General features: G+C 58.2%; 3 protein-coding genes and 1 long non-coding RNA gene across 7 annotated transcripts in view; 3 read left to right on the plus strand and 1 right to left on the minus strand.

Moving 5' to 3' along the window:
* Positions 1 to 6,043: 6,043 nt before the first annotated feature.
* LOC111155728 (trafficking protein particle complex 10) lies at positions 6,044 to 83,346 on the plus strand. 2 transcript variants are annotated; one of them, XM_022516088.1, is made up of 23 exons: positions 6,044 to 6,134; positions 25,819 to 25,900; positions 30,748 to 30,883; positions 40,343 to 40,539; positions 44,598 to 44,793; positions 46,627 to 46,738; positions 49,112 to 49,359; positions 55,820 to 55,966; positions 56,693 to 56,807; positions 57,688 to 57,764; positions 58,527 to 58,618; positions 60,749 to 60,889; positions 61,205 to 61,317; positions 63,965 to 64,479; positions 65,262 to 65,403; positions 66,428 to 66,586; positions 67,374 to 67,603; positions 73,616 to 73,716; positions 75,234 to 75,360; positions 75,973 to 76,143; positions 78,230 to 78,407; positions 80,618 to 80,812; positions 81,108 to 83,346. In XM_022516088.1, exons 1-23 carry the CDS (start codon positions 6,068 to 6,070, stop codon positions 81,341 to 81,343), a joined length of 3,777 nt encoding a protein of 1,258 aa, XP_022371796.1. In that variant the 5' UTR covers positions 6,044 to 6,067; the 3' UTR covers positions 81,344 to 83,346. The 2 variants fall into 2 exon arrangements, with proteins under 2 accessions (XP_022371796.1, XP_022371797.1); XM_022516089.1 differs by lacking the exons at positions 6,044 to 6,134; positions 25,819 to 25,900 and adding an exon at positions 30,082 to 30,150.
* A 2,133-nt stretch (positions 83,347 to 85,479) lies between these two features.
* Positions 85,480 to 100,341, plus strand: LOC111155687 (PWP2, small subunit processome component). Its single transcript, XM_022515983.1, has 21 exons — positions 85,480 to 85,614; positions 86,575 to 86,687; positions 87,944 to 88,038; positions 88,304 to 88,403; positions 89,250 to 89,393; positions 90,244 to 90,379; positions 90,631 to 90,851; positions 91,143 to 91,286; positions 91,430 to 91,500; positions 91,959 to 92,095; positions 92,537 to 92,685; positions 92,867 to 93,014; positions 93,243 to 93,393; positions 94,198 to 94,378; positions 95,361 to 95,508; positions 95,992 to 96,100; positions 97,085 to 97,150; positions 98,015 to 98,233; positions 98,370 to 98,520; positions 98,661 to 98,735; positions 99,804 to 100,341. The coding sequence occupies exons 1-21, from the start codon at positions 85,597 to 85,599 to the stop codon at positions 99,976 to 99,978; spliced, it is 2,751 nt and encodes a 916-aa protein (XP_022371691.1). The 5' UTR covers positions 85,480 to 85,596; the 3' UTR covers positions 99,979 to 100,341.
* A 1,670-nt stretch (positions 100,342 to 102,011) lies between these two features.
* Positions 102,012 to 111,212, plus strand: LOC111155688 (chromosome unknown C21orf33 homolog). 3 transcript variants are annotated; one of them, XM_022515984.1, is made up of 7 exons: positions 102,012 to 102,212; positions 102,673 to 102,725; positions 103,884 to 103,997; positions 104,583 to 104,702; positions 107,768 to 107,860; positions 109,630 to 109,786; positions 110,680 to 111,212. In XM_022515984.1, the coding sequence occupies exons 1-7, from the start codon at positions 102,084 to 102,086 to the stop codon at positions 110,806 to 110,808; spliced, it is 795 nt and encodes a 264-aa protein (XP_022371692.1). In that variant the 5' UTR covers positions 102,012 to 102,083; the 3' UTR covers positions 110,809 to 111,212. The 3 variants fall into 3 exon arrangements, with proteins under 3 accessions (XP_022371692.1, XP_022371694.1, XP_022371693.1); XM_022515986.1 differs by lacking the exon at positions 107,768 to 107,860; XM_022515985.1 differs by lacking the exons at positions 107,768 to 107,860; positions 109,630 to 109,786; positions 110,680 to 111,212 and adding an exon at positions 105,107 to 106,293.
* An 18,141-nt stretch (positions 111,213 to 129,353) lies between these two features.
* Positions 129,354 to 136,800, minus strand: part of LOC111155619 — a 10,290-nt gene continuing 2,843 nt past the window's right edge. Inside the window, exon 3 of the long non-coding RNA XR_002641152.1 lies at positions 129,354 to 136,800. This exon is cut by the window's right edge and continues 2,041 nt beyond it. This is a non-coding gene — a long non-coding RNA (uncharacterized LOC111155619).

Here is a 136,800-nt window from a genome sequence, read left to right on the forward strand (position 1 = left end):
ATCTAATTCCTAGACGGCTCGGTGTGTGCAGAGAAACCTGTGACCCAGAGGCGGGGACCAGGCTGCCTGCCCAGCGCAGCCCGGCCCAAGAGAAGCTCCTCACCCCGGCCAGTGTGCGAAGCCCCACCGCAGAGGAGCGGGCGTGCGGCGAACTGTTCACAGCACCCCACAGCTCCCCTGTGGGTTCTTTGTGGAGACTCGCATATGAGTATTTTAAAGTCAGTTGAGTTTTGTTTTTTAAAGATGTTTATTTATTTTACTTTGAGAGAGAGAGAAAGAGAGCTGAGAGGAGAGGGAGAGGGAGAAGCAGGCTCCCTGCTCAGCAGAGAGCCTGATGCAGGGCTCGATCCCGGGACCTTGAGATCATGACCTGAGCCAAAGTCAGAGGCTTTAACCCATTGAGCCACCCATTGGCCCCATCAGTTAGGTTTTTAATTAAACTTTTATTTTGAGTGCAATTGTAAGTTGCCCTTTACCTCTTTTCTCCCCAGAGGTGACAGGTGGCAGAGCTCCAGTGCCTGCCTCGATGGGGACGGTGACATTCACGTAGCCCAGATGCAGCGCGCTCCGTCCCCACTGGGATTCTTCAGCCCCTTTCCCTGCTTACCCCGCACCCTCTCCTGAACCCGTTGTTTTCCAGCTTTGTGGTTTTGTCACTTCAAGAGTGTTCTGTAACAGAGTCACAGAGCATGTGACGTTTTGCGGCAGGATTTCTTCATCCAGCTCCGTTCTCTCGAGCCCACCCACATGCACCTGCCAGCAGCGTGGTCCTTCTGATTGCTGTGTGGTGTCCTATGGGGTGGCTGTGTGTTTGGTCACCCATCGGGGACATCTGGTCATTTCCCGTCTGTGGCTACTACATATCAGCCTGCTATGAACATTGCCAGCTGGCCGCTACTTTGGCCCGTCTCTGTGGAGGGGACTGAGCGGTGGGACAGAGCAAATGCTGTGGACCTTCCCCGTAGCCACTACACATCCAATATCCCCATACATTATGGAACAGGCTCTTTGGAGCTTAGAGACGATGCAATGGGCTACCAGGAAAGACCATTTGGGCACAAGTTCCAGCAACCTTTAAAAAAAGCAAATGCTGTCTCAGGAGACAAAGTTCTAGAGAAAGAACAGACACTGATTGATAGAAATAGCATCATGTTTGCCATTATTAAAAGGAATTGCTAAACCAGTATTTGTGCTGAATTCCAGCATTTTCTAAATTCCCATGTGACAAAAAAGTTCTGATAGGTCTGCTCGAGGGAAAAGAGCCCAGGAGGAGTCTCCTGATGGCTCCCGAGCCGGAGGCTGGCTGCAGTGCAGCAGGAAAGCTTCGCCCTTCCCTCCCTCCCCTCCAGAAAAGAAACTTCCATATCTTGCCTATTGTAAATATTGCTAAAATAAACATTGGGGTGCACATATCTTTTCAAACTCGTGTTTTCATTTTCTTTGGGCAAATACCTAGTGGAATTACCAGATCCTATGGTCATTCTATGTTTACTTTTCGAGGAACCTCCCTACTGTTCTCCATAGGGAGGAGGTGTGGGGGGGATGGGCAAAATGGGGGGAGGGGAGTGGGAGGTGCTCCGGTTATGGAGTAATTCTGCAGAATAAAGGCACAGTGTGGCCGAGTGGTGACTGGTGGTAGCTGCACTGCGGGGAGCCCAGCCCCAAGGACAGAATTGTTACATTATGATATTGTACATTGGAAACTAATGTAACATTGTGTGTCAAATGTACCACAAAAAAGTACTTCCTAAAAAAAAAAAAAAAGTACTTCCTAGAACTGTAAAACAAGAAAACAAGAAAAAAGAAAAAAAGCCTTCTTCCAAACCAGAGTCAGGCATGTGGCCAGGACATGGTGTCTGTGGTCATCAGGGAGACTCCCTAGTTTCTGTGTTCCCCGAGGCTCTGAACTATGTCTCCGGGAGGACAGGCTGGCGTGTGGAGGTCTTCCCTGGGAGTCTACGCTTGGTATTGGCAGGTTTTAAAACATTTTTATTTTGGAGGTGTCTGGGTGGCTCAGGCGGTTAAGTGTCCGACTCCTGACTTGGGCTCAGGTCATGATCTCAGGTCATTGGATCGAGCCCCGAGTTGGGATCTGAGCTCAGTAAGGAGTCGGCTTGAGATTTCTCTCTCTCCCTCTTGCTGCCCTGCCCTCTGACACTCACGTGCGCTCTTTCAAAAAAAAAAAGACCAAACATTTAAAAAGTGTTTATTTTGGCTACTTGAGTAGACATGAAGTGATAGGTCATAGTCACCTTATTTTGTCTTTCCCTGGTGTCTACTGATGCTGAGTCTCCTCTCATAGGATGACCACGTGGGTTGGTCCTGTCTGCTCTTTACTCTTCTGATGTTCCTTTCCTGCCTTCTTTTGGATTAATCAAGTATTTTCTATTAGTCTACTTTATTTTCTCTATCAGCTTCTTAGCAAATCCTTTCCAAGAATTTTTTTTTTTTTCCTGGTGGTTTTGCTCTGGGACTGAACACAAGCATTCTTCGGTCGAATGTCATTGAGTCGGTGTTGTGTTACTTTGGTCTTCTCTCTTCATTCCGGAGCCTTCTCCTCTCCCACTTCTCTCTCACACCTGAACCCCCCCCCCCCGCCCCGCTTCGCAGGTGTAACAGCCTGGCACAGGTGCACGATCCCTCATCCGCCCCATCCCCGTGGCTTTCACAACCACATCCGTTCCAAACCCATCCCGCAACATCACTATGTAGGTTTTAAACAGTTGTCTTTGAAGGGAATTATGGAAAGAAGAAAAAATCATAACAATTTGTGTTTACATATTTGTTGATCGTTCCCAGAGCCCCTCTTCCTATTGTCCACCTGGCATCGATTCCTCTCACTCCTACGAACGTCCTTCCCCACGCCTCGCGGTAGCCTGCCTGCTGGCCACAGTCTTGCCCTCTATCTGCAAACATCTTTATCTGCTCTCATTTTTAGAGAATTTTTTTGTGGGATATAGAGTTTTGGGTTAGGTTTTACAAATCTAGCCCTTTAAAGGTTTATACCGTTGGTTCTCTCGCTGATACTGACGAGAACTCAGTGGAAATTTTTGCCATTGCTCCCCAGGGGTAACTTGTCTTTCTAAGCTGCCTGCTCTCAGGATACTCTGTTTAGGATGTTGGCAGTCGGCAACATCCCTGTATACAAGCTTCTTTGCATGTGTTCTACCGAGGTTCTGCTGAGTTTTTTTTTTTTTAAGATTTTATTTATATATTTGAGTCAGAGAGAGTGCACATGAGTGGGTGAGGGGCAGAGGGAGAGGGAAAAGCAGACTCCCCCCTGAGCAGGGAGCCCTCAATGCCAGGATCCTGGGATCACGACCTGAGCTGAAGACAAATGCTTCACCAACTGATCCACCCAGGTGCCCTCTGCTGAGTTTCTTGACCAATAAGTTGTGGTTTTTCACCAAATTTGTGGATTTTTGGCCATCATTCTTTCAAACATGTTTTCCGCCACATTCCGATGGCCTCCACCATCCAGGACTCCCATTACACGTGTGTTAGACCACTTTCTATCATCCCATAGGTCTCTAAGGCTCTGTTCATCTTTCTTCAGTCTTCTTCCTCTTTTTCTGATAGAATCATTTGTATTGATTTCTCTTCAAGGTCACTGATGCTCTCTGCCATTTCCAAACTGCTGTTAAGCCGATGGGGTGAAATTCTTATTTCAGTAACTGTGCTTTTCAGTTCTAGATGTTCCATTCCATTATTTTTATACTTCTCTTACTCTGCTGTGTGCCCCCGTCTTTATTCATTAGGCGCGTACTTCTCCTTAATTCTTTAAGTTTACTGTGGGACCTTTATAGTCTTACTCTGTGAAGACAATATCTAGGCCATCCAGAGTCTGGTTTCTACTGACGGCTTTGTTTCTCGATTATGGTTTACACTTTCCGGTTTCAAGGTGTAGTAATTTTTTAGCATACGTGGGACATTGGTGAATCACGAGTCGTAGAGACCATGGATCATCTTCTACAGAAGAGTCTGGACTTCTGTTCTTGCTGGCAGTTCAATTACTATCTTTATCACCTTGACTTTGTGTAGGCTTAGTTTTAGGCTTTTCGTTAGGTTGGATCTGAGGAATGTCCAAAGTGTCACCAGCTTGTCAAGATTCAAATCTGAGTGCTGTCTGTCTTGCACATCTTGTCAAGGCTTTGCCTTGCACTGTTTTAAGATTGGTGTAGCATCGACCCTATTTTAGGGCAGGGGTTGGCAACCTATGTATGGGTCCTGGCCACATCAGGGCCATGCCCTGTTTTCATGTGGCCCTTGAGCTAAGGGTGGTTTTTATATTTTTAAATAATTGTTTTTCTAAAAGTCCCAAAGAAAAATCTAAGACTGAAACTGTATATGACCTGCAAAGCCGAAAATATTCCTCCCGGCCTTCACAGATAAAGTGGGCAGACCCCCGGGCACACGGTCCTCCATCTGGGGTCTCGGTGGAATGTCCTGGGAATTAGTGAGGCATCAGTGAGATCTTTCCACTAGCCCTGCTCAACCTCTAGTCTTTGTGCCACGCTTGACTCTGTCACAGTCACTTTCTGGTAAGCCCCATGGAGTCTCATTCTACACCTGCTGAGCCCAGCCGAGGCCAAGGACTTACAGGGAACCCCCAGGCCGACTCTGGCTCTGCACCCCTCCTTGGTTCCTTCTCCGGCTGTGCCTCACAGCCTCCAGCCGTTGGAAACGCCGCTCTTCACGTCCTCACCCCGCTGCAGTGCACGTGCTGCGTGATGCACACACACTCGGCAGCTCTGTTCAAACTACTTCACACGTACGGTCACTTTACTTCATCTGCAGATGTTACCCCAAAACGACTTTCCTTACACAGGGAACTTACATGCATTAAAGTGGGGCTCGATTTTGTGGCATTCCCACAACACGCCCATTCCCTGCGGGGAAGGCCCCGTGTGGGTGGGCCTGGGGGAGGGCTCAGGACGCAAGTCGAAGGCACAGTCCCACAGTTCAAGCATTCAGCAGTTGTCCCTGACACACGGAACTAGTGCTAACACGAGCGCCGCACCCTGATGTGGAAATTCAGGAGGCAGTGGTTCCAACCTCCTGGGAGGGTCGGGGAGGGCCGGGGAGCCCGGAGGAGTACCTGAGGCGCTGTGGGATCTTTGTTTGCAGCCGGAAGGTCAGTAATCTTGCTGTACTCTGTGGCAGCAACATTCCAACTAAACCCAGTGTAACAAGAAGACCGCAGGCCGGCCGTCTGGCAGGAGTAGCTGCTCTTCCCTCCCGCGGCGGCGGGAATCATGCTGGAACCCCAACGGCTTCCCCTGCGGCGCTCGGAGTCTGGAGAACCTGCCGAAAGCTACGTTCTGGGCGAAGGGACCCACAAGGTGAGCCACTGCCAGGCCACTGTCCACGTGCCCCTCCTTAGAGACCCCAGGGCGGTCCCAGGGTCCCCCTGCTGTGAGTGCTTCTCAGGGCCACGCCAGTGTCCAGGGGTCCTCCGGGGTGCTGTCGGTGACCCCCGCGGCCATCCCCGTGTCCACGTGCGGTCGGTGACCCCACCCGCACCCCGGGGTCGAGCCCCTGTCTGTGTGCTGCTAGTGACCCGGGCGGCTGCCGCCCGGCATCCCGGACCCCGAGTCTCGGGGGATCTGCATGGTGGGCAGCGGCCGCGCACCGGGTGGCCAGGTGCTGGGGCGGGTGGAGACGTCCCCTCGGGCTTCCGAGCCGCAGCCCTCTCCACGGTCCGCGCGGGACCTCCGCTCCCAGGTCCACGCGCGAGCCCCGCCTGCCTTCCCCGGTCCCGCCCCGCCCCGGCCCCGCCCCGGCCCCGCCCCGGCCCCGCCCCCGTGTTTCTGTCGGAGGACAGCGCAGGCGCGCCGCCCGGAGGCCTCCCCTTTAAGCCGCGCGCCCCGGAAGCGGTAGCGCGGCGGTGCCGGGGCCGGAAGTGGTGCGGCCGGCGGGCGGCGGTGGCGGGTGGCCGGCTCCGGAGCTGCCTCGCGCGGCCGGGCGGGCCTCCCTGTCGCGGCGCCGCTCAGGCTCGGGCTGGCCCGGCGCGGCCTCGGGGCTGCCCATGGGGCGCGGGGGGCCGGGCCGGTGACGGCGGACGCCCATGGACGCCCCTGAGGAGCCGCAGCCGCCGGTGATCTACACCATGGAGAACAAGCCCATCGTCACCTGTGAGTGCGGCGGGCGCGGGAGGGGGCGGCGGCCGTTGCGGGACCCGGCCCCTCCCCCCGCCCCTTTCGCCCGCCCCCCGCCCTTCCCCGAGCGCTCCCGGCCCGGCCGCTTCCCGGAACGGAGGTGTGGCCCGGGCGGCGGCTGCGGCGGGGCCCTGCGCGCGCCGCCCCGATCTCCGACCCCCCCGGGACGCGCTCGCGGGCGGGGCGGCTGCCCTCGGGGCGGCGGGCGGGGAGCGGGCGCCGGGACCGAGTCCGCGTCCCCCGGAAAGTGCTCGGGGGAGCGCGAGGGCTGCGGGCGCCGGCGGGTAGGGGTCGGAGCCGCGCGCCGGCCCCCGCGGACGAGGCTGCGCCCCCGGCGCCCCCAACGCCCCGCTCTGCACGGCCGGGCCGATGCCCCCGCGTCGGGGCCGGCGGGCGGTCCTGGGCGCGCCGGGACTTCTGAGCGGTCAGACGCTAGCATCGCGCCCGGGCGGACGAGGTCAGAGGCGCGCCGGCGGCCGGCGAGGTCTGGCGTCCCGCAGACCGGAGTTTCGGACTGTTGGGATCGTAGCCCCTTGCCGGTGCCCCGTGCGCTGCTGCCCCGTGCGCTCGCGGGCTGTGCGAGGAGGCGCCGCGTCCACGAGGACAAGCGGGAGCCCACCGCGCGGGGGCCCTGGGCTCTCTGCTGTGTGTGTCTTCCTTCCGGTGTCCGGGTTCCGACCGGCGGACGCGCTTCTCCTGCTCCCCCGTCGGAGCCCTGAGAAGCTGTTTGAGGTTTAGGTTCGTGGGTTCCCCTCCAGGTGAGAAACCTCCTTAGGGACGGGGCTGTGTCTCCGCTAAGTCCGGACCCTGCCGTCGTTCGGGGACAGCCGTCCCCACCCGTGTTTGTGCACTGACTGTCTGCCTAGGACGCCGCACCTCGCTCTGCCCTCGGCCCCAGAGGACGGTCCGTGTAGGGCTGGTCCCGAGGCCCCGCAGGCGCCAGGTGCTTTCCAGGGCCTCCGGGAACAGGGGCCGCGCCTGGTGGTCTTCCTGTTAGGTGCCAGGGCCTGCAGGTGCCTCCCCGGCGCCCCGTGGCTGGTCTAACTCCGTCTCACACCCTGAGCTCGGACAGTTTCTGCGGACTTTCTGCAAGTGCGCTTCGGAGGACAAGTTCTCAAGTCTCAGGACCGCGCGTGTGAATTGTCGTCCTTGTGGACGCTGATGGACACGAGGGTTTACTGTCTGCATTCATGCCCGCGTGCGTGGCGGCCAGCCAGGGACGCGGCGTCCTTTCCCCCGATTTACCGGAGTTCCGGTCCGTGGGGGCCCCGTGTGTACAGCGCTGGAGCCCGGGTCGTGTGTTCTCACCGCATCTCTCGTGAAGGCTCACGACCTCCGCCTCGCTGGGTCCGGGGGAAGAACGGGGCTTCGGGAACTTTCAGACGGAGTTAGCTGGGGAGTAAGAAAGAGCGTCCACGTGGGCCGGGTTTGTGAGCTTCCCAGCTCACACTTGAGTTATGTTTGGGGGTTTCGGGGCCTGGGGCTGCAGCTTTGGGGCACTTGTCCTGGTTTTGCCTCAGGCCTTCTGTGTCTGCTCCATCGGTCGGCCCCTGGTCTTGTGAAGGGAGGAGCGGGTCTAAGCCGTGGCGACGAGCGCAGTGGGAAGGAGGCTCCTTCTTCCTCCTAGTTTTGATTTGATACTCGGCACCTGGTCTCCGAGTTGCAACGTCTTTGTGTTCGTGGTCTGGCCGCCTCCTCGCCTGGGACACCCGGCCGGCCTCGGCGGCCCCGTCACGGCGGCCCCGTCACGGCGGAGCCTTCCCTTCCAGATGAGAGCGAAGTTTGTGCCGGGCTGGAGTTTTCTCCGAGAACGTGGGACACGTGGAGTGGACCTTTCTGAGGAGAAGGACAGCGTGTCTGCCTCACGGAAGTGTAGGAGCCGTTTACGTGTGTGTCGCTGTGAACAGAGGGGAACGTCTCCGGAGACTGGGGTCACCAGAGCCCATGACTACGTGAGAGCCTGCTGAGTGATCTTAATAGTATTCTGAAGCTCCCTGAGCGTCTTACTGGCCTTCACCCCGCCATTAAGAGATTCCGAACCTGCCGCCCCTTCACGGACCACCTAGCGGGGGACGCGCTTCGACCAAGACTCGTGAGGCCAGTGAGTACCAGCGAGCCTGCGCGACGGCTCGGGGACGGACCGTGCGCTGACGGCGCGTGGCGGATCCCCTCCTCGGCGTTCTGAGTACCGGCCTGTGATGTCTTCATCGTGCAGAACGCGCCGTGAGACCGAGAAGAAACCCAGCCGGTTTACGTGATCCGAATTTAGGTGTCGGCGTAGACTATGTTGTTATCAGCAGCGCTGGGTGCGTTCTCTGCTTTAGAATGGGGACAGGTTTCCATTCCAAGGGAATGCTGGGGAAGACACGTTCCTTTTCCAGCTCTCTCCTCCGGCAGACGGAGTTACTGTAGTTCTGCTGATCTGTGGCATCTCTTTGTTGACCGTGCGCATCGTGCCGAGAAGAGCACGTGCCGTCAACGCAGGATTTATGGTGTTCGAGGCGCCGCAGTGCCCCGTGCAGACGGTCCGATCTCACCATCCCTTCCCGGACTGCGCTGTTTCTTCTTCCGGATCTCTGGTTTGGGGTTTCACATCTGCCACTATGAATTTTGTAGGAGGGGGAAAAGGCAACAAAAATGAGCAGATACGGGATGCTTTGTACCTGGTTGGAGTTTGATTTTTCCGCCTTAGGGTAAAGTTTTTATTAAATGTGCAGGTGGTTGATATCCCGCCTACCCTGAAGGTGTGGTGCTTGTGATTCGAGCACTGCCTCTTGAGTCCCAGGGAAGTCGCTTCAAATGTCTTTTGTTCTGATCGATGTGCAGCAGTGCAGAGCTGGCCCATACTGACCTCTCACACCAGCAGCGACCAACAGCTGAGACGCGGGAGGAACATTTGTCCTCAGAAACCTCACTCGTTCCGTGACTGACGGTGCCACCGAATGTCCTTGCCCAGCTTGGTGTGTCGTTTGTGCCTGTGCCTGCTTGAAACAAGAGGTCTTTTGTGGGGGACCTCGGGCGCTTCATGGTCTCGTCCACGTGAGATAGAGATGGCCATAGTACCGGTCTCGGGGTCCACACACAGTTGGAAGAATGAACTTGGGGAAAGCACCCAGAAGAGGAATCACTGTGCAAACCGTTAGCCTGACCGCTGAGGAGTGGTTCCTAGACTGTTCACAGGGCCTTAGGTGTCTCAGTGACTTTTTCATGACATGCTTAGGTTAAGAATACGTAATAGCTCCATCTATTAAATAGTTCGCTTCCAATCATTTTATTAAAGGAGCATCATGGGGGCGCCTGGGTGGCTCAGTGGGTTAAGCCTCTGCCTTCGGCTCAGGTCGTGGTCCTGGGGTCCTGGGATCGAGCCCCACATCGGGCTCTCTGCTCTGCAGGGAGCCTGCTTCCTCCTCTCTCTCTCTGCCTGCCTCTCTGCCTACTTGTGATCTCTCTCTGTCAAATAAATAAATAAAATCTTTAAAAAAAAAAAAAAAGGGAGCATCATGTTGTAACAGTAGCTATTTGAGAAAAATCATATGCATAAGTTAGAAGAAACATTTTTCTTTTTTCTTCTTTTTAAGATTTTATTTATTTTTTTTGACAGAGAGAGAGCACAAGTAGGTAGAACAGCAGGCAGGGGTAGAGGGAGAAGCGGGCTCTCCGCTGAGAGGGGAGCCTGATACAGGGCTTGATCCGAGGACTCTGGGATCATGACCTGAGCCGAAGGCAGCCACTTAACCGACTGAGCCACCCAGGTGCCCTAGAAGAAACGTTTTTCATTCTCAGATAACTGCAGTGACATACTGATGGGATGGTTGCACCTGTTGGACACTGCACAACTTCGCTAGCTTGGGAGTCTGATTGGACTTTTTTTTTGTGTGGTACTTCCTTTTATCATAGCAACCCTCTGTTCTGTGACACAGTTGTGTCCTTGGAAGGGAGATAGCAGGATCGAATACTGAAACTGCACACCTCAAGTGGGCCCTGGTGCATCTCCAGCATCGCCGTTCTCCTCATCGGTTCGGAGTGCCCGTGGAGTCTGTGGGTTTGCTCTGGTGCCCGCGTCCCGAGTAGATGAACCCAGCTCCAGGGTGGACGTGCACTGATGATGGAGGAGTAAAACGTTCCTTTTCCATTTGAACTTCGGCTTACAGGCCCGATTTACAAGATGCGCCTCAGAAGCGTTCCTAGTAAATTTGGTGTGTGCAAATGAAACTCAGGGGTCTGATTTCCGTTTTTTAAGTCCGGATGAATGCCAGAGATTATCAAGCATGGCAGGCCTCCCAGAGCCAGTCTTTGCCTGGGAGGGAATGGATGACAAGGTGGGGGGCCCACACGGAGAGACGGGAAGGGCTGAGGGGTCGGGCTTCGTGGGAGTGCGAATGACTGACTGAAGAACTTGTCGTCTAAAAAAGCTTTTGCCAGTCGTGAGGCCTCTCTTCATGGCAACCGTGTGGTGTCGTGTGCGTGTCTCAGGGTCTGGGCCAATCCCCCACTGCTGCCCGGGCCTGGGTGCCGCGGACCCTGGTCTGGCCCTTGTCAGGCAGCCCCCTAGCTCTGCAGGCCTCGGAGCCGGCCCCAGGGCTCTCCTGCCCCCGTCCCCGTCCGGTCTGCTGGGAACTGGTCTCCGCCTGACTTTATGTGCCTTCCCCAGTGGTTCGGACTCACAGGGTATTTGGGCTCTAAGTAAAAACGGATGCCCTTGGGGTCATTCTTGACTTCTCCTTTTCTTCACAACTGGCGGTCAGCCTTTGCTATCATTTATCTTTGATGCTTATCCAGAAGTCAGCCACTTCTCCCCACCTTTACTGTTGCTCCCCCAAACGCAAGCCGCCTTCGCCTCGCCCTGGGTGTGCTCCTGCGGCCTCCCGTGGCCTCCCTGGTTTCATGCCAGCCCCTTGAGGCGAGTTCTCCGTGGGGCAGGGGGCGATCCCTCCGGGGGTCCTCAGAGGCACGCTTTCCTCCTGGGACCCTTCCAGGGCTAGCCGCCTTCCGAGCATAACCCTCGCAGACCTTCCCGTGGGCCCGGCCCGGGCCTCACCCCACCAGCCCCGTGGCTTCCTGGCCACCCACACTGCCCTTCTGACCCCTCACTGCCTCTCCCCGCTCCGGGAGCTGCTCCCGGACCACCTCCCACACCCTGCTCACTATCGGGCTTACCGTTGACTTGATTCAGTCTTCTTGGCTCTGCACCCCCGACAGAAACATTTTGTTTTTCCTTCGCTCATTGTCTTTCCTCCACCCCGACCCAGGCTGCCTGAGAGCCACAGGGTGAGGGTCCGGAGTCTGCTGGTCACTGCTGGCCTCCTGGCTCCTGCAGCTGAGCTGGGCACACAGTGGGCGCTCAGTAAATATCCACTGAATAAATAGGATAGATAAATGAGTGAACGTCTCTCTAGGAAACATGGTGCTGTCTCTGAGGCGTCCATGAGTTAGAGGCTTTTGACAGCATAGAGGTATGTTCTTGAAATGCGGGTCATGTTGAGCTAAGACGGCTTTCTGGGAAATGCTTGGAGAGCCTGAGCCCTGATCACCCAGACTTCTTGTAGGGAGCCTGCTAGGTGCCCAGTGTTTGCACTGCTGCGCACCTCCGCAGGCTTCGGACCCCGGGCGTCCAGGTTAATCCAGCAGAAGAAAGGAGGCTCAGTGCTGTGCTAGGGACCGTCTTCCCTGCACTGGTCCTTCAGAACCGGGTTCAGATATGCTTTCTTTACTATAAGTCAAAGAACTACAGTTCTTTACTACAAACCAAAGCCTTCTTGGGTTGCGGATTCGGCCTCTGAGGGGAGCAGGTAGGATCGGAGGACTGCCCAGCTGGCAATTGCGTGAAGCCTTGAAAGAGGAGCTCTGTAAGGTTCCAGACCAGCCTCAACCCTAAAAATGCGTAAGTAAAGGAGGAGTAGATTTCTAAAATAAAGAATGGAGTCCGGCAGTGGACTTGCAGGGTCAGAAGGTCAGAGCAGTTGGAATATTGCCGGCTGCTTCCCAGTCGCCCCGGGAAGAGGTGCGTTCCAAGGCCCACTCGCACGCAGACTTGTTCTTTGGTGGCTTCGTGGAGCTTTCATCTGCCTGCTGGAAGGTTCCTCCACCATCCGGCCCCAGAGCTGTGCCCCCGGCACCGGCACCGTGGTCCGTCTCCAGCACCCATCAGGTTCCCTTGTGCTCCTTAGCAGGTGATCCCCACTTCTCCCCCAGGCGTGGGCAACCTCTCTCTGCTTTCTGTCTCCCCGCAGTGGTGTTCTCTCGACGTTTCTAGACATGAGACCACGTGGCGTGCAGTCTCGTGGCTGGCTTTCCTCACCCAGCGGCCTCTTCTATGGAGGTCGTGCCGTCCCGTCGTGTCCTCCTCTCATCTCCGGGTGGTCCGCCGTACGGGTGGACCCTGTCTTGTTTATCTCTTTGCCAGGCGAGGGGCGTGTGGGTTGTCGGCGCTCTGTGGCTGCTGTGAGTAGAGCTGCCGGGAGCACTTGCACGCCCGAGTGTGGGCTCCTGTTCCGTTCTTCATGCAGAGACTGCAGGAGCGGAATTGCTGTGTTGGGTGATAAGCTGATGTCTGACTTGTTAAGAAATTGCTAATAGTCCCCGAGTCTGTACTGTCTCAGATCCCACCAGCGGTGGTTGCGGGTTCCGGTGGCTCCGTATTCCTGCGGACACACGCTTGTCTGTCTCTTATTAGCTATCCGAGTGGACCTGAGTGCTGTCTGGTTGGGGTTTCAATTTGCATTTCCCTCACTAGTGAAGTTGAGCCTTTTTGCCTATTCTCATAAGCCATTTGTACATCTTCTTGAGTGAAATGTTTACTCAGATATCTTGCCCATTTTTAAATTACGTTATCACTGAATTATAAGAGTTGATAAAATTTGCTGATACATGTCCTTTTTCAGATCTGTAATTTATTTGTGAATACTCTTTCCTAACTTTTGACTGTATTTTTTCTTAGTGCTGTCTTTTGAAGTACATTTTTTTAAAAAAAGATTTTATTTATTTGACAGACAGAGATCACAAGTAGGCAGAGCAGCAGGCAGAGAAAGAGGAGGAAGCAGGCTCCCTGCTGAGCAGAGAGCCCTATGCGGGGCTCGATCCCAGGACCCTGAGATCATGACCTGAGCTGAAGGCAGCGGCTTAACCCACTGAGCCACCCAGGTGCCCCTGAAGTACATTTTTAATTTTGAAGAAGTCTAGTTACACTTTTTTCCTCATGGATTGTGCTTTCGGTGTTCTCGCTGGAGTCTTTGTCCAGCCCAAGGTGGTTGCAGTTGTCTGTGGGGCGTTTACCTGATGATAGTGAAGTTCTTACGTGTTTATTGCTGGCGGGACCCCTTCTTAACTATGTGTTCAGCCGTGTTTCTCGGACATTCAAGAGGTGTGACCGAAAGCATGTCTAAAACATGAACTGGAGTAGCAGTAGGAAAAAATGTGCTTTCTATTTTTGTACTTTACACCATATGCATTAGTTTCTCAGAACTTTTGTCACCAATTATCAGAAACTTGCTGGCTTCAAGCAAGGGAAATACATTCTCTCAGGGGTCTGGGGACCAGAAGTTGGAAGTGAAGGTGTTGGTAGGTTGTGCTCTCCCTCCTGTGGCTCCGGGGGAGGGTCCATCCTGCCTTTTCCAGCTCCGGCTGTCGTTGGATCCAGTTTCTGCCTTGTCCTCACGTGGCTACCGTCTCTGCATTTGCTCTCCTGTCCCTCATCACAACACTGGTCACTGGATTTAGGGCCCACCCAGATGATCTGGGTGATCTCATGTGAGATCCTGAACTTCATTACAGTTATAAAGATCCTTTTTCCAAAGGAGATCCCATCCACAGGCTCTCAGGCTCAGGCGTGGACAAGTCGTTCCGGGACCGCGTTCCTTTCCTACATCGTGGTGTCTGCCTTGGTGTCCTGCTGCGTAGCAGCCAGCATCCATTGGGCTGCTCTGGTTTTATATCACTGCTTCTGTCTTTAGAGGTTTGTCCTTGTCAACTCTTGGCCACAGGAATGATTCCTGGGCGTCTGGGACCTGGGGCTCTAGATGTTGACCCAAGGTGGGATGATCTCTTAGAAATAGCGAACATTTTTTGTAGTCTCTCCTTCCTTGATTATTTTCCCCTCGGGAAACAAATGCCTTTATTTGGCTTTTTGGGCTTATGTTCCGTAATGTTTTGTTCCTTCATATTATTTTAGGCCCTTGTTTGCAAAACTAAAAAAAAAAAAAAAAAAAAAAAAAGTGAGTAGAGAAATTGCGAAGAAACAGATTTAGACCTCATCTCACTGGGAACTGTTGTATGTTTGGAAAGTTTTCTTGTTTTTAGCAGATCTGTTAGCACTTGGGAGCAGTTGGATATATTTTAGAGCTAAGATTTTAGGTAGAGCCTTGGCACTAACGATACCCCGTTGGGGTAGTAATTTTTACTACCTCATCGTGCACCATTCATGGGCACTTTTAGACCAGCTGGATCAGTTAGTAAGTTTGCAGGCACGGAGGCGGACACAGAGTGGGCCGTCGGGTCATTTTGAAGCAGAAGCCCCAAAGGCTGGCTCCGCTGTGCCCGAGCCCCCGGTTTGTGACGGCGCAGGGAGGACCCGCAGCCAGGTGCCCGACTTCTCTGCCACGGCTTCACCGAGCAGCTGGGGAGGCAGACACCATCTGCCCACGTGGAAGGAAGGGGCACTTGTCCCTAAAATTACCCCTCAGAGAAAGCCTTTGCCGCAGAGTTAAGTAAAATAGAAGTCTCGCTTCCTTTGGTTCAGCAGTCGAAGCACTGAGTCAGTCAGCCGTGCTGGAGGTCTCCAGTGTGATCTTACCCGTTCTAAGATTGCATTTGTATCCCGAGACCATAATCTGACAGCCAGCAGTGCTGGCACCGCCGCCGCAGGGTGTCCCGAGCTCTGGGGCCCGGCGCTGGCTGCTGTAGACTACGAAGGGGTCGGGCCAGGCTCCCCAGTCAGCAGGTGCACACTGTGCTTCCAGGCCCCGCACTGTTGTCGGGGTTTGGGTCACCTCTGCCGGCAAAGACCCCAGCCCTCGTGGAGCTTCCAGTCCACTGGGAGGAGGGACACGATGGGCAAAAATAGCAAATTATGCAATCAGTGATTAGTGCTGTGGAAGAAAGAAAAGGATAAGGGAGGTGGGAGAGTTGGAGCGTTTCACACTTTTTATGATGGAAAGTTGGCAGATGTGTGCAAAGTAGAGTAGTATAATGAAACCCCACAAACCTGTCCCCCGACTCCAGCAGTTGGGAGGATTGGCCAGTCCTGCCCGTCTGCACCTGTTCCCACCAACCCTGTGTTCTTCCAAAGCAGACCCCGAGCGTGACGTCACGTACCTGCACGTGCGTGTGTTATGGGGTGAAGCGTTGTCTCCCCTCTCGTGTGCTGGAGCCCTGAAGGCCAGGGTGACAGTTTGGAGCTGGGGTGTTCGGGGGGGGAGCGGGTTGGAAGAGGACGAAGGCTGGGCCCCGAGGATGGAGCCAGGGGCCTCCAGCGCGAGGAGGAAGAGTGCGCTCCCTCCCTCCTCCAGACCGGGAGGAACTGAACGGCGGGATCTTGACCTTGGACTTCCGGCTTCCGGAATTGGGGGGACAGGTCGGTGTTGGTGAAGCCACCCCGTCACCGTCTTTCATCCCAGCAGCCCAGGCTGAGACAGTGTGTGTCCCTCAAGATGGCGTATCGCTAAGAGATCACGACTTTTAAAAGCATAACTGTAAAGCCTTTTTCACATCTAAAAAAATTTTCCCTAATATCAAATACTCAGCGTTTACATTTTCAGTGTCTTCAACGTCTTTTTCTTTTAAGCTCTTTGAATTAATTGGTGTCCAAATAGGGTTTGGAGCTCGTGCTCTCCGTCTGGCTTCAAATCCTGGGTTTCCCTCCGTCTCCCCTTTGTTCCGGGCGGTTTACAGAAGAGCTTGGGCTCGGTCCTGTGGCCTGTCATGCTCCCTCCCCCCGCTTGGCCAGCTGTGTCCTGGGGTGCCCTCTGTCCTCGGGGTTCTGTGTCTCCTGGAAGATGGTCCTTGGAGCCAGAGGCTGGGTCAGGTTCAGGTTGAATGTTTTTGGCAAGATGGTCTTCTCCACCAGTGGCATGCCAGCCCCACTGGGGTCTCTCTGATGGGAGCGGCCTTTCTGTGGCTCATGCCCTGTGGGGCACAGACTGGCGGGATTCCAGTGTTACCATTTCGTCTTCACTTGTTAGTGGAAATGTGTCTGTAGAAAGTGTGTGTGTGGGGGGGCACCTGGGTGGCTCAGTCTGTTTAACGCCTGTCCAGGGTCCTGGGATCGAGCCCCACATTGGGCTCCCTGCTCTGCGGGGAGCCTGCTCTTCCCCCTCCCTCTGCCGCTCCCCCTGCTTGTGCTCTCTCTCTCTCCCTCTCAAATAAATAGAACCTTTTAAGCAATGGTGTGTACGTGTGTTGCTTGCTCGTCCAGTGGCCTGGGTTGTGTGGGTTCACGCACTCACAGGGAGTGTCCTCCAGTGGTGATCATTTCCCTTTTGTTTTTTTTTTTAAGTATCATTATGAATTTAAGGATTTAAACCCACTTGCTTTTTTTTTTTTAAAGATTTTATTTATTTATTTGACAGAGATCACAAGTAGGCAGAGAGACAGGCAGAGAGAGAAGAGAGGGAGGGGGAAGCAGGCTCCCTGCTGAGCAGAGAGCCCAATGCGGGCCTCGATCCCAGGACCCTGAGACCATGACCTGGGCCGAAGGCAGAGGCTTAACCCACTGAGCCACCAGGGCGCCCCAAGAATTCTTTTTCTTTAAGATTTTATTTTACTTACTTGACAGAGATCACAAGTAGGCAGAGAGGCAGGCAGAGAGAGAGGAGGAAGCAGGCTCCCTGCTGTGCAGAGCCCGATGTGGGGCTTGATCCCAGGACCCTGGGATCATGACCTGAGCCAAAGGCAGAGGCTTTAACCCTCTGAGCCACCCAGGCGCCCACCATCTGCTTTGTTTCAGTCGGTGGCCGGTGCCGTCCTTGCCGACCTGCCTGTGGTTCCGTCTTTGCAGTTTAGTCGGCCTCTGAGTTGTAAGAGTCTTTGTGAGTTTCTGCTGTTAACGTGTTCCAGACTCATTTCCAGCCTTGGCCCTGGAGTCCGCCCTTTCTGCAAGGAGCCCTGCTTCTTTTTAGTGAGAAAAGGTTTTCTAAGCCTCTAGTGGATATGCTTGGGCTGCTGACGGCCACTGAGTCTTCGTTTCAGGGCCAGAGCTGGGAGTGCAGAGGTGAGGCACGCCCTGACGTTCCCTGGGTCCTTGTGAGTCGATTTCAGGACTTGGCGGTTTTTTTTTTTAAGATTTTTTTTTTTTTAATCTATTTATTTGACAGAGGTCACAAGTAGGCAGAGAGGCAGGCAGAGAGAGAGGAGGAAGCAGGCTCCCTGCGGAGCAGAGAGCCCGATGCGGGGCTCGATCTCAGGACCCTGAGATCATGACCTGAGCTGAAGGCAAAGGCTTAACCCACTGAGCCACCCAGGCGCCCCAGGACTCGGTGGTTTTAATGAACTGCTAGATCTTCTGTGTTTTCTTTCTTCCCATTCTGTGGAGACTTGGGGGTGACAGGTAGAGCGCTCTCACACCGGAGCTGCCTCAAGGTCCCCCAGCGGGCTCCTCCCCAGTTTCTGATTACGCAGGCCAGGCCGGCCTGGGAACAGTCCCTTCTCACAAACCCCTGGCGGCCCCTGCCTGTCCGGGAGCCCCTGATCCCACCTTGTACGGCCTCTGCCCCTTCGCCACCAGCAGTGACTCGTGAGCACAGATTTCAGATGCTTCTAGTGTTCTCTGTGGCGCTTGGACATCTCGCACCAGGAGGCATGGGCCGCTGGCCAGCCTTGTTCTTTCTCTGGGGCTCTGCTGCCAGCCGTGCACGCATTAAACTCCCTTTGGTTTTTTGTTTTTTTTCCCTGGTATTTTTAGAGAAAGCTTTTTTAAGATTTAACTTTGTTTTGTAATCACATAAAATATTTACCTGCTCTCACAACCGGATCTTCCAAGCAAGGTATGGAGTGTAGATTTCGGTCCTTTCCACCCTGACTCTGTCCTCACCTAAATATTCTCCTGCCGTTGAAAAAAAAAATTCATACGCATTCTTACTTCCCTTCTTAGGAAGCAGGTCCCAGACCAAGACACGGTTCCCCTGCCTCCCTTTTTCTCTCAGCACTTTCTGGAGATCCTGCCCGTTGGACTGTCCAGCCGCACAGAGCTCCGTCCGTCGTGTGGGTCATGGGTGTTCTGCAGTTCACACTCCTCCGGTCCTGTCGGGAAACTGGGTGGTTTTGTCTCTGAGCTTTCAGATAACCCTGCATCAGACAGCCTCATGGTGTGTCTGTTGGGATGGATTCCTTCAGGGATCGCCGGGGCCGTGATAAACTCGTAATTTTGCTGAATATCGCTAAATTCCTCTTGGTCATGGTGAGCCTTTTGGAAGCGGCAGCCAGACCTCACTGAGAAGGTGGTCTTTGGGAACTCTGGGGGAAGGGGGTTTCAGGAGCGGGTTTCTCCAGAGCCCCGGGTCAGGGCTGGGCCTGAAGCAGGCAGCTCTCTCAAGCTGGAAACGCTGTGATCCCAGCTGCGGCGGTCACCCTGTGGTTCTTTACGTGAAACTCTGGGAACCGTTCAGGCTCCTTCTTCCCCGCACTTGCATTCAGGTGCCTTCATCCAGACCTTCGGTTTTCTCTGCCCCTTACGTTTGGGTTGTGTTTGGTCTCTGAGCTCCAGAGAACGGCCCGTTGGCCTCCTGGTTAGAAGCGTCTGCTTAAACCTCGCGGTGCTCGCGGTGTGTGCTCAATTATCTTTCCTGTTGGGAAAGACAAAGACTTCGGGGCTGCATATCTTGTCTCTGTGTGGGACCTCGTCTCTCTGTTCTCTGTGTATAAGCTTTGGTTCCCTTTCTGCAAACTCCTGCGGCGTGCAGTTCAGTTATCGCAGACATATTCTCTACCTTTTCCCCTTTGATCACACCCCGGGGGTAGTAACTGATACGGAGACTGGCTCCTGGGAGAGGAGAAGCAGCGTGGGCGGGCGACCGTGTGCACGTGGCCTCACAGCGAGGGTCGGGGTGGAGCTGGAAGCCGGGTGGAGTGGGCGTGACTTGACCGCCAGCAAGGAAATGGCAGGACGTTCTGATGCGTGATCTAAAATGGGCATTTGGGCAGGACGGCTGACAGGCAGGTAAAGGCCATCCCCACCGTCCCCATCGTGTTGGCTGTAGGAATTACCTTTCTTCCAGCGTGGCCTCTGCAGCAGGAGGCTGGGGAGGGCTCACTTGTGTCCCGTCAGGCCTGTGCCTCGCCCCGAAGGGAGGGCAGTGTGTGTGCGCAGAAGCGGGTCCGCTGCCCAGTCATTTCAGGGCACAGACTAAGCCTTGGCTTCGCCTTCTAGAATCTGGGTGACATCTGGATCTCGTGTGTTTTTTCTCCTGAATCCCACTCCCCACCTCCGAGCCCCAAATGTGAAGCCTTTGCTGTGCAGACGGTCTGGGAGGGCCACAATGATGCGTTTGGCGGTTGTCGGTTTGCGATGTGTCGGTTTTCCCCATGAGAGAGCTGCCGATGTGAGGCATTAATTCCTCTCCTGCTCCAGTGTTGTACGAGACGTACAGCGCATATGCCTTACACGCGGCTGACGGGCTGACGCGCCCTCGCAGCTCGTGACCTTGGACGTCTGTATCCGTCATTTGCAAGTCTGTTCGGCCAGAAGCGGTTGAGGAACAGTTCCTGCGTGTGTGGTCTCTGGGCAGGGACAGGCATCGTTAGGGCGAGTGTCCGTGCTCTCTTTAATTAACCCCTGTTTTCAAACAGGAGTGCGCTGCTCCCTGGTGAACTCTAGCTTTCTTTGGTTAACGGCATGCTTAAAGAACGGCTCTTTCTGAACATTTTTCTATACAACAGAGGCCAGGTAAAGTATATGTTTCCTTTGACTTATTTGTTCAAAGGTAGAGACTCATAGGATCCCTTGCTGGGAAGGGCCTTGAAATTGGTCACCCGGTCCTAGCCCAGCCACTCCGTGGCGGTGTAGCTTCTAGAGTCCCCACGAGGAGGTGCTCAGAGGGGGGACACTCAGTGCCCCAGTGCGGGTCTCGCACCTAGCACCTGCTTCCTGTTGAGCTACAATCCGCCCCCCTCTTTGCCACCCCTTAATGTGGGGGGGGGTGTGGAGTCCTGCAGGGTAGACCTGATGCTCTTGAATTAAGACGTTGTCCACAAGGTATTTGAAGACCTCCATTTCGCTAACAGGCTAAAATAGCCTGGATGCCTTCAACTGCTTGGGATAAAGTACGAGGTGTGTTTTATTGGAAAAGTTACTCTGTCCCTTTACTAAGATTATACTAAAGAATTTGAAGAGAAATTATGCTGTCTGAGGGTATCAACAAGTATTTAAAGACTTGATGTAAGATCTTTGACCCAAGGTAAATGTCCAAAGAAAAATACTGATCTGGAAGATGTATGTACTGTGAGGAAGGCTGCCCGTCAGCTGCAGATCGGCCGAAACTTTTGGTTTTCTCTGCCGCTTTCTAGTGGTCACAGTGTCCTGACCCTTTCATATTTTCATGAGATTTCATAGCTTTGCGTGTTTAAGGGCTGGTCACTGGCCAGCTGATGACAGAAATGTTCGCTGCTGATGGAAGGTCTCCTGGAACCTGTTCCTTCAGCCAACCAGCTTTGACAGAGCCTCTGAGATGAATTACCAAATAATACAGAAGTGTATTTGTCTTAGGGTTCTGGGGGTCAGAAGTCTGAAATGGGTCCAAAATCAAGGGGTTGGCAGGGCTGATTCCTTCTAGAAGAGAAGCCATCCCCTTGTCCTTTTCTAGCTTCTAGAGGCTTCCCACATTCCTTGGCTCACGGACCTCCTTCCATCTTCAAAGCCAGCAGTGACCTGTTCAGTCCTTCTCATGGTACCAACTCTTCGGTTCTGGCCTTCTGCCTCCCTTCTCCCCACGGAATATCTTCCCCTCCGGGCACCTTGGCCCACCTGGATAATCTGGGGTAATCTCTTTATTTAAGATCATCTGATTAGCAACCGCGTCTGTCCTTGACCTTACACCTCGAGGGTCTTGTAGTGTACCAATGTAGTGTTACGTTACATTACAGGACTAGGACAGAGATTTCCAAACGCCCTTAACACATGTCTGGGGAAAAATAAAAATCGTGGGGAGTAATGATTGTACAAGCGCGAGTGTCCCATGTCCTTCCCAGTGGAGAGTAACTTTTCGGTTCAGCCTTGTGTTTTCCCCGAGGCGTAATTTGTAGCTGTCGAGCACTCAAACCGCATTTGGTAATTTAGCTACTTTATCTGTAGACGGTTCAGTGCCAGATTCAATCTTAATGTCATAACTGAGTCCTAAAATATTCTAAAACTCGTTGCATAAACATTATAGGAACATCAGCAACCAATTTACAGCTTTTTGAATGTAGGTACAAAACAGTTTTCTTTTGTGTTAGAGAGAATCGTACCTTTAGTTTGGACGTCCTGTGTTCCTGAAATGCAGAAAGTGAGCGCCCCTGTCATCTCGTCCCTCGGCTAGAGCCCCGCGGGACAGTTTGGTGTGGGTGTGGCTTTCCAGCAAGGAGGTGGCGGTGGAGGGGGGTTGCCTCTGGTCCTGGACTGGTCAGCTGGTCCGTTGCCATCCAGTGTTAAGAATTAAAAATGGGACTTTTTGTTTTGACACTAAGTAACTGTGACTTTGTCGTCATAGCAGACCCAGAGATAAAGTGATGGAAGGCGAACGAAGGTTTGCACTGTTCTCCGGGTCGAGGGAGACTGATGCAGATGGTGGGACGGCTTGTGGCCGGGGTGGAGTGGGGTGGGCTGGGCCTGCTGTTAAGCTTTGGTTAGACTCTCGTCTCAGGGACAGCTTCTTGGGTCAGGAAAGACTGTCCAGCCTGCAGGTTTCTATTTTTGCTATGATCGCCTTCTTTGAAGTTGAGAGTTATTTCATAAGAGCTGTTTTCTTACAGTCCTACTGTTGGGAATCACAAACCCAAGAGAAGCGTCTGTATGTGTAGTTATCGATATTTTCTCAACTGGACAAACGTTAGTGCCTTTTCAGTTGTTGATCCAAGTTACTGATTACTTTCTCTGTAACTGAGTTCCCAATTCTTTTTGTTTAAAAATTTTTTTTTCATTTATTTATGTGACAGACAGATCACAGGTAGGCAGAGAGGCAGGCAGAGAGCGGGGGGGCGGGGAGCAGGCTCGCCACTGAGCAGAGAGCCCGAGGAGGGGCTCAATCCCAGGACCCTGGGATCATGACCTGAGCTGAAGGCAGAGGCTTTAACCCACTGACCCACCTAGGTGCCCCTTCTTTTTGTTTTAAAGGTATAAGAAGAATGTGAAATACGACCCATTTATGCTTAAATAACTGGAATCGTATTTTTTGGAATTCTTTTTCGCTCCCTGTTTAGTTAGCAGTCTTTTTTTTTTTTCTTTTTTTTTTTTTTTTTTTTTAAAGATTTTATTTATTTATTTGACAGAGAGATCACAAGCAGGCAGAGAGGCAGGCAGAGAGAGAGGAGGAAGCAGGCTCCCCTAGAGAGCAGAGAGCCCGATGCGGGGCTCGATCCCAGGACTCTGAGATCATGACCTGAGCCGAAGGCAGTGGCTTAACCCACTGAGCCACCCAGGCACCCCTAGTTAGCAGTCTTATCTGCTCTTGGCATAAGAAGTTTTAAATTGCACAATTAATAGGTTTAAATATATGCTGGTAAAAATCTCAGAATGCAGTAATAATCCAGGAAGTACCAAAGGTCTGGCCAAAAAATCCAGAAAATCCTGCTGTGGCAGGAATAAGATGAAAACAGGTTCATGTAATCAGAAACCAGGGACTCTGCCTGCTTTTGTTGGGGGGCGTCTGAGCTGGGCTCTTCGCGGCCCGGGGCAGGTGCGGGTGGGTCTGGGCTACACCCTGAGTACCGGTGTCCCTCTGTTCCCCAGCAGGGCGACTGTCCCAGTGTTTCCCTTCCCATTTGAGTGGCCCCTGTGCCTGTCTCCCTCTCCTGCCAGGGCACAGCTGCATTCGGATACTGGCCAGGGGCCGAGGATGACTGAGGTGGGCTGCACACCCCTGGAGCTGCTCCCCAGATGTGTCCCCTCTAGAGATGAGAACGGGGGCATGTTAGACACATGCAGGGGTGAGATGTTCATGTTAGTAGTTATGCTCTAGAGGACCCTTATTAACTATTTTGAGGAGTCCCCCTTCTTCACACACACAAAGAGGGATCTTAGTTGTTACAATAAATACTCTGACTTCAGTCTTTGAATAGGCCTCTTGAGGTGGAAAAATTAGCACGGGCGTTTTCTGCACAGGGTTCTCTGAGGCTGGGCGCATCAGCCTTGAAAGCCCCTCCTGGGCGTCTCGGGTTGTAGGATACTCCATACCAAGAGGATGCTCTGAGGATAATGATAGGTGTGCGTTCTGGAGAGTGAGGGTAGTTCTTCTTCGTTCTCAGTCGGTGGGTTAGAGAAATCTGACCTTCAAGTGTAGACTGGGGGGTGCCGTGTTTGTCCGCTGGGGCACTGTGATGAGCAGCCGAGGGGCCCAGCCCGCAAGGCTGAAGGCGGCCAGCGGGAAGCTGGAGGTTCTGAAGTCCAAGCTCAAGGCGTCCGTAGCTGGGGCTTTCCCTTCTTGCCTTGCAGACGGTGGTCTTCTCTCTGTGTCCTCTCATGAGCTAGTCACACCCCTAAAATCTCTCTGTGTCTCCACATTTTCTCTTCCGATAAAAGGGCACCGGTCAGATTGGATCAGAGCTTGAAGGCCTGAAAGACCTCATTTAATGCAGTCACCTCTTTAAAGACGTGATTTCCCGGTACAGTCACATTCAGAGCCACCAAGGGTTAGGATTCTACATGGATTGGGTGGGGGGGGCACAGCTCAGTGTATGAGGCCCTGAGGCTGAACAGTCCTATTTAAGTCCGCAGTTACTATGCTGGCTGACCTGTAATCTTTTCAGATTAAATTTAGGACACAAATTAAAGGTTTATGCCATGAGAGCGTGTCAGAAAAATTAACTTTATGGTCTCCATTTTGATGAGTTTTATTGTTCTGGTAGGGTTTTCCGAGGGAGGTACGTGGGGCACATAGGAGGCTCTCTGGAGCCTTGTGTACACGTGCGGGCCTTTGGGACAAGGACGAGGACCGGTGAACACAAGCGAAGCAGGAGGGGGCCTCATCCTGCTCCTTGGCAGAAGAGTAGTCGCTTTTGTTCATTAACCCTGGAACCTTTTAATTTTAAGGAGGCTGTGGGAATGGCCATCCAAGGTAAGACGTCCGAGGCTAATTGATTATTTTCTTATTTTAACGATTTCTAAGATGACTACCAAATAAATGAATATGATGAAAAATGATACGTTAAAACATAAAAATTTGTTTTTATTCTAACAAAAAATGTAGTACGAGTAACTCAGACTACTTCGTGGCAGGCCCGGGGTTCAAGGTGGTTTACTTGGGTTCACTCATTTGAGCTTCGCCACAGCCCAGGGTGTTCTCACTTCCACTCCCCAGGCGGCCTGGGGAGGCTCAGGACAGGTGGCGCCGCCCCCAGGCGCAGGCGCTCAGCTAGGAGATGGCGTGGCTCTGAGAAGACCCCGGCCAAGGGGCTCTCAGCGCCCGTATCCTCCCCCGGCCCCCACCTCTGACTCTGGCTGCCCAGAAGCGTCGCTGCTCTCAGCAGTGACTTGATATCCTTATGTGGTGTGGGGGAGGTCTTTATATATATATACGTATGTATGTGTGTATGTGTGTGTGTGTTTTCATGATAGCAAAATAAGCAGATGTGTTAATGGCCCACATCAATTCCCAATGATTTCTTTAAGATCAATGCAAAAGCAATTTGGATAATGGTCTTGCTTCGAGTTTGACGATCTTGCAGTGTAAGAGTTCGACTGGTCTATATTAAAAGGTTCTTCTTTAGCTTAAGTGTAATGTGGTTACCCTATCAGTTTTGGAGAGCTAATGGACTTTGCAGTCTGTTAACACCGAGATAAGAGCTGAGTTAAAAACTCACCCCTGCACTCAGAGCTGGCGTCCCCCGTGAGCGAGGGCTGTGCTCCAGACTCATTGGCCTCTCAGACCTCGTCGTCCTGGCCTGTGAAACGGGGTGGCGCTTGCCTTCCTGCGCGGTTACCGTGAGGCCTGACTCCGGGAAGGCTCGCCAGGTGTCCTGTGTGTCGTGTGCGCACACAGAGTGTCCTGTGTCCATTTTAGCTCCTTCCAGCATCTGGATGCATCGTGAGTTTATTTTGGTGAAGAAGTTCACGTTCACTTCTCAGGGTTTCCTTTTCGGCCGGACGTTTGTGGCCGTTCACGTCAAGCAGAAGGAAGCAATGGCCGTGGGTCCCACACTCAGGTGGCTGGTGGATGGGTGCCAGCTCCCTCTCTCCTTAGCTTTGTGGCCTTGAGCAGGTGCTCCGCGTCTCCCAGCCTCGTTCCCTGACCCTCGTTGTCCTCAGGGAAAATCGTGCGCACTGCACGGAGGTGTCGCGGGGTGAAGTTAGACTGTGCAGGCCAAGATCTAGGTTTTTTTGAGACGAGTTATTTAAAGGTGTGCGACAATCTTACTTTGTGATGTCATTTTACTAAATATAAAATTGTCTCAAGTTACCAAGTCAATAAATTCTAGAGCCCATTTTGCCCGTATTCACCTAAAAATGTCGTAACTGGATTTCTTTTTATTCCTATTGTAGGTGCTGGAGATCAGAACTTATTTACCTCTATTTATCCGACGCTTTCCCAGCAGCTTCCCAGAGAGCCGATGGAATGGAGAAGGTGGGGCACGTTCGTTCTTTGGCTTTATCTCCTCATGGTTTTGTAGACCTCTCTGTGAGCAAGTAAGGGGGGAAAGCTAGAGCCTGAGTTGTGAGGTGTCTTGTAAAGAAACCGAGCGGTCACATAGTCCGCGGCCTCACTTGTGAGAAGTATGTTGATTTTCTTACCGAAACATAAGGCGGTGGAAACAAGACAGTAATTCTGAGTTAAAGGCCCGCTTTTATAGGAACGACCTCTGATTCCTCATGGCACATCAGAGTATCTTTTTTTTAAAAAAAAATTATTTAAATTCAGTTTAGTTAACACACAGTGTATTATTAGTTCCAGAGATAGAGGTAAATGATTCATCAGTGGCATAGAACACCCAGTGCTCGTCACACCCCGTGCCTTCCTTAATGCCCGTCCCCCGGTTACCCCATCCCCCACCCCCTCCTCTCCAGCAACGCTGGTTTGTCTCCTTGAGTTCAGAGGCTGCAGCAGAGTGTCTTAAAGGCACAGACTCCACTTTAGAGCAGAACACATGGCCTTTACCTGCGGTCTCAGCTAGGGCTCCCCTCCCGGGCTCCTGTGCTCCTTTTTAAGGGTGAGGAAGTACGCGGAAAAATGTTATTTGTAAATTAGGGGGGACACACTGGACCAGCCATCCTGTTCATCCTTTTGCATGTGATTGTTTGTCTCATGACTTGTTCAGAGAAGTGGTCCACATTTGAATTATCCTATTGGAAAACTTACTTCTGCTAAGATGAGCTGTCATTTCTAGAAACTGTTTGGAGTTTGACTTGTTAGAACGGGGGAGTCGATTTTAGTCGAGGTGCACGCACGTCTCCGGTGGTTAGTCCTGCGCGTGTCGTCGCCTTCTTGCTGCGTCGTTTCCCTGTCCCCGCTGGGTGCAGCCCGCCACTGCGGAGAACCTCTGTGGCTTCCTGGGGGTCTGGAGGTGGGAGCCGGTTTCGTGTTTATGTCCGGCAGCATGGCAGGAGGCGTGCGGGTGATTCCTGAATTGTGCATATGGAGCAGACAGCAGGTAGGAGAACCGTTCAGCATCTGAGGAGGCTGTGCTGTCCGTGAGAGACGGCAGCCCTGCGGAGGAGTCAGTGCCCGGGGAGACGGAGCGGTCGGGAGAGGTTTCCAATACGCGGTATTTAACCCTTCAGAGAGACGAGCGAAGAGTGTGTCCATGAAATAAGACGAGGGCCTGTAGGAGACAAGGAGAGGCTGTGGATCTCGTGTGTGTTCCTCTGGTTGCCTTCCTGCACCTCCTGAGCTGGAGGAAGGGATGACGAGGCGGGAGGGTGACGCGGTGGAGACTGGACATCTTCCCTGGAGAGGGACGAGAGACGGAGGCCTCGGGAGAGGCGGCTGCGCCCGTGCTCCCCGCATTCGCCAGGGCGGCTCCTGGAGATGCAGGCAGCGATGCCAGGAGGGACAGATCTCACAGGACCACCTCTGCACCGGCCTGTGGCTCCGGCTGTGGATGGACGAGCTCAGCCCTGTGGATTCGAGGCTCCGCAGAGTGGGGAGAAGAACCGTTCTGACGGCGGCCCGTCTGGATCAGAGCAGGTGCAGCCAGGCGGCAAAGCTCTGTGCCTCTCCGGTGCTCCCCCGGCGGGACAGTTGAGGACTCATCGTGGCACAGACCGGACACCATCCTGGAGGAGACCGGCCCTGCGGTGCCTTCCTGGTTGGAGCAGGAGGCCTTCCGAGGGACACCAGCCGGAGGGAGGACCTGGTGGCTGAGGCTCGGACTCTGCGGTTGTCGGAGAGCCGGGGTGGGGGTGCGACATGGGGAGCGGCGAGTCCGGGAGCTGAGAACGTGGGAAGACCAATAGCACATCATAAAACTGTCACCAGAGTGTGCTGCCAGGCTCCAGACCCCGGTGCTGCTGCATTTAGTAGGGGGGCCACAGAGCCAGGGGGCCGGGGCACGGGTAAGAGACGGGCGGGCAGGGACGCCTGGGTGGCTCAGTTGGTTGGGCGGCTGCCTTCGGCTCGGGTCATGGTTCCGGCGTCCTGGGATCAAGTCCCATGTCGGGTTCCTTGCTTGGCGGGGAGCCTGCTTCTCCCTCTGTCTCTGCCTGCCTCTCTGCCTACTTGTGATCTCTCTCTCTCTCTCTGACAAATAAATAAATAAAATCTTTAAAAAAAAAAAAAAAAAAAAGAGACGGGCAGGCAGAGCTGAGCCTGCTGCTTCCATCATGGACGCTTGGATGTTGTGTCTGATAGGACGGCGTTTGGGGAGATACTGTGCGCTGAGTGGCGGCCGCTAGATCATGTGTCCGTCTGCGAGCTGTGTGTGAGTTCGTTTGGAACGAGGATCCCGTGAGGCCATCCCAGAGTAGTGGGGGCCCTGAGTCCGATGACAAGTGTCCCGGGAAGACACAGCCGCTCGCGGGGGAGCAGTCGCCTGGACATGGCTGCGGAGACGGGCGTGAGGGGCCCCGAGCAGAGACTGCCCGGGTTTGCCGGAGGTAGGAGGGATGAGGAGTGAGTTCTCCCGCCGACTCTCGGGGGGCCAACGCTGCGAGCGCCTTGATTTACTGTTTCTGGCCTCCGAGCGGTGAGAGAATTGATGTTTTTTCTTTCTTTTTTTTTTTTAAAGATTTTATTTATAGACAGGGATCACAAGTAGGCAGAGAGGCAGGCAGAGAGAGAGGAGGAAGCAGGCTCCCCGCCGAGCAGAGAGCCCGATGTGGGGCTTGATCCCAGGACCCTGGGATCATGACCCAAGTTGAAGGCAGAGGCTTAACCTACCCTGGGAGCCACCCAGGCACCCCAGTTAATACTGTTTTAAGCCTTTGGGTTTGTGGTAACTTGTCAGAGTAGCTCTAGGAAAACTAGTACAGGAGGGGACCAGAGGAGACTGGGGTGGGCAGCTCTGTGTGTGTGTGTGTGTGAGAGAGAGAGAGAGAGAGAGAGAATGGCCTTTTGACACTGTTTGACATGTTACAGCAGGTGCATGTGGCTGTGATCAGAATGTGCGGTTAATTGAGGAGACCCCGGACCTAAGCTCGAAGCCGAGATTGTCCTCAGTGCGGTGAATGGCTGTACGGAGGAGATCACGTTGGGGAGTGGGAAGACGGAGCTGCAAAGCCCTGCCCCCTCGCGCAGGGGACGGGGGCCCAGAGCTGCAGACGGGGGCGCAGGGACACCCCGAGATGTGGGGCACAGCCGGAAGTTTCAGAGTGGAGGACAGAGAACGGGCGACAGACAGGATCCGAGCAACGAAGGTCAGGGATTTCCCAGAGGCGAATCAGGGGCTTGCTGGTGCCCACGGAAAGTCCCGTGGACTGAAAGCAAAACGCAGCAAACCAGAGGCCATGTCAGGAAAATAAAAGGAGACCAGATCTGAGGTCCCGACAACGTGGAAGACGCAGCTGCAGAGCCGGCCCTTCTCAAAGCACTGATGGCAAATGCCTTCCAGCCTCGAGGTGCGCTGCCGCACCGCATGGGCCGAAGGGAGCGCCGAGTCCGCCCCTGCCCTGCCTGTGGGCCTGGGGCCCTGCTGAGGCTGGGCTGACGGCTTTGTCCGTCGGGGGCCTGGGAGCCATGGGGGCCCTGGGGTGCGTGACTTTTGGCCGCTCGGAGCTTCCCCTGTGTCGTCGGGAGGGGCGCTCTCACGCTGCGCTCGGTGCCTGCCATGGCCGGCAAGTGGCTGAGAAGTCAGGTGCGGTCACAAGCCTCACTGCCCTGAAACAGTGAAAGGACACAGCGCCCAGCAAGGAAAATGCTCCCAGAATTCAGAGGAAGGAAGCGGTCGCCGGCAAACAAGTCATAAAGATATTTCGCTAACTTAAGCCGTCAGTCCTTTCAAAAATTAAGTCCAACATTTTAGATGTGGGGAAGAAAGCAGAGAGGAGGAAGTGTACTTGTCTGGTTCAGGGAGAGGGTAGACACTTCCTCTGGGCTTTAAAAGAAACATTTAAGTTCATGCATGTTAAAAATAAAACTGTAACCAACAGCAGAATAGAAATAGACGGCGAAACTTTCAAACCAGCAGAGAAAAAGGATGGAAAAAAACTTGATTAGTCTCACAAAGGACAGGGGGAAAGAGCCTGAAAACAGAAAATACGCAGGTTCAAGCACCAGCGTAATCGTGTTAAATATGGCTAGTTTCAGTGTGTTAGACCCACTAGATTGGACGAAAAAAATACTAGAATCCAGCTTAGAGATGTGCCAGAGACACAGTTACTAGAAGTGGAAAATACAAGTGTGGAGGAAAGATACATGGAGGCGAACGTACGCTTTAGAAGGTAATGAAATAGCCACGCCGTAGATCAGAGGTCAGCAGCCCGGGGGCTCTCTCTGTGTCCCTCCCTTGGGGGGCCGGGGGGTCGCGGGGGGCCGAGGGCAGCGGGCTCTCTCCATGTTCCTCCCGCAGGAGGTGGCGGGCGGCTCTGTTTTGGGTCATAAAGGTGTTCGTAAAAGGATTTGTGTGGTTTAAAGCTTTCCTATCTTCAAACTGCGCTTTTGACATTTGGGAACCATTTTTTTTTATAGTGACTTAGAGATTCAGTAATTGAGATACTACTCCGAGTAATACCATTGTTCTCAGCCGTCTGTGTTGTCGCACACGGCCCCGGTTCAACAGGGTATTGCTGTGCTCGTGTCACTGAGTAATGCGAAAGTCTCAATGGGGACGGAGCTTTGACCCGTAACTACGTGCCATGCTCAGATAATGTCCGAATCCTTTTGGACAGAGTATTATCATCATAATTCAGGATTAATACCGTATATGTACTTTTGCATTCGTGGATATGATTCAATTATTGTTGGATTTCCCCCCCCTTTTCTTTCTGCGGATCCTCTGTAGTCATTTTTCTTAGTGACGTTTTAAAAATTGTTTGTAGGTCCTATGGCCGGGCTCCAAAGATGATTCACCTAGAATCTAACTTTGTTCAGTTCAAAGAGGAGCTGCTGCCCAAAGAAGGAAACAAAGCCCTGCTCACCTTCCCCTTCCTTCACGTTTACTGGACGGACTGCTGCGTAAGTATGTGCAGGGGCGAGGAAAGGACCGGAAGCATCTTGGAATAGGGTCACGAATCCCCCAGTCTAGCTTTTTGTTCAGACAACTCTAATGCTTCAGAGTGACCTTTTAATGGTCTCTGCTTGGTGCCTCTTTTTCCCCTTCCTCCGTCACATGCCCGGTGGCTTTGTCACTCCACGCTTCTGCTCTGGACCCGTGTGTCGCCTTCTGGGTAGCCACCGGGTACAACTCACCTGCTGTGTCGTGCGTTCCTGGGACCTCCCTGTGACCTCCTGCCCTCTTGGGATTGTTAGTGTTTCCTCCCACTTGGTTTTCTGAACCCCGGATGTTCACTGTCATGGTGGCCGCTCAACTTCATTCTCCCCGTGGGTCTCTGCTGGTTCATGGGCTTTCTGAGGCCGGGGACCGCCCCGCTTCCTTGCTGTCGTGCCCCCAGAGCAGGCCCTCCATGGCCAAAACGTCCAGGGACCTTACTTGTACTGTGTCGTTGTGTGTTTATGAACCCAGACAGAGGCTTGTCACTCTTGACAGAGTTCTTCTGTCGTGCGCTGAGAGACAGTGCCGGGGTCATTCCTTCCTGTCTTAGTGGTACCCGGCGTACACGGATCGTTGTGTGTCGTGATCCGCCCCGGAATCTGAGTGTGCAGAAACGGTGTGGTTTGATTTAGAGAAAGGACTGGAAGCTTAACTTACTCCTGGACCTTTCTGCCTTGGCGGATTTCGCTTTGTTCCTCTCCCAGTCGAGTCTGCCACGCGTGGTGGGCTTATACCCGCAGCGTGGCCACACATGGGGCACGTTGTTTGCCAGGGAGCTCGTCAGAGGTCAGCACCCAGGACTTTTGTCAGGGTTCAGGCACGTGGGCACCCTCTGCCTGGCTCGTATCAAAACTCTAGACTCCTGGAGGGAGAGCAGCATTTGGCAGAACCGTAGTGTTTATGCAAAGAGCTGGTGCCCAGTGAGGGCCTCTTGTCACGTGGTGGCGAGAACCCCCTCACCATTCGTGTTCCCAGGCCTCAGCCAGGGGCCCACCCCGTGGCCAGGCCCAGGCACAGCCGTCCTAGGCCTGCAGTGCTGACTGCTTCTGTCTGCGGCCCCTCGGCGGGGAGGTAAGATTTGGTGTGTGGCTGAGGTTTCTCTGGGCCACAGGCACTGTTTCCTCTTGCGGCTGAGAAGCCGTCTCGGGGGGCCACAGTAAGACCCCGAGGTTCACCTGCTCCTGGTCCAGCTTCCCTGCGTAGACGGAGCACCAGCGGTGAGTGTTCTGGCCCAGTCTTGAGAGGACGGCAGCCAGCTCCCCAACACTGCTCCGCGGGGTTCTCCTCTGGAAGGAGCCTGCGTGGCTTTCTGTGCCTTGTAACGCTTTGCCATCTGTTGTCCTTCCTGTGATCTCAGCGCGTCCCAGATTCGGAGTGAGAGTCACTTCATACCGGCCCTTGGGTCCTTTTCAGGGACTTCTCTGACTCAGGCACTGCAGGAGATCCTGGGCTCTCACGCCTGTGCCGCCCTCGTCCTGGAGTCGCCCTCCTCTTCCCAGAGCCGCCACCCCGGCGCTGCGGGCTGTGCGAGCCGCCCGCCCTTCGGGAGCCGCGCTGGAGGCCGTGTGTCTCGGGGACTGGGGCTTGACCCTGTGCCTCTGATGGGAGCCCCGGTCCCCCAGGCTCTGTGCCCTGCGCAGTGCCGGTCCGGGCTGGCCTCGGCCCTGGCTTCGGACAGCGTCACCGCGGCTGTTTCCTGCTCAGTCCCCGACCCGCACATCTGTGCTCTGTGTTGCGGCTCCTGCCCTGCGGCTGGGACAGAGCTGCGAAGGCCGCGGGGCGAACGGTCCACAGCCCCGTCTGGCAGGCCAGGCCGCCCTCGGCCCCAGGCTTTTCATGGTTTTCCCCTGGCTCTTGCACGGTTCCTTCCCCGTATGAACATCAGTAGCAAGTTCCTGAGCTCCAGACGGAATTTTCTGGGCTTTTCATCGGGACTGCGTTGAGCTTACAAATTCCCATGCACAGAGACAACGTCTTGCTGGTGTGGAGACGTTCGGACCCCAAGCGAGGGAGGCCTGTCTCTCTGTGCACGTCTGTGTCCTTCTGGAGTGTTTTAGGGCTGCGTGTCCTCATGGCAGAGTTTACGTGTTTCTGCTTAAGTTTATTTCTCTGCGTTGTCCTTGTTTCGTCGCTCATGTCCGCGTGGGGCTCTCTCTCATCTTCTCTTCCAGTTGGCTGTTGTGTTTGTGGGAAGGCTATGGGTTTCTTTTGTGTCAGCCTTGCACATTCTCTGCTCGAGTTCGTGTTATCGCCGGTTCTCTCCGCCCCAGAGTCTAGGGCTTTGCTGCGTTTCCCGTCATGTCAGCTCTTCTTTCTCTGTTCTGGGCCTCCGGTCGTCTCCTCTGTTGAACCGTGGTTAAGCGGTGGAAATGGTGGGCCTCGGTGCCTTGTGCTGGCCTCCGTGGGGCGCCCGCGGGCTGTGCCCAGCAAGGGGGCGGCGCAGGATGGGGGGAAACGTGCACGAGCTTGGGAGTGGGTCCAGCCCTTCCTGCTTCCTCAAGGATCTTTATTAGGAATACATTCTAGAATTTTGTTGGAACGCTTTTTCAGACTCTGGAGATAATTGTATGGGTTTTTCCCCACTTAAATTTACTGATACGTCGGGTTATATTAATGGGTTCTTAATAAGAACTAGACTTGCTTTCCTGTTATACATTCCACTTGGTCAAATTACTAGTTTTTAATGTGGTCTTGGTGTCTGTTCACCTAATTTAGGATTTTTTTCCATCTTGGTCACAAGTGATTGGTCTGTAACGTTTTTTGTATTGTCTGTCAGGTTCAGATGTCAATATTATATGTGCTTCATAAATATAACTTGGAAGTTTTCATTTATTTCGTATTTTTGGGGACAATTTATGCAGCCCTACAACAGTCTGGTCTCCAAGGTTTGATGGGATTCTCCTGTGAAACCATCTGGACTTGGTGCCTTCTTACAGGACAGTTCCTTGATCACTTTCTATGTCCCTTTCATGGAAATGAGTCTCTTACAGCCATCCGTCAGTTTGGCTAAACTGTATTTTTCTTAGAAATTACACATTTCAGTTAAGTTATAAAATTTAGTGTCGTGAAGGTGTGCACAGGGTCTTTTATTCACTTTTAAAATGCGCTCGTGGCAGTACTTACTTCTTTGTGTTTTTGTACTTTCCCCTTCTTCTTGGATTGAATCCGCTAATCGTAGTTTGTGGACTCTTTCTCCCCTAGGAACCAGGGTTTTTACTTCTGACGTACTGTCACCTTCATTCTTATTTCCTTCCTCTTTCTTAAGGGTTACTTTGTTCTTTTTCTATTTTTTTTTTTTTTGGAGTTGGAATACGTTTGTTTTCATTTTAAATGTAAATGATGCAGGTCTTTAGAGATAGGAATTGAAATCCCAGTGTTCATTTTTCAGCAAGTCTCTGCTCTGAGTCTGTAGTGCCCCTTTCACCCAACGGTTTAACATGAAATTTGTTTAATTTCCAGAAAGAAATTCTTTAAAATTCGTATTTTAAAATTCCTACTTTTACTGCATTGTGATTAGGATGTTGTGTGTAATACTTCTGCTTTATGGAACTTCCCTTTCCTCTGTGACCTGAGAAAGGACCAGACGTTGTGGATGTTCTGTGTGTTCCAGAACGTTCTTGCTCTGCTTTTTAGACTGTAATGCTAGATACAGAACCTAAGGGCGCCCCTACCCACCTGTTGGGTCACACATTCATATCTTAATGTTTTGTTCACTTGACCTGTCTGTGGCCCACGGTGTGTGCGAGAGTCTGTTCTTATGGTGTGTTCGTGTTCTTGTGTCGTCTGTAGTTGTGTTTCGTGTGACTAGTTCACGTATCTAATGTGCGTTGGTGTTCTGACTATTACGGCTTTTCTGGAGTGAAATAGGTCGTTTTAAAGAATGGTTTCTGAGTAGAGTGTGTCCTGTTTAGGAAGCCTTGTCTATCTGGAGGAGGTAATTGGTTTTCTCCTGTATTTCTCTCAGGAACTTTGGAATTTGTGTTTTACATTTGGATCTGTGTAGCTTCGGTTATTTCTGTGTGTGGCAGGTGGTGTGGAGCATTAAGGTCTAATTTTATAGTCTTAATTGGGTAGCACATTGGCCTAACATCATTTCATAATTGTCTCTTTTCTACTTTCTGAAAATTTCACCTTTATTTTAAACCAGTGTCATGTACACATTATGTTCTGTGATCATCGTCTCTTCTGTGCCAGGACCAGATGTGTAATTATTACATGTTTATCATATGTATTGATGTCTTTTTTTTTTTTAATTTTATTTATTTATTTGACAGAGATCACAAGTAGGCAGAGAGGCAGGCAGAGAGAGAGAGAGAGGAGGAAGCAGGCTCCCCGCTGAGCAGAGAGCCCGATGCGGGGCTCCATCCCAGGACCCTGGGATCATGACCTGAGCCGAAGACAGAGGCTTTAGCCCACTGAGCCACCCAGGCATCCCAATGTCTTTTGTTTTAAAACACATCCCTTGGCTAGTAGACGTTTTTGTCTTTCGTATAAACTTCAGCATCAGATTGTTAGGTGTACAGATACTATTTTCCAAAACCGATTGTATCTGCACATTCCAGACCCCGTGCTCTTCTCTCCATGGCAGTGACCTTCCTCCACGGAGAGGCCTGGTCAGTGTTTCCTCCAGTTGAATCCGAGTGGGCTTCTAGGAGGAGGGGGCACCATGACTTTGGAGATCAAGTCGTAAAAGGTGATACATCTTCTCCGGGGCCCTCTGGGGATGCGGGCTCTCCGAGCCCAGCCGCCGTTCTGTGAGGAAGTCGAGTGCCCACCTGCGAAGGCCGCCTGGGGCCGTGCAGCCCCGGTCAAGCAGATCCTGGCCGAGAGGCCGCCGGCAGCAGACACACCCAGTGCCGCAGCGGGTGCGGCAGGTGAGCTGTGTGCCCGGTCCTGTCTGGGCCGTAGGTTGGTGAGCAGAGTGAACGTTTCCAACCACTGCGTGTTGTAGCGGTTTGTCCCAGAGCCGTGCAGAGCAGGAATAGCCGTCGGGAAGAGAAAGGGAAAGACAGGAGGGGTTTTGATTGGGATCACCTTGAATAAGTTGGGGATTCATGTGGGGAGAATTTTAATAATCACAGATCTTCCTATTGAGGAACGTGGTCTCTCCATTCTTTACGCCTTTTTGATGCCCTTAATAATGTGCGCTTTTTACGTAGAAGTCTTGCATTTTCAGTGCTAGACAGACTTTCTGTAGACACTATGGATGAAGGTTTTTCCCCCTTAAAATTACACTTTCTAATGGGAAGCCTGTGTTTTGTTGTCGTTTTGCTTTAGTTTTGATCATTATTAAGGAAAGCAGATAATATTGGGGATTTTAGAATTAAAAGTAAAACTGCGTTAGGCTAGTAGTTGCTTCCAGGTTTCTAGGGCATGTCTGCAGCATCGCCTCCTTCCTTCAGCCCGGGCTGGGCGAGCGCACCTTCGTGTCCTTGCACTGGTCTTGTCACGGATCCGGAAGTACGGTGTTCCTGTTTTTGCTTTGAACAGTTGCGTTGTGGAGATTAGAGGTAGGAACGTGGGCCTCTGAGTCACCCCTTCCAGGGCTCTGGTTAGAGCGGTGAGAGCTGTCCCAGCGTCTGTGCGTCTGAGGCGGCCTCGACTTCTACGAAGTGTTTTGCTGGATATAGGATTGTGGACTGGCAGTTCGCTCTCTCCAGCAGGTAAAAGATGCTCCTCCAACTGTCTTGGTTTACATCGTGACCCAGGAGGAGTCTCTCGTTCTTGTCTTTGTTACTTTGTATTTAAAGTGTCCTCCCCCGTCCCCCTTCAGTGATTTATGATTTTTTTCCTTGTCACTGGCTTTGAACCATCTGTGATACGCCTTGCTGTATTTCCCTTCCTGTTTCTTGTGCCTCCCGTGTTTCAGGCTTTGTGGGTTTGTAGTTCTGGTTTAGATTCGAAACATTTTTAGTCCTTCTTTCTTCAGATACTTGTTGTGCTCCTCCTCCCTTCTTCCCCTCTCCTCTGGGGCTTCAGTTACTCACATCTTAGGCTCTGGAAGTCCCACGGCTCAGTGACACTGTGTTGCTGGCTTCTCAGTCTTTCTCTGTTTCATTTGGGTGGTTTCTGCTTCTGTGTCTTCAAGTTACCTAATGGTTTCTTCTGCAGTATCTAATCTGCTCTTAATCCCTCCCACTCAATGTATTTGGCATTTTAGACATCGTGGTTTTCATTTCCAGAAGATCCATAAGGGTTTTTACCTCCTTTTAAAAATATCTTCCACGTCTCTGCTTCATGTCAGTTTTTCCTCCGATGGAATCTTCTTGAACACTCGGAGTGTGGTCACAGTGAGTATTTTAATGGTTTTGTCACTGCTGCTATTATTTGTGTCATTACTACGTCTCTTCTGTTGATAGGATTTTCTACTCATCATGGATCGTACGTTCTTTGCCTGCCTGATAATTTTTTATGGGACGCCAAGCGCCATGAGTTTTTTCGTTCGGTGCTTATATTTTTGTGATCCTTGAGAATTTGCGCTTGGCGTCATTAAATTACTTAAGTCTGATCATTTTGGGTATCACTTTTATGATCTGTGGATCTGAATCTGTGGTCAATCCGAGACTAATTATCCCTTCCTTCCTGAGGTCTCCACCCAGTGCTCTGGGGATTTGGAGGTTTCCAGCCTCCCCCGATCCCAGCCTGTGTGGGTATTGAGTCCTGTCTGGGTGGGTCTCTGCCTGGCTTTGGGTCTTACACTTGTGGGCCGGTCAGCCCCCTCCTGAGCACTCCAGGGCACCCTCTGAGCTCTGACCTCTGGTGAAGTCAACTGTCCTTGGCTCCCAGGGCCCTGTGCTCTGTCTGCTCCGTGCAGGGGACCTGCCAGGCGTGACCTCAGTGCCCCTTGCGGCACTGTGGGCTGGGAGCTCCAAGCAGTCGTCGGCCCCTTGCAGGCTCTCCTCACCCACTTCTGTGTTTTGGGTGCTTCAGATGGTCATGTCCGTCCACCACCTGCCTCGGCTGTCGCCACACAGGAGGCAGCCGCCCTGTTTGTGGGTCCATGTCGGTATTATACGCCCCCTGACTTCTGGTTTGGGGAGCGTAATCCTTTCCTACCAGCATTGATTTCAATGCTCATATTGTCCAGATTTGGCATCTATGACCCTTTGACGTGTCCTCCTTTTCTGAGCTCTCCTTGACATGAGACGGGCCAGGTCAACCTGTCCTTGCTCTGCCTGAGCCCTGGGAGCGCAGGTTTGTATTAGTGCGGGATCGTGTGAGAACCCAGCCCCAGAGTAGATGTGTTTTTGGTTCCGGCCGTGCGGCAGCGCAGCTGGGGAGTCCGTGTGCTGTCCGCCCATGCACATTTACGTTTATTTCTGCTCTAGGTGTCTGTGCAAATGCACACACACATCACACAGTCCGATTCCAGTCCCTGCACCACAGGGAGGCTCTCGTGTCCTCCTGGTCCACCTTTGTGACTTGCTTCTCCATGGAGAAGAGACGTTCACTGTGCTCTGTAGGTCTGCGGTCAGGGACCCTTCTGTCACTGCTGTCGCGCTGCCCTGCCCCCAGCTCGGTGCCCCCTCCCTGCCTCGGGGCTCCACATTGGATCACTTCCCTCCTTACCTCGGCTGAACCACAACACCCCAGAGAAGGTCACCCCAGCAGGGAGGCCCTCTTTGCCCCTCTCGGCCTCTGAAACCTCATGCCAGCCCCCCAGTCCTTCATCCTCTCACTTGGCGGTTCCACACCTTGTGTCGTGATGCCCTTCTTGCCCTGTGTGGCTCTGGTGCCCAGGCAGGGCCACTCCCCGCCTTGGTGCCCTCCTCATCGCTGCCTGTGGGCACCTTCTGACCTCCCTTGCCGCTGGCTGTGTTTCCTGGAGACGCGTACCCTCAGCCCCACCGGCTCAGCTTGGGCTCTTCTCAAGAGTCACTGGGTCTCTGGTAACGTCCATGGTTTTGTCACTGTCGCGTGAGGGCCTACGTGACATGCTGCTCACCTCACCAGAACTTGGGGGACTCTGCCTTGCTGTTGCTCTGCCAGGTCTCTGCCGCAATCAGAGCGTTCCCAAGAGGGGGGCTGGTGTCCGCTCGGGGTGGCAGCCTCTCCCTGGCTTGGAGAGCTGGGAGCCGGGGCTGGGGCCCGGCAGAGGGTGCTTGGCACCAGCACTGGGGCTGGCCTTCTGGGGCTTCTCTGCTCCTTCGGGCTCCCTGACCCTGGGCCCTGTGGTGTGATTTTAAAGACCCCGCTGTGGTCTGTGGCCTCTGGTTTCACTCTGTAGGCCTGACGCACGTGGGCCCCAGAGCCCCACAGAGCGGTGGTGTGGGGAGGTAGAGGCAGCCCGTACAGAGGGGGCAGCTCACAGGAAATCCGTCTTCACAAGGTGGTTTCCCCTTGTTTTTTCAGCAGAAGATCTTTCCAGGTTTTATTTTTATTTTATATATGTGTGTGTGTGTATATACACACACACACATATATATACTTATTTTTAAATTTAAACTGAGGATATAGCAGTTTTAAAAATCAGACTAAAAATTAAAAGTACTCACTTCTGGAACTCTTCACTTACCAATTAAACCGCAGGAGGGACTGGGCATGGAATTGGAGATTTCTCATTCGTGGATTGATCCCATTAGCATGTTCAAGAGGGACTAAAAAATCCAGAGAAAACATGGGCAGGATAACAAGGAATCTTTCTATTAAAAAAGGGGGGGGTATACATATTTAAACAGTAGCTATAAATGATAGTTTGCAAAGGTTTTTAAATGCCTGATTTGGGTATGAATTAAGTATCTTGGTTTTAGATTTTCATTCCAGATCTGCTAAGTAGATTATCCTGGAGCATAAGGGCAGTTGTCCACGGTGGCCAATAGCAGGGAGATGCTGTCTTCCCACTTCTTTCTGGGTGGTCGGAGGCAGGCTCATGGGCTTTTGTACAGGCTGCTGTGTGGGACGCTGAGTCCGAAGTGGCATTGACTTTTGAGGATCAGGATGGTTCCCCCTTCAGCCCTTGTGGATTACAGCAACTCCCCAGAAGCCCTAGCTTGTGCTCTTTCCTTGCCCCTGTTGTGGTCTGCGAGTGGCCCTCGCGTCAGAGTGGTTCTGCGGGGCCGCGGAGGACCCTGCCCAGGGGTAGCCTGGGCTTCCTGCAGAGGTGCGGCCTCGCCCCGTGCCCGTGCCTGGCTGCGGTTAACGTGGTTCTTGGGCACGAGGCCTCTGGCCGAGCAGACCTGGGTTTTCCAGTCCCAGCTTGCCCAGCGGACTCTGTTGCTGTGGCCAGTTTACCGAGCTCGCTGTCAGTCTCCTCCTCTATGACATGGGAGCTGTCTTGCCTCCGTGCCACCGGGCCTGCCCAGAGTGCCCCCAGCGCCCCGCGCCAAAGTGCTGTGGCTGATGTATTCTCTGTTAGACACATTGCGCTGTTAGATGGAAGGGCATTCATTAACTTTCCTTCACGGTGACTTATTTATTTTTAGGATACTGAAGTGTATAAAGCTACAGTCAAAGACGACCTTACCAAGTGGCAGAATATTCTGAAAGCTCATAGCTCTGTGGACTGGCTCATAGTGGTCGTTGAAAATGATGCCAAGAAAAAAAACAAAACCAACATCCTTCCCCGAACTTCCATTGTGGACAAAATAAGGAATGATTTTTGTAATAAACAGAGTGACAGGTAAGTGTATCTTTATCTTTACCGCACTCGCTGCTCCCTGGGCGCTGGGCCTTTCTGCCCTCTGCGTGGGAGCTCAGCCTCTGTGAGCGGTGGTGGCGGGCCTGACGCTCCAGCTCGGGGGCTGCAGGGTGCTGGAGAGAGGCCGGGTGCCCTGCTCTGGCGGGTGACGTGCTGTCCATCCTAACGCCCCCCAAGCCCCATGCGCTGCCTGGGTGACCGCGGCGGGAGAGACCGCACGGTGGGTGCCCCCTTGAGGAGCCGGCGTGCACGTCCATGTAGCTGGGGCTTTGGGAAGTCCCGTGGCCCTTGTCTGCAGCAGGGCTCCCCACACGCCTTTAGTGAGGGGGCCCCGTGTTGTCCTCGGTCACCTTAACGCATCTTACGAGTTCCTCAGAACAAGAATTCCAAAGTGCTGATTTCATCTTCAGAATCTATAAGAGGGAGCCCCGAAGCTTGGGTGGCTGCGTTATTGCACACCTTCCTTTCCCCTTGCTTCTCTGTGGGGCCCTGTTCTGTCTTCCAGGGAGCTCCCTGCCATGTCAGCAGTTCTGGGCCTCGCCATGCACACGGCAGTCTTCCTGGTGCCTGGGGCTTTAGTCTGTAGGCCCTAGGCCAGTGCCTTGACTCCCCCGGGGCCTGGGGTGCAGCGCTCAGCCTGGTCCCCGCTCTGGTCCAGTTGGCCTCCCGGAGAGACGGGGCACGGTTTCACCCCCGCTCCCCACACCTGTGGCATCCTGGTGGCCGGTGCTGAGTGTGACCAGGGACGGCAGCAGGGGGTGAGGCTACGAGGCAAAGGGCACCTTGGAGCTCGTGGGAAGGGCGTGGGCAGAGCCCCAGGTGTGCGGCCGGGAGAGCCGCCGGCGCTGTGACCGTGTCCTGTGTCAGGCCACCCAGTAAGCTGACAGTTCTTCTGTTGAAGGAGCCTTCCTGGGCTTCCTTTCCACGTTCCACACGGTTCTGGATCCAGAGTCATGTTCGAACTTGCTTTCTTTATATAAAGCATAATGTGAGCCTATATAAAACATAATAAATATGAGATTGTTGAGTTTCTGGTTTATCCTCAAGGAATTTCATGCCATTTGGACTTGGGGGGACTTTTTCCTAAGGCCTGTTATTCATAAAGGAGTTACCACAAAGGAATCTGTTTACATTTCAGCAAGTTGCCCCGTGACCAAGTGTCCTACCCTGTGTGGTTCGGGTGTGCCGGCACACTTGTTCTGAAAGGAGGAGGAGCAGGCCGCGGTGGGGGGGGGTGGAGGTGGCCAGCGGGGGGCCGCGGGGGACGGGGCACGCTGACTGACGGCCTCCGTCTCATTTCTGTGGGATTTTACTAAGTATGTAAATGGGTACTAATGGGGCATATTAGTCTAAACCTGTGACATGTTCAGATTAGAGGATTTTTTTTCGCAGTACCCGTTGATTTTTTTTAAGTCTGCGTTACCATTTTATCTGATTGCTTAAGGTATGTTCCTGCTGAGCCCACTGAAATCTAGCTTGTTTTTATGACTCTTCCTTTATACGTGGAATCTAACTTACCAAGTTTTTAAACATTTCATCTCAGTCTACAAACATGCCTTCCAGCATTTGGATTTTCATTAATTTGCAAGCTACCTTTAACATACCTGTACTTTATTTTTTAAAGTAAAGAGCTGGGTCAGGTTTTCATACGTACGAATTTGATAACCTCTGTACTGACAGTTGTCTGATTGATTAGCCAGTGTGATTTCCGGCCTTTGGAAACATTGGCGTACTTGGCCCTGTGGCAGCCTGCTGTCTTCTTTATCGTTTGTGGTTAGAAGCACTGCGTGTTCATGATAGGATTGTTAGAAGAAGGCAGTAAGCCAAATGAAACTAGATCTTAACTGTTCATATTTGGTACTTATTTGTCAAACTTTTTCTCTTTACGCACACACAGGTCCACGGAGCGTGTGTGCCCACAACGTACTGTGTGGCATGTTTTGTACTTGCTTTGCACCTAATACGTTAAAAAATGTTCCCATGACCAATGGATGTGTTTCTCCGCCATTACCATCAATGAGTGTGTGACAGTCCCTAGTGGTGACGCCCTAGCTGTTTACCCCGTCCTCTGCTGGACAACACGTCACCGCTGAGGATGAACGGTGTCGTAAACATCTTTCGAACTTGGATGTTGTGTACATCCATCGTTCTTCCCTTAGATCCATCCCTAAAAGGAAGATTGCTTGGCTGAAGGTTTTGTGCACTTTTCAGGCTTTTAGTGAGTGTTGCTGTCCATGTTGTACCTGACCCGTGAGCTGCCGGTGTGAGCGGCGGTCCCCTGACTGGCGGGGACCAGCCCCTGCGAGCGGCTGCCCTGGGCGCCAGGCCGCCAGTGCACTCTGAGGGGGCCCTTCTCCACACTGGGCGCCCCCTAGTCTGAGCAGCTCTTTTGGGCTCGCCTTTCCGAGTGAACCGTCCAAACTTAATGCGAATTTCTGAAGCATAGTTCTTTTTCGTTATAGAAAGGTCTAGAAACAGTGAAAGTTGAAGGGCACAATAAAGGGCTGGAGAACTTAATCTGTGGTAAGCACCAGTTCACGGGACACAGAGACTGTCTCTGGTTGGGGTTCGTGGCTGTTTCCCCCCCTTCCACCGTCTGGTTTCAGGGGAGAATTCTGGGATAAACGCCGATGGTTCACAGCCTTGAGAAGGGCTTAAGGATACAAGGCTGACCGGACAGACTCCAGCAGACCCTGTAGTGAGTAAACGCTTGTTAGTCATCCGGGGCTATAGCAGTGAGCTGGTGGGATCCCTCTGTTTTCAGGGGAAGAACCAGCACTGTGGGGTGGGATGTCTGGAATTACATTTTTTAGATCATCTTCTTGGTACTGATTATTCCTGGCGGATCGTCCAGACTCTAGCGACATCACATTTTTTTCTGCTGATTTGTAACTCTGGAGACTGAGCCCTTCCCTCAAAGGGCCTGATGCGCTAACGAGACTTAGAATCTGCCCATTTGCTCCTTCTAGTGATTAAGGCGACGCACTCACTGAGGAAAGATATGGAAGCTTATAGCACCAGTATTTTAAAATTATTTATGAGTCCATGTTTAATCATTTTCTCTGTAAATTATTACTATCAAGGATAAAGAGATCTAGCTTTTCCAGTGTGTTAGATGGACACATTGTTTCTTCCAAATTTATTGGAAATTGGTAATTTTATGCCTTTGATGTTTCCACACCACGGATGGTCTCCCTCCCCCCTTTTTAAGCAGCCTCCGTGCCCAACTTGGGGCTCAAACTCACCACCCCGAGCTCGAGTTGCGCGCTTTGCTGACGGAGCCGGCCAGCCGCCCTCTTTTTGTAGTGAAATTGTATCATATCCACATGTTATAGTCTTTAAGCTTCATTTATGAATTCTTTGTGGGCCCTGCCCATGTGCTCAGGATCTCGGGTCTGGGGAGAGAGGGACCCACAGAGAGGACGTGTTTGTAGCCTGACGCTTGCTGGTGGGAGTGTGATCACACTGGGGCCCAGGGGCCGAGCTGCGGGGGCCAGGTTCCAGGAGGACATGTGTCAGCCGAGCTTTGGAGGGATGAGTAGGAACAGGCTAGATGAAGAGAGGAGAGCCCGAGAAGTTGGGTGGGCTCAGCCAGGTACAGCAGGAGCAGAGCAGACAGCGAGGCTGGGTCCATTCTGTGCTGACCCTCCTGAGCCGTGCCCGTAACTGAGCTCTTCTGTCCTGTCAGCTTCCGGGAGCCAGAGCGGTGTTTGAGGCGGGCAGCCCACGTGCGGTTTGGGGACTGCTGGTGACGTCACCTTGCTCTCCCGGGAGCCCTGGAGGCCGGGTCTGAGACCGATTCGTCCTCCATCTCTCCCAGCCGCCCTTCTGCGGTGCTGACGGCGCGTGGGGCATTAAGCCAGCTTCTGATGCAGCCTCTTCCGAATCTGGTTCTTACCGTCCGCCTGATGTCTGTCTCCAGCCAGGGGAGGAAGGAAGTGGGGGAGGACGGCGGTTGGCACCGCAGGGAAATAGTAGCAGTTGGACCACGTGCTGTGCTTGGACAGTATTTTCCAGACAGTCCGTTTGTGTCTCCACAGGTGTGTCGTGCTCTCCGACCCCCTGAAGGACTCTTCTCGAACTCAGGAATCCTGGAATGCCTTCCTGACAAAACTCAGGACTTCGCTTCTTATGTCTTTTACCAAAAACCTCGGCAAGTTTGAGGATGACATGAGGACCTTGAGGGAGAAGAGGACGGAGCCAGGCTGGAGCTTCTGTGACTATTTCATGGTCCAGGTGCGTGGCGGAGGGTAGAATGGGACCGCGTCCTGTTCCTGCTCCTGTCTTGGTCAGTGAGGTGGGTGTTCGGTGGTAATTCTTACTGGTGTAGTTTTTTAAAACCCAAGGGACAGGACACAGTCGCCGACAGACGTTTCCGTCTGCGGGCTCTCGAGTGGGTCGGAGGTGGTCCCCCCCCCGGGTGCCCCTCGCTGCTGTCAGCTCTCTCGCGGCCCCCGAGCTCGGCTTCTGGCCTGCTGTGAGAGGGCCATGGCCTCAGAGTAGTGTGGGTTTTGCTGACTTGTGGGGCCTTCTGGGGTCTCCACCGTGGAGGTGGCCGGGGCCGAGGAGTGCTGGCAGCGGCGACAGTCCTGAGGACGGCGGCGCCTGCCCCAGCACGACACCGGCAGTAGGCCGTGACTCCCCAGCAGCATGTATCGCCCCCGTTGTCTTGTTTCATAGTCACGGGTTCCAATAAAGGACAGTCGTAAGCTACTTCCTAGGGGACCTTGCTGACACTGCAAAGGGTGACAGGAACGTTGCCGTTAGGTTTCCTTCTTATTGTTCACCATATTTTGACAGAAGAAAAACCCTGATTTTCGTATTTAAATTCCACCTGTGTGTAAATTACTGAAGAAATAATGCACTTTGAACAAATAAAGACCCATTTTGATTAGAAATTCTGGTGCTTATCTCTGACTCTGTTGCTTATGTCTTAGTGGTATCTTGGCGACGTGTGCACATAAGGGAGTCGCACCCGTCGGCTATTCACTGTGGGACTGACCCGTGACAGACCTTTCGGATGGCCCCGTCCCTTCACCCTTCAGGCTCATTCAACTTGGTTCCTAAGAGCTACAGACAAGGACAGGGGAATCCAAGTGAACGCAGTGGTGGGGGTGGGAATCTGAGAAATGGAGATGTGCGTGTGTGAGGGTTACACGTGCATGTGTTTCTTCGCTCTGTCCTCTGACTGGGCCAGGAAGGAATGACTTCTCAGTCCTGTAAGCTCACGGAGTGCCAAGATCTTGGTTTCTAAACTCCATTCTTTTTTTTTTTCTTCCTATTTGAGAGACCACACGAGCAGGGTAGGGGGATGGAGGCAGAGGGAGAGAGAGAGACAGACTCCCCACTGAGCAGGGAGCCCGATGTGGGGCTCCATCCCAGGACCCTGGGATTGTGACCTGAGCCGAAGGCAGACACTTAACCTACGGAGCCCTCCAGGCACCTCTAAACCCCATCCTTAATAATGAGTGCCAGGGATCTTTCTAGAAGTGATTGATTCCAGGGCTGGGGTGGGGAAAATAGAAGATGGACCAGGAATAAAACTCCCCGGAAAATTAAGGAAGATGGAAGATGGAGGTCCATCAAAAGGATGTTGGCACCACCCAAAGGAGGCTCCTAATGGCCAAGCTGGAACAGTTTGTATAACAAAATAACGATAGAGCTGGATTTTAGCCCATGGAGCACAATTCACATCTGCGAGCCCTCGTACTCGACATGGCTGGTTAGATCAGTAGACGGAGAAGGTTCCCCTCTTGCACATAGATGCGTGCTAGTTAGCAAGGGCCGTGCCAGCGACAGAGGGTGCCTGCTCGTGTCCCTGCTGCTCGGGGGCCGTGGATGGTTCCAGGGCTCACGGTGGCCTGTTCCTACCTCCCTCCGGGCTCCCCTTTGGGCATTTGTCACTGCTAACACCGTGGAGTCACGGAATTGAGGTTTCCTGTGTGGAATGAGTGAAGTGTTACTTTCAGTGCTGCTGTTCCTCCGTTGTCATCTTTAAGAGCAGCATATCATTTCAAAAAGTTGACTGATGTGTTTGCTTTCTAAAAAAACTTCTGTTTGGGGGACCAGGAAGAACTTGCCTTCGTATTCGAGATGCTGCAGCAGTTTGAGGACGCCCTGGTACAGTACGACGAGCTGGACGCCCTGTTCTCCCAGTATGTCGTCAACTTCGGCGCTGGCGGTGAGTAGCGCGCCGGACGCGGACCCTCTTCTAGAAGCAGATCCGCTTTCACGTGGTCTCGAAGCTGCCGTGATTTGCTTGGCTAACGATTACATCACTTTCATGGCTTTGTGCCAGGGCTATAGGATATAGCCTCGCGGCTCAAGTAGAAGCGTGGCGAGAGCTCAGAGCTAGTCGTTTTCACCGTTACAGGCGTTTGAAGCAGGAAGAGCATTTTCGAAGAAGGTGTCATTCGGGTACAAAGAGTCTTTTGTACTACACGCAGCTGGCTAGCTATGCGTCCGCCTCTGGGCCTCCTTGCTAGTAAGAGTAGGAGTCTCGTGCCTCCGTTGAGGGCTGTCTTTGGAACATGTGAGGCTCACGGCGGAGTTCTAAATGGCACCGTCGTCGTGGGCGTTCATCTTCCTTTTACAACTTCACAGTCTCATCTTAGAAGTACAGAAGTAGCACAGGGAAGCCCTACGCAGAGAAAGAATTCATCATCATTGTTCGCAGGGTGTTTTGGGTGATGCCTGATTTGATGGACGTGGCGTCCTCTCCTGTAGACGTCTGTCTGTAGCTCACTGTTCGTACCGACAGCCCGTCGTGGCGTCGTTCCCTCTTAACAGATCAGGGCTTCAGGTGCTTTCGCTTGTAGCTGCATCGTGTTTCCTGGTGTGGATTCCTTAGGGTTAATCCGGCCACCCCTTGCTGCTGGACGTTCGGGAGTTTCCATTCTGACCGCCACCACAGTGCGGAAAGAGACGTCTTTGTGGGGTGATCTTTCTGAGAGGGCCCTGCTACGGCCTGTGAAGAAAGGAGTGATTTCAGGGAACCGTAGTGTCTGCTAGAAGACCCGTAGGAGGGTGAGGCACTGGGACAGTCAGCTTGGGCTCCGTCTTTGTTTTAGAAATGATAGAGATGAGGACGAACGACTCCGATTGGTTTTCTCTCCAGACCAGTTTCTAGGAAGTTCAGATTTGCATCTCTTACTTTGCAGAGGCACGAATGTAGGCATAACCAGGGCAAAGTATTTACTAATTAAACTTGAAAAATGTGAGAAGGGGTGAAATTATATTTTGCATCTCCATACTATAACGTGTTTAGATGTCTTACATGTTTCTTACATCATATTTTGCATAATTTCTTTGTTCTTTCGGTTTTAACATCTGGGACAAATGAGAATGCAAAGGTAAGCTGGACCCACTCTTAGCAGGTGGATGCTAAGATCGTTTTTGTGCTCCTTTAACGGATGCTTAGTGAGAGTCCCGGTTGACCAGGTGCTGTTCTGAATGTAGTAGGTAACAAAACAAGGCCCCTTCCTTCTTGGAGCGTGTGTGAAGGGGACACAGGTGTAGGGAAAAAAGGAAACTTCACGTCCGGTCGTCGTAATGAGTGTAGGCCTCAGAAGGCGTTGCGGGTGCAGGGCAGAGTGTGGTGGAAGGTGCTGGGCGGTCTTAGTGTGGTCTGGGAGGCTCTCTGAGGAGGTGGCATTGACACAGAGGCCTGAGTGAAATGGGAGAGGGAGCCCGGAGAACGCTGGGCGGAGGGCCCGAGGAGGGGCTGCCGGCGGAGGTGCCGTGAGCGCTGGGGTGGGCGCCCCCGGGTGTGGCCTTGAGCGGCTCCGAGTGCAAGTCCCAGTCAGCAGGCGCTGTTAGCCCCGGAGTGTTCGGCGGCGTCACTGTGCCAATACCGGGTTGCTTCCTGGTGGCGGTGCGGCGTGAGGGGCGCGACAGCTGTCTTTTGGGGTGGGAGAAGTAGACTCAGTTTTTGCCCTGTGGCTCGAGTGACTCGTTCCCATGGGCTCTTACACTTACTTTAAGGCCATGTTTGAGTCTGGGGCTGTAAGTTCGAATCGGGGAGCCTCGCTGGAAATTTTTGATGAGCAGGAATGTTCCCCTTCTGCTCCTGCTACTACTTCTTCCTTGTGCCTGCTGTCCTTTTCTCCAGGAGATGATTCAGGTAGCTGACAGGGCTGAGACAGAGATAGGTGTGAGGCTTCCGTAGGGAGGGAGAAGGGAAGGGCGAGGTAGACTAGCGCGCTCCCGTGAACGGACTGCGCTCTGGCACCCAGGCAGAAGCAGCTGGCCCAGTGCGCTCCAGCCCAGGCCTGGCGCCTTCTGTCGGAGCCCACTGAGCTCGGAGCCCGAGGCCTCCCCGCCCTCCTAGCCCGGCCGTCTGCAGCTCCCCACCTGGTCATGACCCTCTGGGCGTGGTACGGCGCCGTGCCTGGTGGCCCAGGTCATGTTGCCTTGCGCCCATCACCAGTTGCCGCGTGCTGGGTGGGAGTACCTGTGGGAACTACCCCGCAGGAGCTCTCACAGCCCCGAGCGGGAATCGCGGGAAGGTGAGGTCATCTGTAGTCCGCGCCTTTCATGCCGTGTGCTTGTCTAGATGGTGCCAACTGGCTGACTTTCTTCTGTGAGCCGGTGAGGAGCTGGAACGGGCTGATCCTCCGGAAGCCCATCGACATGGAGAAGCGCGAGCTGATCCAGAGGCAGGAGGCCACGCTGCTGGACCTGCGCAGCTACCTGTTCTCTCGCCAGTGCACCTTGCTGCTCTTCCTGCAGAGGCCGTGGGAGGTGGCCCAGCGCGCCCTGGAGCTGCTGCACAGCTGCGTGCAGGAGCTCAAGCTCTTGGAGGTGAGTGTCCCCTGCTTGCCCACCTCTCCCCTGTTCAGACGCGGACTCGGGACTCGATGCCTGGGCGCTGAGCTGCTCGCACTGCAGGAAGGAGCTCTTCTCTGAGTCCTGTTAATCGTAGAGTTACTCTCTCTGCTGATTGATCACGCGAGTGTCATTTCTGCTCTCAGCATGGGGGAGTCCAGACTGGCCCAGGGCAGGACTCTTAGATCAGGGTCTTTGTGGAAGTTTTGGGAGAACTTGGGCTTTATCCGCCAGGAAGACGGTTCCCGTGCTGCACACGCAGCCTGAGGCCCTGGAGGCGGACCTTCGCCTGCTTTTGGAGCTGCCTTTTGGCTTTGCACGTGGACACACGGGTGACAGCTGGGCACGCGGGCATTACTAGCACGGAGGTTCGGGAGGGTTCACGACGGGCACATGTGTGCGCATGTATGAATGAAACCCATGAATGAGGCTGGACACTGTGCGACAGTGGTGGAGCGGGGTCTTTAGGGATCGGTCCCTGCCAGGGCTCCTGCGCTCAAGGAGTCAGGCGATCTAGCGAAGTACGGGAACGTCCGTGATGGTCTGCGCTGGGCGGGGTTGGGGTCTCCCATTAATTGTTCAGTGACCTCTCTGCCAGAGGTCTCGGGGTTCACAGACATCCCCACCTCACCCCACCCCGTTCCCGGGTTCGGAGCGAGGGGAGCGGTCTGAGTCCATTTTTCCAAAGGGGGTGGCAGGCCTGGAAGTGGTGCAGTGACTCCTCCAGCCACGTGACCAGTCTCAGGGTCGGGCTCGCGTTCTCTCCACTGTGCCCCTGCCAGTGTGCCCGAGAGGTGCAGGTTAGAAGGTGTGAGCACGGCCGTACTGTGTTTGCCGAACCCGGGTGGGGTGAGCACGGCCGTACTGTGTTTGCCGAACCCGGGTGGGGTGGTCTTCCCCGACCGGGTAACCTTCGTGCTCTGTGCCCTGGAGTGCTGAGGAACAGGCTCAGAGCTGAGTTCAGAAGAATCTTAGGAGGTAGAAATGTCGTTTTACCCAAGCGGAGAGAAATTACTTCATTTAATTTCCAAAGGAGGAATGCCTGGCCCAGCTGAGCGCAAACTGAGGAGAGTCGGAATTTGCGTCCAGCTGTCCGTCTGGCCAGGATACCTAAGGAGGCAAACGAGGGAAGGATTCTGCACCTCGGAAGGATACTCCGTGGCGCCGTGTCACCGCGTAGACCTGGACGATCTGCTTCGGTTACTCCCATCCGGCTGTACAGAGCCGGGGGCCGCGAGGGCAGGGCTGCCTGTGTTCAAAATGTCATCCGAGACATTTTGCCTGGGATTTTGTCATCTTAGCGTGTGGGGGCAGAAGTAGGGTGTCCGGTGCGGTCCCAGGCGGGTCACCAGCAGCACCTTCAGACTAGGGTGGCCCCGGGCGGGTCCATTCGGAGGCACTGTCCTGCATCCCGGGGCTTGGGTGGTGGTGCAGGGCCTGCCCCTTAGTGCTGGGCCCCGCCGGTCACAACCCGTTAGACTCAAGTTAGACTTTGGAATTCTTCCTCTCGCCCCAGGAAGTGGCCTGGTCACAGTGTAGCCGCCAGCTTGCGGACAAGAGAGGAAGCCTTGCCCGTGACCGGTGTCGCCACGCGGGACCCCTGACCCTGCAGGGAACCAGCTGGGCCCTGCCACCACCTCCTGCCGCTCTGCCAAGCGTTCTGGAAGCTGGGGGGAGGGGCCTAGGGAGGCTGTGGATGCGTTTCATACAGCTCCCCGGACCTTCGAGGCCTCTGGGGACCTAGGGGAGGAGCGGGGAGGCGTTCTTCTCTGATGCCTGCTCACAGGCGTCCTCGTCCTCATGTGGATCCCTTGTCACTCTGGCATGTCCAGACGGGGCAGGCAGGCTGCGTGGGGACACGTGTGGTGTTCCACTCATTCGTGGCCGAGCAGCACACACCGCTGGCTCTCCTGCCCGCCTTGGCTCATCTCCTGAGCTGCCTGCCGCCTCTGGCCACATAGGAGTGCATGGACACGGGTCCTTGCTGCCCCCTCGGCTGGCCGGGGAAGCACGCCCGGAGCAAGTGGAGGGGCTCTTCCTGGGAAAGGCTCCAGGTTGGCGTGTCGGCGTGACGCAGCCCAATGTCCAGGCTCTCGGCCTCAGTGCAGACGCTCCCTGGGGCCTTGCCCGCGCTTCGCGTTGTGGGATGATCCTCACCTCCGGGGCAGTAGTCTCTCCCCGGGTGCTGTGCGTTTCCGAGGGCAGCGGTCACCGTCCCCTGGACCGTTCCCTGAGAGGGGGCTGCCGCCCACGGAGTCACGTGGGTGGTACCATGCACCTTTCTGGTTTGCTGTGTCTGCCCCAGATGCGTTGAGCAGAGCTGAGTTCAGGGTGAGGACACGCTACCCGGTGTTTGCTCTCTCTTGCTCCGTCCTGATGACCAGCTTCTTGTTCCCTGGTCTCCTTGTGCTGCCCGCGGCCGGGGGGGTGCCCTGTGAGTGTGCCGTCCTCGGTGTCCCTGCCACGTGAGTGCCGTGGACAGCAGCTGGGCCCCGGCCATGCGCCGGGCCTGGTGAGTTTCCCGGGGCACGAGCTGCCGACCTGCTCTGTGACCCGACTCCGCCTGTCCCACGGCTGAGCCTGCACGGTCCTCGCCGAACGCTTGCTCTCGTGTGTGGTCGGCACCCAACGTCAATGCTGTCCCCTCGCGGCCCTTTGCTGGGAGCTGCTTCCTGGCCTCTCTGCTGTCCCAGTAGTGGGACTCATCTGGTCGTCAGGTTCCTTTAGGGACAGGTTTTAGGAAGACAGTCTAGCATGGAGGGTGGGCTCTGGAGCCAGACGGTCTGCGCTGAGACCCCTCCCCACCCCATGCCCCCCCGCCAGGGCCCATGACTCGTTCACTTGCTCCTTCGAGCCCCCCTTTCCATCCATGAGACGGAGGCAAACTGTGGCTGCCGTGTGGGGCGGAGTGGGTCCGGGGAGCCGATTCGCACGCTGCCTCCCGCACGTCACCCTCGTGCCAGTCAGGTCCTCGCGTGGCCGTCCCTGTTGGCGTCTTCTCGACCGTTTCTTTCCGAGGACAGGGCGTCCGTGCGCGCGCGTGTCAGCGCCGTCGTCAGACTGCGGAGGCTGTGTGGGACTTCGGGCGCAAAATCACTCCCCGCTCTCTCGTCTCTTTCTTTCTGGGGGTTCTTTCTGGGGGGGGCGTTGTTTTATCTTCAGGCGGCAGTTACCTGGAAAAGTGTGTTCTTAGAGTTTCTTTTAAATTTTGTGTGGAAACATTCAAAACTCAGCAGACCCCAGACTGTTTACATTTTTTACACGTTTAGCTTTACTCGAAAAAACAGACGCATTTTGTGGTGACGGGGCAGCTTTTTGGTGGCTGTTTTCCAGAGTTATATCGGAGGTGTGGAGCTGTGGCTTCTGACACAGGCCTGAGGGGGCTGGGCGTGGTGCCGTCACGGGCGGGGGAGAGCTGTGTGGACGGGGAGGCTGGGGGCTCCGGCAGCTGGGGCCGTGGGTACTTCTCGTAGGGTTCAGCTTCCTCGGTTGACCTTTCAAGCCCAAAGCCTTTCGTGCACTTCTAAATGTGACGTTTCTGTAGCAGAACAGGCTGTGTACGTTTGCTCTTGTGGCTTGTAAGACACGCACTGGTAACCTGGTTGACTCGTCCATTGGTTTCAAGTCTCTTCTTTGAGAGGAGGCCACGTGGCGGCGGGGGCCGGGGGAGCACGCGCCGCCTCTGTAGTGGGACCCGGAGTCCCGGCCATCTGTGCCAGGGAAGAGCCTCGGGCCAGCTGCCCCGATTCTGGAAATTGTACCTGCCGGCCGCGTGCCGCTGTTAGGGATCGGGACGGACACCCACGGAGCGTCGCAGCTCTGTGTGAGCTCAGATGATGCTCAGAGTATTTCTTTTTTTCTACAATGTTAAAAAAAAAAAAAAAGCCCTCCATTTACCGAACATTGAGTATGTTGTCTATGAATTTGAAGATAGAATGCTGCTTTTCACCGCGGGAGGTGAGCGGCGGCTGGGCCTCTCGGTCTGCAGAGGACGTGCGTTCGTCCAGTCAGTCCCGTTTACAGCATCTGGGTTCCTCCCGCACTAGTGTGGGTTCTCACCCGTCCGTCGACACGTGCTGTGTTCGACTCCCCACTCCCCTGCTTGTGTTCCCTCTCTCGCTGTGTCTCTCTTTGTCAAATACATAAAATCTTTGAAAAAAGAAGAGAAAGTTTGCTTTATACCGCTTCACCTTCACAAAAGACCTACTTTCATACCCGTTCTCACAAACCAGAAGAAATCCGAAGAGGATTTCCCTCGTTTCCCTCCCTAGGCTGGTGTCTCTCAGCAGAAGCTTTGGTGGCGTGTGGTGGCCAAAGGGGGAGGCTGCGGATGGGCCCAAGTGGCACTGGGGGAGCCCGAGCCTGGCCAGGGAGCTGTCAGCACCGGGGTGCCTGGGGATCCCCCAGGGGGACCGGAACCAGCAGTCACTGGGGTACCTCCAGTCACGAGGTGCTCCTCTGTCCTTGTCCCGCAGCCACTGCCCACCACATCCTTTCCCGTCGCGCTGCCGCCTGTGGCATGGAGGTTGGTCCGTGGTGGTTGTGCGTTCTCGGCCCCTCGCACAGCTGCTGCTCCCACCGCCGCCTCCGCTTTCCCTGCACCGTTTGCCGGGGCTCACCAAGGTGGCACCTGCGTTTTGCAGAAAGTGAAGTGTCTAGTCCACGGTGTTCCCCAGAGAAGGGCCTCCTGTCATGGCGTGGGCCTCTCTGGAGCCTGCGCGTGTCGGGATGTGCCCTCCGGACCTGCTCTCGGGACCTGCTCTCCAGTTCTCTGCTGCTACCCCTTCTCCCTGCTCTGGGACAGCGGCCCACACATGCTCGGATCCCAGAAACCTGCCAGCCTGCACCGGGCCCCTCCATGTCCACTGCCCCACGGCCCCTCCCCGTGTTCCCCCTGCAGTCCTTCCCACTGCTCCCGGCTGTGGCCCCTCTCAGTGCCCCCCTCGGCCCCTCTCTGCGGCTGCTCCCTGCTCTGGCTGTGGGTCTTCCCCTTTCTGTCTCTGGGATCATCTGAGTCTAAAGCCCCGTGTGTAGCCTTGGTGCATTCCCTGTACTCTGGTCGGCCGATAACGAGTGTGCGCCCGACGAGACGCTTCTGCGGAACAGGCACCTGTGATGAGTGTCTTGTGAGGTGTTGGCCCCCAGAATGGGCGGTACCCGGGAGCCAAGAGGGCCCGCCCTGCTGTGACTGGGGAGGGAGGGACGTGCCCTGTCCTCGTCCCCAGGCTGCATCCTGCCAAGTAGCTCCTCTCTGCACCCCTGGCGTGTGGCCCATTGTCTGGGCCGGAGGGGCTTCTGATGGTGTAAATGGTTTCTAGGCCCATTTTTCTTCTGGAAGGATCTAAGTCGTCTATCTCATTTTGCAGAGCCGCGGCATTTTGGCTTTTGGGGAATGTAGACACTCCGGTTCCTTCCATTTGGTTGTGGGTCCTTGTGTTTGTGTGCTCAGTGCTAAGGGTATGTCAGAGGAGTCTTTCGTCAGCACTGGGCAGCGTCCCTTTTCAGGTGACCCGGTTCTGGAGTCCTGACTGGGGTACTGGCTGTAAGGTCCCTCGTGGGGCTCGTCCTGCCAGGAAAGCCGTCAGGCCCGCCGACGGAGGCACGATCCTGTTTCAGACATGCTTTACTGCGGGGAAAAGTGCATCTTCGAATCAGACGTGGACAATAGGCGCTTTGTGTATTTGCAATAACATAGCGTTTCCCTTGCTCGTTTTGTACTGGGAGGGCTTGGATCCGTGCGGCGGCGGGGAGGGTAGCGTGATGGACTTCGGGGTCCGCCACCCCCTGTGCAGCAGCTGCCACCCTGTGTGACCGTTCTCTTCTTTATCGGCGTCCCTCTGTGCGGTCCCTCTCTACGGGTTATTTTCAGGCAGATCTGAGCCCTCATGTTTATGATTGAGGGTAATGGTTCAGAGTGTGTGTCTGGCCAAAGGAGCCCGTTTTTTAGACATAATCACACCTGAAAACTGAACGGATTAGATGATGCGCGTCACCTGATAGCAGTCTCGGGCTCCGGGCTCACGGGTTGAGTGTGGTCCTCCCTAAATGGGCCCAGTGCCGTCCCAAGGTGCCAGCTTCTGCCCTTCCTGATGTGTGCCCTTCAGACCTAGAGTCAGAGGTGATGGTCAGCCCTCTCTGCAGCCGCCTTTTCTCAAGCTTTTCAGAACATCCTACTGAAAGTCACGTCCCTCCCAAGGCTCTCATTATCATTGGGAACATAAAACCCAAAACCGTGATTGAACGTGGATCGCCCCTTTCCTCTCCGGAGGCAGACCGACGCGGTCACGGTCATGTGCTCTGTTAGTTCCCGTAGCCGCCCAGACGGCCGCACTGGGCCGGGTCGGTGCTGGGAGGGGCTCGCCGGGGCGCGGGGCTGGGGCGCGGGGCGGGGGTGTCTCCCTCCGGCTCTGTCTTCAGCCCATGCTGGACCTTCCAGGTGTCCGTCCCACCCGGCGCTCTGGACTGCTGGGTGTTCCTCAGCTGCCTGGAGGTGCTGCAGAGGATCGAAGGCTGCTGCGACCGCGCACAGATCGACTCGAACGTCGCCCACACGGTGGGCCTGTGGAGCTACGCCACCGAAAAGGTGACCGCGCGGACGCAGGCGAGCGTGTTGTCCTGGGCTGTGCCCCCGGGCGGGTGGCCAGAGGACGCTGTCTGGAGGAGTGTGGTTCGCTGAGTCGTTGCATGGGCCGTGCCAGTCACTTCTGGGCGATCTCGTAGTCGGGAGGCACAGAATGGCTCCCTGCCAGTGTCACTCTTCAGCGGACACCCAAGCACTTGCCCTGTTTGTGCCGAAGACGTTCTGCACCAGGAATTGAGGCGGGAGTTGGAGGGGGGTTCAGAGAAGGGGGACGTGGGAAGCGTCATGGGGGGGTTCAGAGAAGGGGGACGTGGGAAGCGTCATGGGGGGGGTCAGAGAAGGGGGACGTGGGAAGCGTCATGTAGAAATGAAAGTGTCTTCTGCCTGAGTGCCAGACGGTCACCCGGTGTGTGCAGCAGATGGCCCGCTGGTGTCAGGTCGCGGGGTGCAGACTGGGCAGGGGGCCTCGAAAGCCTGGGACCATGCAGGCAGGTGAGCAGCGTTAAGCTGAGACCAGCAGCCCCCGGTCACTCAGAATTGCCGTGCGGGCCGTGTGAGGGCGAAATGGTCCCCGTGAGATGCATTTTTGTGTGCAGGTGAGAATTATTCGGATCGGAAGGCTAGGTTTCTTCTAGAATTTGGTTGGATTTTTACTTTTATATTCAGATTCAAAAACTCTCTGCTGACCGTTGTTGCCAGTTACTTGAAATTGTGGGTTTATCTCCACAGCTAAAGTCCTTGGGCTACCTGTGTGGCCTTGTGTCAGAGGAAGGCCCTAACTCAGAGGACCTCAACAGGATTGTTGATCTTTTGGCAGGTTTGGGAGCTGAGCGACCCGAAACAGGTACGTTCTGATGTGTGTCTGTGCAGTGGAAGAGAGGAGAGGAATGAGAGTGTCGGTTGTATCGGGCTCATTTAATTCAAGTTCTAACCATGAAATCGCCCCCTGCTTTGGGAAATTACTCTCGTTAGCTGACCACATGAATATGTAAGATGTTATTTATCTCTTACTAAAGTAAAGAAATGTTAGACATAGTTTAAGAAATTGGAAGGGTTTTAAAAAATTCTTCTGAGTTTGTCACAGGCTTACACAAGCCCATCATGACTTTCTGCGGCCTGTGTGCCGTTAGGGTGCACCTGTGTCGCTCTGAATACCAGGGGATCTAGTTTCAGAGCCGCATGGTCGGACAAATCCTTTTACCCCATAAGCTACTCATAGGTCAGAGAGCCCTGTGGAAGGAGCCTTGCCGGTTCTCACAGGTGGAAACCGAGCGATAGGACTGAGATGTGGGCAGAGCCTTGCTGCGGCCCCGAGCACTGGGGGGACGTGTGATGCTCACACTGCCGGGCTCCAGCCCGAGACACGTGCGATTGTTGCGGAAGCAACGGACTCCCATCCAAGTACTAACCAGGCCCGACCCTGCTTAGCTTCCGAGATCAGACGAGATCAGGCGCGTTCAGGGTGGTATGGCCGTAGACTGCGGAAGCAATGGAATTACGAACTCTAGTCCTCCTCGAGAATGAAATACTACATGCGGGGTTTAGAGTCTGTCGTGGCTGTCCTCCTCGGCCAAGCACAGAGGTAGTGACGTGGGTCCGGGTGCGTGGCTGTTGGTGACTTCCCCAGGCAGCGGGCAAAGCCCCGAGCTGTGGCATTAGAGGGTGAATGTGAACTTGTGACCTCACACAGAGGATGCGTAGACGCTTTCTTCTTTTTGTTCAAGCCGACACAGCTCAGAGTCCTTACAAGAAGCTCCGAGAAGCGCTGTCGTCGGTAGAAGCTTTTGAGAAGCACTACTTAGTGAGTATCGCGCGGCGCCTGCCCGCCCGGCACAGCCTGGCCTCTCCAGGACTCCGCGGCGACGTGGCCTCGCGCTAGGGAACGGGATGGTACTGGGGACCACCTCCTACTGGCCGTTGTGTTTCTCTGAGTTGCCCAAGGGACCGCAGGCGACACCGGGATATTTGTTGTTCGTGAAGCGTTTGTGTCCTGGTGCCGTAAGCAGACCTAAGAGCATCTTTGCACATCTATAATTTTGTTCCAAGTGGCGGTGCTCGCTCAGTAGACTCGGAATTGTAAGGAATGGCAATGAATGGGTTTCTATGTACAAAAAAAATGCTTTAGACTTGAACCGAGGTGTTGTGCTTGATTTTTAAAAGATTTCGATTCGGAGAGCCCGTGGGAAGCACAGTGGGGCAGGAGCTGGGGGGCTGGCTGCACTCCTGATGCACGGGGAGTCTGGGAGCCGTTGAGAGAGCATTTTTGTCCCTGTTACCCAAAACGTGAGAAAAATCGTAAAAATATTGCCCATGTTCGGAAAGTACCTCGAGAAGTTAAATATTCTCTGCCCGCCGAGTTTGTGTTTCGGTTCTTAGTACGCTTTGTAATTTGTGTGCACGTGAACGACTTTGTATAAATCACACGTTCCGTAAAAACACGAATGCAGATGCGAGGTGAATAGTAATGTTGAGAACAAGGTCTTCTGCTTCAGCATCGGTGAGTCAGTGTCAGATTTGTCCGGTGGTGAAGTTCGGGCTGACGCGGGCGTCTCCTTTCCCACAGGACCTGTCCCACGCCGCCATCGAGATGCACACGAGCGTCGGGAGGACCCGCTCCGCCAGGCTCGTCGGGAAGGACCTGGCCGAGTTTTACATGTAATTGACCATGCGCGCTTCTTGGAGTTTAGACAAGTCCGTGTGCAGTACGAGAGGGTCTGTCGTGTGGGGTTACTGTGAAGGTTCATAAATGTGTAGAATGAAAAATGGCAGGACCTCTCAGCCCGCTGGCGTCAGTTTCTCCATTTCTCCTGAAAACCACAGGGAGAGATTGTCAGCTTGTTACCCTCAATACCTGTCACTGATCTTTGCTTCTTTTATTTAATTAAACTAATGTAATGTACTTTTTAAAAAAGATATTATTTATTTATTTGACAGAGATCACAAGCAGGCAGAGCAGCAGGTAGAGAGAGGGGGAGGCAGGCTCCTCGCTGAGTAGGGAGCCCGATGCGGGACTCGATCCCAGGACTCTGAGACCATGACCTGAGCCAAAGGCAGAGGCTTAACCCGCTGAGCCACGCAGGCGCCCCACTATAACGTACTTCTATATGCAGGTGGTGTTAAAACATACATGATAGCTAGTATTATAGTTTTATTTAATGAAAGGATTGGGAGGAAATGGGAGTTTTTATCCCGTGGCATAAATTGGGGTGCAGATTCTGAAATAGTCTCTCCTGTGGCATTTTCTCTGGTTCGCGTCACTTGCCTCATGGGCAGACAGAAAGCCTGGGGCTCAGCGACTACAGTCCCTGCGCGTGTTCTGTGCGCACGAGTGGGCTGCTCTGGGCCGAGGGGGCGATGGTGTGCACAGGCTGCGAACGTCCCCAGGCTCACCCCCACTGTGGGTGCTGGAGAGAAGACTCAGAACTTCGCGTTTTTCTCACGGGTTTGATAAAATCAGCCTACCGAAGGGAAGAAAGCCTGGCTGGCCGTGTGATTGGCATTCAGAACCCTGGAAAGGAGTAGAAATTCGAAGGGAAGACACGCTTAAGTCTTCTCGAGTGTGTGCTTGAAATGCTACCTGGCCATCTGTACTGAAGTACTTTTATTAGCTGAGACCAAAAGAATATTGAACTGACACAAGCAGCTGCGCAGGGGTTTGGGAGCCTCTGAGTGAGCTTGCTGGCTTCCCAGACGTGGCTGGGGCAGCTGGACAGTCACACGCCCGGTGATGGGCAGTCAGGGCTCGGACTGGCACAGCTGAGTGTCCGTGTGGGGAAGCGGAGGCGTGTTCAGTCCGTGGGCCAGAGGGCCGCATCCTCCGCTGCTGGGAGCTGAGCCTGCGTGGACGCCAGTGCGTTCTCAGCCCCGGGGTATGGCACTGGCGTGGTCATCGGAGCCTCGGGTCCTGGTTCCGGCTTGACTCGCCGGCGGGCTGCTGGCCTCCCGTCTCGCGGGGCTGAGGGACGGCCTTTAGGGCCCCTGCTCTGGAACGTGAGAGTCTTCGGCCACAGACAGTAACAAGAAGAATCGAAGCTTCTGACCCCTTTGAAACGCGGGCGCGTAGAACTCTCATCTCTCTGAGAGTAGCGCAGAGCACAGAGGGGTATCCCCCCAGGGAGCCCGGAAGGGGCGAGCGCTGGCTCCGTGTCGGCCTCCGTCCACGCGCTCAGTGGCGGCCCCGCAGGGGGCATGGGTCCCGTGCGTCCCTGAGGCTTCAGCTGGCTCTCCTCAGTTGTGCTTTAAACTTGGTTTTGTTCTGGACAGCTTGAAGGTCGAAATCGGGACTGGAAGGTCATCTCTTGGGTGCTAGGTATGGCTCTTTAAACTCTTCGTGGTTCTCTGGAACGTTCTGAAGGCCGCTCAGGGCTGCTGCCCTGGGTTTCCGAGTCGTTCCCAGCTGCACTCGCCGTCGGGCCGTCTGGACGGCGCTGTGCGGCACCAGGTGCGGACTTCAGGCTCCCCTGGCTGACGGGCTGTGTCCCTGTGTGCAGGCCCCACCTTGCTCTGCCCTTGCTGTCCTTGTGGTTCAGCTCAAAATACTGAGCCGTGGCCTTTACTTCCTCCTGCTGAGATTCCCTGTGGAAGCTCTGCGGCGAGTGTAGGATGCCGGGCGCACCGTGCGGGCCCATCGGAGCGCGGCTGTGGGGTCCACTTGCACACCCTCCCCTGGGAGCGTCAGGGAAGGACTGGGATGGTGCAGTGGTGTGGTGTGCGCGTGTAGAAGGTGGCGGGCCGGTCGTGGTGGCCATGAACCGTGACGAAAGCTTCTGTTTGTCGATTTGCAAGGAGGAAGAAGTCTCCGCAGAAGGCAGAAATCTATCTTCAAGGAGCACTGAAAAATTACCTGGCCGAGGGCTGGGCTCTCCCGATCACTCACACAAGGAAGCAGCTCGCCGAATGTCAGAAGCATCTCGGACAGACTGAGAAGTATCCTTTAAGTGTGGCGTTGGCGTGCAGTGCGAGACGTGCTGTCTGTCTGTCTGTCCTAGGCAGCGGCGCCCACGGGAAGTGTTCAGTAAGCACCTCATAGAGGGAAAAAGCCTGCCTTGCGCTGCTGTCCCGTGTCAATGGAAGTGAGGTGCCTCGTCCACATGTCCGGCCTTTCTGAGTTCCTAATAACTGAGACAAAAGGGAGAGTCCCCACTGGGCTGCCCCTGGAGGCCCTGCGGACCATGGAGCCGCAGGCGCCCAGCACCACTCAGGGTGGGGTCCTTTTGCCAGACCCCTTGACTCTCCCCCCAGCTACCTTCAGACCAGTAGCCTTTTGGCCAGCGACCACCACCTGACGGAGGAGGAGCGGAGACACTTCTGCCAACAGATACTCAGCTTTGCCAGCCGCCACACAGACAGCCCAGGTCAGACTTGCTCTTTGGGGGCTGCTAAGAACCTTTTTTTAAAAAAAGTTTTTGTTTGTTTATGTTCAAATCTAGTTCTCGTGCGGTGGTCTGTTAGTTTCAGGTACGGTGTGCTGAGTCCGGATCTCTCCGCGGGGCTCACTGGCCCCCCCCGCCCCCGTGACGGGTGCACTCTTCCCCCCGCCCCCCCAGCGGCCACCGCTTTGTTCTATACTTAGGAATCTGTTGTTTTGTTTGTTCCTTTGTTTTGTTTCTTAAATTCCACGTATGTGTGAGAGCCCGTGGGGTCTATCCCTTGTCTTTCTGAGAGATACTCTGCTTCACCGGCTGACTGCCCAGGTCCGAGTGAGGTTTACAACTGCTTGTTGTGAAATTTCCAGATGCTCTGGGAAGCTGGAAGGGCTGACCCGGTGTGTGCTGCTCGCTCACCGGCTCGACTGAGCCGCGCTGCACCAAACCTGCGTCTGCTGTCTTGCTACTGGGCTTTCCGTGACCCACACCGCGTGTCACAATGCCACCCTGGGGCCGCCTTGCATGGCCTTCCGACGCCAGGGGCGCCCCCAGACCCCAGAGAACAGGGTTCTCGCTTGAGCTGCTAGTGGCCTATCTTCCTTCCACTCTTCCTCAGTGACTCAAAAAATGTGTCTGTGAATTACATTTGCTGGAGGCCAGTCTGGGACCACGTGCCACCTCAGAGTGTTACACCTCGGTTCTCTTTTAACTTAGAACACTTCTTCCCATCTCTGTTTCATTTTCTAACATACCAGCTTTATTGGGTAGAATTCACCCGTTTGCAGTGTATAGTTCAGTGGCTTTTAGTGTATTCATGTACGTATGTGTAGCCATCACTCTATAGTCAATTCTAGAACATTCTTACTCCTGCCAAAAGAAGCCCCATACTTATTTCTTCCCAGCCTTCCTCCTACCGCTGCCCCCGCCAGCCCCTGGCACCTTCCACCTGTCTCGTGTAGGTGGAACCCATACCGTAGTGGTCCTTTGTGACCTGCTCTGTCACCGAGCATCATCGTGTCGAGACTCACTGTGTTGAAGCCTGGGTCAGTGCTTCATTTGTCTTTATGGCTGAGCATTGGTCCGTTGTGTGGACGGACCACACGCTGTTTATCCATTCAGCTGTGTGACATCTGGGTTGTCAGACGCTGACTTTGTAAGAGACATCGGGCCAGTTAGTTCGTAGACCTTCCCACCTTCTGGAATTGGTTGAGCGTCTCCTCATAGGAGCATCTCCCCGGGGAAGGTAGGTCTGAGCGGCCCAGGTTTGGGCTAACGATCTGGCAGGTATATTTAGTAGATGGTGCTGTGTGGGGAGCTCAGCTCATGTGACATTCAGCTCCCCGTGTTCTGTTTGTCCAGAAGAGTGCCTGTTCAAAGTCGTTCCTGCCTCGGTCCCCTCGGGTTGCTGTCGCAGGGTGCCGCGGACCGGGTGCTTGAACAACAGCGTGACTGCTCCTGGCTCTGGAGGCTGGATGTCCAGGGTCAAGGTGCCGGCATAGTCGGTTTCTGACACTGTGTCCCTTCCTGACTTGCCCTGACGTGGCCATGGGACAGAGACAGACATGGGCTGGGCTTGGGCTGGGGAGGGCTGAGAGGAGATCGAGAGGGAGCACTCTGGTATCTCCTCGGATAAAGACACGACCTCCTCCTGCCCAGGCGTCTCCCAGAGGACCGGCTGCTGGCACCCTGGGGGCTGGGACGCCCACTTCCCCAGCACGGCCCCTGGCAGTCACTAACTCCCTGACAGCCAGTGCTTCCGAAGACATGGCCTTAGGTAGCGGGGGTCACTGACCACGGGGGTGTTGCGCCGTCACGCCAAGCCATCTGCGTGGTCTTCTCAGGAGCAGGTGGCACTGGCTGGTCTTTTCAGATTCTTAAATGTACCCCAGCGGTCGTCGGTAGAGCCGTGGGGTGTCTGCTTTATGTGACGTGTGTGTGAGCCTGGGCATGCGTGCTTCTCCTGCCGCGTCCCTCAAGGTCTCCGTACGAATAAGATACTCTGACGTGTGCGTCCACACTGGTCTCTGCGAGTCCTGCCTTTAGTAGATTCGTGCTCAAAAACGCCGACCAGTCTGGCAGCCTTGTGGATCTCAACAAGCTGGGTGCTTACAGAAAGGAGGCCAGAGAGGGCTGCGAGGCTTGGGGTCTGGGAGGCAGGGCTCCCCACTTAATTGGCTGACTTCCTAGGCTGGTGAGCACCCGGCTTGATTTCTGGATACATGGGGGGAACGTAGACACCCATACTTGGTAATTTCTTTGTGTAGTTGGGAAATGGGTGGAATTCTCTGAAGCAGCTCCAAGAATCGGACTATTGACAAATATGGATTTGAAATTCAGGTGTTAACGGACCTGTTTTCTCTTAGGTTTGCCAGAACAGAGCCTAGCTGAATCTCTTCAGACATTGTGGTTTCCTGGGGCCTCTCTAAGATCGAGGTTATGTTCTACCTTTGACCGGGTAGCGCGTTCTGGAGTGTGAAGATGCTGTGGGGTTGGGAGGTTTGCATCCGTCTCTTTTGACTAGCCCGGCCCGTTGGCCTGTCGTGTTGGGTGTGCTCCAGCAGGTCCCCGGGGAGACCGACCGGAGGCGGCCTAGAGCGAGCCATGGCGAGTAACTCGTGGTGATGTGTGTTTGCAGGTCAGAAGATCGTACTCCCTCTGCATTGTTTCGCACACCTGCAAGATCTGCATTTTACCCCGTCCAACGCCGTGGTCCACGTGGGCGGCGTTCTCTCCGTGGACATAACCTTGTGCAGCCAGATGCCCATCCCCGTCCGCGTGGAGCAGATCGCCATCAACGTCCACTTCAGCATCGAGAAGAACAACTACCGGAAGACGGCCGAGTGGCTCACCAAGCACAAGATGGCCAACGGGGTCATTACTTTTCCAGCGGAGACCTCGCCCCTCCCCGCCACCCAGAACAACTCGCCAGCACTGGAGCTGTACGAGATGTTCGAGAGGAGTCCCTCTGACAATTCCTTGAACACGACAGGGATCATATGCAAAAATGTCCACATGCTGCTGAGAAGGCAGGAGAGCAGCACTTCTCTGGAGACACCCTCAGGCGTGGCTCTGGAGGACGGGGCCCACGTGCTCAAATGTAGTGACGTGACCCTGGAGCCGGGGCCCAACAGGATAACGTTCAGGACGCAGGTACGTGGGGGCGTGGGCGACTTTGAAGACGCTCAGAAGGGTCTTGAGCTCGCCAGAGCTGTTGGCGCTGTGCCTTACCCTGGCTTTTGTGTACATCCTCAAGGACAAATACGCTGAGATTTTACGAAATCCTTGACGCTTAACATGGTGTTACGACAGCTCATAGATTTTGAAAGAAGTTCTTAATGTGGGTAATTATTTTTGCTCTCACTGGACTTAGAGTTTTTTTCCTCTGTATTAAAATATATCCTCATTTGTTGAAATGACCCTTTAGAGGAGGTGGCCCAGTTCTGTGTTCCACTCGGTGGCTTTCCTTTCGTGGGCCACATGGATGTCGGAACAGCGGCTCGGGGCCCGCTCTGATACCCACCTCCCCTCAGCGCTCCCTGTGAGTCCCGCTGACTGGGTCCCGCTGACCGAGGAGGGCTCGGCTGTGGTCCCGGGCGCAGTGGCCGAGGCTCGGCGCAGGGCTCAGAGCCCGTGCTGAAGTTCCCGTGAGACGCTTTGCAGAAAACAATGCCACAGATGATGTGTAGGAAATTGAAAACACGTTCTTGGAAGCAGAAAGGCAGGTTTAAGCATCCGTTACTGAGAAGACCCCCGCGAGAGACTCGGAGGGCGCTGGGGGACAGCCCACGTGCCGAGGTGGGGGCCCAGAGCCGCAGGGTAGGCAGGAGAGGGGGAGAGCAAAGGGCGTTTCCCAGAGACGGGGGTGCAGCCTCCCCTGGGAAGCCCGTCACAAGGGCGGGGCTGACCGTCGCAACATGCGACTTTGACCCTAGGCCAAGGAGCCCGGAACATACACGCTGCGGCAGCTGTGCGCCTCGGTGGGCCCGGTGTGGTTCGTGCTGCCGCACCTCTACCCGCTGGTGCAGTACGACGTGTACTCGCAGGAGCCGCAGCTACACGTGGAGCCGCTGGCCGGTGAGTGCGCCGTGGGGGCCTGGCCGGGTGTGCGCCCCCGCACGGGCGAGCCCGGTCCAGAGCTGCTGTCCTCGGGTCAAGTCTGAAAATTGGGAGGAGTTGGTGTAAGTAGATTAGTGAACCCCGCGTGGCACTTGACGTGTCAGGCACTGGTGACTAAGTCTCTCGGTCTCTCGGGCCGAGTGGGGTGTGTTTATTTGGCTCGTTTCTTCCATTTGGGAAGAAATTCAAGGAAAGCACTTTATTTCTAGTTCATCTCTCCATGGTCCCTACTGTTCTGATTGTAGAAGTCTCCCACGGCTACTGGGAAAGGCCCTCAGGTGCCGGACAGCCTGTCGGACGGTTCCGTCGGGACCGCTTATGAGAGGAGCCGGGCACCGCTGCTCGAGGGCCTGGGACGCCCCGAGCCAGACCGGGGACTAGCCGTGCGCGGTCCCTCACTCCCGTTCTCGCTTGTGCCTCCCCGTCCCTCTCACCTGTCTGCTCCTCCTCCTGGGTTCCGATCTCTCGCCTCCTTGCTTCTGCCTGTCCTGGCGCGGGACTCTTGACAGCTCAGCCCATCTCTGCCCCTCGTTCTCGACTGGGGGAAGGCAGTAGCCACCCGATCCACCCGGCGGTTTCTGAACCAAAGGTCCGGAAGGCCTAACCTGACAAGGCTGGGAACAGTTCCGAATAGCACGGACAGTACATGCGATTCCGTTAGTCTGTTCTTCCGTGTTCTTTGTCTGCTTCTCCCTCACTGATGTATCGGCGGGTGAATTCAGATACATGCTTGCCCCCCGGGAACCCCAACTCTATCTTCGGTGCCGATAAGACTTGGGGCCTCTCGTTCCCAGCAGGTGCCCCCGCAACTCCGCGTCCGTGTGCCCGAGATGAAAAGCGAGGCTGGCGGGTGGAACTGGGAGTGACCTGTGGACTGTTTACAGGGGACAGGTCTGCTGTGACAAGCAGCAGAGCGCCCTTGTGACCTCACGAGGCCGCCGCGGACTGATGGTGGTGCTGACTGCTGTCTTCTTCCCTTCAGATAGCCTTTTGGCTGGTATTCCTCAGAAGGTAAAGTTCACTGTCACTACGGGCCATTATACGGTAAAAAACGGCGACAGCCTCCAGCTGAGCAACGCAGAAGCCATGCTCATCCTGTGTCACGCGGAGAACAGAGCAGTGATCTACTCCAACACGAGAGGTGAGGTGGCCGTCACCTGGCAAAGGCGGACTCTCACCGTTGTCCCGCACCGTGAGGGTGTGAGGCGGCCGTGGTCTCGGGTGGTGTCTGAGGATCGCTTCTCCCTGCGGCTCTTTCATGGCCATGTCCTGCCTTTCGCTGGGCTGGGAGCCTGACCCTGGGCGGGCCATCGTATCTGGGACGAAGAGCTGGTGTAGGCCTGGAGGCCAGGCAGGGCTGACCTTACTAAGGCCTTATAGTGCAGCATCACGGACTGGCCCCCTGCTCCAGGAGGGCGCCTTGCAAGCCTGCAGTCACCTGCCACCTCCCCAATCCCCCTGGCCAACAAGTGGGAACGAATCAGCCTTTTTAGGTGCTGGCCAGAAGCCCTAGAAGAGTCCCGTCTCCCCTGGTCCCCAGGCATGAGGGATGGAAAGGGAAGGGTGCCGCTCCCCTTCTGGGTGGGAGCCGGTCTGCCGGCGGAATGGAGTGGGATCATGTCGTGCAGGGACACACACAGCACGTGGCGGGCCACACGGAAAGTGTCCCTTTTTTGTCTTCGGACTTAGTGACAGTGTCTGGTCTCCAGGCCACCAGCTTATGCGGTATCAGTATCTGAGAGGGTATTGTTCCTTGTTTTCCGACCTCTGCCCGCCCACCTTCATCCTTCCTGGATACGCTCTTGCCAGTGCGCGGGAGCAGTGGGAGTTGGGTGGGGACGACTCTGCTGGGCCCGTCACTGCTAGAAGGACGAGGAGCAAGGACACACACAGAACGTGTTAGAAGTGACTTTCTCTCTCTTTCCTAGAAAAGGCTTCTGATGTGTTGCTCCGGGTCCAGTCGTCTGACAAGGTCACGAGCATCAGTCTGCCCGCTGCTCCTGCGTACCACATGATTGAATTTGAACTGGAAGTTCTGTCTTTACCTTCAGCTCCAGTAACCGGAGGAGAGAGCAGCACGCTGGGGACGACAGAGCCCCACAGGAAGCATAAGGACACACCCAGAGCCGGCCACTGCATGGCTACCACGGACCACAAAGTAAGGAGGGGCCAGGAGGGCGCCGCCCGTGCTCGCGGCCTTTGCCGGTCGCACTTGTTCCGAGAGACGGCGCCCGAGAGATGCCTTGTGCTCACGTGGCAGATTTCCCGCTCCTGAGTCCACATCCCCTCGCTGGGTTTGGCATTTGTCTCTTTGAATCCCCCTTCTTAGATAAAGGGTACGCTTGCAAGGACCAAAGACAGGCCAGGCAGGCTCTAAGTTGTCTACACCAGCTCAAGAGGGCAGGACAGTTCATTGTAGGAGATAGGATGTTTGCCTAGAATGGGGACGTCAGTTTGGGTCTGTAGTCCGTTTGTCTTGGTACACAGGCTAGTGCGACTTCTGTGTCCGTGTGCTTGGGTTTCTGTCCACTAGAACGTTACATCGAGCTTGGCACAGAGGAAGCGCTGTCATTTTATGCTTTGATGTTGGTGTTTATTGACAGTTATTTGAGAGATCATGACTTCGGTCCCAGAGCCACCGTCCTTAGCTCAAGGAATGTGTCACTGCCATTGTGCTTCTTGAGCTTTGTCCATGTCTTGTAACATGAATGTCAGTTCTGAGAGCCTTTTCACCCAAAGGTCGAACTGCACACTCCTGGTCCCACAGAGCTGTACATTATTTGCACTTTAGAAAGCTGTTGCCTGTGTGTCTGGCTTCCAGTCATCCTGAATCTAGGGGCTGGGATCCTCCACTCGAGGACAATGACAAGTCTTGGCACACCCCTCAGTTGCTAGAAGGGATTAAAAAGTCAGCAAGTCCTGACAGCACAAAGGTTTGGAGCAACAGCCAAGAACTGGGACAGGAGCGAATGCTGAGGCTCATCTCCCACACCAGGCTGCTCCTTTCAGACCGGGACGGCAGTTGTGCTGTCTGCTGTGTAGACAGAGAGAGTCCAGCAGGATGAAGCAGCAGAGGCACATGTTCCAGGAATGAAGAACAAGCTAAAACCTCAGGGGAAAAAATCTTAATGAAATGGAGATAAGCAGCTACCTAAAAAGGAGTTCAAAGTCCTGCTCATGAAGATGCTCACCAAATGGGAGAAAATGGATGAACACAACTTCAACAAGGAGGTGGGAAGCAGAAGAATGTACCAGATCGACGTCACAGAGCACAGCTGACTGAAATACAGTGTAGGTGAAGCAGAAGAAAGGACCAGACAGCTCAAAGTCAAGGAGTGGAACTCAGAGCAGCAAAAAGAAAAAAGAATGAAAAAAAAAAATAGCAAAGATAGCTTAGAGACTAATAGGACAGCATCAGACGGACTAATGCTTGGATCACCAGGCTTCCAGAAGAAGAAGACAGAGAGAAAAGGTCAGAAATCTCCTTGAAGAAGTAATGGCTGAAAACTTCCCTAATCTGGAAAAGGAAACAGACATCCAGATGCAAGATGCCCAGAGAGTTTCAAATAAGAGGAACCCAGAGAGACCCACACCAAGACACTTTACAATTACATGTCAAAAATTGAAGACCAGGAGCGAATCTTAAAAGCAGCAGATGAGGGTAGGGTAGGTCATGGAAGGAGGATAAAAACAACAGCAGCGAGAGAAAAACAGCTTATTACTTAAAAAGAAACCCCCTAAGTCTGTCAGCGGATTTTCCAGCAGAAACCCTGCAGGCCAGAGAGAGTGGCACGATGTACTCAGTGCTGAAAGGAAAACCTCCAACCAAGATAACTCTACCCGGCAAAGCGATCATTCAGAAGTGAAGGAGATGTAAAGTGTTTTCTGGAGAAACAAAAGCTAAAGGAGTTCATCACCACTAACCCAGCCTTCAAGGAATGCTCTTCTTTAAGCTGAAAAGAAGGTGTTCACAAGAGCACGTGTGAAAGAATAAATCTCACTGGAAAGTTGAATATATAGTAAAAGTAGTGGGTTAAGCACTTAAAAAGCTAGGATGAAAGATAAAAGATATAAGAAGTAAAAGTAACTGTGATTATAATAGTTAACACACAGATAAAAGAATGTACAGTGGGACATCAAAACATCAAATGTGGGAGTGAGGGAGAGTAAAAACGTTGAGCTTTAGAAACTTTTAAGTTATGATCAACTTAAAATAGACTGTTACAAACTTAAGTTGTTATACGTAAGCCTCATGGTAGCTAGCCACAAAGCAAAAACCTGGGGCAAACCTACAAAAGATAAAGAAATACAGCACACCGCCTGAGAAAGTCATCAAACCACAAAGAAGAAAGCGGAGAAGAAGAAAGGAACAGAGAGGAGCTACAAGAAATGTGAGAAGGGGCGCCTGGGTGGCTCAATGGGTTAAGTGTCTGCCTTCGGCTCAGGTCATCATCCCAGGGTCCTGGGATCGAGCCCCGCATCGGGCTCCCCGCTCAGTGGGGAGCCTGCTTCTCCCTCTCTCTGCCTGCTGCTTCCCTGCTTGTGCTTGCTCTCCGTCAAATAAATAAAATAAAAATTAAAAAACAGTCAGAAAACAATTAACAAAAATGGCAACAAGCACATGCCTTCTCAGTAACTACTTAAATGTAAGTGGACTAAGTTCTGCAATCAGAAGACAAGGAGTAATTGAACGGATAAAAAAATCAAGACTCGTCTATATACTGCTTACAAGAGACGCACTTTTTTTTTTTTTAAAGATTTTATTTATTTATTTGACAGAGAGAGATCACAAGTAGACAGAGAGGCAGGCAGAGAGAGAGAGAGAGGGAAGCAGGCTCCCCGCTGAGCAGAGATCCCGATGTGGGGCTCGATCCCAGGACTCTGAGATCATGACCTGAGCCGAAGGCAGCGGCCTAACCCACTGAGCCACCCAGGCGCCCAAGAGACGCACTTTTGACACAAGGACACACACAGACTAAAGTGAAACCAAAACCTAAAGGAGCCAGAAGAAATGTGGAGCAGCTATACTTCTATCAGATAAGATAGACTTTGAAACAAAGACTGTAACAAGAGGCAAGAGTGTAACATAACGAGAACAAGGTCAATCCCACAAGATAGAACATTTGTAGATATTTATGCAGCCAACACAGGAACACCTAAATATGTAAAGTAAGTATGAGCAGACCTAAAGGGAGAAATAGACAGCAGTATAGTAAGAGAGGAATTTAATACCCCATTTATATCAATGGATCCAGACAGACATCGACAGAAAATCAATAAGGAAACACTGGCCTTAAGTGAAACATTAGAGCAGATGGACTTAACAGATATTTGCAGAACATTCATCCAAAAGCGGCAGAAGACACATTCTTTTCAAGTGTGCAGGGAACGTTTCACCAGGATAGATTGTATATTATGCCCTGAAACAAGTCTTAACAAGTTTATGAGGGTTGAAATCACATCATGCATCTTTTCTGAGCCCAACAATAGGAAACTAGAGATTAATTACATGAGGAAAACTGGAAAATTCACAGGCATGTGGGGATTAAACCACATGCTACTGAACAGCCGGTTGGCCAAAATAAGAAATCAAGAGAAATCACAGCCTACCCTGAGGCAGATGAAGACAGAAGAGCAACATACCAAAATGTATGAGATGCAGCAAAAGCCATTCTAAGAGGGACGTTCGTAGCAATACAGGCCTACTTCAAGAAAGAGGGAGAGCCTCAAACAACCTCATTTTACACCTTAAGGAACTAGAAAAAGAAGAACAAATGAAGCCCAAGGTTTGTAGAAGGAAGGAAATGAACATTACAGCAGAAATAAATGAATTGGACTGAAGAGATAATAGACTTGATCAGTGAAACCGAGAGCCGGTTCTTTGAAAAGATGAAACTGACAGACCTTTTGCTAGACTCACCAAGATAAAGAGAGAGGACTCAGATCAGAAGTGAAAGAGATGTTACAGCTAACACACAGGTAAAAAAGGACCACAAGAGACTACCATAGATGACTGCAGGCCAACAAATTGCACCTAGAAGAAGTGGATAAATTCCGGGGAACGTACAACTTAGCAAGAGTGAATCATGACGAGATAGAAAATCTGAACAGATTACTAGTAAGGAGATTAAAATGGATATGTAGGGAACATACCTCAACATAATAAAGGTCATATATGACAAGCCCACAGCTAATATGCTTAATGGTGAAAAGCTGAAAGCCTTTCCTCTAAGATCTGGAACAAGACAAAGGTTGCCCACTCTTGTCACTTTTATTCAGCGTAGTACTAGAAGTCCTTGCTAGAGCAGTTGGGCAAGAAAAAGAAATAAAAGTCATCCTAGTTGGAAGGAAAGAAGTAAAATGTCACTATTTGCAAATGGCATAATATTTTATGTATATAAAGTTCTAAAGACTGCTACATCAAAAACCTTCATCAATAAATAAATCCAGTAAAGTTGCAGAATACAAAATAAGTATGAGAAATCTGTTATGTTTCTATATACTAATAATGAACTGTCGGAAAGAAATCAAACAATTTCATTTATAATTGCATCGAAAAGAATAAAATACCTAGGAATGAATTTAACCAAGGAGGTGAAAGAGGTGCATATTGGAAACTATAAGACATTAATGAAAGAAATTGAGGAAGACACGAATACACGGAAAGATGTTCTATGCTCAGGGACTGGAAGATTTAATATTGTTCAGATGTCCATACTAGCCAGCCACATATAGATTCAGTGTAATCCCAAAGTTCCAAAGGCAGTTTTTGTAGAAATGGAACAAATAACCCTCAAGCATGTATGAAACCACAAAAGACCCCAGATACCCAAAACAATCAGAACAAAGCTGGAGGCATCGTGCTCCTGGACTTCAGACTATGTTATGAAGCTGTAGTTGTCCAAAAGCTATGGTAGCGGCATAAATGCAGATGCACAGACCAATGGGCCAGAATACAGAGCCCAGAAATAAACCCACGTATATTCTATCAATTAATTTAAGACAAAGGACGCAGGAATGTGTAATGGGGAAAGGACAATGTCTTCAAATAAATGGTGCTGGGAAAATTGGTCAACCACATGCGAAAGAACGAAGCTGGACCCTTGTCTTAAATTGTTCAAAAAAAGTTAACTCAAGTGGATTCAAAGCTAGAAGGTAAGACCTGAAACCATAAAGCTCCTAGAAGAAGATTTACGTGGTAAGCTCCTTGATACTGATCTTGGCAATTATTTTACGGACCTGACAACAAAAGCAAAAATGAACTATTGAGACTACGTCAACCTAAAAAGCTTCGGCACAGCAGAGGAGACAATGAAAAGCCAGCCTACAGAATGGGAGAAGATACTTGCAAATCATATATTTGATGGGGTGTTCATACCCAGAATACAAAATGGACTTTCTAACTCAGTAGCAGAATCCCCCACGGTTTGATTAAAGCGCATGCAGAAGATCTGAGTATTCTCCTGAGACGATGTGCAGATGTTGGACATCACTAAGGTTGGTGAGGATGCAGAGAAAGGGGAACCCTTGTGCCCCGTTGGCGGGAATGCAGACTGGGCAGCCACTCTGGAGAACAGAATGGAAGGGGGGTCCTCGGAACGTTATAGAACTGCCCTAGGACCCAGCAGTGTCCCTACTAGGTGTTTGCCCAAAGAAAATGAAAACAGCTGCTTGAAAAGCGATCTGCACGCCCTGTTCGCTGTGGCAGCGTTTCAACAGCCAGATGCCTTTGCTTTTCTGTTTCATACCCGTTGTTGTGTGGCGTGACTGGGTAATTCCTTTAATTTTGCAGTAGTTAATCATTGCTCACGTGATCGTGCCCGAACGGCGGAAAGCCGTCTATCCCCACCTCCCGCAGAGCCGGAGAACACGTCCGGCATCCAGCTGTTGGTGTGGGATGCGCGAGTGGGTCCTGGGGCTGCGGGCGCCGAGACCACGCTGTGTCTCACGGCCGGCCGGCCGCTCCGTGTTGATTTTTCTTTTCTGTGTACGTAGCTTGATGTTTCTCCTTCGTGCATGTGACTCACGGGGGTTTGATTTCTGAAGAAGAGGTGGCGAGGCCGTCCCCCCGTCCAGGACGTCGGCTGCCACTGCTGGCCCGGGTGGACGGTGTGGTGGCAGCCATGGCCGGGCCAGGGGTCTGAAGGTGCGTCCCCGTGTTTCTTCTCAGGTGTCCATCGACTGCCCGTGGTCCATCTACTCCACCGTCATCGCTCTGACCTTCAGCGTGCCCTTCCGGACCACGCACTCGCTTCTGTCCGCCGGGACACGGTAAAGGCAGGCTCTGGGCCCCAGTCCTGGGCTGGGCTGTCCCGCGTGCACACCTTGCCGCTCAGAGCGTGGCCTCGGGGATGCTGAGCCGGCTTTCTTCCCGGTCCTGATGCTGTGGTCTGCTCATGCGGGTTCTTGGTGATTCCCTGCAGCTGCACCGCAGCCCGTCCACGGTCAGGTGTCCCCAGCGGTCGCAGAAGTGACCGTGCACCAATGGTTTTAGGATGTAGGATCCAAACCAAGCCCCTGTTTGATGATGAGATCATTTTTTTTTTTTAAAGATTATATTCATTTATTTGACAGACAGAGATCACAAGTAGGCAGAGAGGCAGGCAGAGAGAGAGGAGGAAGCAGGCTCCCCGCTGAGCAGAGAGCCCGATGCGGGGCTCGATCCCAGGACCCTGGGATCATGACCTGAGCCGAAGGCAGAGGCTTAACCCACTGAGCCACCCGGGCGCCCCGATGAGATCGTTTTTTATCTGTCCTCCCATTTCTCAAGCCGGTGGCCCTCTGCTGAGCTCAGTTCAGTCCTCTAGAGAGAAGGCCCAGCATTCTGAATTTGGTCGCCTTCTTGGGGGTTCGTGTTTCTTGGTTCCTCTGCCGGCAGCTGGATACGTCTGGGTGGGGATTTTCAGCCTCGGCACAGCGGATGCTGTGGGTCCAAGAACTCCTCGTTTGTGGGCCTGAGAGTCTGGCCCACACACTGTAGTGTTCAGTAGCACCCCTAGCTCCCCCATCTTGCGCCTCTCATTCTCCCCATGCCCATCATGACAACGAAAGATCCACCTTGAGATGCCGGGTGATACCGCCCACGGGGGCAGGACTGCTTCCTGTTGAGAAGCTCTCACGGCTCTCAAAGCCGCACGCACTAGAATCTGACTCAGCCTTTGGACCAGATGGTTTGGGGGGAGCCCTGTGCTCTGTCCATCAGCTTCGGGAGGCGGCGTCTGCTTGTCCCACTGCCAGTGACGGTGGGCGCCGACCCTGGGCTCAGGGCGGCGTGTGGCCTCTCCCTGTAAAACTCCTTTCACTTTCATCTGTTGCTGAAATTTGCAAAAATGGGTCCCCAGGCTGTCAGATCTGTATCTAGAGCGAACGTTACCCTGGCACGCTCCCGCTATGGGGAGGGACCACACCTGTCAGTGGCTAGAGACACCGGCACGTCTCAGAAGTTGGGGTGCTTTCTTTCAGACTCTTCCTGTGTAACAGGGACGGATGGGAGCCCTGTGCGTGGTCTGTCCAGGAGCAGTGGCCCCTCTGTCCATCCTCACGCACCGCGAGCCATCTACGATCGTGTGTTAACACTGGGTCAAGAACGGCCCGTCCTTTGACCCATTTTTCCTCAGAAGTAGCTTGTCTGGGGAGGTGCGGTTTCGGGGGGCGCTTTCCCGTGTGAGACCGACTGGTCTTATGTTGCCGGGTCACTTTTTGGTTCCCCAGAGAGAGTCTTCTTAACCAAAGCACATTTAATACAGTTGTTAAGTTTCAAAATCTGCTTTTCTGCTTTTCTGCTTTAGGAAGTACATTCAGGTGTGTGTCCAGAATTTGTCGGAACTTGACTTTCAGCTGTCGGACGGTGACCTTGTGGACCCCGGCTGCAGTGCTGACGTGCAGCTCGTGCCTCTGAATGCCCAGTCCCCACAGGTAAGCCTTGTCCAGAGGCGAGCGCAGAGCCCTCCGCACAGCGTGGGGTGCAAGCCCGCATGGGACGCCCGAGTGGCCAGGAGGGTCTGAGGAAAGCGTGGCCTCCCTGGTGACAAGCCAACAGTGCGCGCGTCCCCAAGGGCGGGGACACTCAGCTTTGTTGCTGTCCTGTGTGTGTTCGTGTTTCACGCTGGGCACGGAGCGGCATGAGGGGTAAATTAGGAGACAGAATGACGCTCGTCCTTGTACAAGAGTCAGACGGTCCCGCCCTGCACTCTGGCCTGTGTAACTGCAGGCCCGTTCTTGAGCTTCTGCTGATGGCCTGGATGCCGTCCCCTGTCCCGCCTGCGACGAGACACCTGTCTGTGCCCTGGGAAGAGACCCTGTGTGTTGGTGTGGCTTTGTAAAGGGGCCCTGCTCGTGTGTGGGCTGCCTGGCTGGTGCTGACCGTCTTGTTCCAGATATTCATGTGTCACGTGTGCCCAGGCGCCCCGAAGGGTTAAACCCTTCCAACCAGCCTGGTGCTGTCTTCACAGGGCCGGGCGGGCGGGACCCCGCGGGGCGGCGGGGCGGCTGCGTGTGTGTGCTCCACGCCGGTGTCTGTCTCCGCAGGCCATCCACAGCAAGCAGTCCGTGTTCTTCGTGTGGGAGCTGCTGTGGGCGCGGGAGCCCCCCCCTTCTCTGCGCTGTCGCTTCTCCATTGGATTCTCCCCGGCTTCTGAAGGACAGCTCTCGGTCCCCTTAAAGCCCTACACGTACGAATTTCAAGTGGAAAATTTTTTTGTACGTATCGTATTCTTTTCTGGTGGGAGTGTGGGGTGGGAACGTGGAAGGTGGCATCGTACTCCTTTTAATCTACAAAAGTCAGAGAAGAATCTTCCAGTAGAAGGAAGCAACTGCCCAGGAGGTTAGTTGGCCTTTGGAGCCGCTCGGTCACTGGCTGGCTGTGCCGTAGACACCCGGTCCTTTTCAAGCGAGGGGTCTGGCCCTCGTGCAGTCTCGCTGGTGGTCATGAGATGAGTGTAAAGAGTGAAGATTCGGATTCTCTGCTCTCTCTTCTCTTGCTCATGTTTAGAATGTTCTGGAACTATTTCTTAGAGTCCTTTCTTCTTGATCCTAGATGCTAGGATCACCGAGATGCTTTCTTTTTATTTTTATTTATTTATTTTTTAAGATTTTATTTGAGAGCTAGAGGGAGAGCAGATGAGAGCATGAGTGCGGTGAGGGGTGGAGGGGGAAGTAGGCTCCACGCCGAGCAGGGAACCCGATGTGGGGCCCAATCCCAGGACCCTGGGACCATGACCTGAGCCGAGGGCAGCCGCGTCACTGACTGAGCGCCCCCAGGTGCCCTAAGGGGGCTTTCTTTTTAAAAGAAAAACGGGAAGTATTATCAAAATCTACTGCCTCCACATCCTGACGATTGTCCTATAACCCGCGTGTCACATGCGGGCTGGAGTGGCCTTGAGCTGGGCAGGGAAACGCGCGTGTTTCCATGTCTTTGGCGAGACTTGGATTTTGTGCCGGGTCAATCAGAACCCCGGTTTGTGGTGTTTCCTTGGCTCTACTCCTGGAACCGTCGGACCACAAGAGGATGTGCTCGTGTTCATAGCGCTTGACCCCAGCGGTGTTTTCAGCGCCTCCTTCCAGCTGAGTCGCTGTGTTGACCCTCCTGCTCCGTCTCTCCATCGGCCTTCGGCTTCCACGTCCTCGCCAGCGTGGTCTCTCTCTGTAACACACGCGCGCACCTTTCCGCGTGTGCCCAGCAGCTCCACGTCAAACCCCACATGTGCCTGAGTCTGCGTGCGAGCCCTCTGGTGTGCTCGCCGCGGTGTTTGGTCACGCGCTTGCGGTCTCTGTGCTCCCTCTCCGTGTCATGAGCACGGGTTCCGATTTCTCTGGAGCCGTGCAAACAGGTCAGTGTTTGAAAACTGGTCATCTCCGAGGGCCGGAAACAGAGACACCACTTTTCTCAGGAAAGCGCTACTGAGTCATGTCACCTACCTGCCGTGCGGCTCAGCCCCTTGCGGTGTCTGCCTCAGGACAGCAGGTCCACCGGCAGGGTGGTGCGACCGTCCCCACGGTCCTGTTTTAGAGCATGTGGTCTTTTTGAGAAGGCGCCGCTCTGTTTCCCAAAGGGACGTCCCTTTACTCCCGCAAGTGACATGCGAGGGCTCCAGCTGCCACAGCCTCACCAGCATTTGTCCCTGACATCCTTCCGGGGAGGAGTGGAGCGGGGGAGGCCACCCACCCCGGGGCAGGCCCGGGTCTTGCTGGTCCCAGGTTAGGGAAGGTGTCGGGCAGGTGTGAGTGGGGGAGGCCGTTGGGTACAGAGGTCACTGTGGACAAAGGAACATTCAGCCAAAGGTAGGTTCTGCTGCCACACAGTGGCAAGGAAAGACTGATCTCTGCTCGTTGTGGCTCTGGTGTCGTGTCTGTGAGGGCAAGTCCATGTTTTTAGGGACGCCGGCTGAGGCACAGAGTGGTGAAGCCACAGGTGCTCTGGAATTTGCCTTCAGGGCCCTGGGCAGAGAAGTACACGTTGATCCACAGAGAGAGAGCAACTGGAGCAAAACGTTGGTGATCCTGAGTCTGGGTGATAGGCGTGCAGGGGCGAGGGCCTGTCCTCCCTACTGTTGTGCGTGCTTTGGAAAGGTCGGCGCAAGAACAAGAGTGAGATGCACTCGGCGGGGACTTGCCAGGCACGGGTCCCTGCAAGGCGGTTGCTGCGGGGCCGTGCCCAGCAGGCCTCCCAGCCGACGCGGCCCCTCCGTCCCCGTCCCTCGTGTCTGTGGGCAGCACCCCCGGGGCTGGGGGAGCGCCTCTGCCCACTGTGTGGACACTTGTGCCTGTCTCTCTCTTTCTCGTGCAGACGTTATATAACGTGAGAGCGGAGATCCTCCCCGCCGCGGGCACGGAGCACTGTCGGACGGGCTCGCTCTGCTCGCTGGAGGTGTCCATCACGCGGCTCTCGGACCTCTTGGAGGTGGACAAGGACGAAGCGCTGATGGAGACCGACGAGTACTTTTCGACCAAGCTGATGTACGAAGGTGCGTCTGGACGCATCTCTTCCCCGGGCTGCTGGGCTGCCCCGGCGCATGAAGGGTTTGCAGCCCCTTTTCCACAGGGTGCAGTGTTCCTGATCTGAAGAGAGAATGTTCTAGAATCAGAAAAGCTCACTTGAATGTTTTATTATGTGGCGTGGTCCTAGGCTGCTAGGACATTAGACTTGGCTCCTGGGAGATCCTCAAGCGGTCGTTGGGCCCAGTGTGGAGAACACGGTGGCCCTGGAGCTGGCCTTCCCTCTCTGCCCATGACTCGGGGTCTTCCCAATACTGCGGGAGCAGGGTCCCAACTCTGCCACCCCGCAGTCCTTGTGTGGTTGGGTCCGGGCCCTGACCTCTTCCCTCCGGGCCTCCTCCTGTCCCCTGCCCCCAATCCCCGCCTGAGACTGCCCCCGCCCCGCCCGCTGCCTGACCCCTTCCAGACCCACTTCGCCCACCTCTTCCAGGGCCTTGGCTGCTTTGGGAGTAGCTCGCAGTCTGGGGGGCTGTCAGGACCGTGTGTGCTCTTAAGAAATGCTTGAGGAGCCAAAAATTTCTTTCTTCAGTTACTTAAAAATCACAGCAAATGCATTCCATAACTTCGTGTTTGAAAAAGAACTGTTTTTCACAACAAAACAAGACCAAAGATAGAAGAATGACGTTAGTTTGCATACTTTCGGCTCTCCCTAACGTACGGCTTCACAGGAGGGAGCTGGCTTGTCCTCTGAGCTGGCACCCGGAACCCTGGTGGAGGGACGAGAGGACGCTCTAGGGCCACTTAGATCCACAGCTGGTAAAGGGGGTTTAATAGCTGAGGCTATTGGCTTTTCACCGAAACTGGGCCAGTGGTTCTTTTTTCCAGGCCAGTGACAGCGTGGCCTCGGACATCTGTGAATGAACTTGTCGTGCTCTATTTCCTCCCACGCGCAAATCTGGCTGGTGGTTTAAGAGGCCCCTTTACCCTGATGTCATTTCGTGGCATGCCTCGGCCACGTGGGAAACGTGGCTCCTGAGGGGTGCGGATCGTGCACGCTGGGCGCCTTTCACTGGGCAGTCTCGCAGGCCCGGTTTCAGACGGTATCACCGGCAACTTCTTCAAAGCGACAGGCTCACAGCCTTCATTTTTGAGACGACATCGGCCCAGTACCCCAGACGGAAGAGCACGGCAGGGGGCAGTCCCCGGGAGCTCGGGGGCTGGGGGCCCTCTCACGGGGTGCAGCTTCTCGAGAGTCTGTAATCATTCAGACTTAGAGTTGAAAAGATCTTTCCTTAAGGATTGTATTTAATAAAATTAATTTCGACGACTTCTCAAAGGACGTCCTTAAGTAAAACTGGCGATTTCTATCCTCAGGTGCATGGTGGTGAGGAAGCCACTGGCACACCTCTCTGTGCACGGGGGGCCTCGGTTCACGCTCGGGCCTCCGGTCCTGGGCGCCGGGGTGTGTGGCAGCCTGGGGAGAAGGGCGGCAGTGGGACCTCCAGGTGCCCCGGGACCACCCTCTGAGAACTGCTCCGGTCTCCCTCCCGGATGCCGCTTGTCCCCAGCAGATCTCTGTGGGAAGCCAGCCTTCTGCGACCCCTTCTTTGCTCCTCAGGGAGCTCCTGGTCCATGGAGCTCCTAGGCCCCGCCCAGTGTCCCCTTGACAGAGCTGCTGTCCCCTCTTGGCAAGGCCCTTGGCGTGTCGAGGACAAGCTCCCGGCCCGCCAACTCCTGAGTGATGAGTGCGTTACACATTCTGGTTACACTGAACGACGTCGCGGCTGTTTTAATCACTGCTGCTGATGCCTGCCCTGTGTTAACAATGTCTGCTGTGCTGGGAGAAGGCCTTTCCGTAAGCTCTTTCTGTGCCATCAAGAGGCTCGTCTGAGCGGCAGAGTTGGGGTGGGGACCCCTGGTCTGACGCCACCACTTCCTAGACGGACTGTTACCCTGTCCCCTCCCTGTTCCAGATTCCACATCCAGAGCCCCCTACTCTGGAAGCCTGACATACAAAGGTTTGGAGTAAAACCGAATCCCTGTTCATTTATGAACTCGAAAAGAAGGTGATGTTCCCTGTGGCTCTCGTGTGTATCTTGTCGCCGAGCCACGCTTCTCTGTTGAGGTGCAGTCAGAGGACAGGAAGGTCTAGAATGTGTCCGGTTTGCATTGACGCTCTGGAGTGGGGGCTGTGCACGGCCCTTGCTGGGGCCCGACCAGTGCTCTCCCTCTGTTTCAGTGGTCGACAACAGTAGCAACTGGGCAGTCTGCGGGAAGAGCTCTGGCGTCATCTCCATGCCCGTGGCCGCCCAGGCCACGCACCGCGTCCACATGGAGGTGATGCCCCTCTTCGCGGGCTACCTCCCCCTCCCCGACGTCAGGCTGTTTAAATACCTCCCCCACCACTCGGCGCACTCCTCACAACTGGACGCCGGTAAGGACGCTTGAAGGGGAAAGGTGCAGCCACTGTCGGAGGGAGGGAGAGCTCCGTGCGGGCACTGGGATGCTCGCCTCGCGGGCACCGGGCTTGCTCATGGGCAGCAGCCGGCAGCGGGGGCGGGGGGGCCGCAGGTTGTGGGCATCTGCTCAGACGCCGCCGTGGGCTCGCTTCTCTCAGAGGGGCCGTCTGGCTTGCTCGTGCGCTGAAGGCCGCTGGGGCGGCTTCCTGCTCCCCGGGGTGGCTGGGGCCAGGTTGCCGGCCGGGGTGTCACCCGTGGTACGTTTTGCAGATAGCTGGATAGAGAGTGACAGCCTGTCGCTGGACAAGCACCTGGACGACCAGCCAGACGGCGGCGTCAGGAGCCGGGGCGGCGCGCACCCGGCCTCCAGCGGCGAGCACAAAGGCCTGCCCATGCCCCGGCTCCAGGCGCTGCCGCAGGGCCAGGTCTTCAACTCAAGCTCGGGCACGCAGGTCCTGGTCATCCCCAGCAAAGACGACCACGTCCTCGAAGTCAGCGTCACATGACCGCGCCTCGGGCCCGCACACGCCCCCGCCGGGTGTGGGCGCACCGGAAGGGATCCTGGCTCCATTGCTCTCTCCATCGTGACATTCTAGCGCTACCCGGACTCGCGGTGCTTCTGCCTGGCCACGGAAGCATCGGAGGATTTTCAGCGTGCGGCCGGTCGGCTGTGTTCCAGCGTCATTTTTGTGTTGTCCATGCTGTAAGAGGACTCGTTGCTCTCTCCTGTCCCCATCCCTGGGTCCCTTTGTTGGCGTCCTGCGGTGTCTGCCCAGAGCCCTGCCCCTCCCTGCACCCTCACCTGGCCGCCTCCCCGTGTCCTGGTTCCTCATGGAGTCCGTGTGCCTTCCAGGGAGACACACGGCAGGCCCTGCCGTCTTAGTCATCACACGTGTGTGCCTTCCTGGTCACACGGCTGCCCTCTGGATTCCAGTCCAGGTGGATTTGTGAGTCTCCTGGGGGTTGAAACACCATCTTTTACCCGAGATACGTAGTGATTTTCTATTTCTAGAAATGTTAGGGCAGGTCAGTGAGGCTGAGGGCTGGGTGGGGAGGGAACGGAAGGACCCCCCTTCTGTGCCTTGGGGTGGCCCACTGGGTGGACCTGGAGCCTCCGTTAGCTGGAGCCATCTTAAAGCTACTGGGGGAAGACGAGACCAGGGCCTAAGGGACAACTTGGCATTGAACTAGTTTAGGAACAAGCGTTCCTGGAACCCCTGTTCCCCATGATGTTGACTGAATGTCAAGATGCACTTGAAATTAAATATGTATTTATTTTAATTACCATTATATATGTGGGGGGTGATACGTTGTTTTCTCTCACCTTTAAATGTTGACATGTCATCGTCACTGTGCGATCAGGATGTTTCTTCTGCACCTTAAGTCCTACACATTGAGAGGCTCCATTTCAGGGGGACTGGGGGGGCGGCCCTCTCAGTGTGCTTCTAGTTTGGTTGTGGGAAGGACGAAAAGTCTTGGAATACTCTCTGCCGGTCCACTAAAATCGCAGTCACGCCATACCAATGGGTTAATTTGCTTTTGGTTGTAAATTTAATTGTACATATGGTTGATTTATTATTTTTAAAAGTACAGACTAACGGATGTAATGTTTATGTATAAGTTGCACCAAAAATCAAGGAGAAAATAAATGTGTGTTTGTTTTTACTGGTGTGAGAGTCACAGCTTGTAAATACGTGTTGGGTGTATGGAACCCTTTCCAGCTCTCCAGAGCAATGTATTTTTGTACATAAGAAATAGAGAACTCTTACTTCCCTGGGAAAGTGTGCTTGGAATCGAGCGGAGCAGACTGATCGAGCGAGCGTAGTCAGGTCTGACAGAGGTCGGGGCGACCTCAAGCATGTGAGCCCCAGAGGAAAGGGACCTTCGCAGCCGCTGGTGCCACCGGTCCTGCCGGTCGCCGGCGGGAGAGGCCAGTGTGGCGGCGCGGCGGGGAGCTGGGGCCACGGGGCGGCTCGGGGTACACAGAGCGGCTGAGTGCACCCTTCTGTGTTCTGTCTTTCCACTCCCTCAACAAATGAGGTGGTGTGAGTCCCCACACCCCGCCCCATGTCTTTTTCATTTACAGAAATTGGAAACGTGTAAAGAAGACGAATATTGGTGTGTTTAATTAAACCGTTCAGAAAACTATCTTCCTTAGGTGCACTTTAAAACTAATCGACTTGGTCAACTAGTTAGGCAAATTAGAACTTCAGAATCTAATGATAGATAGGTTAGGGTTTCTCAAATAAACTTGTTTTGTTGTAAAAATTGACGATGGCCTCCAGACCGGCCAAGCCCTTTGAGTGAGGAGAACTTTGAGATTTGATTTTGGCAGAAAAGGCTCACACTGAGTATCATGTGGCTTTCCCTCTCCCCCTGGGGGGGAGGGGCGGGGGAGGGGTGATTCGATGGTTACCTTGTTTCTATTTGATTTTTTTGTGTCTGGGTTCTAACCCCAGACGAAATCCTCTCTAGCTACATAACATACTCGGGAAAAAATGGAGAAATCCTAAGTGTTTTGGTGTTTTTTTTACTGTTTTCAATTGGTATAAATTCAAATTTATGGCTGGTTTGCCCCCCCCCCCCCCCAATTACCCATAAGATTTTTTGGGTGAGTGCCTCTATTTTTGTTCTGTTTTGTTCTACAGAAATGAAACATGTTGCCTAAAACTTCATCTTTTTTTTTATTTTTTATTTTTATTTTTTTTTAAGATTTTATTTTATTTATTTGACAGACAGAGATCACAAATAGAGAGGCAGGCAGAGAGAGAGGAAGGGAAGCAGGCTCCCTGCTTCACAGAGAGCCCCATGTGGGGCTCGATCCCAGGACCCTGGGATCATGACCTGAGCAGAAGGCAGAGGTTTTAACCCGCTGAGCCACCCAGGCGCCCCATCTTTTTTTTTTTTAAAGCAGTAATTGGGTTTCTGTTATTTCTCAAATGAAATAAGGCTTATGTGTTTGAGACGAGCTGATTTTGTTAATAAAGATGTAGCAGCTGTTAAATAATTGTGAAGCCGGATATCAAATGAGCATCTAAAAGACAGAAGTGCAGCCGTTTTATACATACTGTGCAACATGAAATACTAGCAAGTGGAAAGGGATATAAGTTATAATTTTGGTGAATTTCATGGGGTTTCCTGTGATTGGAAAAATTATAACTTCTGGTTCTAATGTGGAAATTGTTGTATTTAATCTGAAAATGACTTTTACCTCCAGTCCATTGTCAGCGCAGCCGGTCGCGGGTTGGATTCTATGCTAGTAGGTCTCGGTTGATGTCTGTGGTCAGCAGAGACAACACACACAGGCTTCTGTTCGGTTTTTCTTGAGTGATTAAAATAAGATTGAGTTACAGAATCAAATTAAAGAAACACTCCAGATGTGTCCATAAAAATAAGAAGTTATACTACTTTTTAAAGACTGAACGATGCTGATCTGAATGTTTCGCTGTCAGCTGTGATCTTTAAAATAAACCCATGATTTTGGAATTCATTTGCGTTTTCATGAACGCGCCCCTCTCGGTTTATTCATCGCGTGCGTCCGGCTGTCAGACCCGAAGGGCTGGGATTCCGAGACTGGAGCAGGCGGCCCGCCGGTGACTTCGACGCTGCGGGAATTAAACGAACTCCATTTTCATGGTTACTGGGAGAGTCATTTTTCACATTATTCTGTAACATACCGTTAGGCTGAAACCACTGTATTAAGACTGTTTAAAATGTGAGCACTATCATTCTGGAAATACACATTTTAAGAAGAAACTTTGCTGTCTGAACGTCATTCTTTGGCTGCGGCGCATGGAGGTCGCGTGCGCGGACTTGAAGGACGTCCCCGTCTTCTCCCCCGACCCTTGCTGCGGACTCCGGCTCCGACCGCCCGCTTCGCGGGGGCACGGGGGTTTCGTCGTGGTTCGTCACCCCGCAGCCCGCAGGACCGAAGACGTGCGAGCCTCCGGGCTCGGGGCACCCCTGGACGGAGCCGCGGGCCGCGCGCCTGGGAAGGGAGCGGCCGCCGCGGCGTTCGCGCATCGCCCGTGCGCGTCTCCGCCTCCCCGCGCGGCTCCCTGTTCGGGCCCCGCCCCCCCGTTCGTCCTGCGGAGCCGTTACGTGAAGATGGAGTCGGGGCGCCTCGTCTTCTCCGGGCGGGCCTCAACCTTCTGAGCGGCGCGGGGGCGAGGCCACCCGGCCGGACCCGAGCTCCAGCCTCGCGGCGGGTCAGGCCGGTGTGCCGCCCGGGGGCTGGCTCGGCCGCGGGGCGCGGCGGGGCGGGGCACGAGGCCTGGGGTCCGCCTCGGGGCGTGGAGGGGGCGTGGCCATTGGGACGGAGCTCCGCCTCGAAGCGCGGCGGGGGTGGGTGCGTGTTCCGGGCTCCGCCTCCGAGCGCGGCGGGGGCGGGGCACGAAGCCTGGGGTCCGCCTCGGGGCGTGGCGGGGGGCGTGGCCCCGCGGGACGGAGCTCCGCCTCGAAGCGCGGCGGGGGTGGGTGCGTGTTCCGGGCTCCGCCTCAGGGCGCGGCGGGGGCGGGGGCGGGGCACGAGGTCTGGGCTCCGCCCCGGGGCGTGGCGGGGTCGGGGTCCGCGGGCGGGGCTCCGCCCCGGGGAGGAGGCGTGGGCGCGGCTTGAAGGCTGGGCTCCTCTTCGGGGGACACCGCCCCTCCGGGCCTCCTGAGGGCGCTGTGGTGCCGCGCGGCCAGGCCCGGAAGTGCCTGCTTGGGGCCGGCGGGCGGGGCGCGGCGGCTGCGCGGCGGCACACGTGCGGCGGCCGCGATGAAGTTCGCGTACCAGGTGAGCGCGGGCGCGGCCGGAGGGTTCGCGGCGCGGGGTCCGGGGAGCGGAGGCGGGTCGGGAGAACTGGGCCTGGGCGCGCGCGGGCCGGAGCGCACTGTCAGCCTGTAGCCCGCGCGGCCGGCCTCGGGGCGGTGCGCGGCGGCCCCCGGACGGGACGGACAGGCGGCGGGAGAGCGCGAGCCCCGGCGCGGAGAGCGGCGGCGGGCCTGGCTCCCGGCGGCTCGCGGGGCGCCTGCCCTCCTCTTCCTCGCGGGCGGGGCCGCTCTACGCGTTCGCGTGCCAGCCCCGTGGGTCCGCTCCTCGCCGGGCTCCGCACTCCTCCGGGGCCCCGGCCTGGCCCGGACGCCGCCGGCCGGGCTGCTCCCGGTGCGCTCCCGCGGCTCCTGCTGTCCCGGGTCCCATCCGACCCGCCTGCGGATCAGGTCTGCCCGTCACGCTGCCCTGCAGGCCCTGCTCGCGCTTCTGTGCTGGCTCTTCGCGGCCCTGCCTGGCCGGTGGAGACTGGGAGGGCCTGCAGGGCGCAGACCCGGGACGCAGCGCCGTCTCTCCAGGGCGCCCTTCAGTCTGATGAGTTCCCGGACTGGACTCCGGAGGGTTGCTTTGTTGGGGTGGTCTTGAGCCAGGGTGCTGGGGGGTTGCCGTCCATTGCTCAGCTCTTCTCTCCCTGCAGGGTGGGTCCCCTTCGTGCGTGGAGACCCCACCCCCAGACCCTCACAGTGGCCCTCACCCTCTTTGGCAGGGGCTTGGAGCCCCCGGGGCTGGGACTCCCTTCCCCTTCCTGTGTCCCTCCTGGCCAGGCTGTATAGGTGGTCAGGAAGCGTGCCAGGAGGGACCCAGGAATGGCCAGGGAGCTGGGGGAGCGGGCGAGCTCTGCACCGCCCTGGACCAGAGGCCTCCCTTAGCCCTTCCTGCAGTTTGGGGCTTTCTTTGTACTAAGATGGCCTACTTGCTTTTCAGTTTTCAAATTTGCTGGGGACAGTGTATCGGTGTGGAAACTTGAATTTTACGTGTGATGGAAATTCACTGATCAGCCCTGTGGGAAACAGAGTCACTATATTCGACCTTAAAAAGTAAGTGTTGAAATGACTTGAACAGCACGGACGGTTACAGCGCGCAGCAAACACTGACCGTGTCTCCCTCCTCCTCCCCTTCCTGGTGCGCCCGGGGCAGCTTGGAGGTTCTGCAGGTGCGCATAGTGTCAGCACGTCACTCGCGGGACTGCTTTGCTCTAGTCCCTCTAGGCCCTCGCCTAAGCCCTGGAGTCTCAGTCATCGTGCTGGGTGCTGGCTTGGGAGGCCACCCTGGACCCTTTGCTGGGCCAGCGCCGAGCTCGCCGCAGCCCAGTTCTACTTGCCAGGTTCACTTTCCTTCTCCTGAACCGGCACGTGGCTCTGTTCCTTTCTCCTCAAGGGGAAGGACTCCTGAACGGTTGTCACCCTTTCCCAGAGTCACGTGGCCAGGGTGAGACCCTCCTGTTGCCTGGGGGTGCCTGGAGTTGTGTCTGGCTCTGCAGGCTCTGCCTCCTGGTCTGTGCAGTGGGACGATGGTCCCTGTCCTCTCTGGGACTCATTTCCTGACGCCCCCGAGAGCAGTGCCCGGGCGGGGCACCCTGGGCCAGCAGACGAGATGGTCACAGCTGACGGGGCTGGAGTGAGGACTGTGCGCTCGGTGGAAACCAGAGAGCAGAAGAGTGGGGCGCAGAGTTAGTCCAAGCCAACGGCTGCTGCCTCTTGTTTCTCGTGTTACTCGCTTTCCCGTCCTGTGATGGCAGCCTCACGGGGCTGTGCAGGCCCTGGGGTTAACTCCTTCTGGGGAACATTTAGCGCATTTCCAGTTTGGGGGCTTGATAGCCTTCGCGGAGTACTCCTGGGATGCACTTCTACGGACAATCAGAGTCCCCCCCAGTTTACTTTTTTGTGTGAGAGGGGGCGTGCGTGCCTGCATGTGTGCCTGTGCGTGTGGAGGGGGCAGAGGAGAGAGGACCTCGAGCAGACTCCCCACTGACCGCAGAGGCTGTCGTGGGGCTCCGTCCCGTGACCTGAGATCACAGCGAGCCAAAATAGAAAGTCAGACGCTCAACTGACTGAGCCACCGGGTTCCCCAAACCAAAGCCCGTTTTTAAGGTTTTTAATATGTTTTGCCAAGTTTTCTGCAGGGACCTGGTCTTATTTCCTCTTTTCCAGCAGGGAGCTGGGGACCAGCCGTGAGCTCTGGCCCCGGAGCCGGCCAGGGACAGGAGCAGGGTAAGGGGTGGGTGGTCCTGAGGCCGCCCCCTCCTTGTCTCATGACTAAGACCAGCGACACCGCTGTGCTTTTTGTCTCTCAGCAACAAATCCAACACTCTGCCTTTGGCTACGCGGTACAACGTCAAGTGCGTAGGGCTGTCCCCAGACGGCCGCCTGGCCATCATCATCGATGAAGGTGAGCGCCCTCGGCAGGGACGCGGCAGCGCAGGCAGCTGGGGGCAGGCAAGGCAGGCGGCAGGGTGACTCGAGGCCGGCACCAATCCCACCGGGGTCTCAGCCCCTCCAGTCCTCTCCCCCAGGCGCTTTCTTGCCTGAGACTGTCTTGGGCTTTGGGGTGAGGGCGTGGCGGGGGGACGTGGACATTCCCGGGTGTCATCCTAGGCTGGGCCATGGCTATCCTGTCTGGCGTGACCCTACACCTGCCACTGTCCCTCCCGCAGGGGGGGACGCGCTGCTGGTCAGCCTGGTGTGCAGGTCCGTGCTGCACCACTTCCACTTCAAGGGCTCGGTGCACAGCGTGTCCTTCTCTCCGGATGGCAGGTAGGGGCCCGGGGCTCGGGGCAGGCGCACGCCAAGTCCAGACCCCATGGCGGGTGCATTCGGGCTCGGGCGCTCCTCCGACTAGAGGCATCAGCCTAGGAGCCCGTGCCCAGGCCTCCTCTTGGCCGCCCTCCAGGCTCTCGTCGGGCCACGTGGCCACAGGCCCTGCTCTCCGTCCTCCGCAGCTGGTGCTCCCGTCTGGAGCGGTGGTTCTAAAGCTGCGCCACCGGAACCGCTTCAGAACAGTCGTGGGCCTCGGACGGTCTTGCGGTCTGCAGACAGAGCCACAGAGGAGTCCTTGGTTCTGAGTAGCGCTGACCCCCAGTTTGAGGTCCACAGGGAGGAGAGTGTGTGCAGATAGGGTCCTGGCTGGACCCGGCCTTGCTCCGGGTTCAGGGCTCCAGGAGAGAGGGCTCGATCCTGGGGTGCTCATGCCCAGACTGACCTGGATGGGCCGTGGAGGGGGCGGCTCTGGGTTTCAGCCATGAGCCCCCAACCCATGTCCAGCCTCAGAAATCCCTTAGAAGGCAGCGGCCACTCCTCTGTGCCTGTCTCATGGAGCCCGTGTTGTCTTTCCAGCTCCCCCGGGGCTGGTCCAAGTGTGGCCCCGTCTTGGCGGCTCTCCCCCAGGCTGGTGAGAGCGCCGGGGGTGCCTGTGCTCCGGGACAGCGGAGTGGCAGGGATCAGGGTCCCTGTGAGAGAAGATGGGGGTTGGGGGCCGTGGAGAGCCAGGCCCCCACATTCGCCTCTCGTAGGAAACTGCTCCGGGCAGGGGCGCTGTCCTCGGGCTCTGCACTGGGCTCTGGACTCTGGGGGTGTTGGATTCTGACGGCCCGTTTGCCGCAGGAAGTTCGTTGTCACGAAAGGCAACATCGCTCAGATGTACCACGCTCCTGGGAGGAAGCGGGAATTCAATGCCTTCGTCCTGGACAAAACTTACTTTGGGCCCTACGACGAGACCACGTGCATCGATTGGACAGACGACTCCAGGTGAGACCTAGGGGCAGGGCCTGGTGTTGGATGGGGAGCCCTGGTGACTCCTGTCACATCCCAGAGTTCCACCTGGAAATGGTCTCTCTTGAGCATTGCTGGGGCTGGAGGCGGTGGGCTCCTGGCTGTGAGCAGGGCTGGCACAGGCCTGGCGTCTGTCTCTGGAAACCACAGCGCAGCTTCGGGTCCTTGACAAGGGCACCAGAATCCATTGTGCCACACGTCAGAGCAGCCGTGTCCGTGGGAGGGTTGGGGGGCTTCTCCCGGCAGGGGCGCCGGCCCCGTCTTCTCACGGCTGCTACCCCGCCGTCCCGGAGGGCTGCTGGCTTGGGGTCTGCGCAGGGACAGGTGGGGGCTGGTGGCTGGTGGCTGGTGCTAGTCTGGGGTCGGGCACCATGGGGGGCGGAGCAGGGGGGCAGTGCAGCCCTTGTGCTCCTGGCAGACAGGTCTTCGGGGCCGGAGCGGGGCCCCCTGCCGCCTAACCCGCCGCCCTGCCCCCCGCTGCTTTGGCGAGGTACCGCTGGTTCCCGGGTTTGGCTGCGCTTGTGCCAGGAGCGGGGCCCCCTCAGATGGGGGTCACGGAGAGTCAGGGAGGCGTGAGGAGCAGGGCTCCCCACGTGGCCGCTGATGGGCTTAGCGGTCACTTCTCAGAGCCCCCGTGTGCTGCCACCTCGTGAGGGAAAGTTCTGTGAGGAGGGACGGTGATTCGACCCTGAGGAACGTGGGGGCGCCACCGACACTGGGGGAGATCCGGGCTGGGCAGCCCGGGCTGGTCACCCTGAGCGGCTCCCCTGTGCTGGCTGGTGCTCCACCGGGAGCCCTGAGGACGAGCCCAGTCTCCTCTGTCCAGGTGCTTCGCCGTCGGGAGCAAGGACATGTCCACGTGGGTGTTTGGAGCCGAGCGCTGGGACAACCTCATCTACTATGCGCTGGGGGGACACAAGGATGCGATCGTGGCCTGCTTCTTTGAGTCCAACAGTCTGGACGTGCGTCCCCGGGGGGCCCGGCGGCATCCCACATGGCAGCCACGCACCAGCCTCACCCCCTAGATGCAGGCGCCCTCCCGGGTCACCTGGGGCTGTTCAGGGAGCAGCGGCACGTGTTGGCTGTCCCTTGCGGTCACCTCTTCCAGCGCTTGGGGGCAGGCCATACGGGCCAGGGGAAGCCGGGACCGCAAGCCTGCCCCGTGACTGGTGGGCACCGGCGTCGGGACGATCCCACGCATTTCCTTCTACAGCTCTACACCCTCAGCCAGGATGGCGCCCTGTGTGTGTGGCAGTGTGACACCCCCCCCGAGGGCCTGCGGCTGAAAGCGCCCACGGGCTGGAGGGCAGAGCTGCTGCAGGGCGCGGAGGAGGAGGACGACGAGGAGGGGGAGGAGCAGAGCACCGTCAGGGGGAAGGCGGCGCTGGCAGCTGAGGAGCAGCAGGGGAAAGTGAAGTACTCGCGGCTGGCCAAGTAGGTGTCCCTGGGGGTGGCAGGGCTCGCGCCCTCAGGGCTGCCATGTGATCCGCCAGCCTGGAGAGCAGGCCGGGCTGGGGGGCCGGCCGGGAGCCGCCTTGTGTCCCAGGGGCAGGGGCAGGGAGGCTCAGCGAGGGGCGAGCCTCGGGGAGCTGGAGCGAGAGGCCAGGGCAGCAGGGCCGCGGGTCCAGGGCCCATGGCCTGGGGATCCCGGGGGGCCGGGGCAGGTTGAGGTCAGCGTGGCCGTTTGGCCCTGCCCGCAGCTCCTCGGAACCCCTGTCTGCTTAGGTACTTTTTCAACAAAGAGGGAGATTTTAACAAGCTGACGGCCGCCGCGTACCACAAGACGACCCGCCTCTTGGTCACCGGCTTCGCCTCTGGCGTCTTCCACCTGCACGAGCTCCCGGAGTTCAACCTCATCCACTCCCTGAGGTGAGCGCCCCCTTGGCACCGTGGCGGGGGGGGCGGCGTGTGCGGGGGGGGGGGGGGGGGGTGCAGAGTGCCAGGCGGGTGGTGGCCCGGGGCTGACGGTACTGCCCGCCTGCCCCCTGCCCCCATGGTGCGATCCTGCTCAGCATCTCTGACCAGAGGATCGCGTCCATCGCTATCAACGGCTCCGGGGACTGGGTCGCCTTCGGCTGCTCAGGTGCGCCTTGGTGTGGGGTCGCGCGGGGACAAGAACAGAGCTGCTGCTCTCGGACTGCTGATGTGACCCCCTCGCCCCCCGAGCTGTGGGGCTGCGCCAGCTCCCGGGATAAGCCCCTTCCATATGCCGGTGTGAGCGAGCGCACTGGGTGGGCCGGGGGCTCTCGTGGAAGGGAGCTGGGCGCCCCTCGGAGCTGTGAGCTCCCCGTTGCCCGAGCCCCCTTCTCGGTCAGCCGCTGGGCCTGTGGCTGTGGGCCTCTGGGGGTGGGGGGTGCTGGGGCAGGTGCCTGCGGGACGGTGACTCAGGCCATCGGTCTCTGCCGGGCACCCTCTCTCAGGTTCGGGGGCTGGGGACACCGGCCTCGGTGGGTCAGACGGTCAGGGTGCCGGCTGCCTGGGCCTGCCTGCAGGCCGCCGTGGCTCGGACGGTCCCCAGCCCGTCCCCCGTGCACTCTGCAGGCCTGGGCCAGCTGCTGGTGTGGGAGTGGCAGAGCGAGTCGTACGTGCTCAAGCAGCAAGGCCACTTCAACAGCATGGTGGCCCTGGCCTATTCCCCCGACGGACAGTACCTCGCCACCGGCGGCGATGACGGCAAGGTGGGGCTCGGCCTGGGGTGGGAGGGGCGTGTGGTCTCGTCCTCCTGGACCCCCGGGAGGGAGAGCCAGGCCCTGACTCTGGGGCTCACCCTGCTGTATCCAGGCTCATGAGAAGGTGTCCATAGGCTCCCCAGGACTTAGAGGGGACAGCCGGCCGGCCGTTTCTGTGGTCACGGCACGGCCTCTGGTGTTCATGCAGCTGATCGGCTGGGGGTCAGTCCATGGGGGCAGCCGTGTCACGTGGGTGCGAGCTCGTTGTGCCTCTTGGGGTGACACGGGCCCCCGCCAGCCCCCAGGCCTCTCTCATAGGGGCGAGGAGCAAGTGTGTGCACAGCTGTGGAGGGGGGCGTGGTTGAGATGACCGGTGCGTGTGCGTGTGCATGTGGCCCTGAGCTGTGCCCAGCCCCGCCCCTCACCCCTCACTCCCCCCCCGCCCCGTAGGTCAAGGTGTGGAACACCCTCAGTGGTTTCTGCTTCATCACTTTCACGGAGCACTCGAGCGGGGTCACCGGTGTCACCTTCACGGCTACTGGCTACGTCATCGTGACCTCTTCCATGGACGGGACTGTGCGTGCTTTCGACCTTCACAGGTGACCTGCCCGCTCCGTCCTCTCTCTGGGCGGGCCTTGAGAGCGCGACTGAGGGCTCGTGGGCTTGCCGGGAAGCACGTAGTGTAGACAGGCTCAGGATGAGCCTGAACCCTGGGGCCCCAGGGACTCGGGGCATCGGGGCTCCGTGAGCCGTGCCAGCTGGAGGCCTGTCTCTGGGCAGGTACCGGAACTTCCGCACCTTCACGTCCCCGCGGCCCACCCAGTTCTCTTGCGTGGCTGTGGATTGCAGCGGGGAGGTCGTGTCCGCCGGGGCCCAGGACTCCTTCGAGGTCTTCATCTGGTCCATGCAGACAGGCAGGCTCCTGGACGTGAGTGTCCGGTCTGGGGGCGGGGGGTGGGGGACACAGCACATGGGAGGGTGCCTCTGCGGACCCCAGGGGAGGGGCAGTGGCGTCTTCTGGCCGTGGTTCCTCCCCGCTCTGCACTGAGACCCAGACTGTTGTCAGCCTGCCCGTCCCGCAGCCTCGGTGCGCAGGCCTGGTACATGGCGCGGTCCCCGGGGCTGTCTTTTCATACCTCCTCTCTGGACACTGTAGGTCCTGTCTGGTCACGAGGGCCCCATCAGCGGTCTGTGCTTTAACCCGGTGAAGTCGGTCCTGGCCAGTGCCTCCTGGGACAGGACAGTGCGCCTGTGGGACATGGCAGACAGCTGGAGGACCACAGAGACGCTGGGCCTGACCTCGGATGGTGGGTGCATGGGGGGCACAGGTACAAGGTGTCATCTGGGGAGGGAGGCCTCGTTTCGGAGCCATTATCCATCTGTCCCAGGTGTATGTACGCGTAAACCTGGACGCCCAGCTGCTGCCCAGCTACTGGGGTTGGTGGCCCTGTTCTCTTCCTCTGTGTCAGGCTCCTCTCCAGGAGAGCGAGCCGGGCGCTCCCCCCTGAGCTGCCGTCCCTGAGACACAGCTGCTGTTCTTGACCCCGAGGTGACTGTAGGTGCAGGAGGCGACCCGGGGCCCTGGCATCTGTGTGCGTGGGTGAAGCCGTCCTGCCCTGCACGCCTCCCAGGTGCTTCATGGGCCCCTGGGCTCCGCGGCCTCCGCGGCGTCTCTGCTTGCCCTCGCGGCCCTGGGACATGTTAGCAGCTGCCGGCGGCCGGCCTGGCTCTCCGCGGGGCCTCTGCCCTGAGCCCTGCCCCCCCGGCTAGTCTGTTTGGGGGCTGTCCTGCGGCTCTGTTGTGATCTCCCTGTGCCTTCCCCTGCCCAGCCTGGCCTTTTGCTTATACCCTCCCACCAGGCTGGCCTGGGACTGTCCTGGGACAGCCCCACCTGGGGCCTCTTGCCCCGGAGCTGGTTGGGGCCTGGGGCCTCTCCCGCAGGGTGGAGCTTTTGTGGGGAGAGCCGGGGGCCCTCACCTGTCACGTGCAGACTTGGGGTGCTGGTGCCCGCCTGGCTTTCCCAGCGTGAGGCTGGCTGAGGGCGTGGAGGGTGCGGCCGCCGGCAGGACCGTGAGCTCTTCCTCTGGCCCTGATGACGCATCTCTCTCCAGCTCTGGCCGTGACCTTTCGCCCTGACGGCGCGGAGCTGGCTGTGGCCACCCTGAACTCCCAGATCACCTTCTGGGACCCTGAGAACGCCGTGCAGACGGGCTCCATCGAGGGCAGGCATGACCTCAAGACGGGCAGAAAGGAGCTGGACAAGATCACGGCCAAGCACTCGGCCAAGGGGAAGTGAGTGCCTCCGCGAGCAGCTGCGGCGGATTCTGCCGCGAAGTCCAGGGTCTGTGTGGCCTTGGGCTCTTCCCCCCTGGGGAGCACGGAGCCTGGTTCGGGTCTGTGACTGGTCAGTCTCCATGTCCTCGTGCCCCCTGGGCTGCGGATCGGGCGGGACCGGCGGCTGTGAGCGCATATTTTCTTAGGTTTTTTGGGGTGTGTCTTGGGGTGGAATCGCTGGGGGGGTCATGCGGTGTCCAGGCTTTGCTTCTGTGAGGATCTGGAGCATTTCGCAAAATGGCTGCACCACCTGCAGCGGCCGGTCTCGCCCGCCATCCACCTTGTTCCCATGGGCTTCTAGACGACAGCCCGCTGGGCCGGGCCGAGGTGCTTTCTGCGTGCCGTTCTGATTCGTGCTTCCCTGAGGCTGCAGGAGGTCATCCGGGGTGTCCGCTCCTCTGGGTCGGGGTCTTGACTGGGGCGACGGGGAGTCCGCGTGGTCCCGATAGGCGACGCTCGGAGGATCTGGGCTTGGACATCCTGCTTTCTGCCCAGGGCTCTTTCCCTCTCAGCGGTGTCTTTGCGGCACGAGCACGTTCCGGTGGATGACGTCTCGCCACTTTCTTCTGCTGCTTGGGTTCTTTGGTGTCGCACGCGACGCTGTCTCGTGTCCTGTGAGCAGCCCAGCTGGTGGTGGCCCGGCTTTCCCCGGCACAGGGCTGAGCAGGCAGCCCTGCCAGTGGCTGCTGTGCGTGTGGCAGGCAAAGTGGCCTCCTTGTCCTGCCCCAGGAGGGCCCTCCCGGGAGAGGGTCATGTCTCCGGAGTCTCTCCTGGGGGTGGTGCTGCCGCGGAGCCCAGCGGGTGATGTTGTCTTGTGGGGCCCAGGCCAGAGCCTCCTGAGGAGGGAGCTCCCCCCGGGGCTTGGGCTGGGGTTGGGGGGGTGGGGAGCCGCACGTCGGGGGTCTCAGCAGTGACGAGGCTCCTGTCCCCTTGGCTTCAGGGCCTTCACCACGGTGTGCTACTCCGCGGACGGCCAGAGCGTGCTGGCAGGAGGGATGTCCAGGTTTGTGTGCATCTACCACGTCAAGGAGCAGATCCTCAGGAAGAAGTTCGAGATCTCCTGCAACCTCTCCCTGGACGCCATGGAGGTGAGGGGGGTGCCGGCTGCGGAGGTGAGGGGGTGCCGGCTGCGGAGGTGAGGGGGTGCCGACTGTCTCGCCCCAGCCCTGCCCCTCCACCACGCCCAGGCCCCATCTCCATGCGCCCAGGCCCCCATTGCTGTCTGAGGCCCGCCCCCTCCCGAGTTGGGGGCAGGGGACGGTCCCTGCAGATGGGCAGGCTAAGCAAGCAGACGCCCCACGTGTGCCGGCCCCACGGGGGCTGCGGGAGCGCTGGCTGGGGGCGCGCTGGAGGGTCCCGGCCCCACCCACCTGCGGCAGGCTCAGAGCAGCTTCCGCCTCGCGGGGGTGAGAACTGGCTTGTCCGTGCCTTGGAATCTTTGTGCTCCGTGGCTGTTCCCCGCGGGGCCATGTCTCCACCAGTGTTTGTGGCGTGTGAGTGAAGCAGGGCCTGGGGGCTGGGCTCTTGCTCTCTACCCGATGAGCAAGACCCCTGGGGTTTCGTCCTTCCAGGAGTTTCTAAACAGAAGGAAAATGACAGAGTTTGGCAACCTGGCGCTGATCGACCAGGACGCCGGGGTGGAGGATGGAGTCGCGGTGCCCCTGCCGGGCGTGAAGAAAGGTAAGCAGAGGGCCCCCGCGTCCCCCAAGGCCACGGCCGCAGAAGCTGCCCTGCCCAGCACCCGCTCCTCCCAGGGGCCAGCGGCTCTGCTTTCCTCTCGGGGCTGCAGTGATTATGTCCAGGAGCTCTTGTCACACACGAGTAGCCCGCGGCCCCCTTGCCTGTCTGGGCCTGTGGCTCTGCTCTCTGGCCGCTGCCCGAGTAGGGCTGGCCCTGTGCCTCACACCCACCCCCACGTGGGCCACGAGGAGGGCTCTGTGGGCTCCGGGATCAGGGAGCTGGAGTCAAAGAGGCCCAAGGAGGGCGCACCCCTCACAGGCAAGGGGTGGCACTCAGGCTTTAGTAGACCATCAGAGAGGGACAGCTGGCAGCTAGAAAGTCAGTGTGCCGGCCGTGGCCGCGTGGCTGCCCTGCCCGTGCCAGCCTCCTCCCTCACCCCAACCTGGTGCTGGCCTCTCCCCTGCCCACTCCCACCTCTGCTGCTGGCCTCTCCCCCCGCCCCCCACTCCCACCTCTGGTGCTGGCCTCCCTTCTGGCGTTGGCCTGGGCCAGCTCATTCCAGCCCTGGCTCATGCTGCTCCATGTGCCAGGGAGCCCACACTGCACGTCAGGCTGCAGGGACGCCCCAGCGACTGAGCCTCCACGGTGCAGAGCTGCCCTGTGAAGTCGTGTGAGCTGTGCACTGCGCTAAGCACCGGACAGAACGGGTGTCTGGGGACTGGAGCCCCCCTGCCTCCCAGCCTTGGGGTTAGGCCAAGGCCTTTTGCCAAAACAGACAGGCTGTCTGCTGGCCGAGCTGGGTGGATGCTTGGGAGCAGGGGCTCCAAGGGCTCGTCTGTGGAGGCCAGCGGTGCCTGTGAAACAGCCGCTGGGGCCCAGGACACGCCTGCTGCACGTGCAGACGGAGTGGGAAGGCCAGGGGAGAGCAGCGGGTCCCTGCCTTCGTCCTGTGAGTGGTAAGGGAGGTGCTGCCCTGTTTTCCAGGTGACATGAGCTCTCGGCACTTCAAGCCTGAAATCAGGGTGACTTCCCTTCGCTTCTCTCCCACCGGTGAGCCCTGAGTGGTGGGTTGTTGGAGCTGGGAAGGGCAGGGGTGGTCCCACTGGGCTTCCGGTGCACACTGGGCTTGTCACCTCTGCTCCCAGGGACAGGGCTGGTCACCGCTCTGGCTGGCCCTGGGTCCTGCTGTTCTCCAGAGGACAGTGAAGAGGGTGGCCGTGGACTCACTGGGCATTGAAATGGGGAGGCGGGCACCCACCCTGAGCTCCATTCTCGTGTGGCAGTCATCTGAGGGGCCGCGGGGGAGGGTCTGTGTCCACAGGGCCTGGGACCATCAGGTAAACGTGGTCCCATGGAGCGGGCAGGACACGGATGCTTGCAGTGGGCTAGTGTGGGGTGATAGGCAACACTCCCCAGCGGGGCGCAGAGCCGTGCGTGGCCATGTACCACTGTGCGGGCTAGGCTGCAGACCATGGCCCAGGGACAGCACTGGGAGCCCCTCGCTCAGGGGCCTGCGGTTTTCTGACCCGCGGCGCTTCTTGTCCGGGCGTCATCTCCGGGCTCCACGGTGCCGCTACAGTGTCTCAGCTGAGGCTACGTGGCCCGCAGACACGGGTGTGTGCCCCTGCGGGGAGCTGACCGGGCCTGGTGCACACGAGCGTGTCTGCTCCCGTGAGCACGCGCTAGTGGGGAGGGGGGGGAAGCCTGTGTCCGCGACCCTGGCACCACCCCCCCCATTCCTCCCAGAGGAGCCAGTGGCTGGGGCGGGAGTGGGAGGATGGCATCCCCATGCGCCTTTCTTGCTGTTGGCGTTTGGGACTATGGGAACGTACCCAGTACCCACCCGTTCTTTAAAAAAGTGGGGGAAAGTGAAAATCAGTGTTCGGGAAGGCTCTCGACGGCTTCATTATCCAGGGCGCTGCTGGGCAGCCACCACCACCGAGGGACTCCTCGTCTACTCCCTGGACACGCAGATGCTGTTTGACCCGTTCGAGCTAGACACTGGTGTCACCCCTGCGCGCATCCGGGTGGCCCTGCGCCAGCAGGACTACACCAGGGCCATCCTCATGGCCTTCCGGCTCAATGAGAGGAAGCTGCTGCAGGAGGCGCTGGAGTCGGTGCCCTGGGAGGAGGGTGAGCACTGGGGTGGGCCCCCAGGGGCCGGGAGCACCCCATGTCCGGGCTCGGGGCTCTGCAGAGCCGTCCTCCCCTTTCCTCCCGATGGGAGCCGTCCCTGCCAAGCAAGCCCAGTTTTCTTCTGCTCCTGCAGTCGAAGTGGTCAGCTCCTCACTTCCGGAGTTGTACGTGGAGAGAGTGCTGGGGTTCTTGGCTTCATCCTTCGAAGTGTCTTGCCACCTGGAGTTCTACCTCATATGGACGCAGAAGTTGCTCCTGGTGCACGGGCAGAAGTTGAAGGGCAGGTCAGAAGCGCTTCCCCAGGGTCGGCTGTGGTCCCGTCCATCGGCTGGGCTCTGTAGGTCGGGAGCCTGCGTGCGCGCCCACGAGCGGGACCTCATGGTGGTGGGCTGCGGCCATGCACTGAGGCGGGTCTCCTGTGCAGGGCGGGGAAGGTGCTGCCAGCCGTTCAGTTCCTCCAGAAGAGTATCCAGAGGCACTTGGACGACGTCTCCAGGCTGTATGTGTTGCCGTGGGTGGGGTGGGCGGTGCTGGGGGGTGGCCCCATCCCCAGCTGGTTCCACACGGGGGGCTGCCCCATGGTGGGACTCAAGGTCCCAGCTTCAGGCGTGGCCAGGAGCTGAAAAGAGCGCTCAGTTGAAAAGAGAGTGCTCTCCCAGTGAAACCAGTACCTTCCACCATCAGACCAGCGGAGGAAGGAGTGCCGTGTGGGGTCAGGAGCCTCTGTCTTGTCGCCCACTACTTTCTTCCTGGCTCACGCCTCTTCTGCCCCCTGCCCTGAGGTTGAGTGGAGGGGTGGGCATGCAGAGCACCTGGGGTCCAGGGCTGCCTTCAGGGCCCGTGGCCAGGGGTCCCCACTCCATCCCCAGCGGCATGTTCCCTGCCCTGGCTGTGTCTGCCCAGCGCCCGCAGGCAGGGGCCTATTCTGTCCCTGACGGCTTCTTTGGTCTTTTGGAGCCTTGCGGAAGCCCTTCCTCCTGGAGGCTTTTCTTCTGAGAGTCCTGGCCGCCCGCTGAGATGCCGTGGGGGTCCTGTGTCAGTGCCGCCCTGCTGTTTGTTGGGGCCTCTGTGACTCTGCAGAGCTCCGTCCGAGAGACGGGGCTCCTTGTAACGTGGCGATCCCGTAAACGCATCGTTGCTGGGATGCCCACGTGTGGTGGTTTGCGCTGATGTGGGGACGCAGCTCACTGTTGTGTATTCATCTGGGGGCTCCGGTTACGTCGCCGAACTGGATCTTGTTGAGGTTTCCCACAGGGCAGTGGTTTTCTCAGTCCTTTGCCTTGAGCTCGTCCATACCGGGTGGTTTCCTCCATGGAAACACGGGTGTGATTTTTCTCTTTACTTTCCTCACGTGGGGCATGAACTGAGTCTGGGGGCCCCCTCTCTGCTCCCTTGAATGGGTGTGAAGCCGGGTAGCAGCCCCTCCCTTGGGATCTGGTCTTGCCGGGGAGGCTGTCTAGGTCACCTGTGGCCAGTTGCTCTCGGGGTCCCAGGGAAGGTGCTGGGGCGCCCACAGGAGAGGAGAGCGGTCACTTTGCCTGATAGGACTCTTGTGCACTTTGAACAGCTGTGACTGGAACCGGTATAACATCCAGTACGCCCTGGCGGTGTCCAAGCAGCGCGGCCTGAAACGCCCCTCACAGCTGTCGGGGAGCGACGATGAAGCAGACGCGTCTGACGACACTCTGCACCTGCCGGGCGTGCGACACGGGGACGGGCACGGGCACGGGCAGCTGGTGTAGGACCGGCCACGCTTGCGGCTCTGCTTGCTTCCGTGAGGACCGCTGCTGAGACGGAGCCCGTGGCCCGGGCCCAGGGAAGCACGTGAGGGCGGCGGCGCGGAGACGCCAACAGGAGGACGGCACCTACTTCCCGGGCCAGCACCGGCTTGGCACATGGTCCCGGGAGCTGTGTGCTGTGAGCCAAGGTGAATGTCGCTCGTCTGCTGTTGGAGACGCCGGTCTACAGAGATGAATGGGTCCGTTTTTATAGACTCGAACTTTGTGTGGCCATTATTTATATTTTTAATACAGTTTTGATGATTTGGAGATGAAAAAAAATGAGGTTTTCTATGATAAAAGTGTGGATTAAATCTGCACTTTGAATCGAAAGTGTTTGTATCATTGGGGTCACCTGCCTGTTGGCCTCTGTGCTGGGGGAATGGGTGAGCGGGACAGCTGGAGCGCCCGCCACGCCCTAGCCCACACGGCCCCCGACCTGCATGGCCCCCAGCCCAGGCTGTCTTGCCTCTGGAGTCTCCTGGAGTCTCTGTAAACTCTGACTTTGGAGAGGGACACATGGGGATCCCTGGGGCTGGGACTGGACTGTGCTCTTGGGGAGCTCACTTGACCTCCTGTGCCGGCTCTGCAGGGCCACATGGAGGAGACAAGCTGTGCTTTCCCGTCAGCCCCCCTGTCCTGGTCCCTGAGGCTCGGTGGAGGCAGCCTCCACTCAGGAGCAGGGAAACCGGGCCCAGCTGGGTGCAGCACTTTCTGGACTGGGTACAGTGGGTGGGTACAGCGGTTGCTGGGTCTCAGCCTGGGGCTCCTCAGGCCACCTGCGCCTGCTCCTGGGCTCTGTGACCCGGGCTGTGCACCCATGGTGTGTGTGCTCGGGCCCCTGCTGTCACTGGGTGCCCGCAGCTGCGACTGCAGCTCGTCACCGCTGCTTTTTGATAAGTTTCACGTGTGCCCGATGAAGTCCAGGAAGTTGACAAATGAACTGTCCTCTGGAGTGGAGTCTGGAGGCCCGCAGGGGGAGCCCTCAGCCCTGTCCCTCCTGGGCACCTGCTCCCCAGCCAATGGGAGATGTCACAGCCAGTGCGAGGTGGCAGGGCCCAGCCAGTGAAAGGCCACTGCACTACCCACTCCGTGTTCACTCTAATGGATTTGGTTTCTACAATCCCAGCTTCCTTTTCCTCTATAAAGAGGCTCCTCTGCCCTGTTTTCCTGATTTGCCTGTGGTTTCAGTTTTCCTGCAGGTTCTTTTTCACGGGCTACAGCTCTGCTATTCTCCAGTGAACACGTTTTTGTTGGTAAAACAGTTTTATTTTTGAGGTTAAAATGCCGCTGAGCCGCCCCGGCGGTGCAGACGACTGGGAGGTGGGGCTCTGCAGGGCCCGGAGCTGCCACGGGTTTGGTGGAGAGGTGGCCTCGTGGCTCCCAGCCCGGCGGAATCAGAATCCGCAGCAGGACCTTCCTCAGGGTGGGGCAGACCTAGGGCACGTCGGTATCATCCCGCGACCCCGTCCCTCCTGCCAGCTCCCGTTCTGGACCCTGAGGGGGGAGGAGGAGGGTGGGCTGGGCCCCAGGAGCCGGGAGAGGCCAGGATCCCGCGGGAGAATGCCCGGCTGCAGGGAAGGGTCCCGGGCCCGTCCTGAAGGGTCAGGAGCAAAGGAGCGGGACCGCCCAAGCCCCTCCTCGGCTCCAGCCGTTTCCTGTCCTGTTACTGCCGCCTCCCCGGGTCTCTGTGCCGAGGGCGGCCCCGGGCAGTGCTCACACCCGCGGCAGGCACGGCCCTGCGTCCACCTGCCGGGCGTCCGCAGCCCGGGGCCGCCGCGGGGACCACTTAGCATCGTGAACAGCTGCCGCACTTGGAAATGCGGTAGATTAGAGGAGTCTCCCGCGAACTGACTCCTGGGAAACACCTAGAAGGGTTCAACGGAGAAACCCTCCCGGGCCCGCGGGCAACGATCTAGTGCGGGAGGGCGAGTGCGCAGGCGCGGCCCCGCCTACCGGGGGGGTGCTCGCGGGACGGCGGCCGGGCCGACTGCGCAGGCGCGGGGCACGCTGTTTACGCGCGGGGCTCTGTGACCGCGTGACCCTGCGACCCGCGTCTCCGCGCAGTCATGGCGGCGGTCAGGGCCCTGGTGGCGTCCAGGCTACGTGCGGCCTCCGCGTTCGCGCCTCTTCACGCGTCCACCCCACGCGCGGCCCTCCATGGCTCGGCGCCGCGCCCGGGGGCCAGGGTCGCTCTGGTGAGCGGACGCCGGCGAGCGGGGCTGGGGGCGGGGCTGCCGCCGAGGCCGGCCCCTTAAGTCCCCGCCGCACCCCTCCACCCCCCCGGCCGGCCCCCCAACCCCCCGCCGCACCCCTCCAACCCCCAGGTCGTGCCCCCAACCCACCCCCACCGCACTCCTCCACCCCCAGGCCGGGCCCCCTGCTCTCCCCCAGGCCGGCCTCCTAAACCCTCTGCTGCTGCTCCCCCTGCTCCCCCAGATAAGGCCCCCTAGCCCCTCGGCCACCCCCTCTCTGGGTTGGGCCCCCAGGCTCCTCCCTTAACCCCCAACCCCACCCCTGCCCAACCCTTACCTCTGTCCCTCCAGGGTCAGTTCCATTCTCTTCCCTGGGCCCGGCCCTCCCCCCCCCCCCGCCCCCCCCCCCCCCCAGGCCAGCGGCTTCCTGGTGGACTCCCCCCTGACCCCCGCTCCCCCACAGGTGCTGTCTGGATGTGGAGTCTACGATGGGACTGAGCTCCACGAGGCCTCAGCGTAAGCCCTCAAGGACGGTTGCTTTTTCCTGAACCATTTGGGGACCCTTCGTCTAGACAGGCAGAAACCAGTGAGGCGAGAAGTGAGGGGCAGGGAGCCCCTCGAGTCCGTGGCCTTGTGCCCCACAGATAAGCAGGGAGCACTTCCGGTGTCCTGTTAGCGCCTGCTGCTTCCCTCCGAGGCCCGGGGGCGTGGGCGTCCTCCTGGCTCTCTGGGTGAGCCTCCCGCCTCGGCCGTGTCTTTGATGGGACCCATCAGTGGTCGCTCATCCTTCTCTTACCTGAGTGAAAAGGCTTCTGTGCGCCAGAGCGCTAGGCCTTGTGGGCCTGGAGCAGGTTGGAGGAGAGTTAGCGCGTGGCTGGGGGACATGTCCCTCCCGGTGCGGGGCCACAGGGAGCCCAGAGGAGCCCGAGGCCCCCCCAGCCTGCGCCTGCCCTCCCATCCAGCGTGGGCACCGGCCCACAGTGGACTTCGGCGCGTGCAGAGCTGGTGGGCAGTGGAGAGCCAGGAAAGCTTCCAGATGGGGGCTCGGGGCCGGGACACGAGAACAGGGGAGCACGGGGTAGCGGGTGGACACGGAGCCGAGTGCGGAGAGCCCTGCAGGTTACAAGGAGCCGAGCCTGAGTGATGGGGCGGTGCTGGCCCTACCCGCTCACACCGCCTCTGAAGGGGGACAGTGAGAGCCCCGGGCCTGGAACAGATCAGCCCTCAGGGAGACCTGGATGTCTCTCCCCTGGCCCTCTGGCTATGACAGGAAGGGTGGGGCAGAGCAGGACTCGAACCTCCTGTCCTGACCGAAGTCCGACTCAGCCCTCCCGTCCTGCGTCGATCGTCTGTGGGAGGAAGAGCCCCCAAAGCATCCTGGGAACCGAGACTTCCAGGCTGGGACCGGCCCGGTCGCCCGTCCCCTGCACCCGGTTTGTAGAGGGAGCTGGGGGACCAGCTGGGCTCTCCAGGCTGGTTCGGTGGCAGCGAATCTGAACTGTGGACGTGGGGGTCCTTGGTCAGCCAGCCGTAGCCTGCGGGAAGGCCCCGTGATGGTAGCCGCCGTAAGGGGTGTGCACGGGGCCCTCTGCGGGGCGCTGCCCATGCGTGCGGAGTGACAGGCAGCGCCGGGTCTGCTGTGTCTCGGAATCTGTGTCCTTTTCTCCCACGCAGGGTGTTGGTCCACCTGAGCCGCGGCGGGGCCGAGGTCCAGATCTTCGCTCCTGACATCCCTCAGATGCACGTGGTCGACCACACCAAGGGGCAGCCTTCCGAGAGCGAGACCAGGTGTGGGTCCCTCCCCGAGTGCTGAGCGTGGACCAGGACCTGCTGGAAGCTGCCCGAGACCCCGTGGGCTTGGTTGCGTTGTCCCTGCCGCGGATCTGGCTGCGTTCCGGGCTGTCCCGCGACCGTGTCGTGGTGGCGCTCGTTACCTTCTTCCGCCTGCCGGAAGTCCTCCTGCCTGGCTTTCGTGATCCCCTGCCCTGCGGTCAGCGTGGCTCCTGTCTCCTGCCCCTGGCTGGGCCCCGGTCTTGGAGCATTTCTGTCCCCGAGGCCCGTGCAGTCTGGCACACGCTGAGGTCCCTCTGGCCCTCCCGTCTTGCTCCGGCCGCGGGGTCCAGCCAGGCACAGCGCAGTCTCCTGCTGGGGCGGGCCCTGGCTTGCTTCCTCCGCCTCTGCGGACCTGGACCTTCCCACGCCAGCTTTCGTCAGGCCCAGGGCTAAGCGGGCCAGATGCTGTGCGGGGCGAGGCCGTCTTTCTAGACGCCGACCGTCAGCGCTCGCGCGTTTGCTCACGGGCCGGCCTCCCGCAAGCCCGGCTCTGCTCTCCACACCCGGACGCTGACTTCTGGCCTCTCTGTTCTCTCCCAGGAACGTCCTGACGGAGTCTGCGAGGATCGCCCGCGGCAAGATCACCGACCTGGCCCGGCTCAGTGCGGCCAATCATGACGCCGCCATCTTCCCCGGAGGCTTCGGGGCCGCTAAGAACCTGTGAGTGCTGGAGCGCCGCGAGGGACGGGGCATGGGGTCCCAGAGGCTGCACAGAGCTGCTCTGTCGGGGCCCTGGTGTAACGTCAGCGGGACGCAGGTTTCTCTCACTTCTTGCTGGGTGTTCCGGTACCAGCCGCCGTGGGGTGGGGGCGGCGTGGGCTTCCTCTGATCCAGCGACGCGCTGGCCGGGCTGGTCCCATCAGGACCTGCGTCCCTGCACGTGTTCCTCACGGACGCCGCCGCCTCGCGGGCCTGGTGGCAGGGAAGCAGCTGTCCCCACGGGCTGTGTGGAGGCTGGTCTGACGGGAGGAAGGGAGCCCTTCCTCATTTTGTTCTCCGGTCGTTGCCATGGTAGCCGGAGCACAAGCTGTCATCACATCGGCGTGACGTCTCTTGGGTTTCAGGTCCTGTTTCTCTTCCCGTTTCTCCACCCGTCTGCGTGCCTCACGGAAGTGCTCTGTGCTGGCCGCGCCGTCCCGGCTTGTCCCTTCCGAGGCAGCCCCACTGCGGCTGGCGTGGGAGGACAGGAAGCAGCTGCGTCGCCTGCTTTGGGGTCAGACGGGGACCCTAGTGGGGGTAACAGCCTGGACTTGGCGGGTTTCAGTGGAGACCCCGCAGACTGGGCTCCACGGGGAGCATCTCCCTGGATCGCAGACGAGCTGGCTGCTGTGGCCCACGGCCAGGCGCCCCTGACGGTGTGGCTGGCTGTGAGCTCAGGCAGCCGGCCCCCTCTCCGCCTCCCTGCTCCCCCCGCTCCCAGACCAGGCGGGTGTGGGATGCTGCTGGCGCCCTCCCGCAGAGCCTCGGCCCGCGAGCACCCGCTGGGTTTCCTTGCTGTGCCATCGGGTCTCCTCTCGAAGGTCTCCCCCCACCGTGCCTCCTGCGGCGGGCTCCTCTTCTCCCCCTCCTCCCCCGCTGCCTCCCCTCCTGTCCCGGCGCCCTTCTCTGACGTCCGCCAGGAATTCTGTTTGTATCTGGACCGCAGACCTCCCCCCTTCTTGATCTGCGTGGCCGGCTGCCTGCCCCAGGCTCGCACCACAGTGTCCTGTCGATATTCTGTCACCTGGACCGTCCCCTGTCAGCCCCGCCTCCCTCTGGACTCCTTGTGTGCAGGGTATGGGGTGGGGCAGGGATCGAGCCTGGGACCCTAGTGAGTACTGCCCCCTGCACCCTGTTTGGTTGGTTGGCGAGCGCCGTCCCCCTGCAGCAGTGTCCTGGCTCGCTGTGTCCCGGTGCCCTGCAGCCAGAAGTGAGGGGCACAGTTAGGGACCTGAGGTGTTCCGATGCCGCCTGGCTCCCCTCGGCCTGCAGACACCCGAACGGCTCTGTCCAGGTCCCGAGCCGCTGTTCCGCCTGTGGAGCCGGTTCCCATACTGCTTCCTCCTCTGGGAGCCCTGCCTCGCCCTCCTGTCCACTCCGTCCTCCAAATGCCAGCCTCTCGGGTGAGCTGCCCTCATCCCCACCGCCTGCACGCGCACCAGGCAGAAGCTGGCGGGGAGTGGCCTCCGTTGGCTTCACTCTGCCAGGCCCTGGGGCTTTTCCTGGGGAAGGTGAGCCTGAACTCTGACCATTGCCTGCCTCTCCCCCCCCCCCCCCCGCGCCCAGGTGAGGGCACTTTCGGGCTGTGCTCGGGTTGTGCCCGTGGCACAGCTGATGACCACACGCGGTTGACCTAGAAGCACAGGAGGGAGGTGAGCAGGTTGTTGGCAGGTCTTTGCCCTGCGTTCCAGGGAGCCATGGCCTTGGGTCAGCGCCCCCATCTGTGAACTCACCCTTCCCCCGGGCAAGCTGGGGCTTCAGGTCTCCTGCCTCATTCATCCCGGCCGTTCGAGAAGAAACGTCAGCTCGGTGGGGTTGGTGCCCTTCGCCACGGCTGCCGGTTGGGCCGTGGGACGCAGCGAGGGGCGGCAGGCGAGCTCGCTGGGGTCAGAAGTTCTTGCTGTGGGGAGCCTCGGGCCCGTCGCTGCCCCAGTTGCCCGTTCACGTGTACGTCTGAGAGGTCTCCGTGTGGTCGTGTGAAGTCTGACCGGGCTCCGGGCTGGCGCGGTTGGGCGAGTGTCCAGCACTTGGTTTCGGCTCAGGCTGTGGTCCCAGGGTTGTGAGCGGGAGCTCCGCGCACGGGGGTCTGCTGGACGTTTCTCTCTCTCTGTTCTCTCCTCTGCGCGCACACACACGTTCTCGCTTTCTGAGATAACGTCTTTTTTAAAAAAAGCAAAGCGTAACCAGTTGGAGGCCTGTTAAGCTTCTTGTTCTGTTTTGTGTGTGTCACAAACGGTAGCTTGTTGGTGGCCTGTTAAGCACCTCATGGCTGCACGCACAGACCCCGTCGGGCAGACGCCCCAACTTGGATGGACACGCGTGGTTTCCAGGCCTCGCGTCTGGGCTGCTACTGGCTTCTGGGGGACATAGTTGATGTGTAATAAAGCGTGACGCGTGATAGCTCAGCCACGCGGGCACACCCCGACACAGGCCGCAGGCTGCCGGAGCCCCGTGGCGCCCACACGTTCCCGGGCTGGAGGTGTGCACACGCGTGTGCCAGGGAGCCAGAGTGGGGCTCCTGGGAGAATGTGTGTGCTTTGGGGCTCACCAGTTGCCTCCTAGAGAGGTGCCGGCGCGCAGCTGGTGGGCGGGGAGGCCGTCCAGACCCCCGAGCCGCGCCTGGCATGGAGAGAGGCGCGGCGTCCTGTCCTCTAACCCGTGCGTCTTCCTCGTGCGTGGACGGCGGGTCACGGCTTCAGGCCCGCAGCATGTCCTGCTCCTCCTTGGCTTACAGAGCCGACCTCTGAGGACTGTGGGTGTGGCCCGCAGCCCGGGCACCTGCCGGCTGTGGTTCTCCCGGGGACCGGCCTCCCCGCCTCACCTCTCTGCCGCCCCCTCCCTCGCTGGGCTGGAAGTAGAGAAAGTAACGTATGTGATTACCTGAAAACCCGCGCTCGCGCACGTGACCTGCTCGTCTCGGGGTTTGGGGAGTTAGCGCGGCCGCGCGGCCCTCTCCCGGGTAGGGTCGGGGCCCCGGGCAGGCCGACCCCCGGCCGTGAGAGCTGAGCCACCTCTTCTCGTGGTAGGAGCACGTTCGCCGCTGACGGGAAAGACTGCAAGGTCCACGGGGACGTGGAGCGGGTCCTGAAGGAGTTCCACGCGGCCGGCAAGCCCATTGGGTAGGTCGGGGCAGGGGGAGGGCGGGGCTGCGCGGTCCTCGAGGCCGTTTTCAGTCGGAGCTCACGCGTCGTCACAGGCGCCTTCCCGCTGGGAAAATGCTGTGGTCGCGGTAACTCGTTCTGCTGACTTCACAGGAGGGAGAGCTTCTAGAAGACTCCGCGTCAGTCCTTCCCCGACCCCCGGCTTTGCCAGCACCTCCTCCCCTCGCCAGGTGTCTGCTGTCCCATCCCCGCTCCAGGCGGGCTGGGGCTCCTTGGCCCAGCGCCCTCCCCTGCCCTGGGGCGGCGTTCAAGGCACACCCAGACTCGAGCAGGCCGCCCTGGCTTGTCGGCACAAGCGCGCCGGGGCGTGGGGGTGGCGCAGGTCCGCTGCTGGGAGAAGCGTCCCCGGAGCTCTGCCAGATGCGCTGAACGTGGGTGTGGACGAGGGAGCGCGGCAGCCTCTGCGGCTGGGTGAGCGGGGTCGCGTGACGACAGTCCCCACGTGGGTCACTCGCCGGAAGTCCTGCCGGTCACGGTGCGGGAGCCCTCCTCACGGAAGGCTCTGGCCTCGGGTCCGTAGGCTGGCAGTCCATGGGCTTAGAAGACACCGAGCTGGGCCACCCGGGAGTGGGGGACGGCACTGCCCCCTGCCTCTCCCCTTCTGGGACGCGAGCCCCGGAGTAGCTTCCGCTCATGTGGGTGAGCGCCAGGGACAACCCCATATCACGAGCGCAGGCGGGAGCGAGGGGCCCGATGGCTGTGCTGCCTTGCTCGGGTGTCCCCTGAGCGGTGCCAGCGAGAGCCTCCGGCTCCAGCGTCCGCAGCCCGAGAGCAGGGTGGGCGGCTGTGCCAACAGCACCACTCGAGGGCTGATGGCCACACTGCTGGCTTGTGTGTCCCATGCCCCGGCCGCCGGGCTTGGGACGTGGGCGCTTCAGGACGCCAGTTCTGATGGCTTCCTGCCTCCTTGGTGGCTGAGGGAGATTTTCTCCCATGCGTTTCTAGCGCGTGTTTTAGGCGTGATGTTTGAGAAGGAACGAAAGTATGTTGACATCACTCTCACGGCTCGCCGGAGCAGCCTGGGGACAGAGCCGTGCGGGCCTACACGGGAGCCGCAGACAGGCCGTGTTGACCATGAGCCGGGCAGGGGCTGCCAGCGGTGTGCATGGGCCCTGAGGGAGGGCAGGGGCGGCCTAACTTGCAGCCATGTGGTGGTGCCACATGTGTCCCCCGTGCGCATGGCCGTGGGTGGGCCCGGGTCTGGCGCTTCCGGTCAGCGGGGCCTCCTGGTGTGAGCAGAGCCTCCAAGGAGCCCTGCGGGAGCACCCAGAGTGAACCACGAGCCTCCGACACCTTGGGATTGGCCCATTGGGGGTGTAGCGGGGCTCGGGGCTCTCGTCGGGGGGCCCTTGGCTGCCGTGGTGCCGGGCACACTCACTGGCCCGCTGAAACCGCTTCTCACACCCTCTGCGGAGAGGGCGTCTCTGGGACGTCCGTGCCCTGGGGTCAGCTGCTGCTGTGTGAAAAGCCACCCAAAACTCAGGTTGAAGTCCACTGTTGCCTTCTGAGAGCCCTTCTCTGTGGCCACCACGGCGGGCGGCCACTGCCCACGGGCCCGCTGCTGCGGGGGCTGCAGCACGTGGGGCAGTGAGCGGAGGCTCATGTCGCTGCGACACTCCTCGCTCCGTGGCCCAGCGGCCGCTGCTGGGCTCATCCTCGCGGTCAGTCCTGCCCCGGGCCTGGCATGCGCACGTGTAGCCCTGAGCCCACCCTGTCCTGCCTTCCAGCCTGTGCTGCATCGCTCCCGTCCTCGCGGCCAAAGTGCTCCGTGGCGTTGAGGTCACCGTGGGCCACGAGCAGGAGGAAGGCGGCAGGTGGCCCTACGCAGGGACCGCGGAAGCCATCAAAGCGCTGGGCGCCAAGCACTGCGTGAAGGGAGTGACCATATCCTTTCCGGCAGCTGGGGTGGCAGTAGCGTGTGGTGCGGCGACCCGTCTTCTGACCTCGGGGACGGACCCAGGCAGGCAGCATCTTGAACGAGGGTCTGTGCTGCTGGGGCGTCTGGGAGCACGTGCACGACGGGTGTCACACCTACTGCCCAGGCCTGGAGCCCCACGAGGCCACCTGGTCAGGCGAGTGCACGGCCTCAGGCTCCGTGGGGTCAGGTTTCTGGGCGGGGGCGGAGGCAGCAGGCGCCCCAGGGTGGGGGGGGCTGCAGTGGAAGACGGACAGGGGAGCTGCCTGGCTTGGCTGGAAGCTCCCTGGGTGCTGTGGACGGGGAGCCATCCCACGTGGCCTCGTGGGCCGCTGGTCCTCCTGTGGGTGCCCGGGTGCTGTGCGCACAGAGCCTCAGGCCACAGGCCAACCGTGTTCTGGGTCCACAGCTGGACCCAGACTCTCCACGTGGACCAGGGTTGAGGAGTAGAGCGGCACGGTGTCCCTGGGGCTCTGGTGACAACACCGTGTCCCTCTGGGTGTCCGTCTCAAAGCTGCCTTTATCTCCTTGTGGGCGGTGTCTGGTGCGGCGCTCCGTCTCCCCGCTGTGCAGAGGGGAGCAGAGCCCACAGCCGTCCGGGTGGGCTGGCCACGCAGCCTTGGGGTTGGGCGCAGGAGGGCGCATGTTGTTAGCATGGGACAGGGCCAGGCCTGTGTCTGCTCGTGTCTGGGTGACCAGGACAGGAACGTGGCTCGTGTAGAGGGAGGTCCCGGGTTGGCCTCTTGCTCTAGGTGCACTTGCGCCCGCTGCAGGTTGGTGTGGGGCGGCCGCGGGCTGGACACGTCGCACCTGCGATCCCCTAGTCCTTGCCAGGTGATGCATTTCCATAACTTCTGTGCACGAAGCTCACGTGGACCAGAAGAACAAGGTGGTCACGACCCCGGCCTTCATGTGCGAGACGGAGCTCCACCACATCCACGACGGGATCGGGGCCATGGTGAAGAAGGTGCTGGAACTCTGTCGGAAGTGACCGTGCCGCCTGCCCTGCGTCTTCCACCAGGTGGAGCTGGCGGTCCGCGTGCCCCTGCCCCTGGCTGCGGGCGGGAATCCACTTCTTGTAGGCACCTCTGCCCGAGGAGGAGGCATCCTTGGGCTCAGGCCGGTCGGTCTCCCCTGTGACCTGAGAGGGAAGCGGGGCCTGCTGGTTCAGAAGAGAATTGGGAGAGACGTCACTGCACTGCGTTATGTGTGGCCTTAGGATGCTTGGCATTTGGGAGGGAAGAATTGTTTTGAGTTCATGAATCTAGTAGTTAGGAAATTGAATTATCACGCTCACTGGTAATTGAAAGTTCTGTAACCCGGAGTAAACGTGTACTAAAGCGGAAAGGGATTGCGTTGAGGCCGGGGAGAATAAACTCTTTTCCCAGACGGACACTCGGCCGGCTCATGTGACTGACGCCTTCTGAAGCTGGTGCGGGCGGCGGAAGTGAGGTTCCTTGCTTTCCAGGAAGGAAAGGAAGTTGCGGATGCTCGGCCCGTGTGGTCAGCGGGTGGGGTGGGGCGGGGACTGTCCGGTCGGTCCCAGGCCGCGGGCCGCAGCCGATGTGAGGCGGTAGAGAAGGCGCAGGGAGGCGTCCGGCGCAACAGCAGCAGGCGGCCCGCGTCGCGTGTGCGCTTCTGTCGGGGGAGGGACAGCCTGGGCGCAGCCTGAGGTGGTGCGGGCTTCCCCCGCTGTAGCACATTCCCCTCCCAGTCCCTGTCCTGTGAACACCCCGGGAGGGTGGGGACAGCTGTGGGGGTGCACTTCTGGGCTGTTCAGTTGGGGCCTGGCACCCGAGCTCCCCCCGCCAAAAACTGCCATAAGAGGTAAGTGATGATGAGCCTCGCGGTTTCTGGGGCCCGGGGACGGAGCCGTGATGCCTGATGCCGTGCGGCCCCTTCCCCCGGCAAACCGCGTGTCTGCCGGCCGGCCTCGGCACGTCTGACCTTCACGGGAACTCTGTTCTCTGGGGGCCTGCCTGTGTCTCCCCACGGCAGGAGCCCCCGTGGCCCACCTGCAGACACCAGGATTGCCCTGGCCCCCGGGTAGCTTCCCAGGGCCCGTCAGAGGTCAGGTCACCACAGAGCACTGTCTCCTTCCTGAGAAACATGTCGAAACCCTTTTTACGTGTGTGCACGTGTGTGTGTAGGGAGGAGCGCCTGGCCCCCAGGCGTGCAGCTCAGAGACGTCCTGGCCGACACTGCGTGGAACCGCAGGGCAGAGGCCCTCCCTGCCCCCACTAGGGCCAAGCACACTGGGGTCTGGGCACAGGGACCTTTCCCGTGTGGCTTTCCTTCGTGGACGTGCTCCCCCGTGGGCCCCTCCACAGCTTCCCCGTGTTGCACGAGCACTGCCTTTGCGAGTGCTCTGGTAGGTGTGGGCGTGTTCACGGGCCTGTGGGGTGCTGTGTCCGGTTGGGGCCGCCAGGCAATAGGGGGTTTGGAGCCTGGCCTCAGTGGACGAGGTTTTCTTTGGTGTCTCCCTGATGTCTGCTGTCGCCAGTCCCCTTTCTGTCGGCCGTTTCTGGCCCTGTGCGGTCTGCTATGGCAGAGCACGTGGCCGGCGTCCGACTGACGATCGGAGTTCATGTGCGTTGTGCTGGCGTGTCCCCGGCCGGCGCGCGTGCCTTCTCCCGTTGGCCTTTTCTTCTTCAAGGGCCTCGGTGAGCAGAGCGTCCCGGGCTGCCTTCCTGGTGTGCGATGCTCCGTGGAGGCTGATGCCACTCCCGGGCCGGGAAGGCCTTCCCTGGGTCCTGGGTCATCTGCCCGCCACGTGCTCGTCAGTAAATGGTGAGGAGGAGCCCGTCTGCCCTGCACTTGGACGTCTTCTGGACACGCGAGGACGTGCCCCCGCAGCAGAGAGGTGTTTAGCGGGCCCCCGCACACAGCAGCCACTACCCGCCCCCTCAGGGGTCTCCGCACAGGGCGTGGGTGATGTCGGGCGCTTTGGGACCCAGAGTCACACTCAGGAAACACGGGCTGACGGGGTCCCCTCCTCTCGCTGTGCTTCTCTGGAAGGGCAGGTGCGCAGGGAGGGAAGGGGGACGCGAGGACGAGGCCCCGCGGGAGCGCTCAGTGTCGGTAGCATTCACGTGGTTCTCCGCGTGCAGCCGTCATCAGTCCTGTGGCTTCTCGGAAGGATAAGGCGTCTGATCGCCGGTTCGGAAGGGCACGCGTCCGTCTTGCTTTCCTCTCATGGTCCCCCCGTGGTGACGAGGTGCGGGGACGCTAGTGTGTGTGGCTTCCGTGCGCCAGAGGCCCCAGCACCCGCTCACTCAGCTGTCACCGCAGCCCTGCGGGGCGGGAGGTCAGGCAGACAGACCGGTGCTCGGGCCTCTACTCGGGCCTATGCTCGGGGAGGAGACCCGACGCGCTGGGAGGGCCCAGAGCCAGCCAGGGTTTGACAACGACCGGGTGCCTCCTGAATGCCAGGCGCTGTCCCACAGCTGGGCGGGGAAGGGGAGGCACAGGCTGACGGGATGAGGCTGTGTGTGAAAAATGTCCCAGATGGAGGCCCAGCAGGAACGGCCAGAGAGTGGGTTCAGGGGCACCCCGGGTGTCGGGGGGCAGAGGGCACAGGCGATGGGCCTGGTGTCCATGACCAGACTGTGGCTGGTGGTCCCAGAAACGCCTTGACACAGAGGCCAGGCCGAGGAGCGTGTTCGTGGGGTGTCTCCTCGCCTCGCCCTCAGCGCCTCGCCTTGCCGTCGGCCTGGCCTGCTGACACGTACGTGGTTTTGGTTTCTCAGGTTCCATCTCCATGGGCCAGGGCCCCAGGAGAGCAGACGCCAGGAACCCCAAGGGCGGTGGGCTTGGCGTGAACCTGCTGGTGGGTGCTGAAGTCCTGAGGCTGCCAGTAATGGGGTCCATGCAGAGCCCCATCCGGGCGTCTGCCCTCAGCCCAACTCCAGGGCCCCTCCTCGCCCATCCCCACCGCCAGGAGCACCTGCCTCTCTCCATTTCTTTCCTCTGCAGGGCTTCCCTTGGTGGCACTCTGCGCGCGTTTTATACCAACTTCAGTTTTCGGAGCACTTTTAGGTTCACAGTAAAATTCACAGGAAAATACAGAGATTTCCCATACAGCCGCTGTCCCCACACAGGCACAGCCTCCCCCACTGTCCACATCCCGCACCAGAGTCGTGCGTCTGCTCCCATGAGTGAGCCCACACGGACACGTCGTCATCCCCCAGAGTCCGTCGTTCACGGGAGGGTCCCTCTCGGGGCAGGCGTTCTGTGCATTGGGACGGCTGCGTAGGGACGGGCATCCCCCGCTGCGGGGTCTTAGAGTCCTCTGCCCTCCCCGTCTGCCGTGCTCCGCCCATTCGTCCCTCCTCCCCCGACCACTGCAATGAGACCTGTCACCAGCCCCACCGCTGTGCCTTCACCAGAGTCCTGTCGCTGGGGTCACACGGGCCGCAGCCTTCTCAGACTGGCTCCTGTCACTCTGACACGCACTCACGGCCCCCCGCGTCCCCTCATGGCAGGATGGCTCATGTCCTCTTCATGCTGAACACCCTCCCACGTACTGGAGGGACAGTTCCCGTGTCCGTCCACCCGCTGAAGGACCCCTGGGTGGCTTCCAAGGGTTGGCAGTTACGCACGGAGCTGCTGCCGCCCTCGTGTGCAGGTTTCTGTGGGGACGTGTGTTCCCGTCCGCCGTGGGGGGCCCTCAGGGAGCACGATCGCCGGTTCAGATGGGAAGAGCAGGTTTCGTCTTGGGAGAAACCACCAAACCTCCTTCCGAGGTGGCGGCACCACCTGCCTTCCCAGCAGCGGTGACCGAGCGCTCCGGGTGCTCCTGTCCTCGCCAGACCGTGGCCGCTCTCGGAGGGGTGCAGCGGTGTCGTCGCTGTTTGAGTTTCATCTCCCCGGTGACCTGGGACGTGGGGCAGCTTCTCATACACTCGTATATTCCTCAAAGTGTCCTTTGGGTTTTTTGCCGATTTTAAAATATGTTCTTCGTTTTGTTGAACCTGGAAAATTCTTGTGCGTTTTAGGCTTTGTTCAGACCTGTCTCCTGCCGTTGCTTCTCCTGGTCTGTAGCTCTTCTCCCGCGGCTGCGCTTGGGGCAGAGCCGCCGTCGTCGCTGTTAAGGAATCCTAGCGCATCGGCTTGTCTCTCCCTGCTCATATCTTTGGTCTTGCGTCCACGAAGCCCTCACCACTGGGGCCGTCTGGGTTTTCTCTGTTGTCTCCCAGGAGGCTTACGGTTCCACTTCTTACATTCAAACCTGTGACACGTTTGAGTTAGTGTCTTTGCTGCGGGTGTCCGGTCGCTCGGCCCCATCTGTCGAACAGACCGTTTCCCCACCGCACCACGCGTGCTCCTGTGTCGCAGGTCAGTTGGGTGTGTCTGTGTGGCTCCTTCTGGACTCTTCAGTTCCGCTGATGCACTGACCTGTGCTGTCACCAACACCGCCCGCCCTGCGCCACACCGCCTTGACGACCGTGGCCTTACAGTAATTCTTGGAGTCGCGTGGGGTCAGGTGTCTTGACTTGTTCCCCTTAGCAGCATGTCGTATGTTAACCTTGTACTCCACAGCGTGGCTACAATCGCTACCTTCACGAGGCTTTTTGTTGCCTTGTTTGCTTTTTCTGCGGAGATAGTCATGTTCTCTGTGAGCAAAGACAGTTTCCTTTTTTCTTTTCCAATCTGTATGCCTTTTATTTTATTTTCTTACCTTATGTGTTAGCAAGGACATCCAGCACGATGTTGAAAAGGAGCGGCAAAGAGGGGACATCCTTGCCTTCCGCCCGATCTTAGCGGAAAAGCCTCAACTTTCTCACCATTAAGTGCGCCGGCAGGAGGGGTTCCGCACGTGGTCTTGGTCATGTGGAGGAGGTCTCTCTCTCTCTCATTTTGTGACACTTTATCATGAATTGGTGTTGGAACTTGCCAGCTGCTTTCTCTGCATCCATTGATATGATCAGATGATTTTTCTTCCTAATCTGCTGATGTGATAGACTTCGTGATTTTTTTTTTCAAATGTTGAGCCATCTTTGCATACCTAGCATAAATCCCAATTTGCACTTTCTTGGGTTTAGTTTGCTAATATTTTGTTGAGGATTTTGCATCTGTGTTCATGAGGGGTGTTGGCCTCTAGTTTTCTTGTCTTTATCTGGCTTTGGTATTGGGTAATGCTGTTTTCATAGAACAAATTACGAAATGTTCTCTGCTTCTGTCCTCTGAGAGAGATTGTAGAGAATCGATATAATTTATTCCTTAAGTATTTGGTAGAACTCACCAGTAAACCCATTGGGGCCTGGTGCCTTCTGTTTCAGAAGGTTATCAAGTAGTGACTCAGTTTCTCTTTAAGAGCAGGTAGAGGAAGGGGCACCTGGGTGGTTCAGTGGGTTAAGCCTCTGCATTTGGCTCAGGTCATGATCTCGGGGTCCTGGGATCGAGCCCCACATTGGGCTCTCTGCTCAGCGGGGAGCCTGCTTCCCCCTCCCTCTCTGCCTGCCTCTCTGCTTGCTTGTGATCTCTCTCTGTCAAATAAATAAAATCTTAAAAAAAAACAAAAAAACAAAAAACAGGTAGAGGACTCTGCAGAGTGTCTCTCAAGGAGCAGGTCCATTCACCCAAGTCTCCAAATGTGTGGGCATTGAGTCATTTGTGGTATTGGGTCATTATCCTTTCCGTGTCCAGGGACCCATACTGAATTCTCCCAGAAAACCAACTTTTGGTTTCTTTGGTTTTTTTTTTTTTCTATTTCATTGATTTCTGCTCTGATTTTTATTGTGTATTGTTTTTGTTGGCTTTACATTTATAGCATGTTTTCCTTTCTCAGGTTTTCTAAGGGGGAAGCTCAGATGATTCATTTAGATAGTTTTTCTAACATGGGTCCGATGCTGTAAATTTCCCTCTGACCACTGCTTTTGCTGCATCCCACACACTTATTTTTAATTGTATCTTTTTTTTTTTTTAAAGATTTTATATATTTGATAGAGACACAGATAGCGAGAGAGAGCGAGCAGGAACGGAGAGGAGGGGGAGCCCCACGTGGGGCTCGATTCCAGGACCCTGAGATCATGACCCAAGCCAAAGGCAGCCGCTTGATGGACTGAGCCACCCAGGCGCCCCATGCACCTCACACATTTTGGTTAAGTTGTGTTTTGATTAAATTATATTTTCATTTTTTTCAGTTCCAAATATTTTTAAATTTCTCCTGAGACTTCTTTGGTCCATGTGTTCTCTAGCAGCGTGTTGTTGAGGCTCCAAGTTTATAGGGATTTCCCAGTTCCCTTTCTGATACTGGTTTCTGGTTGAATTCCACTGTGGTCTGAGAGCAGACGTTGTATGGTTTCTCTTCCTGTAAATTTGTTGAGGTGTGTGTGGCCCAGAACACGGTCGGTTTTGGAGACGTCCCATGTGAGCCTGAGAGGAACGTGTATCCTGCTGCTGGTCGGTGCAGTGGTCTGTGACGCACTTTTGTCCCGTTGGCACATGGTGGCGTTGAGTTCCATTGTGTCTCTGCTGATTTCCTGCCCGCTGAGTCTGTCCTCTTCTGAGCCGGGCACGAGGGCCCCCGCCATGGTAACGGGTTCATGTGTTTCTGCCAGCAGTTCTGTCACCCTTTGCCTCGTGTAGCTTGATGCTCTGTTGTTAGGCGCATGCGTGTTAAAGATTGTTCTGTCTTCTGGAAGGACTGACTGTCTTGTTATCACGAAATACCGTTCTTTATCCCCGGTCCCTAACCTTGACCCCGGACAGCCGTGGCAGTGGGAGGGAACCGCTGACCTAGTAAGAAGAAAAGCAGATTTTTACTTTCCCTTCACTTACTCTCCTTCCCCTGCGTGGATCAGAGTTTGTGGCCCATGTTCCTTTCGTTCTCTGGGAATGCTGGAGGGCAGGTCTGCTGGCCGATCCCTGCCGTTCTCAGGGGACAAAGTCTGCTTCTCCTTCACGTTTGAGACACAGTTTCACGGGGTGAGGAATGGAGGTGGTGGGTTTTGTCTCGCAGTGCTCCTGAGTCTTCCCCCGCGGTCTCCCGGCTCACAGTCGTGTCTGTCTCTCGGCTCCGCGGTTGTGAAGGTGTTTTCCTCCAGCTTCTTTGGGGACGTTATGCTCCTCGGCGGCGCGGCTCTGACGGGCCTGGCTGTAGGTTTTGGCGTCTCGCCTTGAGCCCGCCCTGCGCCGAGGCCTGGCGGAGACGGCCCCGGTGGAGCAGACCCGGCCGGCACGCGTGCGGCGCTCCCTCGGCCACGCTGCCTCGGGAAGGCTGCGTGGCTTCCGGTGATCTCAAGGGTTCTGGTTGCATCTGGAAGTGCTCCCCGGAGCCTGCCGCTTCCTCTGTGTGAGAAAGGAGTGGGCTGGTGGCCTGGGACAGGGCCGCAGCTGTGCTGGCTGGGCTGGGCGGGAGGTGGGGGCTTCTAGAGACGGAGCAGGAGAGCTCGAGGTCCCGCTCTGAGCGGCTGGCTGGAGTGTCCACGTCCGACAGCTGCACCGATGGCCACAGGCGCACGAGCAGCCCAGGTGTGGGCTCACAGAACCGTGAACGGATACGGAGTTTTAAGCCAGTAAGTTTTGGGCTCTTTTTTACTCAGAAGAGGCAGTGGATAGACCTCAGCCCAGGCTGGGTGAGAGGCCTGGCCGGTGGGCTGCCTGCACCCTGGGGTCTGTGCCTCGGGCCGAGCTCCCCCACACGGGGCCCGCTGTGAGGCCCACACGGGGTCATCACTGAGTGCCGTGGGCTACACGAGTGAAGTCATGCTGGCACTTTGGCGGCTGCCCCCGGTGAGCCTTTCCTTGCCAGGCTGCCCACACGGGGCAGGGCCAAGTCAGCCGGTCTCACAGGCACTTGCCTGTGCACGTGGGCGGTGGCAGAACAGGCCTGGGGTGCAGGAGAGGCCTGGGCTCCGCGGTGCACCGCGGGCCGGGTGGGCGGCAGCTTCCGGGGAGAATGGCACACCTGCCCAGGGTTGCTGGGCCCATTCCGCACCCCACCAGGCTCGGGGCCCCGGATGCTGCTGGAGGGACCCGCGGCCAGGCTGCCAGCGGTCAGTGCATCCAGGCTGGGGCACAGCCATCCCTGTCGCCCACCTCCAACATCCATCTCGTCTTCCCGAGCGGGGCCTCCGCCCCCGGGAAGTGCCGACTCCCCACCCCCGCCGCAGTCCCCGGTGCCCCCGCCTGCTCTCTGTGCCTGAATTTGGCTGCTCGGGCACCTCGCATGTACTCACGTTTGGTGACTGGCAGACGTCCCCGAGCACGGTGTCCTCAGGGCGCACCCACGTTGTCGCAGGTGTCAGACCGTCCTTCCTTTGACCGGCTGGATAGTACCGTTCCGTTTGTCCCGTCATCGCCCATGGGTGACAGACACCGGGGGGCCTCACCTCTGGGCTTTGTGCGCAGTGCCGCTGTGGACGTGGGTGTCGGACACCAGGTGGCTGACTGGTTCTTTGGGGGTGGGCCTGGGTTGGGATTCCTGTGTCGCACCGTAGTTCTGTGTTTGATTTCTCGAGGCGCCCCCGGCGGTCGTGCACGGTGGCTGCCTGTCTTAGCGTTCCTGCCAGCAGCACGCGGTTCCGGCTTCTGCACGTCCTGGCCCACGCTGGTGGTGCTCAGATAACCACCAGGCTGGAGGGTGTGGGGTGCTCTTGAGGGCTTCTGGCAGGGCCTCGTCTACGCTGCTCCCCAAGGAGCCGCTCTTGGCCTCGGGGGTCACTTAGCAGTGGTTTTGCTCTCGCTGCCCATGTGCTGTGCTGGACACCAAGTGCCCCGGGGCCCCAGTTGTGACCCTGTGGGTATCGTTCATTTATTGTCGAGCGGCTGCCAAACATGAGGTCCTCTGGGCCGGCAGGCACTCCTCTGGGAAGCCTGGTGGACCCCCACCTGAGCTACCCCGGTGGCAGCATCCAGGGAGCGTCCACGCCAGAGCTGGAGACGCAGGCGCAGCCCTGGGATGTGGGGGGAGGGGTTGGGGGGCTCCAGGGGTCCCGGATGAAAGCTGAAACCACTGTCCAAAAGGAAAGCCAGCGTGGGTGGGGCAGAAGTACCTGAGGTGTTCATGTGCTCGGGGCACACGTGTGTGCAGAGGGGCTTTCTAGAGCAGACACCCCAACGAGGCAGGCCCGGCTCCTCCACATACCCGTCACGTGGCCGCGGGGCTCCAGTTGGCCCCTAGCCCTGTGCTCCTCCCAGGCACGCGTGTGCTCTGGGGGTGTCGCCTTGGGGGCCAGGAGCATGTTGCTGGGTCACCGGCCAGGGCAGCAGACGTCCATCTCTGAGCCATCTCTGAGGACGGAAGAGATGGGGCGAAAGCCAGGGTCCCAGAGGGACCCAGGCTCACCCCATGATCAGCTGGTGCCGCTGGTCTGCTGAGAGCCTGTGCCCGCGGCCACCAGCGCACTGCCCAGGACCTGGGGCTGCTCCTGTCCCCAGGCTGGTGTGGGCCAGCGGCCCGGCTCCTGACCCCACTCGGGGTGGCCTCAGGCAAGTCCCGAAACTGCTGTGGCCACAGAGAAGCAGGGGTGAGAGCCTGCGCTCACAGGGCTCCTGGGGACTTGGGGGGTGTGTGCACGTGTGCACCTGCGTGTGTAGGTGTGTGTAGTGTGCATGCACGAGCAGGTAGGGGCGTGTGAGCGTGGGGACACGTGTAGGTGTGTGCGGTGATGCGCACGTCAGCACATAACGCGTGTGCAGGCAGGACGTGTCGCACACGCGAGCAGGGTGAGTGCGTGTGTGTGAGCCGACGTCAGGCCCGTGCCAGCCTGCAGGCACGGTGTCCGCGGTAAGGTGTGCCCTGATGACTTCGCAGAGCGAGTTTTTCTCCTAGAAGCCAGGGCAGCCCCAGAAAAGGAGCACCAGCCGGTCGCGTAGAGACCCAGGCCCGTGGCCCAGCACCACAGAACCATGCGGGGGAACAGCCAGGGAAAGGGACTGTGTGGATGGCACTTCTGACCATAGGCCCATCCTGGGCAGCCGCAAGCCGGGCCTCCCACCCCACCTCTGCCTCGCTCAGAAGAGCTTTGCGCAGCTCCTGGGACCCTCCCTCTCGCCCTGGAGGGGCTGAACTCGGGGGGGCTGGACGTGCTCAGCAGGAAGCCAGAAGGGTCCTGGCAGAGGACGTGACCCAGATGAGCCAGGGGCCTGCTTCAGAGCCTCTGTGATCCGTGGGGACAAGCACGGTGGCCCAGGGCTCAGGGGCACCCAGGGCGGTGGGCCCGCAGCTGGTGGTCACAGCCACATCGGTGCTTTGCAAACTGAGACTCTGCAAACACAGATGCGCTCGGGTCACAGTTGTCCCGCGTCTGCTGCTGAGGCCCTTTCCAGGGAGACCTCGGGGTTTGCTGTGCCCTCAGGCCCAGGTGCACGGCCCTTGTTTCCTGTGGTCAGTCTTAGGGATCTGCTCACACTTGCCTGCCCTCCTTGAGGCTTTCCAGAACCTTCCAGTTCCTGGGCCCCCGTGGCGCACGTGGCCACATTCCCCCCAGGCAGGCCCCCACGTGCCGGGCGCTGTCCGTGTTCGATCCAACGGAGTCTGCACTGCACGCCTGCGACCCAGGTGCGGTGTCTTCCTCAGGCCGCTGGTGACAGGCCAGCGCGGACAACGCGGCACGCTCATCCTCACTGTCTGGAGGTCATGGGGGCCGGGGGGCTTGTAGGCAGCTCTGGGGCTCCTTGGCTCGTGGGAGCGTCTCCCAATCTCTGCCCGCGTCGTCACATGGCACCCCCCACCGTGAGCCCGCGTCCACACCTCCCGTTGTAGGAGGACATGAGAGCCCAACCCTAGTGACCTCATTTTAGTTTCATCCCATCTGCAAAGACCCCATTTCCAAATAAGGTCACTTCCGCAGGTGCTGTGGCTTAGGACGCCAGGATGGACTTGTACGGCGTGGGGGAGGGGACACCGCCCATCGCAGGGGACACCAGGATCTTGTTCATGAGAGAGAAACCGGTGCACGGTGAGAGCCCCTCCGGAGGCTGCACGGCTGCAGGGAGAGGCACTGGGGGCCCGCAGACGCTCCCTGGGTGCCGTCCGGCCCTCGTGGCCCCGTGGCCCTGGCTGACGGTCATGCAGTCAGCCCCCCGAGAGGACGTCCAGCTCTCCGCTGGTGGCCGCCGGGCACCACGGACCCAGGGTACCCGACGGCTCTGGACCCCAGTCTGTTCCTCCCCCACGGGGATGCCGCCGCCTGCGCTCGCCGCGGCCCCGTCTTCCCTCTCTGCGCTTGCGCCCAGCGTGGCCCTCACTCCGGGCCCCAGCAGGAAAGGGCACTTTGCAGGGGAGTGGGGCACAGCAGGGACTGGGGAAAAAGACGTGGAGTCTTCAGTAACACGAACGTCCGTCTTTGTTCAGTGTTGCCACCGGTATTTGTGCTCCATGCTTCCCCGCGCTTCCTGGCCGGGCTGTGGTCAGATAGCAGAAGTACTGAAACGTTTCTCCCGAAGCGTCTCATGGTGCTTCTGGCCTGGCCCGAAACAGGAAACGCTGTGAAACGTGTCTTCCAGAAGTTTCTGTGTCCACCTTGGGGTCCGTGCACATGGCCAGGGGCCCACGGATGCCCTCAGACTCTCCGCCCGGGAGGGACCCGCTCCCGGTCTGGGGAAGACACGGTCTGGGGAAACGCAGGAGCCTACCTGTGTCACGTCATGGGTGGCCGCAGCCCCCAGCACAGACGGGCGCGTCACACGGCGGACACTTGCCCCAGTCCTAGAGGCTGACCCAAGGCCCAGGCGGGCGGGCTGCTTCCCCAAGGCCTCTCCCTGGCTGGGAGACACGGCCGTCTCTCTGCTCATCTGTCCTTCCCTCCTAGGGACACGGTCCGACAGGTATAGGGCTCCTCCCCCGGACTGCCCTTTAACCAGATCCCCTCTGTTGAGGCCCCGTGTCCGCTGTCCCATCCTGGGGACCCAGGGAGAACGGACACCAGGGAGACCGTTCAGCCCACAAGACCATCTTTGTTGGTTTTTAAGTCCATACAGAGGCGAACAGTGAAGCTGGTGGCCACGGGGGTTAAACCCCACCTCCCAGAGCTCGGCGTGTTCCGGGGGCCATGGGAGGCAGCCGACTGGGACCCTGCGACAGCCCCTGGGACAGGACGTGCAGCCGGAGGGCACTGGTGTCCCCGAGTCCGCAGGCTTTCAGGGGGTACGTGGATTGTTGTTTGTAATTTGGTAAAGGACACGTCAGAGTCACTATGGTTCAGTGGCCGTGAGGGCAGTCAGCCCCGTGGGGCCACGCCAGGGTCCCAGGACCCTTGTCACCCACCTAGCAGCCCCCTGCCCGCTGCTGGGGACTCATCCAGTCTGGGCTGTGGTGGGTTCGGGAACCTGTTCTGGTTCATGGAAACCCTCCTGAGCTGGGCCCAGGGTCATCTGTCCGTGAGCGTGATGGAGGCGTCCGGACGAGCCGTGGATGGCCAGCTCGCCCCGGACCCCTCAGCCTTCCCTCATGGCTGCCCCGCTGTGGTGGGGGGCTGCTCTGCCTATGGGGTCCCCAGCTGGCCACCCCAGACCGCTTCTCCAGAGCCAGCCTGAGGGGGGGGCCGGGGGTTTATGGAGGAGGGCTGAGTAGGTGGGGGAGACAAGTGGGGGTTGGGTCACAGGGCTCTGGATGGGGCATTAGCCTCCGGTTGCCTCCAGGGCAAGGGGAGCAGGGCCTCCTTCCCCCACCCTGCCCCGAGTGCCTCCCAGCCCAGACAGAGCCACGTGCTGGTGGCTGGAGCCTGAGTGTGCCCAAGGCCCCTCAGTGGGGGGAGGGGTCTGCGGGAAGCCATCCCTCCAGCAGCCAGGTTTTCCCGCCTGCCTGGCCGTTCCTCCGGGAGAGGACGTCCAGAGCCGGCAGGTGACATGGACGTCACGGCCCACAGCTGTCTCGGTGGAGGAAGTTGGTCCCTGTAGGGGATTTTGAGGGGGATTTCCAGCCAGGGACCAGCTTTTATTGAAAGTGCTTTAATGGGTCTGAAAGGTCACTCCTTTAGCAAATGAGTCACTTTGGAGGAGGGAACAGCCACAGCATCTTCGGGTCCCAAGCTGGGCCCTGGCACGGTGGTTGCGCAGGGCCGAGTTGGGCTGCCGAGGGAGGCCGCAGCGAGCCCCCTCAGCCTGGCACTTGGTGCCGGTGGGCAGGCCCCAGGTCTGGGTGGTCACTTCTGCTTGTCACCTGTGCCATGGAGGCCCAGATGTGCATGTTTCTGCCACGTCTGACATTTGATTTGGTGAACTCCAGCCCTCTCCCCCCGCCACCCCTGCAAAGACTGACAGCAGGAAGGAAAGCACACGCCAGGACGGTGTGGCACCCCCGAGACGTGTCCCTGTGGGTGTCTGCAGGGAGAGCGGACGCTGGCCTCCAGCCCGAGCTCTGGGGCTTGGCCCGTGCTCCCTGTCGTGAGGCTCCCGGGAGGCCACGCTGGCTGCAAGCCTGGGCAGTGGGGAGCCTGCCCCTCCTGGAGGTGGAGGTGCCACTTACTGTCCTCAAAGAAAAGCCCTTAGTTAACCCAGATGGTTCCTCTGGTCCCGACGGGGACGAGCCCACCAAGGCCAGCGCATGGGGAAGGAGAGGAGGGAAGGCATGTCCGGGGCGGCCTGTGAGCGGAGTGGCCCTGCCCGGGGCACACGCGGGCGCTCACGGACCTGGTCGTCTGGCGTGCAGGGCAGCTCGTGTCCAAGCCCAGTGCACTGTCGCCGTTCCTTCCCGACTAACGAGCGGTGACCTGGTGCCATCTCCGGACATCTCTGTGGAGCTCCCCCCACCCCTCGTTTGAACTGACGGTGGGGTGGTTTGCAGCTTCTTCTGGTTAAAGTAAAGCGGGGGTGGCACCTGGGGGGCAAAGTTGGTGGAGCCTCTGTTGGTTTCGGCTCAGGGTGGTGGGATCCAGCCCCGCGTCGGGCTTGTCCCCAGTGTGAAATCCGCCTGGGTTTTTCTCTCCCTCGGCTCCCCTCCCGCCGTCAGTTGGTCGTTAAAAAGATGAAAAATAAAGGAGGTTACAAACAACGTTTTGGTCTCCGGGACTGTTCCTTCCAGGAATTTTCTCAAAACTGGGGTTACAGAATCAAGGCCAGGGACGTCGACCCCCATGTTGCCATACAGAGTCTCGGGGTGTGAGCTGGGGTCTCGTGGATGCTTTTGGGGCCCTCCCACTGTGTGGCCTCAGGCAGGAGGGTCCCCAGGGCCTTCCCTGGGGGCTTCTGTGGCAAGATACCCTTCTCCTGGGAAGCCCCACTCGCGGCTGCCTCGGTCGTGGCCGTGGCGGTGGCCGTGGCCGGTGGCTGATGGTGGGAGTCCCCACAGCACATTCCCTCTGCACTCCCTGGGCTCGGCTGTGTCTTGGGTAGAGGGTCCTGCCAGGTTCTCAGCACGCTCATTGGACCTCCCCTGGACGGGTGGGTGGCTGGCCAGTAGGGGAAGGTGGGCTTAGCTGTCAGAGCCCAGGGTGACGGCTGGGTCAGGACCCGGGCTGAGCGGAGCGTGGCTAAGGGAGGGGGGCCGTCACCATGTGTGTCGTGGCCCACCTTCCTGCTGACTCGGGGCAGGTGGGAGCACTCAGACCCGGGTTGTGGGAGGCGCTGGGCACTGTGGGGCTCCTGGGGCCTCTGGAGGTGCAGGCATCCATGCCAGGCCCTGGCCCTCCACGTCCCTTCTCGCTGAGACTCATTCTGGAAGCTTCTGCAGACCGAGGCGCCTACTGACAGCAGGAAGACAGCTCCTCCAACCCCTCCTGACCTGCGTCCCCACTCTCCCGTACGCCCCTGCCCTGCGTGCTCCCGCCACCTCCAAACCCCAGCCTCAGCCCTGGCCCCGGTGTTCGCCGCGTGTGTGCCTTTGTGGCACGGAGGGACTCGACGTGTTCCTCCTCCTCACGCCGCGGCCTGGCTTGTGCTGGCCAGAGGCTCTCTCACCTCTAACCTCGCATCTCCGCACGCTGGGCTCAGCCTGGGGCTTCAGGGTCCGTCCCTGTGGAGTCCCTCACTCCCACCCTGGTCCAGCCGCGTCCAGCCGCACCCCCTCGCCCCAACACCGCGAGGTGTTGTGTCCCCAGCACCTCCACGCCCATCTCCGCCGCCAAGAGTCCCACGTGCCTCCCCCTTCCGGGCCCGGGACTGGCGGGGAACCTGCACCCCATTTGCCCGCAGCAGGAGTTTGCTGGGTGTGACCGCTGAGTGCACAAGTCCTGGCCCACACCGGGGTCCCGGTGGTTCCTCACGGACGACGTCCATGCCAGGCCTCCTGTCCGGCCCCGGAGTGTGGCCCTTGGACCGCGCTCTGTCCCTGTCTGTGGGGCACAGACCCTCTCTGCTGCCTGATTGTGTGCCTGGAGAGCCGCCGAGCCCAACCCGCAGGAGCCCGGCCTGTGCATGGGGCTCTCGGGGGCCACGCCTGGGTCCTCCTCGACCCTGACTCGTGGTGCATCCCCAAGTGTGGGACTCTGCGATTTGGAATTCTAGCCTCAAGTCATCACCGCAGAGGGGACACCTGCTGTCCAGAGCCCTGCGTGTCCCTTCCCGGTGCTGGAGCCAGTGGTCCGACTTGGGGCCCCCGTTTCTTCACGTCCCCCAACGACATCAGGAGACCCAGAGGGATGCCTCTGGGAGTGCCGGGTGTGGGGGAGATGCCTCCCATCCTTAGGGGCTCAGACCCAGGACCACACCAGGGCTGCCTGTCCTCAAAGCCATGCCATGACCCACTGGGAGTCACCTTGGGGCTGTCCCTCCTGGGAGACCTGTCCCCTCCACCCCTCCTGGGCTGGGGCCACCTGGCTCATTGGGTCGGGGGCAAAGGGACACATCAGCCCCTGCAGTTCCCAGGGTCTGCCTCTTCCAGCGACCTCCTGCCTGCACGCTGCAGCATTGGGTCACCCCGTCAGCGCTGGGTGCCACGCAGATCCCTCACACTGTGCGTCTGTCCTGTCCCTCTGCCGCTGAAGGACAGGGTGTGTCCAGAGGGGCAGGGAGGCCCATGCTGCCTGGGACAGCCCCGGGGTGAGCGGGTGGGGCAGCAGGAGCCCCTCAGCAGAGCACAGAACCCCGTCCTCCGGGGCTCGGGAGGGACCCCGGGGAGAGACGCCTGCCTGCGGGCACTGCTGGAGGGACCCTGTGGGTGGAGGGACGGGGTGGCCTGCACCGGGACAGCACTGGGACAGCAGCCACAAGGGCGCCCCGCCTGGTGGGCAGCATTTGCCTGGTGACCCCATGGCCCCCACCGGGCACCCTGCACGTGGTCCTGGGGCCGTGACCCCCTCCTCCAGGGTAGGGGCGAGCCAAGGGACAGAGCCCAAGCCACCCTACAGAGAAGTGGGAAGAAACCTCAAGAACACCTGGAACGGGGGTGGCTGACGTTGCCCGTCCCGGGCCCGTGTCGGCCCCTCTCGGACCTGAAAGTCTGAGGCCACGGTCTCAGGAAATATTTAGGAAGTTCTGGGAGGCCTGAATTTCAGGATGACTGAGCTAGCAACTGTCGGCCTGGGATGGAGGGGAAGTCCCCCCACCCCCAGCCCCGCGGCCGCCCGGTGACAGCGGCGAGGGGCCCCGTTCCCCTTCCAGCCCCTCCCCGCACACAGGGGTGACGTGCCTGGGGTGTCTGGGTCTGAACACGGGAGACTGTCCCCACGCTTCATTGTCAAGACTATTTCCTGAACCAGTTCCACTTGTGGCACAATCCATGTTGTGCCAGTTGGCTGTTGTAAGTGCCCATTGCCGTGGGGCTCAGCCCCTTCACGCCGTCAGGCAGCGTCCCCACTGCCCGCGTCCAGGCCCCTCCACCTCCCCCGGAGCCCTGGCCTAGGAGGTGCCGCCCCCCACCCACCCCGTGCCCTCTGTCCAGCTCTCGCGCCCCCGGCAGCCTCCGGGGAGTGGACCACAGCGCACGTGGCCTCGACGGCCGGCGCGTCTCCCTCCAGGCAGCCTTCGAGGCGCCTCCGAGTGGCAGCAGGGGCCGGGCCTCGTCCCTTGTGGAGGCTGACGTTCCGTCGTGGCGCAGTGGGCCTCTCCCTCCTCCCTGGGTGCCCCATGGGCCGTCCCAGCATCCCGACTGCCGCCGCGAGGGACGCTGCTGAGAGTTGGGTCGTGCGGACGCGTCTCTGAGATCCTGCTTTCGCTTCTGGTGGAGGAGCGTGGGGTTTCTGGGCCGCAGGCCGGCTCCACGTTGGGTGTTTGAGGAACCGCGATGGTGCGTCAACGGCGGCTGGGCCCCTCCACACTCTGGCCCACTGTGCGCGGCTCCGCGTTCTCCGCAGTGGCCGTTTGCACGGGTGTGTGCAGTGGCCGTTGTGCTGTGTGTACCGGAAAGGTCAAGGCCTGGGGCGGGGGGCGAGCCCCCGCACCTTCTCCCCGAGAGCCGTGAGGGCCTCCGCTTTGCCTCTTGCCCTCCCGGCGCGTCCATCAGTTTGGATGTGCTGTTTGGGAAGCTGTGGACATTCGCACACTTGTCCTGGGCTGAGGGGACGTCCTCACGGGCTCCCTGCCCTAGAACATTCTGTAGGACCGCCCGTGGCCATGGCTCTGCTGCTCCTTGGATGCCTCCCGGTCCGTGATGGCTCCCAGCGTCTCTGGGCCTGGACTCCGCTCCCGAGGACGTTCCCTTTGCTGCAGACGGCGACCCGCACTCTGGGCCCCGCTGCCCCTCGGGGTCCCCGGCCTACTGGCTGTCCCTTCCCCGGCTTCCTGTAACCTGGGAGGTGGGTCTACAGTGGCCGGCCCCATCCTTAACCGGGGCTGCAGGTGTTTGCTCCCAGCGGGCACGTACCGGGTGTGGGACCCCGACTCTGGCCTCCAGGCCACGTGCTGTGACCCTTCCCTGCTGCAGCCCCCAGTGGCCCCTCCCAGTGGCCTCCACTCCCCCCCAGTCCCAGGACGAGGCGGGGATCACAGCAGGGGCCGCGGGGACCGGGTTCTGGGCTCGCGGGCACCCTGGTGACTGGCTGGCCTTCCTCCGCGAGGAAGGGTCCTCCCTTCAGGTTCCTTCTTTCCAGCCTCTGCTTTTTTGGGCTGGTTCCCAGTTTAGATTTAATAAAGCGTCTCTTTGGGCGCCTGGGTGGCTCAGTGGGTTAAAGCTGCTGCCTTCAGCTCAGGTCATGATCCCAGGATCCTGGGATCGAGCCCCGCATCGGACTCTCTGCTCAATGGGGAGCCTGCTTCCTCCTCTCTCTCTGCCTGCCTCTCTGCCTACTTGTGATTTCTCTCTGTCAAATAAATAAATAAAATCTTAAAAAAAAAAAATAAAATAAAATAAAGCGTCTCTTTGCATTTTTATCCCTTCAAGGTGTTAGTGGCGAACCCCAGCCCTGATTCCAGGCAGAGCTCAGCGTGCCCTCGGCTCCACCCCGGGGTGGCCGTCCGGCCCATGCCAGGTGCCTGGCGCCCTCGCTCCTGCCTCACCGGGCCTGTCGCGGGGCCTGGATTCGCCACTTCTCTGGGTCCTTCCGCGGACGCTGCACACGGGTCTCAGGTAGCCCACACGGGCCAGGCGGCGCGCCCTCCGGGTTTTCTAAGGGCCCTGCGGCCGTTAGGCGCGGGACGTGCAGCGGAGGCTTCCGGACCCTTGCGAGCAGCCGACGGTTTCCGTGTTGAGCCTTGCGCCGGGAGGGCTGCGGACCCCCCCCCCCCCCCCCCGCCGCGGTGCCTCTGGGCGTCTCTGTCACGATCTGAAACTCTCGGTTTCTAAGAAAGTCGCCGTATTACTCAGTCGCTGGGTCTCTGGGAGGCCTGGTTCCGCGGCCGCAGCCCCGAGCCTGGCGGGTTTCCTCGAGCTCCCGGGCCGGCTCCTCCCCTGCCACCACCGCCGGGGCCACGAGCCCCGGGCACACACATGGTGTGTGGACATGCGTCTCAGCAGGCGTGTTAGTGGCCGGGGATTATGGAAATTTAGCTGTTTCCTCGAAGTACCAAGAGCAGTACCTTGCACGTGGACTTTCTTTTTCAAACCCTGAAACTATTTTGACAACGTGAGCGTCAGGTCCAGCTGCTCAGCCCCTGTGGGTGCAGGGCTCCCTCGCGCATCCGCCGGCCTGTCACCTCCTCCCTGTCCTGCGAAGCTCCCACGTGACAGGGGCAGCAGCCGCGCCACCAGCTCCCCAGGCCGGTGGCTGCCACACGCGTGCTCCGGGGCTCCCTCGGGTCCGTGCATGGAGGCAGCAGGCCCTCCTGGGGTCCTGGGCTCTCAGCTGCCCTCACGGGGGCTGGCGGTCATGGAGCGCGTGTCCACGACTGCCCGGCTGCCCACCCAGCCCCATCCGCCCGTCTGGCCTCCCCGGTCTGTGTCGACAGGAGCACGTGGGTGGCCTGGGCTTTCCTCCCCCAAGCTGCTGTCCTTTGGGGGCATTTCCTGAGTCAGCCTGGCACGGCGAGGGGCCACTTAACTCCACGCGAGCTCCGTTCTCCGTGCTGTATGGCCCTGGGTGGGCTGCCCAGCGGTCTGGGCCTCCGCTTCCTCGCCTGTGAAGTGGGGAGAGTGAAGAAGCTATTTCTCGATGCGCCGGGAGGTCAGGGCAGGTTAGTCCAGGGCGGCAGGTGCAGGTGCGGACGGTGTCGGGACATGATGACGTGGCCAGGTTATCAGCAAGCAGGCTCCAGAGAACAGGGCCAGGTCCCCCATCCCTGCCCACGAGCGGACGCCACCCTGGGCACAGGTGGGAGGGGGCAGGCAGGTGGGGCAACGGGGAGGAGAGCTGCCAGGAGGCCGAGATACAGGGCAGTCGTGGGGCTGGGGGCTGAGCTCTGTCGGAGGCCCTGGGGTGCTGCCCGGGGGCCAGAGCGTGGAGGCCACGGTGGAGTGGCATCTGGAGCGTCCCTTAGTGGCTGTGGAGGGATGCCAAGCTGCGGGCCGGGAGGAGTGGGCCCGCTGTAGCCAGTGGGGCCGAGAATGCCAGCCAGCAGAAATGAGGGGCGCTGGGGTGCTCCTTCTGGGGGTGACGGGGGTTTGGTGCTTGCCAGGATACATCTGAGATGACATTGGGGCCTGGGAGGCCGACTTTGGAGTCTTTCCTGGAAGAGAAGCAGCAGGGGGCAGTGTGGGAGTGGGTGGCCCCAGCAAGGTGGGGGCCAGAGGTCAGAGAGGACCCCATGTCCTGGACCCAATGGGAGAGGACGCTGCAATGGGGACTCTGGTCGGTGCAGTCACTTTGGGAGAACACATGCGTGTTCCGTGTGGGCCCCGCTTGTCTGGGGGTCCCCAACCTCAAGGGCAGGGACTAGAAGGCTGTCTGTCTGCTGTGGGGCCGGTGAAGCGGCTTCGGGAGGCCCCGCCTGGAAGAAGGAGGCACATGGGAGGTCAGGCAGTGTCCGAGGGCAGCCCTGGGCAGGAACTAGGTGCCCGGGTGGCCGGGATGCCCTGGCTTCCTGCCCCTGAGCTCAGCGCCCCTGCAGGTGGGGGGCTCCGCCCAGGGGCCCAGCGCCCCTGTGCCCTTCTCTGCCCCCCTCCTCAGACCCCGAGCTCCCTTCAGATGATGACCCCAGGCATGCGGGTCTCAGGAGAGCGAGAGCGCACTAGCAGGCGTGGACGGGAGGCCCCGGTGCACAAGCGCCCCCGCGCTCCAGCCGTGGCCCCTCATGCCACGCTGTCTCCGGAGCCCCCAGGACTGAGCCAGGATGCGGGAATGGGTGGCTGCTGGCACTGGTGCGTGAACTTGACCAGGCTGCCATACTGGAGATCTGGAGTGAGGCCTCATGGCCCACCCTGTCCTCACCGGTGTGGACCAGCGTGGGGCGCGGCAGGCAGGGGTAGGACCTCTGGTGCAGGGCGGCCGTGGGGATGGAACGGATAGAATCCGCAGGCTTCCCTTCACTCCAGGCGCTGTCGATTCTAAATAAGGCCAGGGTGTGGCCCCTACCCTTGGGGCACCCCTGGGCCTCTCTTCCCCTCTCAGGGTTCCCTGCCCTGCAGCTCCCTGCCCTCTAGACTTCTCTGTGCCCCCCACCCAGGTTCCTGCACCCCTCTCCAGCTCAGAGCCCCTCCTTGCACGGCCACCTGCCTGACCCCCACACGCTTGGGGCCTCCTCCTGCACCCACGGGCGGGGCAGCTAGTGACCTGGAGCGCCAGAGCCCTGCAGGTGCTGTGCCCTGCTCTGCGACTGCCCTCCGTCCCTGGCTGGTCCTCCAGCCTTCAGAGTTGGGGTCGCTTCCCAGACAGTGACCTGCCGTCCGGGGCCTGGTCACCCTTGCTTTGCCCCCTGCCCCTCGCTGGCCACAGCGAGTCTGCTGTCCCCTGGTCCCACGGGCCAGCCCACGGCCCGGAAGGTCAGTGTATGACCCCGGGCTGGCCGCGCACAGGCAGACAAGTGCTGTCCCTGTAGGGGAGGCCCGTGCTGATGCAGGGGACGCTGCGCTCTCCTGCCCTGGGCGCAGCGGGAGCCCACGCCAGGCTCCTCAGGCCTGACCTTGCCTGGCCTGGCCTGAGGCCAATTCTCCCTCGCGGACTGTTCTCTGGGAATTTCCTGGTCAGAGTCCTTGCCACAGACACAGTCTCTGGGGAAACCCCATGTGAAAGTGCAGTCACCAGGTCAGCGGGGAGAGTCCTGGCTCCAGCAGGGCCAGGAGGGGACACCTGGCCTCCTGGGAGTTGCAGGCAGGTGTCTCTTCACGCCCGGGGTGGAGTGTATCACACTCTGAAGTGCCCCTCGAGGCCACGCTCCACCCTGCCTGGACAGGGACCTCGACCTCTTTGAGCTCGGAGCTCTGATCTCCAAGCACCTCTCTGCTCCAGGGCCTTGGCACAGGCTGTCCCCACGCCTCCTCCCTGAGGGCCTGTGCAGGGAGGGGCCTAGCACAGCGTGGATGCCCATCACGGGCTCATTGGATGAAAGTCGGTTTAAAGCCCTCACAGACTCCTTGAACTTGAAGGAGCAAAGATCAAAGGAAAGGCCATTGGGGGATGGGAGAGAGACTCTGGTGGTGGAGGGCCTGGGAGGGCTGACTTAGGAGCCTTACGAGGCTCCAGGGAATGCCGAGGCCCAGGGACGCTGTGAGGCCAGGGCTGAGAGTGGGGGGTGCCGAGCACATCTCCTGCACGCGTGTCCGGCTCTCCAGGGGCCTTTCCACAGGGGCCTCTGGTTCCTGGAAGGTACCTGCAGACCCTGTTGCCCAGGAACGTTCTAGAAGGTGTGAGGCAGGTGGGGCTCTAGCACCCCGTGGTGGGGCTTGCAGGGTACCCCCTTTCCTCTTCTCGGGCAGCCCAGCCACCCGGGGCCCCTCTCCCCGGAGCCACACTAGGGGCTGCCTGTCAGACTCTCGGGTTCTCAGGAGAGAGAAATCCCCTTTCCTGCTCGGGCTAAACTGAGCCTCGTGGAAATGTCGGGCGGGAGCGGGGCTCCGTGGGGACTTTCTTGGGAAGCGGCAGGGGACTTGCCCTGGCTTTCCATTTCTCTGCATGGGAGCCTGACCCTGAGACAGGCCTGGCTGGGAGGAAGTGAGCTGTGGGCGGCACCGAGCGGGGGGGCAGAGGGCAGCGTCTGGCCCAGGGAAACAATGCAGCCAGACATGGGCCGTACACCAGGGGCGGGCACCCCTGCCACCTTGCTGGCCAGCGTGCCCTGTGCCCTGGGCTGGGGGTCAGCGAGGCTGGAAGATGGGGCCGTCCGAGGGGTGGGGGCTCCGAACCCCACCAGCAGCTGGTGCTTCCCCACTCCCGGGACAGGAACAGGCTGTTTTCTCCACAGACCCCCACAGCCTCTGGGTGCTGGGATGGGTTTGGGTGGACAGCGGGCACCCCGTACTCCGTCCCCTCCCGCTGTGGCGTGGGCCTCCCACTGCCCCACCCGTCCCACCCCAGCAGCGGGGTCCCAGGGCGCACCTAGAGTCCCAGCACCTGGGACCGGGTGGAAGGTACATTAGTGGGCTGGGCAGGTGCTCTGGCCCCGTGGAAAGTGGGTGTCAAGCCTGGCAGAGGACAATTGGACGACCAGTGCCATGGGGGCCTCACTCAGGCGAGGAAGGTCCCCGACTCCCATTCAGTGGTAGAGCACGTTGCTTCTTCCCGAGGCAGCCTCCCCACGGGGCCAGGACTGCGGTGTGTCATCATTAGAGGGACACCGTTGGATTCCCTTGAGATGACCAGCTCGGGAGGAACTCGGAGGATGCACCTTTACGACTGCCTGTGGGAGACCCCGCGCCTGCTCCAGGCGCGGGCTCCCGCCTGCCCTGTGCTGCCCGTGCCCGTGCCCGGGGCCGTCCGTGCTCTGGCCCCGTGTGTCCCGCGTGCCCCATGTGTCCTGCACGCGCACAGTCTTCTGGAGAGACAGCACGGTTTTTCCCATGCATTCTCCACGGGGCTCCCTTGGGCCGGGAGCCGGGAGCAGGGAGCCGGGAGCCGGGAGCAGCGGGCCGGGAGCCGACAGCCAGGCCCCAAGTGTAAGGTGTGTCTCTCTGAGCACAGCGCGTGCTCCCATGTGGGGCTGTGACAGGAAGCCCGGTGTCGCTTAGGACAGCTTCCCCAGATCAAACCCACAGCGGCACTAAGTGACAGCTTCACGTCGGCGTCGAGCTTCAGAGCCGTGGAGAGGTGGGTGGGAACCATGCACGTCTGCATGGGTGGTCGGACCTCACAGCGGCAACCGGGTTCGCCCCATGCAGCTGGATGCTGCCTATATCCCCGACGCCGTCCCGCCAGCCGGGGACGCACGGGCCCTTCCCTGGGGTGAGGGTGGCCGGGCGGTGTCCTGAGTGCAGAGGGCGGGGCCAGACCTTCATTTGGGTTCTTGGAGAGGTGAAAACGTCTCAAATAAGAAAGCTGGCACGTGCCGACTTGAAGGGGCGGGTGTGGCTGTGGCTAATTCCTCCCGTTATTTGATGGCCAGAAAGAAGATTCTAGCATGAGCCTTGGTGTGGACAAAGAGGAACCAGAAGGCCCCCGGCCCTCACCCACCCCACGGCCACTCCCGATGTCTGTCTGTCTCCAGGAAGGGGAAGACATGTGGCCAATGCCATGTGCTGGACGGTAGTGCTCCTGACCCGAGGCCACCGAGGCTCGTTGGGGGCACCTGCCTCTGCAGAATTATGATCGTCCATTCACATTTGTGTGGGTGGATGGATTCGCGGCGGGATTGGAGAGAGCCGCTCCGTTTTGCAGAAACAGGAACTCCTCTCTGGGAAGGAAGCTTGTGTATTTGGACCCTGGCCTGCGGCCAGGTGGCAGGTGCTGGAGAAAGTCTGGTTTCCGTAGCCTGGCGGGCGTCTGGCCTGGAGGCAGTGCCCGCAGCCCTGGCCAGTGCACCCCTGCCACAAAGAGCCACGGGTACACCGGCACCCCACCCTCCCCACCTACCTGGAGTCCAGCTCCTCTCCTGGAAAACTCCTGGGCCTCGGGTGGCAGCCAGGATGCCCAGGAGTGGCTGGGGAAGGTGACCTGCTGGCCCCCGGTGCCCCAGGTCGAGAGCAGAGCAGATGCCTTCCCGTCCCCCACCAGCTAGCACACCCTAGAGTGTCCCCAGGCTCACGTCCTCGGGGAGCCCGAGGTTTGCAGCACTGGAATGTTCTCCCGCGAGCTGCCTGGGGGGCTGGGTGTGGAGTTTCCCCAGGCAGCCTGGAGAAAGTAAACACAGGTGGGGCTTGCCGGGAGGAAACGGGCTGCACGTTGGCCTGGCTGGTGAACGGGCAGCAGGGACTTCCCGCCGCTCCCCGTGGCCTCTGGCCAAGACGCACGACTTTCTCCAGGCGAGTTTCCAGAGGTCTGACACCAGACAGAAGCGGTGCTCCCAGTACCGCGAATGTACTTGAGGCCGCTGAGTCGTGCATTTAAAGTCCATAAAATGGTGAATTTCCTTATTTGTGTTTTAGCACGGCACAAATAAACAAGTAGATGGGAAGAACCCACACGGGCCTTTTCACCCCGCCTGCGGGCAGAGGTCCAGCGCAGGGGCCCCGTGCTCCATTCGCCAGGCCGAGGCGGGTGCGGCGGGATCCAGGCGCTGGGGCGGAAGGGCCGTGGGCCCTGTTTCCGTCCTCCTGTCCCAGGGCCGCCCCTGCGGGCCTTGCCTCCAGCCAGCACGGGGCGCGCAGAAGCCTGCCTGGCCCTTCTGTGCCTCCCGGAGACGGCTGTGCTCTCGCGGGCTTCGGTGAGGAGGCCAGGCCCTCCGGAGAGCCTCCCCCGGGAAGGGCGGCGCGTGCGTCACCGACTCGTATCTTTAGGACCCTTTGGCTGCAGGCCGCGTGGTCGTGGGAGTGGCACGGGTGGAGATCGCGCGTGCCAGCCTGGAAGTCCTCCTGCCCAGGCCCTTGGAAGCGGGGGCTTGTCGGCTTCCTGCCCGGCCGCCGGAGCCCTGCTCTCTGCAGTGCGTCCCCGAAGCGACGGGCACTGGTCACCTGCGGAGCCGTTGGACGTGGGTGCTGGCTCCCTGGGTCCCGGCCACTGTCCGTGGGCCACACCGCCAGGCGCACACCAGGCTCACACACTCCACACTGCCCTCTCCTCCAGTCCCAGCCCGGGGCCCACAGGTGCCGCTGTCCCTGCCCCAGTCCCTCGTGCTTAGCGCCGGCCTCGCCAGAACCGCGCTTTCTCGCGCCCAACTGCCGGGCTCCGGACGCCGCACGCGTGTGCATCTGCGTGTGCGTGTGTGTGCGTCCGTGGGGGGGGGCAGCCCGCCTGGCCTCGCACGCACACATGCCCCTCCCTCCCCAGGCAGCCTAGGAGCTCAAGGGGCTCCTGAGCCCGCGACCCTGCTGAGCAGGGGAGAGCTGAGAGCCTGGGCAGGGGTACCCGGGGAGGTGGAGCCTGCCTGGACCCCAAAATGCCCCTGGAGACCTGCCCCCCTTTCCCCACAGGGAAGGCAGGGCCAGGGGCTTCCTGGAGACATGGGTCCCACAGGGCCCACACCCCAGTCATGCCGTGCACGGTCCCGCACCTCCCTGTCCCGGGCTCATCTCCCGATAGGTGGGGGCTCTTTCTCTGGAAGCCGAGTGAGCAGGGGGTGCTTCTGCGGGGCCCACCCTGTGGGGCCGTGTGCTCGCTCTGTGCCAGGGTTTCCCAACTGGAACCCCTGATGGAACTGGCACCGTGTGTGGGCCTGGGGATCCTGTGACACACCGCCTGGGACTGGGGCTGCGGCCAGGAGA

Source organism: Enhydra lutris, unplaced genomic scaffold (assembly GCF_002288905.1).
Source record: "Enhydra lutris kenyoni isolate GAN:26980312 unplaced genomic scaffold, ASM228890v2 scaffoldscaffold43, whole genome shotgun sequence".
Classification (NCBI taxonomy): Eukaryota; Metazoa; Chordata; class Mammalia; order Carnivora; family Mustelidae; genus Enhydra; species Enhydra lutris.

Excerpts from the sequence above, each read along its gene's own strand:
- LOC111155728 (XM_022516088.1), top strand. The coding sequence starts at position 6,068 with ATGGACGCCCCTGAGGAGCCGCAGCCGCCGGTGATCTACACCATGGAG. Across the intron at positions 58,619-60,748 it reads GACCTGGCCGAGTTTTACAT|GAGGAAGAAGTCTCCGCAGA; the intron begins GTAATTGACCAT and ends TCGATTTGCAAG. Across the intron at positions 61,318-63,964 it reads CCGCCACACAGACAGCCCAG|GTCAGAAGATCGTACTCCCT; the intron begins GTCAGACTTGCT and ends GTGTGTTTGCAG.
- LOC111155687 (XM_022515983.1), top strand. Across the intron at positions 93,015-93,242 it reads AGACAGGCAGGCTCCTGGAC|GTCCTGTCTGGTCACGAGGG; the intron begins GTGAGTGTCCGG and ends TGGACACTGTAG. Across the intron at positions 96,101-97,084 it reads CCTGCCGGGCGTGAAGAAAG|GTGACATGAGCTCTCGGCAC; the intron begins GTAAGCAGAGGG and ends CCTGTTTTCCAG.
- LOC111155688 (XM_022515984.1), top strand. The coding sequence starts at position 102,084 with ATGGCGGCGGTCAGGGCCCTGGTGGCGTCCAGGCTACGTGCGGCCTCC. Across the intron at positions 102,726-103,883 it reads GAGCTCCACGAGGCCTCAGC|GGTGTTGGTCCACCTGAGCC; the intron begins GTAAGCCCTCAA and ends TCTCCCACGCAG. Across the intron at positions 109,787-110,679 it reads ACTGCGTGAAGGGAGTGACC|GAAGCTCACGTGGACCAGAA; the intron begins ATATCCTTTCCG and ends ACTTCTGTGCAC.